Source organism: Zosterops lateralis (assembly GCF_965231275.1).
Source record: "Zosterops lateralis genome assembly, chromosome: 7".
In the NCBI taxonomy this organism is placed as follows: Eukaryota; Metazoa; Chordata; class Aves; order Passeriformes; family Zosteropidae; genus Zosterops; species Zosterops lateralis.
The window spans coordinates 20,507,825-20,652,003 of NC_139767.1; the positions used below are offsets into that span (position 1 = coordinate 20,507,825).

General features: G+C 37.8%; 2 protein-coding genes across 10 annotated transcripts in view; both read left to right on the forward strand.

Moving 5' to 3' along the window:
• The first annotated feature begins 16,920 nt into the window (after window positions 1-16,920).
• On the forward strand, window positions 16,921-94,266 carry COBLL1 (cordon-bleu WH2 repeat protein like 1). 6 transcript variants are annotated; one of them, XM_083864990.1, is made up of 14 exons: window positions 16,921-17,532; window positions 60,046-60,222; window positions 64,655-64,856; window positions 65,744-65,972; window positions 67,633-67,671; window positions 68,539-68,633; window positions 68,758-68,997; window positions 77,038-77,182; window positions 78,123-78,191; window positions 83,377-83,638; window positions 86,118-86,203; window positions 87,550-89,162; window positions 89,789-89,971; window positions 92,729-94,266. In XM_083864990.1, the coding sequence occupies exons 1-14, from the start codon at window positions 17,471-17,473 to the stop codon at window positions 92,813-92,815; spliced, it is 3,489 nt and encodes a 1,162-aa protein (XP_083721116.1). In that variant the 5' UTR covers window positions 16,921-17,470; the 3' UTR covers window positions 92,816-94,266. The 6 variants fall into 6 exon arrangements, with proteins under 6 accessions (XP_083721116.1, XP_083721115.1, XP_083721119.1 ...); XM_083864989.1 differs by having other exon boundaries at window positions 16,922-17,532; window positions 60,043-60,222; XM_083864993.1 differs by lacking the exon at window positions 16,921-17,532 and adding an exon at window positions 22,939-23,042 and having other exon boundaries at window positions 60,043-60,222.
• A 17,492-nt stretch (window positions 94,267-111,758) lies between these two features.
• Window positions 111,759-144,179, forward strand: part of GRB14 (growth factor receptor bound protein 14) — a gene marked incomplete at its 5' end in the record, with an annotated part of 60,153 nt that continues 27,732 nt past the window's right edge. For 3 of the 4 annotated variants that reach the window (XR_014590497.1, XM_083864757.1, XM_083864756.1), the window contains 2 exons: window positions 112,482-112,522; window positions 113,527-113,659. Coding sequence is in view for 3 of the 4 variants with exons in the window: in XM_083864757.1 (XP_083720883.1) it covers window positions 112,497-112,522; window positions 113,527-113,659 (159 nt within the window). Of the gene's footprint in view, window positions 111,890-112,481; window positions 112,523-113,526; window positions 113,660-144,179 lie in introns of those variants that run through there. The other variant, XM_083864755.1, reaches the window with a different exon arrangement.

The following is a 144,179-nucleotide window of genomic DNA, read 5'->3' on the forward strand; positions in this document are numbered from 1 at the left end:
CACTATAGGAATAATTTACATATGTCGTTCTGTAAAACCTGCATAGAGATGGGGTCAAGTAAATTATCTTTCAGTGAGCAGCTTATATCTGTCACAAGCAGCACACTTGGCAGACTCTTGAGCAGTGTCCTTTATCTTGATGGAGGCAGGAAGGCTGACAGTGGTGATTTTCTGTCTCCCTAAGAGCACCTGCCTGAGAATGCATGGTGAGATGTTGTAACCACCTCTTGGGACTGCTGTTTCTAGAGGTAGGGGCTGGCTCTTTTTTTTTCCTTTATGTTCATAAACTTAGTACAGTGGCTTCTGATTGATGACATGGATTTAACATGCCTTATTAGTGTTGTCTATTATACAGAATATATTCTGTATAATATATACTAAAACATCCTGAAATTTTAGTAGGACATCAAAAGAGACTCCTGGAACTGAGTAAGGAACTTCGTTGAAAACTTGCAAGTGCTCTCAACTGATGGGTAAGGCTTTCAAAACTAGAGCAAAAAAAAAAAACAAACAACATTGTTCTTGTTTTTTAGTTAGATGTAAACTGGGAATTCAGAATGTATTTGTAACTTCAGTAATTTAAACTTCCCAACGTGTCCCCTCTGTAGTCATTCACTATTACATGAATTCTGCTGCTTCCTCTAGTATGATGCTAATGCGTGACTAGTGGGAGCTTTTCATAAAAATGCAGTAGATAAGTCAATACAGGCCTGATGATTATCCAGGTGTTAGCAGCAATTGGGAAATTTTGTTGTTGTTTTAGAAGCAGACCAGCAGATGGTGCTCGAAAATTTGTTGCATCAGAACTCAGTGGTGCATTTTCAGTTCAATTTTGTTTGTTTTTATTTGTTTGGGTTTGGTTTTGGTTTTGGTTTTTACAGAACTGTTATTACCCACATTTTTTCATTAAATGAAACTATGAATAAGGATGGAAGAACAGAATACCAACAATTTGTGGAATTGTGTGTCTGAATCCTTACTGGGTTTTTTCCTAGCAATAATTTTTGGGTTTAATTTTTATCTTAATATATAACTTGATCGCAGTTCAAATGCTAACAGCTTTACTTTAAACTCTGGCTTTCCTCATGATCAGGCTGAGATGCTTTGTCTTGTAGATTTAAGCATAAATTTAATAATATTTGGAGGGGTGATGGCAGATGCAGATGATGGTTATTAACTTTTTTTAAAAAATAGAAAAATTCTCTGCTTGAACTGAAATTTAGCTGCAATGATACACAGTAATCTTAAGAGCCTTGGGAATTTTAAACAAAGTCCATTAAACATAAAACCTTCTGCAAATCAGAAAATCCAGACTTAATGTTGTATTCAGAAAATAAGCATTGGCCTGTGTTAAAATGCAGTAAATTCAATCTATTTTGCCATCCTGATAATTCTCAGTCTATGGCTGTGACAACCTGTTGACATGCTGTATTGCAGATTCTGTAAATGGTATGCCCAGGTACTTTGAAACTTGGCAGCTTTACAGTCTCTGCTTTCTTGGATATTTCATGCACAGATACCTTGATAAATTCCCACTTCAGTTTATGTTACAGAGTGTGAAGATGAACCTGACTTGGGACCAGTGTAAGCCCCACCTAAGGTATACAGTCTATTTTAAATTAAATATATTGGCAAGTAAATGATGTTTTGTTTGAACAGTGAAAGCTTAACATTGGCAGTAACTGCCTTGAGGTAGCTGTAGTGGAATGGAGAGTGATTTGATGAAAAATTTAAAAAGTGACAAGTGGTGTAGTGGTGGTGCAGGAGGGATGTATTAGATTGGTCTTTGGCAGGACAGGCATGTTGTGTGCAGTGCTAACTTGCATATCAGTGGAAACAGCTACAGAATTCACAATTAATGTAAGAAGTCTATGACAACTAACAAAGTCTGGGCTTCATAATTTGCAGGAAAATGCAAGTAGCGTGTACTACACTGGAGTTTGGGAAGTAGAAATTTTATATGGGCATACACACAAAATCAAAGCCACCTGTGCATTCTTTGGAAAGCAGAACATGCAGCTTAGAAACAAGAAAAACTTGCAAAACAACATGCAAATAAAACAAGGTATTGGTCTTTGTCTCTTGCTGCTAAGCCTATTGTCATAGACTTAATCTTAAAAATAATCTTTCCATTAGTGTTTCAACCAATGTGTCAGGAGAGAAAAAGTAAGGATTTATCTGTTAGGATATCTCTGTTAGGTTGCACATAAAAGGAGGGACCTTAATACAGGACCTTCAGAAAAGCATTTTCAGGTAATCACAGCTCTCATAGTTGAGCTGTACTCACCTTTGTTAGTTCTTGGCACACCTGCAGCATCCATGAGAAGCGTATCTCTGTAAGGTTTTCTGGTGTCAGCTACTGAGACTGCTGCATTTTGAGCAGAAAAATATAAGTTGCTGAAATGTAAATCAGGATTCAATTCAGAACTGTGTACACATACATACAATGTGATTTTCATGGAACTTAAATGTATGACACAAGACCTTTGATAAACTGAGAATGAATCAGACTACCCAGAAAGTCCAAAGCAATGTTCATGGACCTGACTGGTAATCTGTAGGTATAGACAGAAAAAGAAAAGAATTTTTGTAACTGCCATGTCACAATAATCCAGTTTGGAAGTTACATATGCTATGACATGTCTTTGAACTCAAAGCTGATCAAACGGTTTTCTATTCCTCAGTTCTTGTTCTACTGGCAGCTGAGGCTCCTGTATGTAAAATACCACTCTTTGCTTTCTCAAATAGAGGATTGAAGGAATTTATTCACGTTTTTAGTAAACAGACAGGCATTGTAATTGTGTGTACTTATTTTGTGGACTGTATGAATTACCTGAACTTCTGTGGCAGAGTTAGGGACAAGTTCAAGCAAGTCATTTGTCTGTGCATCTGAGTCTTTGAATACACCTAATGCTCTGTACTGCACATGAAGTTAGAGCTGCAGCTCATGTGCAGGTGGAAGTCAAGGCCATCTATTACAGTCAATCTACCCAAGGCAAGATGTTTTGAGTATGTTCTTATGAAAGAGGTCAGAAACTCCTGTGAAAATAACAAAAAATTATGGTGACTAAGTTAAGCATAGCCATAGATCTTTCTCGGTCACACTGTCATCTTTTTCTGGCTTTGATTGTTAGTGCTTTTGTTGTTTTTTTACTCTCGTTGCATATGGCATTTACTGTGCTCCACATGATGTTCATCAGTCTTCTTGTTCCAGTAAAGACTGTGTTTAAAGCCTCTGATTTCATAACTATCTTCAAGCAGTTTTATTCACAATCATCTTTGGCTAAGGAACGAGATCATCCTTTTCTTAAACTAAATGCATGTATTTACATTTTTGTTTATCTCATCCACAGTAGAACAGTAGACTTGGCTAGTCAGAAAACCAGCATGAATATGCTGAGATGGAGATCATAGGGCTGAGGGTCATGGAGTTCAGGCATGCAATTGTTGCTGACTGCTGCTTTTCTGTAAAGAATAGGAGATTGCTGTGACACAGGCTCTGAAACCTCTGGCAACATGTAGTGGACAATGACAGCAGTAGGGTCAGAGTAGGCCTATACAAGCCTGGTTTTTTAGCATCTGTTTTGATAACAGCTTCAGCAGGAAGCTCTTTTCACCTGTTGCTTGAGTGCTACCTAAACATACGCTGTCCCCCACACTAAATTTGCCTTTCAGGAAAATGCAGTATTGCCTATTTCAAAACCTGGCTCTTACAGTAGGTTATTGAGGCTTCAGAGAGGAGGATCTCTAGATCAGAGGCCAAATGGCACAGAATTGGTTATATCCACGATATGCATAAGTTGACCCTTGATGTCCTCTGGACAAAATAGAAGGTATGGGAAAGAATAGTAGCTGGTACAGTCAAACCACACCAGGGCTTGATCTGGCTCTGTGTTTCTGTCTAATTCAACAGTATAGACACAGGCTGCCTTGGTGACTGGTGAAAAGTGTGTGATAGATTAAAAACTGCCTGTCAACAGTATCTGGAGGTGCTACTGCACCACTTAAAATTGTCAGACAATGTCAGAGCAGGCTGACAAGGATTAGTGTAGACCTGTTTACGTAGCTCCCTCTTAAATAGGCAGAATCATAGTCCGGAATTACAGTGGTTTTGTGTTCTACCTGCAGAGGGCATTCATACTGTTCAGTACATCATTACTCTCCAGTTGATAGTGAAAGGATTATTTATGGTTATCTCAGTTAAGGGTGCATGAATCAGGAGCTTTATGATAATTGGTTTATTGACCATACCTGTTTTCTGTGAAGATTCTGAGAACCTCCAGCTGAGTACATATGAAACCAATGAAAATTGTGGTTATGAGAAGAGTTGTAAAAGCTGGTCAGAGATTTTCCTAAGCAAAAATACATTTTTCTAGCTGAACTAATTTTCATTTTAGCTATAAAGTGTTTTAAATTATTGTTAATTTCTAACACTTTGCATTTTAATATTTTTTACACATAGTTTGTGCACAGTGCAGAATGCATAAGCTCATTCTTAATACAGCTACTCCAGAAAGCTTGTACTGAACTTCCAGAGAATGGCAAAAGTTACAAATATGAAAATTTTGGAAAAGACACAATGAAATCAAGCTAGAATGTAGAAAGGTGATATTTTATGTTTTTGGAGCCAAGAAGTGTAAGAAGAAAAAGATAATTATATCAGGGCTATTAATCAAATATTTTTCAAAGCATTTGTTTCAGTTTTAAATTTATTATTAAAGTGATTATTGTTTTTGAGGAGGGGAGCATGCCCCTTTAGCAGGCTCAGGAAATATCTTCATAAAGTATCTCCTGATCCTGGAAGTGGCAAGGACAAGGAATGTAGACGAGCTGGAAGAACAAGTCTGATAAATGGTAACCGGGCTCATTGTATCAGACAATAGTAACTGCTGAATAAACACTGGCAGAACAGTATTAGTCTGCACAAGAGACAAGCTGAAGCACAGAACACTTGAGAACCTATTCATAATATGGCTGTTGATCCTTGGATGCCTCTGGAAGTGAAGATGACTGTTATAAAGTTAGTCTAACAGTAGAGAATAGACCTTTAAGAAACAGAGAAAAAGGAACAAGATCAGTCTCTGCCTTTTTTTTGAGACCAGGCATTCTATTTTTGGGGATTTGTTCTTAGCACAAACTATCAGACAATAGTCTAGGAAGTCTGTAATCATTATGTCAAAGTGATTATGAAATATAATTGAGAATCCAGGGCCTTGAGATTAAAATAAGGTGCTTGTCAGGAGGTCATCCTTGGCAGAAAACGCACCTGGATTGCAGTACACAGAATTGCTAGACCTGCAGTTTCCTTTCATGTAATAATCCAGTGTGTATTCATGAAACTGAGAGTGACTGAATGCTATATTTCAATTTCCACTGCCTGAAAGCTCTCCCCTTGGATGTATATATTTGTGTGGTTTCTTTATACTGTCACAAGCTGCTTCACACAGCTTTCTCCTCTGAACTCTCCTCAGCTCTCTGACAAACCTCACTGACTATTCCTTAGTGGAACTTACATAATAAATATTTGAGTATGATCACTGCAGATGGTGTGTTAAGACTTACTGCTCTTAATCATATTTTTAATATTGAAACCTTTCTGCTTATTCACACTTCCAGTAAAAGGGTTTATGAGCCTTATTTGATAAGTGACTAGTGTTACAGTGAATGCCAGGTGGGAGAAATGCAGGAAAGTTTTTATTGCAGACTGACACAGATCTTTTTCTGTAGAATCCACCCATCCTTAAAATGGGCTCTATAATGTTGGGTTTTATGTGCCTAATGCATGTATTTAAGTATAGGAATACAAAAATACTCTTAGGCCTGCTGGATCAAATGTTGCTAAAGAAATTAAATTGCAACAGTTACCTGACTTTTGTACGCCTTTGGGTAGTGAAAAGGGGGACTGACTGGAGGAGCTGTTGGAACTTGCTGTTTGTTCTAAATTTGGCAAAGGATTCTACCCACCTTTTCTGTTTCATGTATTGCAGGCTAAACACGGGTACTATTCAGGAAGGATCTGCTGGTAAAGTAGATCTTGAAGCAGATGAGGAATGAGATTTCTAGCAAAAAAGGGAAAAGGCATTAGTACCCTGTGCCTTTACTCCGAGTTTCCCATGCCTTTACTACCAGTTCCATGGTGGCAACCATAAAAATTAAATAGATTAGATTATAATTCCACAGTTCCAAATAGGTCACATTTTTCATCATGCCTACTATGTAAATTTGAGACTTGACTTCAGAGGCTTTGAGCTGACTTACAATTCAATTAAATATCTATATTTTTTCATTGGACAAGATAATAATCTCTAGAAAGTATATTTGGTCTTGATGAGACTTCTTGCATAGAAATTATAAACTGTATGCAAAAGCTAAAACATACAGTATAATCAAGTCCTGTGGTTTCCCTATAATTTCCAGCATGCTTTTTTCTTACCTTTCTTTTACCAGCTACTAATTTTCTCCTTCAATAATTTAAATCCTTTCTGTTAATCTGTAACTGAAGTACACTTTGCAAATGAAATGGTACAGTTCTAATCAGATGCCAGTCCGCTGTGGCATTTTGCTGTGTGTGATACTTACTGCTATCTGGTGCAGCCTGGAGAGATCTCTGAAAAGGCCAGCTTGCTGCAAAAACACAAGAAATAAGCTGTGTTGCATAGAAGGATTTAAGAAATATTACTTCACTTTCTTCTTTACAGCATTAGGTTAAAGTTCTTACGGTTGAAGCACATTACAGATTCCTGGTGTTCTCTGTCATATCAGACTCAGCTTGGATACCTTTTCTGTGCTGTACTCTTGGTTTTACTTGGATGATATTTGATTTCACAGTCATCAGTCTGTGCTCAGAGTGAGCTTCCAGGTTTTAGTCTTTTAGCTACACAAAAGTGCCACAGCTCTTAAGAGAGGATTCTCTCCACAGTGACTGTGATAATGAATTCTGAATGCTGCCCTCACTATCTCCCCCGTGCTTTATTTTGCTGAAGATTGTAAAGGGCTTCTTTTCTTAACATAAACCAGATGTCTATGGCTCTTAAACAGAAATAACTTTCAGTATATATCTCATGATTAGAGTTAAGAGAGAGATAGTTAAAACTAGAAAAATGGATATCTGTAACAGTGCAGCTTCAATACATTACAAAACTGTTGCTCTGAGATCTACCTCTCCTGTCTTTTTTCTCCTTCAGCATTATGATTCAAGTCTTTCTCTGAATTTGGAGTAAACTGTGGAATGTGTTCAAAAATTACATTGAAAAAGCCATCAGTAAGGAGGGATCTTTGCAGTGATCAGTAATTTTTAACAGTAACCTTCCAGGCACATATATAGCACATATGGATGTCCTGGTGCAGATTCACTTAGGAAATAGGACAGCAGTTTCCAGCTGTCCTATTCCAAGCACAGTTTTCTGGTTATCGTCTCAGTCACAATCTATGCATGAAAAAACCTGTTGTATGTAGCATTAGGACATAAATTCTTAATAAAATAAAAAGTATGCAAGATAGTATTATGTCATATATAAAGCAAGGTACATGTTGTCCACAATAATAAAACCTATTGGGAAAAATAAAAAAAAAAAAAAAATCAAAAGCTTCCTTATAAATTTAAAATAGTTTTAAGGTAATTCCCCCTTCCTCATTATTCCCAAAGTGATCCCTAAGTCCAGTCTTTTACCTGCTTTTGTGTAATTTAAAGGGCAATGGAGATTTCAATACCTGTGACCTTTGAAAAATTAGACTTTCAGCAACCTTGAAAACACTTCTGCATGCACCTGGAAACATCAGGTAAATTTGCACCCTTAGAAATCACAGAGAATCTTGATCTTGCCCTTGAAGCCAGTAGGCTGGAGTTCACCCGTGGCAAGTGTTTGTTCTGAGTTGGTGAGTCAGTAGAATAGTGCAGAAACGGTTCCATTCTGTTACAAGAGTAATTGCTATTATGTTTAACTGGAGAAGCATTACATGTTTCTGTGACATGACTTAGAATAGAACAGATTCACTTTTGTTGTTTGCTTTGCTTTCAATAGAACACTTACTTAGTTTGATTTGCAATTCAGAAGAATCATAATAACTGTATAAATTGTATCCAGGTTAGCTATCACTGATTTAAGTCTTCACTAACTAGACTGTACTTTTTGTCTTACTTTTTTGTAACAGATACCATTTTTTGTCATAAGAAGGAGTAAAAAAGCTGTTATTTTATTGAAAGTTATGGGGGAAAAAAGTTATATTCAGTAATTCCAACCAGAAATTACAGTGGTCTAGATATTAGAAATTTAGTTGTTTCTGCTGTTTCAGTTTGAAATACATAATTCAGATTCATATTCAATACCTTTCAAGTTTACATAGGAGAATGATAGCTACTTGATACAGCTCCATTTTTTTTCATACATTGAGACAGTAACAATCTGATTTGCTGAAAACTTGATCAAAGTCGTTGGAGCACAGATCTTGAAGAGTACTAGCATTAAGCTCTTTCAGTCTTGACAAAGGATGAAGTTGTGGCAAAATTCAATTGCAATTTTCTTTATGCACTCAGCAGATTTTTTCATCAGTGGCACATGAAGTGGAAAAAAGGTGATTTGAAAAAGTCTAGAAAAGGAGCAGGTATTAGTTGTTATGGCTGCTGTTGTTCTTTCTTATATAAGTACTATGATAGTTATACAATCTATCCTAAGAGTCGCTCTGATCTAAAGAGGACAGAGTGACTTGGGGATTAAAGCCTCAGGAAGCAAAGTTAACCATGTGTCCAGCTCATGGACATTATTTTTACTTGTGTCATGAATTTGTTCCTATACCTTTGTATTCCTTAACCATGTAATCTGGCCTTGCCAGACATTTTTACCTGTTGATTCTCTCTCTCATCTCAGTCTTCATATTTTACACTGAAAGACGTCATGTTTCCTTTAAGTCTTGATAAGCACAGTCTGTGTTTTAAAACAATTTCCTTCTACCCTCACAGAAATCTAGCTTCTGAGCCACTCTGCAGCTTTATCTTCCCGTTCTTTTTCATTCACTTTAAATGTTTCAAAAATTTTCTGCCCTTGGGCCAAGGATTTTCTAAGGTGCATCTTGAATTACTTAAAACGAGTTATGCAGCAGGGTTCTGTCTGTAAAACCAGGAGACAAGACTTCACTTAAAACGTGGTTGTATAACTCAGCTCAAATTGATATAATTTTGATCAGAGTCTACGATTCCATATTTCTCAAATGCAGTTTCAGAAGTAGTAAATTAAAAAAAAATATTACCAATTATTTAAGGTGACTCTTCATTTACCCTTTCTTTCCCATTCCTTTCTCTTCATTCTACTGGGGCAGCTCAATCCTGTTTCAGTCTTTTCTCTTTAACTGTTTGGCCTAAATACACTGTGATGCATTAATTAGCATATACATGTTTATCTTTGTGAATCTTAGTCTGGAATGAAGCCCATGAACTTGTATTTGCCTATAATGGCCTGACTTCTAAGGTTCAGCCCAGTCAATAAGCATTTCATACCCTGCTAGAGAGAGATAAAACATCTCCTTGTCCTGGTGCCATCTCTCAGGCACACTGGCCTCAGAGTTGTTAATGAAGCCATTCAGCATCGCCACTTTACACAGCATCTAAAGTCAATACCCAAGTAAGTCATTCAGCAGAGCTGTAATTTACCTTCAAACACCACCAAACTGCCTTCACCAGCTCTTTGAATGCTTAAGTACTTGAAAGGTGTGGTGCATTACAATGTAAAAAATAAGACCGAAGGCAAAATCTTGAAATAATAATTACAGTAGGTTCAAAGAAACCTCATACATCTATGCACTCCTTTACCTTTATTAAAAAATGAGGTCTTGCTGTTTTAAAGTCAGACTTCCAAATATATCTAAAGAACCACAAAACTGAGAATAGCCTCTCAGTGTCAGACTGAATGTCTTATCTAACCTGGTATCCTTTCTCAGGCAATGTCCAAAAATGGATGTTGAGGGGACACTAAAAAAGGAGAGGAAAACCTATACACTCCCATAAATATTCCTATCATCAAGCAGTCTGTGGTTCAGGAACTTCCTGAGCCAGAGATGGTGTTTTGTATTTAAGAACTCTTGATGAATTTCTTTACTGTTAAGTTTCCCAGTCTTCTCCAGGAAGAGACGGGGAGATAAAATTAGTGCTCTTTTAATTTTCTAACCTTTATTTTTGAGAAAAACATTGGCCTTATTCCACAAAGTCAGAAATAGCTATAGTGCTGTGGTAGCAGCTCAGTGGCTTATAGGTCCAGTTAGAATGATAATAGGAATTTCACATCTGGCACAAATGCATGACATTGAGCTACACATTGGTCATGGAGTGGGACTGACTGATACATTAAAAAATCTTTTTGTTGGATTTAGTTGTGTTTTTCTTTAAAAAGAAAAGCTTAAAAATACCTTTAATGAGCTACTTAAAAGCTGAATCTTCAGATGTTTTAATAGTGTAGTCATACTGCTATGAATAGGACATTGCACAGTCTTCTAAATCTGGCCTAATGCTCGAGTCAGATTGGGTGAGCTAAGGGCATTTCTTTTGCAGATTCCATATGGAGCATTTAAAGCCCTATCCTTACTTGTTTATATATTTATTTTTAAATGAAAATACTTGGACAATTTTATGCAGCTTTTGTTTGTGATTAGTATACAGTACTTAACTAGAGTGAATTGATAGATAATGTACAGTAAAAAGCAATGTAAATTGCTGCCTGCATACATAGTAATTAGCACGTGAGAATTCTAAGCATCATTATATTCGCTTTTATGCCATAGTAAACAGAACAAATCCAAACTAGATTGTTAAGCCTTTTTTCCCCTCCTGATTGTGGCAAGATACAAATGAAACTTTCCAAACTATGCTTTACTCAGTGGATAGCAAGCAGTGATTTTAGCACAGCAATTTGGAAGGTAGGAAGTTTGAAAGAACAGCATCTCTGGTGTCAGGAAGAGCGCACCCTATGGTGTATAGACACAATCCCTCCACTAAAAACACGTGGGAAAACAAGTGCTAGAAAATGTTTCAAACGTTTCTTAGATAAAATTAAACTTAGCTAAAACTTAACTGCTTAAATTAGAAGCATTTAATGATGCTGAATATATACACTCCAGTTTGGTACCTCAATAGCAAATAGTATGGATACAAGTTATGTTTTTATTCAACATCTCACAAAGACAAGACAGCTTTCTCAGTCTGTGTTGCCAGGGGCATATTGTTAAATGCGAGACTACTTTGCTGCCTAATTACCATTTTTTGTTTACAGGGCAGATATAATGATATATATACTGGTGGATTCTTACCAGAGAATATACCTTGAGCTATTCTGTCCTGTGTACTGCTGCTAAGCATAGCCAAGGAGAGAAACAATTTCACTTATACATTCTCCAGAAGCCTGGCTCTGAACTGTTAGCCTGAACTGAGCTTCATACATATGCTAATTTAAAATTGTCTTTGACATGTCTGCACAAGCCCCGTTGACTACGCATAGAAGCTCACTAAAAAGGTAATTCTACAAGGAGACAATGGCAAACTGCAAAAAAGAAGCAGTCAAAGCTGGGCTTTGAAATTACTAGAAATTATTTATGCAAGCTCTCAAACTCAGAGCAGTAATAATTTTCAGATTAAAACCTCAAAGAATTTCTGTAACTAATGTTTCATCTCCCCATGATGAAGCTTACACTAGACTTAAAGCCACATTCAGTTGTAATACACAGCCTAGGGCTCCTGTCCAGTGTGTTTGAAAAGGTTGGTGAACTCTGCCAGGTACTCTGACTGAAACCTTTGTGTAAGTATATATTTATGACTTTTATTCAAATGTTTATTGGGGGAAAAAAATCCAGCTTTCTAAAAGCTTAGAACATTAATAATTTCTGGATCTATGAAGCAGAATATGTGCCTATAATGTGACTTAAATAAAAGTTGGTGCAGTTGCATTCTTGAACTGCCAGCATATGAAGGCAGGATGAGCTTTTTTCCCAACAAATACATTTCTCCAGGTCCTTAGAATTCACTGTGTGCATGTATGTGATGAAAACTACCTTTGATTTGTCTGTACTGAACATCTCAGTATCATCCTGTGTTCAAAACAGATGTGATGTGTCCCTTTGGAGCTTGGCTGTGGGTCCCAGCCATCGTCCCTAAAGCACACCTGAATAAGCACACTGCACACAGAACAACTTCACTTTCTTGTTAGCATTCCAGAGGAGCATCTCTTCCCTCTCTCCTCCCCATTTATTCAGTTGTCTAATCAAAGTACACAGTTCATATCATCCAAGTGAAGCATTTAACTCCCTTTCCATGCTTCCAAAGCATCTTAACATATGGCACTAGATTCCACTATATGTATGTAGCACCTCCGGGGCTGCCCAGAAAGCATGAGGGCTGTAAAGTTACCCAGGCTAGTTCTGAGCAAGCTGCCTAAGTGCCAAGAGATACAAATTTGTGCAGCATAAGGCTTCTCCTTGGCTAATATATCTTGTTTTCATGCCACAGTACAACCATAGCAATATAGATTTTGGAACCTAAGATAACTCATTTGCTTATAGCTTAGCTATTGCTACATTTTTTCTATCTCTGTAGCAGAAATCTCCTATTCTCTTTGTACCTAAGTATACTTTTCTAATAGAAACAGGAGATTGTGTTTCTTGTAGTATTATGATATATGATACAATAAGCCATAAGCTAATGAATTACTAGTCAATTGAACAGATATTATGAATGTATTTCTTTTCAGAGGTGATTTTCTTCAGAAATATTTTTTACAGTTTAGACTTTGCAGACTTCAGTATTGAGGATTTTGCAGACTACGTGCATTCAAAATGTGGAAATTTAGTGCATGAGAGCAATTTAGTGAACTTGTAATTTCTTCTAAACCCCAGCTAAGATTAACATTTAAGTTAATTTTCATCTATCTTTCATTGCAACTACTGTGGCTAAAATGATTTGAAAGAATTAGACAAAACTGTTTTAAAAATAATTAACTTTGCAAGGATGCTTCACAGCATATGTGATTCTATACCTTATATCACTCACTACTCAGCATTGTCTGAAGCTTTCTAGTATTACCCAATTGCAGTGTTAATCCACATGAATATCTCACTAATTGTTACTTAATGCATCCCCAAAAATACTGCTCAGCAACAAAATAATGTAGAAATCATGATTTGTAAGCAGTAAAACATTTGCTTTCATGATCCAAAGGCAAAAATAAAATACTATCAGAGTGAAAACACAATGGTAGTAATGAGAGTACATTTTAGTATCATTATGCAGGTCTTAAATATGACCTAAAAGAACAATGCATTTCTAATAAAGTAAATGCCTGTAATATCCCAATGCACATTAGGAGCAAAAACTATTTGGGGCAGTATTGACTATTGGGAAAACCTTATACAAAAAGCAGAAATTACTTAGTCCTATATCTGAAAGTATATGGGGTAGTTTTTTGTAGTCTTACTTTGTGAGGCCAAAGCTGGATATGCCCCAGCACCTCACTGTCTTTCTTGTAGTTCAGAACAGAACACAGGATTCCCTCAGCAGTGCTGTGTACAGGGGACAGTGCTCTTCAGTTAAGTATGCAGTTTGAATGGGCTCCCAAACTTGTCCCTGTGCCTACAGCAATGCTTTCAGTAGCTGTGTACATGTGTGTGCACGCTCTCAAAACCTAACCCGCATTCTGGAATGCAAACACAGAAACAGCAACTGTTCAACAGGATGCAACGTCAGCTGATTGACTGTTCCGTAAAATAAAATTTACATATGGATTTAGTTTTCATTGAAACAAAATGAAGAATCATGTATTTCCTTGCTTTATAGTATGAAGGGTAAAACCCTGTTTTTTATCATGTCTCCTATATATCATAAAATGTGTAGAATAAACAGCTCAGCTTTAATGTATTTAGTTATGCATCAGAAAAGTAATTTAACAAGGAAAACATCTTTCAATTCCGTAATCTGTTGGACACCTAATTTGCACAATAATATTCAAAACAACTATAGCGTGACACAGTATGATTTTCAATGTACAAAACCACATTAGGAGTGCATTCAGGTTACATCCTTAAATTACAAAATGTCACTATAACCTGTTACATATTAAGAAATTTAAAAAGACCTTGTAATGTAAGCAGACCTTTACAATAGTGAAACAATATTGTAAGGCTCCTGTGGTCTATTTAACACTTCAAAAAGCTTTCACCTTATGCAATAATGGGCATACCTCTTTGAAAATCATAGTGTCCACTACATTTCTAGAGCATTTGTCATTCAAAAATACTTGTATTCACGTTTCTGGCAACCTCTTGAACAGAGGAGAGCAACCGGAAGTATTGAAGCCACCTAGGACAACTTTTGACCGTTATGAGAAATGTCATAGGATATTGCTGCTTTTTTACACAGGCAAGGCTTTGGTTTTAGTAATTTAACTTGTATAAAAATCCCATAGTTAGTAATATCCCTGGAACTTTATGTCTCTACCTAAGACACAAGTTCTCCTTCAAATATCAGTTGGAATTAGCAGTTCTCACTGCCTGCATAATTTGAAGATCATGCTAACAATAATCAGAACTGGTATTAATCTGCAAACATTTATACTAAATATACAATAGCACCGAGTACATTCACCAAGTGCAGCGGGTGGCAGCTTGCCACATAGATTAATGCCTCCAGATAAATGATTGTTTTACCTCAAACCATGAACAAAAGATGACATTATTGCAATGGTACAATTAATAACCTACCACTTCATTAAATTGTTACAATGATACCTTCATGGATCAGCTTGAAAAATCTAGGGAACTTTAAATGTTTTGTTGTGTATTTTTTTTTCTTTTTTTTTTTTTTTTTCCTTTGGCTAGTCAATAGAAGAGACAATGAATAGTGTGTTAATTTGGTATTCTCTGATGCAGCCTTCTGTTTATTGTGTATGAGAGTTATATTTGATTTGTATGAACAATGTCTTGAGCTCAGGACAAAGTTGGAAACTTTATAAAAATAGAAAAATTTTAAAATGAGCATTTGATTCTATCAACATCTTTTGAAACTCAAACACAGAACTGATTTTCTATCGATAAAGAAATAAAGTGCCATAGGAGTCCAAAGTCTGTCTCTCAAAACTGGGACCCCGAAGAGAAATGGTATCTCCAGTACCTCATAAACTCAATTATTTTAAGTCTAGTTATTGTAAAACTGCCACTGCAGAATGTGGCCTGCAGGCACTCAATGTTTCTAGTGATCAGAATTTCAGATGTGTTTAGTTAACAACTGAGATAAGAGTAGGACATGTGGTAGTGTAAGACAATAGGCGTAACCTCTCCCCTCTTAAACTGAGATTGGCATTATTCAGTGAACTGCCTTTTTAGATAATCCCCCAGGCTCTACTGGAAATTGTCACCACTAATAATTTTTTTTTTAGGTTATTTCCCTAACTTTTCTGCCTGGCATTGCTGAGTTTCTGTTATGAGCCCATGTGAGCTATTCAATTGATTTTGATCTTTGTGGCATTAATACTTGCCAAAATAATTAGACTATAGCATATATTGGTTTTCAAATGAGATTATAAAGGGAGTGGTACAACAGCTCCTTATCTATTTGTGGTGAAGCAAAATTTATATTAGAGGGGATGACAACATGACACCAATATGTGTAATTATTCTAAGTAATACACAATCAGCTACAGGGTCTTCATTTGAAACATCACAATACTGTTTAATCATCTCACACCTTTGCAGCATGGGAGTTTCATTAGAGTTTAGAAGGTGCTGTCACATAATGGTTTTACCCAAGAAGTAGCTGGTTGGAAGCAAAGAATTCTTTCATACTTAACCCAATGCTACAAACTGAATGCACAAAGTTACCATGCCCTGATTGCAGGAACAGTCAACATACAAAAGAATTTATCAACCTTCATTCCTAACCTAGGAAGTGGTAACAATCTGAGGAGTGTAAGAATAGAAAGTGGACTGTTAAAAGAGAAAAGGGTCCAAAACTTACATAAGGTCTTCAATGAAATTGTTCCTGAGATTCTTAAATGATCAATTCATTGAACACTGCCTCTCTGAAAACTGGACCATGGAAAATGCATCTGACTCATCAGTGATTAATTTTTTTGTTTAAGAAACATACACAGATTAATGGGGTGTGCCTGATAATGGCATGTGGTTATTCAGGGTGTGAACAACCTCTAGGGTCTATCAAAACAGGTGGCTTCAGGGTTAGTCTCCAGTGAAAAAGCAGAAAAAGCAGAAAAAAATCTTTATTGAAGAAGTACACTGCAGATGAGAAGGGCACATACAGGTGAGAAGGGGATATTATTAAAGTACAGTATCTCTACAATGCTATATACAATATTGCACTAGCTATGAAGAATATTAACATCGAGTATTATGGATATTAACATCGAATAGTCAATTATATTAATTTTTTTCAAGATATATAATATTAGAGCTAGTCAGAAAAAGGACTTCTATACTTGAATGCAACGTTCTACTTTTTTCCTACAGAGAAAAAAGAGAAAGGTATAAATGCTTTGGCGTTGGCTGTTTTAGAACTTTTGTTAAACACTGGGCAAAACATTACCTGTATAAAGAGTCGTGTGTACTGGGCCAGACCATCCGGTGCCAGGGCCCAGCAGGAAGGGCTCTGTGTGCTGACACAGCTCTGCAGGGCGTTAGTGCCCCGCTTGATCGGTACCTGCTGCACAGAAAAGCCGAGGTGCCGTCGTGCTCAGCGGGCAAACTCTGGATCAGCCCGACACCGCTCCTGACGGCGAGAGCTCGTCCCCCATCCCCCGGCGGGGCTCGGCCGAGTCCCGGGCAGGTCGGGCAGCGGGCACAGAGCCGACAGCCCGAGTTTGCCCGAGGGGGCCGGACCCACCGCGGGGATCGACCGCATCTCGGCCCCGGGCTCCGCGCCTGGTTATCCCCACCTGTGGGATTTCGCTTCGCGCCCTGGTGGCTGGAATGGGAAAGGGCCGAGCCCGCGGCGGCCGCGACGCTTCCCTCGGGGAGAGGAAAATTCCAGCCCAGAGGAGCGGCCCTGCCCCCGCTGGCCGCTGACAGCCCGCGGAGTCCCCGCTCCGGCCGCAGCTGGAGGGACAGCGGGTGTGTGGGGGCGGGCGGGAGGAGGGAGGCGCTGGGATGGGAACAGGGAGTCTCTGTGTCTCCGGGCGTGCCGGAGCGGGGAAGGTTCCGCGTTTCAAGTTTCTCGCCGCGAGAAACTTTTTTTTTTTTTTTTTCTTGCTTCTGTGTGTTTTTCCCCTACGCCCAAGGTGTGGTTCCGCAGGAGCCTGGCGCGGCCCGTGACCTCGGCCGCCTCCCCGGGCAGGCGCCCCGTGTCCGCCCGTGAACAGCGGGGAATGCCCGGGCTCGGGGGCGAGGCGGCGCCGGGGGCTGCGGAGCGGGGCCGCCCTCCCCAGCCCGCCCCGAGCAGGTGAGGCGGGTCCCCGGCTTGCGCCCGCCCTGCGCTCCCTGGGCCGCCGGCATGGACACGGACACGGACACGGACGGGCGCGCTGGGCCGGCGGCCGCCCCGCCACCCCCCGGGTAAGCGCGGCTCCGGGCGCGGGAGGGAGCGCGGCCGCCCCCGGCCCGGAGGGACAGCGGGCACAGCGGGGCCGTGCGCGGGGCCGGGTGAGGCGAGGTGAGAGCCAGGGGCAGCCCGGGTCGGGGAGGCCGGTGCCGAGCGCGCCCGGGTGCGAGGTGCGGCGCTTGGGCGGCGGCCAGCGGCGAGAGGCGGCTCCCCAGCGCCGGGGGCGGGCGCGCTCCCTGCGCCCTTCCCGGGGCTCCTGCGGCGGGGGGGAGGGGGCGGAAGCCCCGGGCGGGACCGCGGGCAGATGGAGCGGCGCCGCCGGTGAACGGCTCAGGAGCGGCCGCGGCGCCTCGACGGCACCTCCTCGGCCGGTTCTCCTGGCCGGGGCTGCGGGACCGGCCCCTTGGCGCTGCCCGCCCGAGCAGCGGCTGCAGTGCCAGCCCCGCGCCGCGGGCAGTTCCCGCGGGGTCGAGCCGCGACCCGCCCGCCGGCATTGCCGGAGCGCAGCGCTGCCCGGACCTGCCGGGTGCGCGGCACTGCCGGATCGGCGCCTCTGGCAGAGCCTTACAGGTCAGCACTTGCCGGTGGGAGCATCCTCCGGTGTGCCCAGTCAACTTCCAGCTCTCCGGGCGGGAGTGGTGGTGCTTTGGAAGGGCTGCGCCCTCCTCGGTGCTCTGGGAACTGCCGACGCTGGGAAAAGAAAACAAACAAACAGCATCTGTTTGGAGTCGTAAAAGGGCTGGCTTATTTCTTTATACGTGTTAGGCCCCTCTGTTTTTATTTTGCTTAGAGTAGAAAATGTAACGTTAAGGAGTATCTTTTTTAAATCCTAAGGAAAACTGCTCCAGTTATAGATCAGGAGGAGGAGGATTTTTCCTTAACTAGTCAGTACGTTTGGAGAAAATTAGTTTACTCAGTGACTTCACTAGGAACTAGAGGGAGTTAAAATACTGGTAAGACTGCTGAAGGGATGTGTAAATAGAATGGACAAAATACGTGGTGGGTGTATTTTTTAACATGAATATTTTTGTGACGCTTCCGTACTATTTGCAAAAATGGATTACTTGGATTGCTGACCAGGTGGCTACAGGGTAAACAGGTGCAGATGATGGCAATTTACTGTAGTATTTGCAGCATTAATCAAACCAGTTTAATGTCATGGCTGTAGTGAATATAGAAGACTCATAAAGGGAGGGGTATTTATTCACTAAAGGCCTTGTCACCATTCTGCATTTATATGTAGCTGTTGAGAAATAATATTGTTAATCAATGTAGAAGGTATAATTGCAGTATAGATAATTACTGCATTTTTAAGACTCTGTGTACTTAAGCGGAGTTGGAAGGACCTAGTGTAGGATAATGATGGCTGTTTCCAGGTTAGGGAGTGGCAAAAACAGTATGTCTTGAAAGTCTTCAGTTTTACTTGTGAGCAGGCACATAAAAACAAGCAAAAAGATACAATTAAAACTTTGGCTGTTCTGACAGTTCCTCTAGGCCTATTGCCTGCCATAAAGCTGTTTGGTATAGTGAATTTTGGCTGCTGCTTGACATCTGAGTTCTTTCTTATGTGACTTCAAGCATCTGCCAGCATCCACTTCTCAGTTTTGAGAAACATGTAGCTATCAGTAGTGCTCATTGCATTAGCCCTGCAGAGAGATTTTCAGGCCTTTTATCAGCTGTTCACATATAGTTTGGTACTTAGAAAATCAAGTTGCCATGCCTTTCTTGCTACAAAAGTTCTTTATTGACAGTCTTAACTATTTCTGTAAGATGGTCTCATTTGCTCATGAAATGCTGGATTTGAGGAAAAAAATGTGGATATGCCAGAAAAGAAGACAACTCCCTGTTTTACTGAAAATGGTCCACAGATACATTTTTGAATAGTATGCAGTTACTGTTCCCTCTCTGAGATGATAGGAAAATTTGTGCAATCTGGGAAGAATTTCAGTTGAAATAGCATTTTTCTTGAAATGTATTACCAAATGATGTAATATAGTGCACTACAGCTCTTCTTAACTTGTCTAGCCAGGTTGAAAGTGTTGTTAATTTGCAGCTGAAAACAGTTTACCAGCTAATGTGTTCTTAAAATCACTATTTGAAGTTCTCTGGAGTAATTGCTGGTAACTCTTAACAGCTGAGAAAGCTCGTTTATGCTAACTGATAAGAAGGTAATGTTTTGTAAATTTTCAAGCACTGATGTTAGTTAAAGCTTGGAACTTCTATATAACTTGATCGCTGGTGGCACTTTAATATAGAATATCTATGGGAAAAAGCTTTGGGAAAGGATCCTGTAATATCTTTATTTTTGCATGCAGGAGTATGCTTTTCTGTTGAAAAACTGTTTATTAATTTGGTGAGAAACATGCCCATATTATTCTCTCTGTACATCAAGGTAAATAAGAAAAAAAAAATTTAAAAATGCCCTCTGCTGGATTTTTATTTTTTTTTTCTGTTTATAATATGTGAACAGAGAGTGTGCCCAGCAACTGGCTGAAATATTTTGGAATATGATGAATAGGAGGTGTGCCCACTAACTGCCTGGCCATGACACATAGTTTCTTCTCCTGGCAGAAGAAACTTGGCTGGACAGTTTGGCAGTTTTATAGCTCATCTGTTTTACCCTGAGTCTGAGCAGCACTCAGGGCACAGACCTCATGCCAGGCCAGTTGCTAAATTCTGCTCCTGTTCATCACAGAGCTGTATTTGCTTTATGAAATGTCAGGAAAAATGTGTGATTTAATGCTTAAAAATAAAAAAAGAAGTGGCTGTAGTTGGTATCCTACCTTCTGAACACAATTTTCCTACTGTTGCTGGACAGCAATCCCATAATGTGGAGCTTTTTTACATTGCAAGTGGATGTCAGTAGTTGACACAGGATTTTACCATGAAGAACTGTATTATGGCTTAATATGCCGTTAGAATATTGGAGCAAATGTGGATTTTGGTAAATGTAATATTGATGTTCTTTGAAATACTAGCCTTCATGTTGAGATCCACCTTTAATTCAGTAGTAATGTTTCTGAGAATTTTGTGTTATTTCATTTGTTCCCGTAAATCATATTTAAAGCTGTATGTTTATGTACAGAATAACAGCTTCTGACCTGCTACCAAAGCAAACCCCCTTTGTTTTTATCATTTTCACTGTGTGTAACAAAAACATGCTTAGGAGATGGAGCTACTCTCCAGGGCCCCGTTGTGTGGGGAAAGGGGCTAAACAGCTTTGATTAGCTTAGTGCCAGAAACACTTCTCGTGTGTGTCTTCAGGTTGCTATTCACTGTTGCTCGGTGTAGTGGATGTATTTGAAAAATTTAAGACCAGGAGAAAAGTCTTTTTCACATGATTTCCAGGGCTGTCTCAGGAAGTGAGAGATGTTTTTCAGAAAGCCCAAGAAATTTACCTTTTATCTTGAACGTAACTGAGTTTTTATCAAATCATTTCAATCACATTACGGAGACATCAGCTGTGGTGCAGTGTTGGCAATGCCTGGTGTCAGGCCTGGAATACTGATTTGAGCTCTCTTCTTCCCTCTCAAGTGTTCGTTTGAGTCAGCTCACAACATAGCCACAGGTTTGTTCAAGTATAAATGAAAGTCCTTTTGTTGCAGAGTGTGGGAAGGGACAGCAAGTGTAGCAATAGCTTCAAACCAAGCATTTTATGCCACAGCACAGAGTGGGAGTGGAGACTTGGGTATATGTCTGAATTTGCTCAGTTTGGTGAAATTTACGTAAGGGCGAAACTACATTTTTCTCTTGCAATGAGTTAGCTGTTTCCATTGCTCTGTATATTGTATCATCACGTATTTATCATTAAGTGCAAGGCCTTTTGTGCTCCTGCTACTGTCCAGGATCAGAGGTTAGGCCATCATGGGTCTAACAAGTAGTCCTATCTTAGATATGCTTCGTTTCTTAGACCAAGGACTTCAAGATAGTACTTAGCATGTTCTTCTCACCCCTTGACCCTGATGAAGAGCAAGTAAATGAGCAATAGCAAAATGGAAAGAATTTTGAGAATTTGGGACCGTTGAGCTTTGCTGGCTGTTTGAAACGGGGAGTTAACCCCTTCGTGGGTGGGTGCCCATCAGGAGCCACTTGAATGCTAATCCTTCCAGGGGTCAATTTGCCAGCTGAGTTCCAAATGGACACAGAACACTTCTTGACGTGATTATGCTGTTCTTAATGTATCTGCCTTAAGCAAGACAGCCTCAAATAGTGGCTATTAACTGAATGTTGTATTTAAAAGCTGTTTACTCAATCTTTGTCAAGTCTGAAGTCATAGCTGGGTGCCTATGGGATAGTTACTGGTAATGTTCCCTGTTGGAGTGTGTTGCTGTGGGAATGAGATCAAGAAAACATTAGGGGGTGGAATGTAGATACTAGGGTGAAAAAATGTGTAGGAGGGTAATACACAAATAGAAATCAGCAGAGTTGTTTCCAAGCTTTGTCTGAGTGTGTTGGTATCCTGTGGAAAGGAAAAGTGAGAGCTAGATAGTGAGGTATCAAAAGTATTTGAGGAGAAGAAGCACTTGAGACTGGAAGGTGGGTTTTGGTGTTACCTTAGAGTAGGTTCTTTTCTTTCTGCAGTTACTGGATTTTTTCTTAACGTACTTTAAATGGGACCACAGTGTTTACATAAACCTGAAGATCACTGTTTGTTTTGAGTAGGCCCCATCTGTGTTGGGTGGAAGAAGAAAAGAGTCCATTGTAGGGGATGAAAACCTTAGATTCCAGAGGGAACTGGAGGTCTTTACAGGACATCTGTCATCTGAAGACAAAATAATTGAGTAGGAATATTTTAAAGTCACAAACAAAATGTTTCTCCTGTAATCTGGCAGCACCTAAATAGGTCTCCCTTCATAAAGTGCTGTACCATTTCTGACTATCTTGACTGTAGCTTGGAAAAAAATTTGAGAATGCTGGTTTTTCTAGCATGACTGCTGTTCTGAGCTGCCACTGTGTAGTTTTGTGTGCTGGGGAACAGCAGATGCCAGATTATCCAGCCAGCCCTTGGAGCTGTAACAAGGTTAGCATGCTCAGCTAAATATTGTGGGTTTTTTTGTAGAAATTAAAACAAGTTAGTATAATGAGTTGCTATGTTAAGGTAGTGGATACAAGGAATGCCAGGTGTTCTCTTTTATGGCTGCTTGCAAGTTAAACCAGATTTGATTGTGCGCTTTCTTTTTTCTCACCTGGCTCTCAGTTGCTTCCCCAGCAGTTGCCCTGCTACTCTAACCTAACTTCACAGAGCTGTCTGCAGTTTGAGAGAATTGCTCTTCCCTGTGAGTATCCCTGTGCAGAGCTCTAAAAGAGCTGACGTCAGGGCATTAGAGGATGACAAGAAGCCGAGATGTTGGCTCCTGGATTCCTGTAGGGTTCTGTGGCTGTGCCCAGCGTTAGCACAATGAAGAGGAAACTCTGACTGTGCAGCTTGCAACAATGGAGGGCTCAGAGAGGAAAACCACCCTTGCTGTTCTGAGCTCTAGCAACCAATTATAAACTTGATTCTTCACCTGAATTCTCTCCTGAGGTAAGGTCCCACAATTAAAAATGCAGCTCTTTATGAAGTAAATTTAAACACTTACTAAGTGGGGTTCCAGTAGAACTGGAATTAAAATCTTAATGTGATAGACCGATGGCTATAACTGCATTTTTTAATGGGTTAAGAGATGGGTTTTTATGCAGAAATGGAATACCATGGGAATTCTTACAGAATTTGGAGTTTCTGGATTTCTCTTTATTTACTAGGAGGTTATCCAGTTCAGAAGGGGCATGTGCATTTGTTTGGTTGTTGTAAATGATCAGAGTGACATAGGTGGTTAAAAGATGAGTTCCTAATCTATCTATGAAATATTTCCCTTGGGAACTTGTATTAATGTCAACTCTGTTCCATGTCTGTAGTTGTCAGGATTACTATTTTCAGTTAAAGAAAATAGAGTATATGAATATTTTTAGCTGGGCTTAAACTTTCTTCTGTGAGAAAGCATTGGTTTTGTTGCAAGCTTTAGCTCTACAGTGGTTCTCATTGAAGAAAAAGTACAGCTTGGAAACTTTCTTAGCTGTGTTTTAAAAATACTTCCTGCACGTTTATTTGATTTTCATTTTTCATCTGGAAATAGAGCTACTTGGTTTGGAATCTTAATAACAGACAAACAAACCTTTCCTTCCCAAACAGTGCAAACTGTTGCTCTATGTTAAACAAAAAGTGTTGTGAGCTTGAATTTTCCTCCAACAGAAAGTGACAAAAAACTTCCAACAAGGAAAACACCATCCTATCTCAAAAGAACAGCATTAGAAATATGTGTACTTTTCTTTAAAATCAAATCAATTTTCAATCTAATATTCCTGAGTTATTGATGTATTGATTTAACTTTTTTTTTTTCTATTTATGGGCCTTGGTTTTCTGCTGAGAATTAGTTTTTATTTTTAGTATTTATTTTACTTTAATGTCAGACTTTCATATGGATTTCCTTCCAAAGACTGAAGCTTTTCTATTCATGGGGCTTGTGAGGTAATTTTTAAACGTTGTGCAGTGTGAAGAGCATAAGCATTTTCAGCTCTGTCTATAATACAGACTTACAATTGACAAAGCTTTCTGGAGGAACTGCTTCTTCTGTTTTTTTTTGTTTTTTTTTTTTTTTTCACAAAATGAATTACATTTCTTTGTTTCACTCAGTTTGAATGTTTGCTTGTTTTGTTTCAGTTTTTTGTCCATCTATGTCCCCCTCCTCTTCCCTGCCTTCCCTATTTAATGTGCTAGGATCTTTGCTGAATTAAGTGAATTAAATAAAAATGTTCAAGGAAATGGGACCATTGTGTTACTATTGCCCAGAAAATTTTTGCATGCAGGTATCAAAGTAATTGGAAGGGCATTAGGGAAGAATATGGTGTGACAAGTTTGGTTTGTGGTTTTTTTTGTCATTCACTAGTTTGCCATTTAAGTATCATTGTATTGCTCTCGTAAAACTTAGCTAAGTCCTTCTGTACTGTCAAACTACACTGACAAAACAACTGGGCATAATATTGCAGGTATAAGATAATCTACTGAGCTGGCTGTTGTTTAAATCTTCTTGTGACAGCAATGTTGAAAGCTCTTTTTATGTGGCAGGAATAATGCTTTGTATCTGATCTACTAAAAAAAAGAGGAGCCAAAGCATATGTGAGTAACAAAGTTGAAAGAACAAATGTTTACAACTTGTCACGCTGGATGTAACCCTTTGAGGCGAAGATGAACTACTTCTCTCTTTACTAGTAGCTATGGACTTCAACATTCTGTCCTTCTCATTAAAAAATAATGTTGTGCAGAATTCAAAATATAATTATTCTGGCTTTGAGAGCATAGAAATTATTTGCATAGACGGATGGGTTTTTTACTTCTTTAGTTAGTAAGACAAGGTGTGTGTTAGTTGATGAAAATAGTAGGTGGAATTTCTGCTAATTTTCAGGCATTTGTGTAAAATCAGAAATTCAACCTGTGCCATAAATTTGGACTTTTATTTTTAAAATTTTTGATTTTAAAAAATATTTTAATATTCAGAATGTTTAATTTCTCATGAATCAGGTATTATTGTATATGTTGAAAGTTGTTTTCAGGTTCCCAACTTCCATTTCTGAAAAGCTGCTGCTTTTTCCATCCATCTTCTGAAGTCTCCAGACATAAACTTTTCTGTATCCTCTGCTGGTCTCTGATTCATGGTCTCTTACTTCCCCTCTCCTGCAGTTTTGATCCTCTCCTTCCACCCACGTTACAAATCAACCTCACTAATTCCATCCTTGGCGCCCTCCTTGAGCTATATTTGCCTCATTCACTTTTTAAAGTACTCAGTGCTTGGAGGAAGTTTCTTTTTTCCTTAGTCTTAAATGTTTGTAAGTCTACAGCTACTAGTAAAGAAAGATGAACTTCATTTTTGCCTGAAGGGGTAAGAACCCAGCAAGTTGAGTGGACCTTTTAGCATTCTGGATTTGTGCATTCTGTTAAATCTTCAGATTTAGGAAAAGCCTGGCCCTTCAGCTTGGTCTTTCCCTGTTTCCCCCCACCCCTTTATCCCATTCTCCCTGTATCTAATTCCTCTTCCCTAATGTCAATTTGAAACTATAAATTCTTCTTTTTATAAGTATGCTTTTATGTTTAAAAATGGTGTATTCTGTTTTACCTGGCTCAAGGCATCTGATTCCCTTGTACTTATATGGGCATTGAGAATATTTTTCACTACACTGTTGAAGGGGAGAAGGGTTTCCCAGGCCCTTTTATGTGGCCTTATAAAGTGGGGTCATTGGCCGTCTTTGCAGTTGCTGATCTCATCTGCTCACTTATCTGTAGCTGAGTAATGCCTTGGACATTGGAGGTCTTGAAGCTGAGGCAGGCAGTGATAGCTACAGACATGAAATAGGATTTTTTTTCCTTCTTTATTCAAGCAAGGCAGAGTTTACCTATGACTTTGATGGGCCAGTAGCAGTAGTTTTATTTGTGTATTACATGCTGACCTTTCTCAGAATTAGATGTCTCATGACATCTGCATGAGAGATGATCAGGAATTTGTTGTAGAAATGAACTGATGGAACTGACTCAGATGTGTCTTTACTCCTTCAGCTTCTTCATGCTTCTCTCTTGTTTGCTGATGGTTGATTGGGGTTTTTTGGAGTAGGGAGAAGGCTCTGTTTTTCTGCCAAGTCATAGGTGCAGGGATCAGAGGATTTTGGAATTTAGATAATTTTTGTGATTTGTTTTGGTGGTTCTTTTGCAGCACAGGGCACAAAATTCCCCCCTGCCCCATCCTAGGTATTGTTGAGATATTCTCAATACACCAGGCAATACTTGTTCACTTTTTTAGAAAAGCAAGGTGAAAATGCAGCAGATAGGGAAAACCAAAGCATTTTATAAGCACTTCTTCAGAGCTGGCTGTCAATAGTGAGGGGTGTAAGAGAGAGTCTGAAGAGGCTTATTTTGGAAAAGTAATAAGAATCTGACATCACTGTCTGAACTGTTGGAATCTCTGTCTGATTTCTAAGCATCTTTCTTTGACTGTTCTTACATTTCCACTGCCCAAACATTGTTACAAACTTTCCAGTCTTCCTCCCAAAATACACTGCTGTAATGCATCTTTATCCATAAATCTGAAGTTAATAAAGGAGGAGAGGAATGCAATGAATTGAAAATGTTGGATAAAACCTTAAAAGTATACAATGATTTATTTTAGAAAAAAAAAATAGGGATGTGGTGCTATGATAGTTTTGGAAATATTCAAACAAATCCATTTTTAATGGTGTTCTTTAACTGCTTATGGGCTCCAGTTGTTGGGTTTTCTTCCTGCTTTTACTTGCCCCAGAATTTTCTTGGATTTTGTAGTTATATGTAAAGTCTGCCAGCTAGCAGGTTTACAGGGTTTTTTTTAAAGACTTCTTGCCAGCACTTAATCCAGAATAAGATTTTATGTTAGAATTGAGACTGTTTGGAAATAATGACACATAACATAAATGCTGAGATTTCATCCTATACTCTACTATACTGCTCCTATAGATGGAGTCTTTGAAATGACTTGGTACCCTGAGTGAGTGTGGAAAGATCTGTCATGTTTGGTCACTGCTCTGCCTCTCTGCATAAGAGGCAGCTGTCCTGCATTCTGTCTCCACTAGAGAAGAACAGCTGGATACTCCTTCACATTTCCTGAATGAAATCTGTGTATTCTCTGACAGGCTGATGCTGCCTCTTCCTCTCATGGTGGAGATGGACAGTAGGAAATGACGTGTCCAGTGAATTGTTTATTTTGTAAAATGTTTGTCAGGGCCACTTGTAAGAGCTTTAACAACTTAGTGTAGAAACACCCTTGCAAAATTCTACCCTAGTTTGTTGAGAAGTGTGCAATTAATTTGCCAACAACATACTCTCACTAAGGAAAAATGGTTAAGTATTTAAAGAGTCCTTCTGTTACAGGAAAACAAAAGCTTCAAGTTTAGAAGTACTTTATAATGTTTTAACTTTCATTTTAGAAAAATTAAAAGGCTGATGAAATCTGGAAAACTCTATCTACACTTATTGGCCTTTCCCACATCCTGTCACATCATATTTCACATCTCAGTCATACACTGACTGTTTCCTTGAGTCAGTTTGTGGTATCATGTGAATAAATGCTCAACACGATTGAAAGATTTCCCATCTATCTGTAAAAGAGCATGTGATCCTTTATCAAATACAAAAGGGCACAGCTAAACATGGCATAGCATTGACTGGAATTAACACAACTTTAAAAACTTGGCTTCTGTTGATAAAATGAGATCCATCAGAAAATGTGAGTCACATTCTCAAAGTGACGTAGCTGTACCACTATTGTGTACCATTATGATTACCAGTGACTTTGGTTAACAAATATTTTCACTTAAATATTTAAGTGACAGGGAGAAACAAGTGACTTGGTCACTTGGTCTATAAGAAAGGCTGATTGATTCAAAGATCTGACACTGGATGTGGAGATTAGTTCTTCCTCTTCTCCCCATTTTTTTTCTTTGTTTGGATTTTGATTGTCATTGAATAACTGACAAAGGTTGCATACCTCTCTCCCTCCCTCATGGACTCTCTAGGTAGAAGGAAGCTTATGCATCTTGTTCTCTACTTGAGTGGGTTTGCTGCTGCTGTTGAGCTGATGGATTCAATTTGTTGCAACTTCATGTCCTCTTCTTCAGTCAGAAGAAGCCAGTGATAAGTTGCTGGTAATCAAATAATGGAAGTGTGGAGTAGTTCCTTTTTCTGTTTTTAATATTAGGCAACACTTTTGTTTCTTTGTATTCACCTTAGGATATTGTAGTTTGTGATGTTTTTGAAGTGTCAGCTCTGAATTTCTGTATCCAAAGAGCCTTTCAGCTTTAAGCCAACAGCATTATGTTAGTGACTTTATATCCATGTAATAAAAATTTCTAAAATTCTGATCATTGTCATTTTATGTGTGTCAAAAGAACAGTGGGATGGCCATTAGCCACAACTTCATTCTCTGGTATGAAGCCAGAGTTCTTTTCATGGATTTCCTCTGTTGGGAGGCATTCAGAACCCAACCCATACTTACTGGGAGAGAGAAAATGTGGTACTTGGGGGAGGTCGATGGGCTTTAGGTTACTGACCCTTAGTTTTACTCATTAGGGTGAGGATGAACTTTGGAAAAGCTCACAGATTTGCAGCTGAGTTTTAGTGCTCCCTTGTTTATGTTTTGTTCTGCCTTATGATCTGCATAGATAGCTGCTCGTTAACTTTTTATCCAAATTGACTGCTCTGGTTTTCCACTTGTTAATTTCAGTTTTATGACAACAAGTGAAGCACTGATCTGCTGCAGTTAAATTTGAGGAAATCATGACAAATTTTGGAGATTTTAGCAAATGAAATGATCTGCAGCTCTTGTCCCTGACCTATCTCCTACCACTAAGGACAAGAGCAGACACTTACCAAGGTGATCTGATCTGCATCTTTGTCACTTTGGCTTCTGCTGTACAGTGTTGGCAGTAATTTTTCCTGTTCTTTTCCCCTACCACCTAGCCTGTTTGGTGGTCATACAAATCCAAGGTTCTCTATTGCTCTTGAATTAGGGCCATTAACTTCTAAATAAGAAGTTTGTTCTGTATTGGTATTAGTAATTGCCTTCTTGTTTTCACTGAGATTGTAATGACATGCAGCTTACCACTTGCTTGAAGATACATGGGTAAAAAATGTGGATGTCTTATAGCTAGCAAAAGTTTCTTCATTTTATAAGATTTTAGTGATTTAATATATTCAATAAGCAACAATTTCTTTTAAAACTTTTAAACAAATAAAGTGGTAAAGAGTTAAGCACTCTTGGTCTTTCTATTTCTAAAGTATGACAATATGTGAATGGCATGTTCATGAGTTACTGCATGGTTACAGAGTATGAGCATGTTAATAATTCAAAATGCTATTTGGCTGGTTACTTTCATGGGTAAGAATGTGGAAAATACTGCATTTCTGACAGGATTCTGATGGTTGTGATAACACAGGATAGAGAATTATTAAATAATCCATGTTATGTCTGATCAAATGTTTTAGACATATATTCTTTTAGGCATTTTACAGAGATTTACTCTTATATTCAGGGAAAATTTCTAAATCCAGGGAGAACTTAAAGAGATGGTTTCAGATATCAGGAATTTTTGTGTTTTACAGACTTTAGGAGATCTGGCAGCTTAGATTTTTTTGTCCTTTCCTTTGACATCCATGAAGTAAGAAAACCCTTTTTGTCTGAATTTTCTTGGGTGGCTTTTTACATGACCTCCTGGGTGGGAGAAGTCTGTAACTGTATTTAGTTAACATTTACAAACTTAAGTCACATTGTGTCAGAGTTTGCAGTAAATGTCTGTGTGCTCTGTGGGTCAGGTAGGTATCATGTAAGAATTTTCATAAGGGAAAAAACCGGGAAGATAAAATGCTGCTAAGTTGAAGGGTGCTATTTCTTATAATGACAAGGCACTCAGTTATGGGGACTCTGATAAATAAAGCCTGTAGACGAAGTGCCCAGCTGTACTTTAAGATGAAAACAGGATGTTGGTTGTATTGCTGCAGGACTGCTGTATAAATCAAAGGATATGCTGTTATTGCTGTTTAAGGAAGCTGTACTCCCTTAGAGTGAGTCTGTGTATAAAAGAATGGTAATTGCTGTGCTTATCAAGGACTGGCAGTTCTCCTTTTCCAATTGTGACCTGGTGAATCCACCTCAAGCTCATGACTTAAAGCCTTGCCAGTTATTTTAATCCTCTGTTCAATAGGACAAACAGAATGGGGTTATTTTTATCTCTTTATGATTGCTTAGAACAAGTAGAAAACCCCTTTTCTATATTTAAGTCAAAGGTGATTTTACTGAGGAGGATGTGAAGTATTTCCCCAGTGCCTGTTAAACCCTGTTGCCTCAAGCTGTGTCCAGTTAGTTGTGGCATCTGGAAGTGGCCAGGTGGCTTACTCCCTGTACCAGTGTCCTTGCTGTTTTTTTTTTTTTAAATTCACTTGTAGCCTCTTTAAATTTTATTTTTGATAGCCTAAGCCATTTTTGGTTTATTCTCATATTCTCTTTTAAAGGACTTCTTTGTCCTGTTTGTATGGTTCTACTATTCCTTAATACCAGCTAGAATTGTTGCCTTTGTTTTTAAAATTAATAGTTTTTGTGCTTCTAAGTACTATGTCCACGTATACTTTCTCTCCTCAGGAAGAAGGTATGCCAAAATACTTTTCTGCTTTTGATTTCCACCAGTTTATTTTTGTCTCCAGGGAAATCATAGAATTATTTGGCTTGGAAGCAATCATCTATTGGAAGTTTGGAAGATCATCTATTCCAACCCCCATGGTAGATCTATAGTACTGTACGATGGCTTAGATTGGTATTTGGGAAATATAAGTAAGTTTTTCTTAGGCAGAAGTAGCTGGATCTGGAACAACAATAAGTACCTGGATAAAGGTTGAATTGGTATTCCTGTAATATGCATATGTTTTTATAGAAATTTTTTTGAATAAGTCCTCAAAGCCAGAACAATTTTGGTAGAGTGATTTTAGCATAAGAGTTTACACTGATTAGTAGAGTGTTGTCCTCCTCCTAGCATTTATATTCAAATGCAGAGTTAGCCATGCTGCTGAGAATCCTGACCATGAACCAGGTGGGAAACCATGCTGCTGATGGAAGCAGAGGAACAGAGAAAGAGAGGGAAAAGACAACAGTGGTGAGCCAGGTGTGCAGTACTGTAGGGGAAAGCAGATATAATCCACTCCTGAAAGAATATTCACACAGCACAAACTTAATATTGTTTTAGTATCAATTGTGCTGGAACATAAATTTATCTTTCAAATGCATAGTTTTCATGAAGTTTGATGCTCATAATGACTATTCCCTTATTTACCATCACTTTTCTACATTTCACTGAAGTTCTGTAAGGGAAGGATATTGCAGGAACTTTGTAGGCAGCTGTGTTTAGGCTGTTGAGATACTTATTAGTTTTGCATTTTTATAATTCCTGATTGGTTATGGTACCCACTTCTCAGTATTTTTTAATCAAAAATATTGATAAAATAACTCCATATTTAAAACTAGGATTTGACCGTATTCCAATAGCAAATAATGGGTGTGTTTTTGAAGAAGTAAAGCCTCTCTAATTTACTTGTTTCTTCTTTTTCACAGGGGAGGAGGAAGTCTCAAAATCTTAAATGTGTTTCATTTCTTTACTGCTTGTAAAGGAATTAATCAGGTGTGAAGTCTCTTTTTGAAACACAAGGAGTTTCTGTAGTACAGATCAAGTTATGTTGGGTGTACTTGGGAGGATACGATATTACGTACAGAGATAAAAAACTTCTGTGAAGGGGGACCTTCTCTGGGGCCAGAAACTAACTTTTGAAAACATATATGTCACTTATCAGATGCCCTAGTGTCTGTAGCAGTGGTTTATTAAATAAGGATAATGTTGTAGGGTTGAACAGTGATTTTGGAAAATGCATATAATAGCTAAATAGTCATGCTCTCTCATTTTTAAAGGTAAACTTTAAATTCTAGCTGTTCATGTAAATGTGTGGTTCTTTAACAGGCCAGAAGCATGGTTATCAGGAGACATGCTGTGGAATTACCCTGGTGTGACCTTGTAACTGATGGATTTGAAAAGCATTAAGCATTATTTGAGCTGGTTCAGTACTCTGAAGGCCTCTTAATTGTACTGCCAGTATTCTTTTTCTTAAAACTTGCAATGAAGGAGGATGTATTCTGGAGTGCTTGTCTCAGTTACACACTCACACAGGCAACTCTCACTCTGCACTTGTATTGTACCTTAAAATAATTCTGATGTTTGCTTGTTTGGTTTATTTTAATTTTGAGCAAGTGCTCTGACTTTTCATCCACAAAGCAAATAGCTCTTGCTTTTGATTAGTAACTTAAACCTTGGCAAGTACGTAAATTCCTCAGCAGGGCACTGGTTTTGAAGAGCTGCTTATGTTCCAGGGGAAAACTTTTGAACAGATTGTTTCAGAACATGTGATTTTTTTTATTTTTTTTTAAACTTTTTTCCTGCTTCTGTGCTGCATTATCTGCACTTATTTACTCCTTTCCTCCAGGAAACACATTTGCATTAAAGATCCGGTCTTCTGTTTATTTAGTTTCTGCTGCTTATTGCTCCCATGGGGTGCTCTTTGACCTTAAATTAACAGAAAAATAACTAATATCCTGGGAATTTAATCAAGAAGAAATTAAGTACAAGGAGCTGATACATTCTGGTGGATGCTTTCACTGATCAGACATCTCTTTTGACATGCTACAATACTCAGTAGTAAAAATAAAGAAAAAGGTTAAAAAGCCCCATGAGGAGAATGTTTTTCCTAGAGCCTCTGATGCTTCACTTAAGGTTTAAAACTACAAGAGTCAGGGATAACGCAGATTCCTATTGTTAAATGTTGGCTTTGTTATCAGAAAATGTCAGTATTTTCTGGAAGGTACTCTAACCTGGCCTGAATCAATTCTTATTGATCTGAGCTGTTTTGACTGACTAACTTTTAGGTAAAATAATTGCACCATAACATTTCATAGTCCCAGCTATACACCCCAACTTCTGTTTTAATTTGGTCAGCAGATGTAAGGACTCCTGCTGCAGTTAGTGCAATACTGAAATAATAGTAAGTATAAGAGATCATTCAGTTTGCTTTTAAGATTAATGACATACAGCAAATCCAGTAGAATAACAGTGAGTGTCCTCCTTTGTTGGTTTATATAAATTGTATTATGTTATTATAATTTTTTGGAAATTAGCAAGACTCGTGAGAGATAAGGCTGTCATATCAAAGAATTGAAAGGGTTGACCACAGTGTTGTCTGCTTAATGTCACTTTAAATGTCTAGGCTTCCTAATTTAGTCTGACTTGAACATAACAGTGTCATCTTTGGAGACACAGGATGCCAAGAAAGGAAGCAGATGATTTACATCCCTTGAGCTTCCATAAGTGGGAGTTTCAGATTTTTCAAAAGGAGCTGCATGATAAAAGAAGGTGGAGTACCAAGGCGTACAGTGGATGCCTTGGCAACTACACTTGTATGTACTTTTGCCTTTCTTTTTTAAATTATTATTAAAAAAAAAAAAAAAAAAAAGAAGAATATGAACAGGAGTGGCCAACCTGAAAGGGCACTTTCATCCCTCCAGTGGAGAAGATAAGAACCTGGCAAGGTTAAGTTTATGGCTGGACTTCATGATCTTAAGGGTCTTCTCCAACCGAAATTTTTCTATGCTTCTGTCATTTCCTTCACCCAGTCACTTAGCTTCATCACTTAACATCAGTTGTGATAAAGTTATGCCATTGTGTGATTGTAAAAAGATAGAGAGAAATGATAGCTTGGCCTGGCTGTGAAATTTTTCTTGCAATTTTCTCAGAAGTTTTTTTGTCGATACTATTCTTTGCTTTTGACAGTCACCTGATATCCTTATTATCCAACACTGACCCCAGAAAGTTAATGGTATAGAGTATTTTTAAAGCTGTTCGGTCATATTTGCTGTCTGAAGAAGTGTTTCACACAATCTGCAGTGTTACTGTGGCAGAGATATCCCCCATTCAACCCTATTTCACACTGGCAAATGTGGAAGATGGAATTAGGAGAATATAAATGATGATGAGCTTGAGAAATCCCATGACCTTATGCACAGAAACAGTGTGCTGGTGTGAAGTGTTTTATAAACATCCACGTTTTAGCCAGGTTAAGGTTTTTTCTGTTTAGCAAAGAGAGTCAGCTGTGCTGCTGGTGAGTATTTAGAAGGTGTGGCCTTGTGATTGGCATCATGATTAGCAGTGGGACCCAGTGAGGTTGTGTAGCCACTGGCTGCTCCTTAGGTCGAGAACAGGCTGAGAGGCTGGTGGACCTTCTGAAGAGGCATCCAGCATCCCTCAGTTTTCTGTCTTTACCTAGTGTAACTCTCTATTTGACAGATGAATTCTGGTATCTCTTAGCAGCAAGTCAAACCTCGTTTGAGGCTCTGTACATAAATGAAGTAACAATGCTATGTCCTATTTTTCTGCTCCCTATCAATATGTCTGAGTCAATACTAGACCAGCTTTGTCCAAAAAACTTAATTTATGGCTGTCTCAGAACTTTCGATACAGAACCACTTATGTATTATGTAGTGGCAGTAACAACATGACTGCATCAATTTTCTATCCACCTTCACTCCTCTGTCCGACTGAAATTGCCAGTCTTCATGGCTTCTGAGCAGAACCTGGGACAGGGACAAGGTTGTCGAAGTGTGATGGAACTTCTGTGTTACAGGTTTTGGACTCCTCCCAGGAGGGTTATGATGATAAGAGTCAACTATCTTAACTTTTTAATTTAGCAGAATTTGTACTCCTAAGATCATTTCACTGAGTATTAAATACTGGCTTTTCATGTGTGTTTAGCTTATGCTGTAAAGCATGCCATGCAGCCAGATATTTTTGTCTCTTCTGGATTTTTTTTTTTTTTTTTTTGGATCATGCAGTACTTGGTTGTTCATTTAAAAGAAAATATTTGTGTTCTAAAAACAAATGACACACATGCAGCTGTGTGGCCAAGTGACCCAGAGAAAACGAGTTCCCATGATCTATGTGTATGTGCAACTGATGGGGACCAGAACTTGTTCTTTGTCCAGCAGTTCAGTTGTGCCTGGCCTCAAGGGAGCATGCAGCCATGCTCCTCATCCTGTTAACTTTCCATGGGAGTGTAAGAATGTGTCTCACAGTGCTGGCTGTGTGCAGGCTTATTAAAATTTCTTATATCTAAATTCATATGGGTTGTGCAGAAATTTGGATTACATATTGATTGAGGAAGAGTGTTAAATTGTGTAATACTGCAGTTTTTAAGAACTGAACATAAATGTTCTGCATTGCATTGACAAGAGCTATGCAGCCATTAATTTTCTGTCCTTTATGTTCTTGAACAAATACTTCTGTTCAATGATATTTGAAAAATGAAGGGAAGTATTTAGTCATCTGCATAAGTAAATAACTTTGAAGTTCTCAGATACCCAAGATGTGAAAACATAACTTGTATTTGTTTGTTTTTTTGTTCCACATTGGGTGAGACAGGACTAGGATTAGTAGAATCCTTTCTTTGGTATTTGACTTTATGAGTCAAAATTTGACTATGTGATTTTTTTTTTTTCCTTTGGTGGGATTGTGTGTGTGACCTCTTATCTACAGCTGAAAATTCTGTAGTGCCATATCACAGACCAAGTGCTGTTCCAGTTACTAATGTCCAACTAGGAAAGCTTCATGCATTGGCTAATTTCTATTGTCTACAAACGTTATTCCAAAGCTGTGAAAAATATGTACAAATTAACTATGAGCACTAATATGCCTTAAATAAGGAAATTAAAAAGCAGAAGAAAACATAATTCAAATTAAAGACATGCTGGTTACTTCCATATGTATTCTTAGGCACAGCTTCCTCAAAGTCCATACTTTTAAGGATATGGCCTTGATGAACAATGTACCTACTTCCCAAATTTGTCCACTTTCATTTAGCTTTCTATTATTTATGTTAACGCATGACACATAGGTGTCAGTAGAGGGGCACAGAGTAGTCTACTGGAAACATATTAGATTGCATCCAGTGTGCCTGTTTTTTGCTTAAATAGTTACTTTATTTAGAATTGATGGAGTTCACTTCCATTAGTTGCATTCAGCACATGACCTTGCAGTGTTATATGTAAACAGTATCATAGCTGATGTTGAAGTGATGAACTGGGAAGTTGTTGTATGAAGTGTTGTAAGTACACTTACTCAATGTCTGCACACCAACAATTCCATAGAAGCCCTTGCTTTCCCATTCCAAGCAGAGGAAATAATAACAGAGAAATCTTGATAGTAGTAAGAATTTTCCTTTAAGTTTTCTGGTTGGTTGACTAGTGGTTTTTGTTTTGTTTTGTTTTTGAGAGGGAGGTGCCTTAATTGCTTTTCTATTAAATACATTATTTTTAAGCAATATTGACACCAGGCACTGATGTTTTGGTACCAAAATTAATTTATTTTTTCCAGGTCACTAACTTTTTTATTTAGTCTTTGTCAGGCAGAAACCCTTTATTGGCAAGCAGAGTGCCTTAGTACGAGTCTGCAAAGTAGGCAAATATGTGCTCAAATCAAATTTATATGGCTTTGGCAATCAATACTATTACATAATCATCTGCCTTATCTAAAGTGACAGCTATATTGGGCTATTTCTTTGCCCATGTATTAATGTTATACTATCTAATAACAAAATAATCTCCCTATACAAACAGTTTTAAGAATACAGGGAGCAATCTTCTAGCAGAAGGAATGGCTTATACTTACTTGGCTGTTGGAATAATTGCCAGTCCACTCTTGAACTTCTGTCTGAGGGGAAAAATTAAACTTTTTATTTTTTAGAATTCTCGCCCTCTGGAGTAAGACAAATGATAGTAGATGAATTAGTGTTCTAATTTATATTATGGTGCAACCAAACTAAAATGCAACTTTCTCTTTATTTTCGTTTGTTATTGATTGTACTTCCAAACTGAGAACTGAAATTGATCGAGGACTTCAGCAACTAAAATAGTTGTGCATAATCATATGTGTCTGCTAGTTCAGAATCTACTGCAATATCAAATTTATGCCTTGAAGGGACTTTTTGTTTTTTAAAGTAGAAAGTAACTTGCAATCCTGGATGACCTCCAACTCTCCTTTGAAAATGGGTTTGTTCACTAAATGAACAGGAATAGCACCTTTTGCAAATGTTTCTGCTTTAACTGAAATGGCAGGGATTTGAAATTTGGGAGAGAAGAAGCCAAAACAGATTAAATAGACTTCTGAGTTTATATTTGAAATACTGCTGTACTAAGTCATCTAGTTTGGATGAAATTAAGTATGATTCTTTTATACATGAGAAGGAAAGTGTTTTTAAAGCATATGATAGTATTGGATGCTGTGTTAAGACTTTTTCATATACTTTTTAAAAAGTTAATACTGTCCTTCCTTTCAGAGAAAGAGAGATCTGTTTTGAGATTTTGTCATCTCAACATTGATAAGAAGTCATGGTATGGAGAAAATTTTTTAGCTTTTGTATGAAAATGCACATGCTTTGGGAAGAATTTTTTCCTTGAATTGTTTCAGAATGAGCTGACAAACCCCAAATAGGTAGCAATTCCTAGCCTATCTTTACAATAGCATTCTTATGTTAATGCTCTTAAATACCATTCTATGAATTTATAAAAACCCCTGACAATTCTAAAGTAGGTGCTTCTTTTATGGTGTGATTTATATTCTAAGGATATTTGTTGCTGGAAAGTATATTTGAAGAAAAACTACTGAACCACTCTTCTGTTTTATACAGATGGGATTAGATATGCTCTGATTTTTCTGGAAAAAAATAAACAGCCAAGTAGTTTCAAAATACAGCCTACTTGCAGTGCCACCCTGTGGCTTTCTTTTCTCATGGCTTCTATTAAAGCAACCACTTTCTGTTGCCTCATCCCCAGTGGGTAAGTTACTTGTGAATTTATAAGATGTCTATGCTCCTGGCTGCAGACCTGGTCTAACCAGGGCAATACAGGACATTTTTTTGCCTATCTCTAGCATTATTTGTCGTTGCTGAAACTTGCTTAGAGGAAGAACCGGAAAAAGAATTTCTGAGCAATACCAGTTCATTCACCTACTGGATCAAATCACTCAGCAGTGCCTGGTTTGGTCATTGAAAAGGAAAAGATCACAATGGAGCTGGAAAGCCAAATGTGTCAGTCGCTTCCCAGCAATAACTTGAAGGTCTATGTTAATTGGTCTCATCACTCCCAGCAGTGTTACATATGCAAGTATTTTATTTCCAGGTAGTCAGTTTTCTAGGCAGATGGTTTAACTTTAAAATTAGACTGTCTAGGTAGACACAACACTGCTTATGGAGTAGTTGATTTTATTTTGTATTCAAGATGTCTGCATTTTTGTTGACTTAAACTGAAGGATGTCAGAGAGACTTTGTTTTTAAAAGCAGTGTTATCCTTTGAAGTAGTAGTGCTTTGCCTTGCACCGTTTTAGAGTTGCTCAGATCTTGGTGGGATAAGTACCTGAATGTTCAAGACTGGTTTTCATGTATAGGAAGTAATGTAATGTGGAAGGTATTTCACACCAAGCAAGCACAGAAGAAGCAAATTTTCAGCACTGCACCTGCTTGGCATATCTTGGAGAGGAAAAACTTTTCTTCCTCATGATCAGCCTAGGTTTAGCAACATCTCTGAATGAAAGGCAAGGTTTTACCTGTGTGTATTTTCTTACTATCATTGTGGCAGGGCACAGCAGAGCAGCCCCTTCTGCCCAGGCGGGAGCAGGACCATCCTTGCTCAGTGTGGCCTCAGCAGTATTCCCTGGGCTTAGGGCCACAGCCCACCGCCTCTGCCCCACACCCCAAAGGCTGGCCTGACTCTCCTTAGGTCCTAGGTGTTTGAGTCAGTGCTCTTAGAGTTGTAAGAGTTGTTATGGTAGTACTTTGAACAGGCTTTCAGCATTTTCTTGCTGCAGGAGTATTTATTTTAGCACAAAGCCCTTCCCAGGCGTGCGGGGCTGATGGCGCTGCCCGGGTTCCCCTGCCTGCCCCAGAGCCGTGCAGGGGCAGGGCCACTGACTAAGGGGACAGAGCAAGTCTGGGCTGGCAAAGCCGCAGCATGCCTGGTGAGACACCTCTGGGCTTCAGCCTCCTCACTGAGGGAGGGCTTGGTGTTGTGCAGTAACAGAACTGAAAAATGTGAGAGCATGGTAAGTATCAAACTGTACAAAATGTACTTTTCTGGTATGCAGGTTCTTGCATTTACATTTGTCTCCTAATTACAAAAGTTATACTTGGTCTTTTTTGGAAAGTGGATACTTGATTTTCCAAATTAACATATTTTGTGTGTAAACTGTAAGTAGAGCTGTATGAATGTGGTATCTGAGTTCTTGCAGAATCTTAAAACCAGCTGTGGAAATATCTGCTGCCACAGTCCATACTTGCAGTTGTACTGTTTGTTGGAAAGTTTTGTAGGAAAAGTTGAGAGATAAAAATGCAGTTTTCTTTTTTCAGTGTTATCAGGATTATTCCATTCTTTGTGAAACAGACTTGTGCATTTTTATTTAATATTTTTGTTTTAAATGCGGTGTGTATCTAAGCAAAACCATGAACAAAAAGCTTACAAAGAAAGATTTGAAAACTGTACTTTATTTTTGTCAAACAGTTTTGAGTGCTATAATACTTGTAGTTAAATACACGTTTTGGTAAGTCTGGATTTCCACATAAGAACAGCCAAAGGTAGAAGTGGATGTGAGGAACAGAGCCAGAGACGTTTCTGATTACTTATCTTTATTTAGGAAGCTTGTTTGGTCTTTCTACTGCACATCAGGCTTCTGAGGTAGGGAGGGTGTGTAAACTTAAGTGTATGTGATTTAAAGTAGTTATTGCAGAAGTTCTTCAGGCTGCTATAAATTGCAATGGAATGAACGAGTTAATTGTACTATAGATTTTGAGGTTTGTTTTTAAAATGACTCAAGGATAAGTCATAGACAGTTCTGATTACTCCTTCTTAAAGCAGAAGAGAGAATATGGAAATATATGCATAAATGTATGTTCTTTTGTATCACAGGTCCTGACTTGAGTCCTTCCTGTATTAGAATTTTGCCTGGCACAATGTTTCCTTCAGTACCATAGATCACAAAAGGGCTGTAATTGCATCTTAAGAAAATGTATTTCAAAACTTTTATACTATGTATCAAATTCTCATTAGTCTTAAGCATTTTTAATAAAAGCCTGTTATTGTCTCTTGTGGCTTTTCACTGGGAAAGAAAATCACTGCTCGTTGTTGAGAAAGTGAAATTCATTATTGTGCTGAAAGCTCTGCCATATCCTTTTGAGAGGTACTTTTATGTCATTCTTTAAAATAAAATTTAGAAAACGGTCACAAGAGTTCACCTCTGAAACTTTCTGTCTCTAGGAACCTTTATGAAAAGACACATTTTGGATTGTACAAACACCCAACAAGGGGAGAGGAAAACAGCGAAAAAACCAAGGAAAAAGCCCCATTTTTGATACGTGCTGTTCCTTGAGTTCTGGGATATGCTGGCTCTAACTTGGACTGTTTTATGTTTTATAGGAAAAATAACGCCAGAAATAGTCACTTACTGTAACTGTTTGCCTTTTTGTTGAAGGCTTGCAATGTTTACAGGGCTACAGTGAAACACTGTGTCATAAAAACTTGGTATATTGTATTCTTAAGTTTGAAACTAGATAATGCAGATAAAGCAGACCAAATGTTCTGTGACTGTAACCATAATAATGTAATGTTTTTCTAGCAGCACAGCAGGACAAGAATCCTAGAAACATTTGTGAACTTGCTATGGTATAAGAGGCCTATTACTGCATGAGTAAATATATTCCTTTTTCTATCTTTTTTTTTTTTTTTTTTTTTTAATTTGGTAGAATTTTAGTGTTTGTAGTCCACACAAATAGAAGTGTTTGAATATTTGTATCACCTCTTCTTTAAATTTTTTCTGAGTAGGTAGAAAATACACTTTCTTCAAGTAGATGGTCCAGTTACATGAAGGGCATGGTCCAATTATGTGAAGAACTTTTTAAGAACTTGGAGTTTTTTAGTGCACAAAATTTTGTTAAGCATTTCTGTGCCATTGCACAGAGCAGAGAGTCTGCACAGGCAGTACGGCACTGTGGGATGGGCTGAATGTCCCATGCAATGAGGGAAGGTTATGGAGCAGATTATCTGGAATGATAGCCTGTGGCATGTACAGGACAACCAGGGGATCTGTCCCAGCCAGCATGGTTTTGGTAAAGGTGGGTTCTGCTTGACCAACATATTGTACTCCTATGACAAGATCTAGTGGATGTTGCCTACCTGGGCCTTAGTAAAGTTTCTGACACCATTTCCCAAAGCATTCTACTGGAGGATTGGTGGCTGCTCATGGCTTGGATGGGCGTACTCTGTGCTGGGTCAAAACAACATGTAATAGAGACTGAATGCACTTGCAGTTCTGAATATTAATCTAGAACTAGGGTTTGAAGCAGAGAAAACCAAATGAGCCTTCTTTTTTTTTTTTTTTTTTTTTTTTTTTTTTTTTTTTTTTTTGGCACAAATAACACATCATGTTGACCTGTTATACTTGGCCTTCTTTGAGATATTTTAAGCTTTTTTAATGGTACCATATAATCTCTGCTTTATCTAGAATAAAGTCTGTATTTTGGAAGGCATATTTCCTTATATTTTATTTTTTTGGCTTTCTGATTTGAACTTTCTTCTACAGAATGATAGAGAGAATCCCCAAACATGACTAGCTGCTCCTTCCAGAAGCTGGTGTGATACACTCCCTGTTTAGTTGTGTGTGATACCAAATCCAAAGATAGATGCTTATCTGAATTAAGGAGGTCATGTGTGTGTATTAAGTAAGAAAGAACACTGTATTGTTTTTCCTCATTCCTGTCTTGTGGGTAGCAGGGAACCTGAAGCATGTTTCTTCCCATGTGCCATCTTTATAGCCATGGATTTCTGCTCCCCAGACAACTTCCTACCCCTCTGGAATGAAAACCCTCTCGTAAATCAGTTTCAGCTTCTTTAAAATGAAACTCTTATTTTTGTTTGAGGTCATTATTAAAAGGGGAAGGACTTTCTATACAGATTCTAGTATTTATCCTTGTAGTACAATTAACTGTATATTTTTTTCCATTGTCTTGTGTTTACTTCAAAGAAGTACCTGAAACTTGCGTGACAAAGTTTATAACTGTAATATAGTAATTTTTATTCTTTTTTCTTTTTGTCATTTGATAAGCACAAAACCTCAAAACGTTAGGAGAACTGTTGCACCAGATGCACTGTTCTGAAGAATGAAGTGAGGGAGTGCTGGGTGAAGCAAACACAAGCTTCACAACACTTGCTTCACAAACTGCTGTTTGGTATTGAAACATTGCAATTATTTTTAACTTTTTGTTTTGGAAGGAGACAAGTGAGTGCTGCTGAACTTGACCAGAGGTACAGATTTATAAAAACTATGTTATACTGTGTGTAAATATTCAGAACAAGAAACTCATTTAACTTCCTACTGAAGCTACATCTAAATTTTTTATTGCAACACTGCCATAGAAAGATCTGTCACAGTACAGACTGTTCTGTCAAGGAATGGATGTGATTATGGAAACTTGTATGTGAAACTGGATCTGAAAGTTTCTGAATTAAAATCTGGGATTTTTCCAGAAGAAAATCATTGCAGGAGCTTTATTTTGTCTGTTTTATTTATTTATTTATTTATTTTAACTGGTTTTCTAGGCTTCTGAGAGTGATTTAAGTAAGCACTGTAACTCTGTTTGGAGCTGTAGTTCTCAGATCTCTAAAAAAAACTCTAGGTTTTTTCAGTTTTCTGGGTGTACTTGGCTATTGAACCCAGTAGAGACATTAAGTGTTCCGGAAAGTCTCTGCAGTACCTGGCCCTCACTTCTGCTGGTTAAGGAAGATAATACTGCTTCAATTCTCCTTAATGTCAAAATAGATTGCGAAGAAATGGGAGGGCTGCAAAATCTTACAGAATAACAACAACAACAACAATAGTAATGTGTTTGTTAGAGAACTCAAATTCTCCTTCCCTGTCATTTTTTGTCGTAAGTAAATGAGCTTGCTGGGCTTAAAAGATATTTTTAGCATTACAACTTTAAAATATTCAGATACTGTCTCTTTTTAGCTATGTAACTTCAGTTACAAGTCAGGTTTTCCACATTATGCTGCTTTCATGATGGTTTGGCAGTGGCTATCCTCTTTTGAAGCTCTAGGAGTTCAAAGAGCTATATGGTTGTTTCCATTTGTGCTTGGTAACAGCGATGTCACAATTTCTCAATTTACTTTCTTGGTGATGGCAGTTAAAAAAGGAAAAAAATCAGTAACACTGCTCAGTAATATTTTGGGACTTAGTTCTGCCAAGCCACCATGTTCCTTGTTCTCTAGCACCATGTGTGGGTTACCTGGAGGTGTGGCTGAACCACCTGGTGAAATGGTGCCAGGGTTTGGCTTTGACTGCAGCCTTGGCCTTACAGTGCGAGAGGCACAGTAATGAGGGCACAGTGTCATCAGGTAGTGACTGGTATGTGGTTACTAAAATCCAGAGGGTTTTTAGTGCTGAATTACACATCTTTCACTACCCTTTTAACTGTGCTGTTTAATAACATAACTTACAGCTGGCAGCAGCTTAACTCATGGAAGTAACCTGAGTGCAAGATTTGCAGTGGTTCTATTTTTTTCCCCCCCTCTTTCTGGATCAGAGATTTAGGGATATCGCAGTATGCTTTTAACCATATGTCATACGTTTAGCTTTGGTAGATGATTATAAACTGAGATTAAAAAAAAGTAACTATTTAAGCATTAAATCAATGATCTTATGATAACATTGTAGTCATAGACCCAGAGTTGTTGGTCCTAGCTTTTCTGTCGAGGGTGTTTGGTGTAATGTGTATTGGCAGAATTATCTAAGTTCGTATCTTCAAAATAGAAACAAGCTAAAACTTCCCAGAGGCAGCTGAATTAGGTCTGTTCATGGCTTTCCTGCCCACGTGCTCTGCTAAATAAAATAATACACCTGTTTCAAAAAATGAGGGAAAGCTATAAAGGTAGCTTTGCTGTGACTTTAAATCTGTCTTGAGAGCTTTCCCAGAAATATGAATATAGTAATTATATGATTAAAAAATAAGGAAACTTTCTGGGTTGTGCGCTTCCTCAGGCTATTAACCTAACCACTAATTAACCAACAGGAAATTCCAGACCTGAAAGTTTCATTATTGCTATACTGAACTGTGAAAATATAAGTGTGTTAATGAGGATTTCATTATAGCCATCTGTAACTTGTTTTTAAATTGTGTCAAGGCAGGAAAAACATAATATACCATCTGTTACCTAGCTATATCAAATTGACATGAAAAATATTGAAAAAAACCTCACACTTTACAACCCTGATTGTCTCTTATTTCTTATCTTTTATTCCTGGCAACCATTAATCCCATATCAGTAATACCTACCAACGTGCAGCAACGTGTCATTTACTCCTTAAATGATGTATTTGGTTCATTTAGACATTTCTGTATTGTAACTTGTGTACCTGGGAGGGAACAGATGCTGACTTCCCAAAATGATAATTTCTGAGTTATTAATGAGCTCTTAATTTTAGTGTCATGTTCTCTCAAGTATGTCTGAGTCACCAAAACTCAGAAGTTGAGGATTGTCTTGCAATTTGCAGTTCTTTTTGGTTTTAAGTGAACAAAACTTCAGGGTAACATCTATTAGTATGCTCTTATTCTGACATAGTAAGCATGTAATGAAGCATTTTTCTCATCAGACACTGGGGGTTTTCCTGATGTTACCTAAACCCTTGTGTTCCTCTGTAGAGCTTATTTGTCACAAACTATCTCAAGTCCCTTGATTTCTGGTTCTCTTTGACCTTAACAATGAGGGAAATTGTCATGTATTACCTTGCACTTACCAAGAAATATTATGGGTTCTTGATTGTCAGATGTTTGTAGGTGTAATGCAAGTGGAGCTGTAGGTTAGAAGGAGGTGATGGCCCCTTGGAAAAAGTTACAGAACTTACTCTTGGAGGGGTGGGACAAAGAATTGGCACAGACAAAAATATTGAAACAATTTTGGAATAGTGAGGCAGATCCTTTTCAGCTGTGATGAAATAATGACTCAATAAGGTCAAAAAATATGCTAGTGTTTGTGTGTTACCTTTTATGTTAGTTGGATCTATACTGTTAACATGAGGAAAAAAGGTTGTAATTGAGATAGAGAAGTGAAAGGGTCAGGCACCAGTTTATTGAAGTCATACTGTCAACAGGCAGCCCAAAATACAAGCTTGTCCTTTGGTCCACAGATGTTTTCTGAGTAGGCAGTCTCTTTTTTGTTCTGAATTTGCACAGCAGCTAGGACACCTTTGGGGGCTCTTAAGTACTACTTTATTCAGGACAAAGTATATTTGGTGGCTAAATTTAATAATAATAATCTGCTTCTCTGTGGACTCATGCAACAAGCACGGTTAGAATAAAATGAGAAACTCTTTGATGTAGCAATGTGTCTACAATATCAATGTCTTAAGGCTGTGGAAAGAGAAAATAATCTAAGGGTTGTGATGACCAAATTTATGAGGAAAAGCCCACTGGCACAGTCATGCTTGTCCTTCAAAAGGCTTCTCCTGGTCTCTACCCCAAAGCTTTTTAGGAAACTAAACAAACATGGCACAAGACAGTAAACCTTGCGTGTTGTATAATTTGCTCTATAGTAAGAACAGTGATATGGGAAATGTTCTGCTGTGAAGGTGAGGGCATGTCACCTCAGAGTTCCATAGGGGTTTGTGCTGGAACTCTTAGTTCAACATATAATAATCTAGGAGAGCAGCTGAATAGTAAGGTGACACTTTGATGACAGTAAAAAGTTATTATTCATTGTAACAAGACTCTGAAGACTTGCAGAAAGGTTTTTCAAAAGTAAATGGATAATAAAATGAGATTAAATTCACTTGAGATAGATTTACTACAAATCAGTTTGCCATGTGCATTAGCAAAGGAATAGAGAACAAAAGGGAAACCAGGATTTTGCCAGTGTGTAAATCTCTAATGACAATACAGTGCATGGTTCTGGTCTCTGCCATATCCACAGGGATGTGGTAACCAGAAGAAGTTTCAGAGAGGATCAAGGGAGATGGTCAAAGGTGAGATATTGCTTAAGGGACATGAGAGCTACGACCATGTCACTGTGTTCCTACATTTACCTTTTATTCGTGTGCCAATTTGTTGTGTTCTAACTGTTCCAAGTAAGTGAAAAGAACATTCAGCAGAATTGTCTAATGATGATGCATGAAATCCTTAAACCAAATGTTAACTAATGGTAAAATAATTAAGTCCCACTTACTGTTGAGTGACAGTACAATCTAAAATCAGCTTTCCTCACTGATGTGTGACTTGCATAAGAAAAAGAAGTTCTTGGTCTCCTTCCAAGCCATTTGGAAGGCTCTTGTCTATGCTCTCTTCTCCGATTCTTTTTGATGTAACAAAACTATTTGCCTTTCCTTGGAGACTTGACTGTGTTGGTCCATCGCAGATGAGATGTCAGCTCAGTAGGTACAAAGCGACTGAAGAAATAGAGCAAGAATTTAGTCTGGAAGAATGCCAATCTTACCCTGATAGTCTGTGTTTCCTGCTATTCTTGCTGCTTTCAGACTTTAGTTTTTCATGGATATTTTAGAAAAATAATCATTACTATTTCAGGGTTAGATGAAATATCAGATAGTTTTAAAAAACGATCTTTTGTTTATAACTGTAGAGACAATAGGTTCAAAGAGTTCCCAGCTCCACAGATATGTCCCTATTGGGGATTTTTAAAATCAGATAATTTTGAGAAGCTTTTTCATATGCACATTATTGATAAACATCCATTGAGTTCTAACAATGCATTGGGCTTTTGGAATTGTGGTTTGGGTTTGGGTGGGTTTTTTCTCCCCATTGCAAAGGTACTAAACGCTCTGGGTAATCACAGATGAATGAATCTGAAAGTATTAAAGATATAAAAATGAATACTGGGAAAGTTTTGGTTTCTTTCCTCTCTAGTACATATAAGTCTTAACTTTTTGGTCTTGGAAACAATTCTATGGATTAACGAGCACGAAAGATCTATACTCAAATGTGACCTGAACAGGCGCCTCATTGGGAACTGTTTTGTATTTAGTCCTATAAGTCATTCTATTTAGCAAAATAGAATTCTTTTGCTTCTTTTAAATATACAAACTAGATATTATAAAATAAATTGCAGTTTATGGTGCATTCACATACATTGCCTTTCACTGCCGATATTATTTAGGTGATATTTCTGTTTTAGGAAGTGTTGCTACACAGCAGTGCCAAGATTTGTAATTTAAGTAGATGCCTTATGAAAAAATGAGAATTTAAAATTCTGAACCAAATTCTAACAAAACTTTTAAATTCCATTCCTTTATATGGTGGTTTTCTTTTCTTTTTTTTTTTTTTTTTTTTCCCTAATACCCTGTGTATATCTCCTCGTTCCTCATTCTTATAATTTTACCTTCCACAAATATTCTGGGAACTTAAAAAACAAAAACAAAACTACAAAAGCCCAAACCCCCCAGAAGCAAGTAATCTATGCTGAGTGATACTAGGGAAAAAGTAACCTTTGTCAGATGAAGAGAAAATGGCCAGGTACATACTTGTAGAAATGGAAAACCTTTCTGTCCTTTCAGGTTATCTGACTTGCTTGTTGTTAGTAGTATTAAATTCTGTTGGTCACTCCCTGACTGAAAGCCCAGTGATTTTTCAACAGTGATAAATTTACTGCTTAATCTATGAAAGCCATAAGGAGGATATTGCTAACTAGATAAACTATATGTAAAATAACCACAACAGCGGGACTAAAAAAATCAGATGTTTTATTACTGTGAATATTAATTGTATATTTCTAGCTGTACCCCTTAGACCCAGATGATAATTTCTGCCTCCAAGTGAAATTCTCAAATACTGTGTCCTGTGTGGGACATACCAGCCACAGGCAATATGTTGGTGTTTTAGCCAACATTGATACCCTGTATGCACCAAACTTTTCCTGCAGGCAGCCTTATCCTGCAAGCCTGGCTGCATCTGCATTATTGCCCTCTCCAGCTTATCAATCAAGTGAAAGGATTTTAATTATTTTATTGTTAACTGTTGAAGTTTGGTTGCAGAATGCACTTGACTTGGAACACAACTGATTCATCTAATGGTTTCATTCAACCTTACTCACGTTTAGGCAAAGCTGACTTAGATTTCTGTTTTGTTTGGCATTAATATGGGATGGATGCTGGTGATAGGACTTCTCAGGTAGGAAAGGTTAGATAAGGGACTGTCAGTAATGTTGGTTACTCAGCACACAGGCACTCAGGCAGATGTTTTCCTCTCACTGAAGCAGTACTCAAGCCACTTCGAAACACACTGTGGCCTGATACAGATCTAAAAGCAACATTTACCAATGATAGAAACCTACAGGATGTTGCCACTGATGACAGCACTTGCCCAAAGGGTTTGTTGACTGCATTCCTTCTGAGTCCCTGGGCAGATTCAGCTGCAAGCAGCCCTCCCATGGCTGAATGCATTAAGGCTGACTTTGGGAACAGGTAACTGAATCAAGAATTCCTTTTAAGCTGCTTTAAAGCAGCTTCTGGTTTTAATTGACAATGAGGTCAAGCTTCTGTAAATTATCCTGCTTTAAACACTTCTGAGTTGTTTTTAGTTTTGTGATAGCATAAATATTGTACTTGGCTTGTGAAATTGATTTGTGAAAATCTTAAATTTCAATAATTTTGTAGGTAGTACTGATGATCAAATTAACTGGATATAAATGGGTATTTACCTCTGTTGTCTAAATATTGAATTAATCCCTAGAATATGCTCACCTGAGGCGTTTAGTTGGATATCTCATGGTCAGAGAAATGGGGAAGGCTAAAAAGCAGTCTAAAAAGGCTAGTTCTAATTCTAAAAATTCCCATTAAACTTGTTTTGTGCAAATAAAAGGGGTGCGGAAAACAGGACTGGATTCTTTTTATGGTATAAAGCCACAGAAGACATAACAAAGCTACTTAATACTCTGTTTTGAATTGGCTGAAGTAGATATGTCAGGATTACAGGCTGTACAAATCTCTAGATGTACTCTGTAGGCTGTTTGGTCAGGTGGTGGGATTATAAATAGGTAGGCTTACTGATGTCAGCAGTAGCGGAAGGGGACAACAGTGAGCTTGCCATGCACACACACACGCCCTCCCTTCTACCTCCATATGCTATTGAAGGAGACTCACCTGATACTAATGGAGAAGAACCACCTGTGCTATCTTGGAGGTAAGCAGAAAAGCAGTGAAATCAATTTTAGCTATTATTCTTCCTTCTCCATGTTTAGAGGCTGAGCAGAGTGGCTTCAAAGTAATATTTGTGTTGTGCTGGCCTAACACCTGCTGTGAGGAAAAAAATAATTACCAATAATTATATACCTGCAGTAGCATATAAGTCCTTGCTCTTGGAGGGAATGCAGAATTCAGGTGTAGGGCAGTACAAAAATTGCCAGAACTTAAATATAGGCTTGCATGAAGAATTAATAGCTGTTGTCCTTTCTCAGACAAAGTATGTAATAATTCTACAAAAGGTTTTTAAAATCCAATCCCTGGCTAAGAGATGAGGGTGTGTAAAGGCATTTGTCCATGTGGACAGACTGCTGAATTTTCAGTGGTACATTTCTGGGTATAAAAGCTGTTGCTTGTTTTTATTTTAAGTTGATATTTGATGCTTAGAAGCTCAAATCAGGTTTTTGAGATTATTTTAAGTGAGGAATGCTGTTATTTCATGCAGACTGTAAGGCTTCTCTGATTTCTCTGATTTCTTTGATTTGCATTAATCAGATTTTGAGCTAAAATTTTCTTGAGGGAAAAAACCCACTAGTTGCTTGTAATACCTTGTAAAAGTTGATTCTTTTAGTGTTTAATATCGTAGAGTCCTTGCTGTGTATTCTGTGTGTTCCTTGTATGTTGTATACTGGTTTCATTTATCATGGAAAGTATTAAAATATTTTTAGTACCTAAATAGACTAAAATCCTAAATAACTGCACAAGGCCAAGATGGACTTTGCTTACAGCAGCAAAGAAAGAATTTAAGGAACTGTGTTCAGTTGAACTTCTTGAAGAAGTCAGTACTCTGTTGTATCATCTGTTAGCATGTTAAAAACTCAGCAGTGAAGTATATTGGTTGTAAAATGGCTGTGGTAGAGAAAGTTGATAAGTTGAAAAGGGTGCAGGGGTGAATATAGAAGTGAAGTATAGTAGTTAGAGCAAAGCATTTATTAGGAAAGTTTCTTTACATTCCCCAGAGCAGACTGGTGATGATTATAATTGTTATATAAATAAGAATTTTTTCCTACTTTATATTTAATGCTGAATTCCTGTACCTTATACAGAAAGTGCAAAGGTTTTCTAATGGAAGTAGGTAGTCATCCAAAATAGCTTTGGTGTTACCATCATGAAGGGAGCCAGCTTTCTTCAAAGAAATATCTCCTTTCTTCAGAGAAATCTTTCTTCCTTGCCTTTTGCCTGTTGCAAGAATTCAGTAAGGAGTGGATCCAGGGGATTTTGAGTGTGCAGATATAAGCAGGGAAAGGGGATAATGACAGCTCTTGTGTGCAGATGGGGATGAGTTTGGAGACAAAATAAGAGCATTCATTTGGGGCCCTGAGCTGCCAACCAATGAGGGAGGTAAAGTTAAAGTAGGACAAAGGGGAGGGAGCTCCTGCTGTCACTGGCTGCAGAGGTGCCCTGAAAACTGCTGGTCAGGTTTATGCTGTGCAGAGAGCTGGGATGGGAGTAGTGGCTCTGCTTCATACAGCCTGCTGCCCCTCACAGAGTGCCTGAGATGGGGCTGGGGCTCCAGCAGCAGCACTGGCATTTGAGGAGGTAGTAAATGTGACCCTGTTCCTGAAGGTAAAAGGTTTTTCCACTTTGCTTTCTGAGGAAGATGCAGCCAGGGGAGTGAATGTTGAGGAGGCAGATGTAAAGGATGAGCAGGAGAATCTGGTGGTAGGTGGGTATTCAAAGCATTTCTTAGTTTTGCAAGCAGTGTTAGCCCAAGATGCTCGATGTTTCTCTTTGGGGAACTGTAGCTACAGTCTTCATATATTGGGAGAAACTTCTTCATTACATCAGACTTTTCCAGATACTAACTGCCAATGTACTCCTGTTGAATTCTAGTAAAGAAAACACTTGGTTTGGTACAATTTCTTAGCCTAAACTTAACTCTTTTTTTCTCTTTCTTTCCTGTAATGAGCAAGGATGTCTTATTTGCTGGCCTGGTTGTCTGAGTAGAAATACTTTCTGTACATTTATCATGTGAATCATAGCATCTGTGTATAAAGGCATATAGATACACACACAGAGATATTTATGTTTTGTCTTGCTCAGGATAGGAAACTTTTCCTGCAGCCCATTCCCTTCCAATACTTAACGTCATCTCTGATCTTCAGTTTAATAAATTCTCCTATTTCTGGGTTATGTGAATGTACAAAAGATTTTAAGTGTTACCAAACTCTAGGTAGATAAAGGATATGACTACTAGGAGAAAGTTTCTGGTGAATGAAGAATTTTCTAAAAAGGAGAAAGCTTGTTCTATTAAAAACATCTGCAAGAAAAATGAAAATAAACTGCAGTGCTTTCTAAAGTTGCATTGCTATCCTTTCTCAATTACTCTTCCCGTATCTGAATTTTCAGCTGGGAAGTGCTACTGTTGTAGTTGAACCCAGCCTTCTACAGCAAGTAAAAGGAGAGGGCTTGGATTTTCTTCCCTGTTAGTGTAGAGCTTCTTAGTTGCTGTCCTTTGGTACTTTATCTGTTACCCCCCTACCTCTACACCCCTGTGTATGTCAGTGAGGGAAAATGGTCTCTTTCCTGGCTGTGTGGTACTGAGCACCTCTGCTTTTCTTTCCCTTACCTTTCCCGGCCTCTAAATCTATCCACTCCCTGCCTCCAGTGTTACTTCTAAAACATGATTTTGAACAGGAGAAAAAAGCAACAGCAGCAAAGCTCAGATAATTGACAATTCTTACTTCTATTGATGTTCAGAACAGCAGCTGGAAAAGCCACGAGCAGAGCTGGGTGCTTCATCTGCAGGCTTTGAAAAGACAGTGGCATACCTGCTTTCATGACTGGGGGTAACAACCAGAAGGACAGATTCAGGTTATGTTCTATTTAAGAGCCCTTAATTGAACTTTCCTACTAGTCATGGAAGAAAAACAGCTGTATGAGCAACTGTTTTAGCAGTTCTTGATAAAGATTTCAGGGTTTCTTTTTAGTGGAGGTAACATGGTTTGCTTGAGTTTTAAGTATTTGTTAGATTTATTAGTGTATCAAAGGTTAAGCTCCCCCTTTCAGATCAAGCTGCTCTTTGTTTTCTTTTCCTGTTTATTCAGCCGGTTATATATTACTCAATTACTGTTACAGATTTACTGCTTTCTCTTCCCTGCTCTCCTTTTTTTCTGTCAGGCTGTTTTTGTAACTGTAAATATAATAAAGGCTAACTGAGCTATACAATGTTTTAATAGGTTTGATTGCCATTCAGAATTTTTTGTTCTTTCTTCTGGTAGCAAATCTAGGTTACTTTTTTGCATTTTTTACTTTGAGAAAAGGTTGCAGAAATAGATATAAGTATCTGCTTTCTGAAGAGGTGTGTCACATGTGGATGTGCCAACTTTGTATTTGTATTTTGTGTTAGCCCTTTTTACTTCAGAAGCCTAAGTTCTCAACCTCCTTAGAAGTAATGTCATTGGAACTAATTTTGCACTTCATTTTATTTGTTAGTTTTGGGGTTTTTCTGTTTCTTTTTTTTTTCCAAGAGAAAAAAAAGTACTTCTGGCACAGCAGAATATGTTGTAACAAAACTTTTATATCAGAACACATTTCTATAATCCCTCAATAATAATAACAAACTTTATACTAATTTAGAGGAGAAAGTCTTTTTTGTTTTTTTTTTTTAATCCTCTCTTGCCTCCTTGGATTCCGAGCTTTTGGCTCTCTTCCTAAGAGCAGAGCGATTCTTATGCCTAGAGGGGAGCTAACTGTTTTGTTGGATGGTACAAGACAACACTAAGTCAGCAGCTTTCTGTTCTCAGGAGCTGGGTCTTTCATATGTTTTATGTGAGCTTGAATAGATCATTGTAATTTTAGTTATGATTCGGCTTTGAAGGGCAATTATTATTTTTTTTCTAGAAAAGTTTTAAATTTGTATTTTAATTAAATTATATGTTTATACTGTCCCTTTAATGCTAAGAGGGCACTGTTAAAAACATGCCCATAATACAGATTTCTGTTTATGTTGTCTCAGAATTGCCTCTTTTTCCTTGTAAGGACAGAAAACATTTAATGAATTATGGCTCAAATACAGTCGCTTCTGTTTTCAAGACTGTCACTGCCATGGGGACAAATAATCAGAGGGGGCAAGTGTCTGTTCCAAATGGTCTGGAGGGAACTGAAGGATTCATTTGCTGTTTTCTTGCTTTTAGTATGAACCAGACATCCAGAGATTCCATTAAGCTTTCACCTTACTGTCATGGTTACCGTCTCAGTTCTGTGATTTATTTCTCTCTAGGATAAGATTTAAAAAAAAAATCTACAGAGCCATGAGGCTAGCTAGGGGGTAAATCCACACATCCCATTGACTAGGGAAACTTTTTCTTTTGCAAGATCTTTAAAAACATGTCCTGATTCCAGAGATGCCTCCTTTTCTTGATCTACTTTATTTATTGAAAAAGAGTGGAAATGCATTTTACTTTTTTTTTTTTTAAATTGCTTTCTTTATAGCAGAATAAAGGCATGAGTAAGAGAATGTCTGCAGGTGATTTGTTGTTTGCTGGAACCTCACTAAGTAAATCCATAAAGATAATCTTCAAAGATCACTTAATTAGTAATGTTATCACCCATAGCATTACTACTGCCATGTCAGTTGATATATCAGTTGCACTATGAATTATTGTGTTGGCAGAGCTATATACCCAGTGCCTTATTTTATGCTATATTATTTTTTCTCTATTATTTTTAAAATACCAGTATTATTTACAATATTTTTTGTCCTTTCAGTTTTGGGAATCTGTATAGAGAAGTGCCCTGTAAAATAATCTATTATCACAAGAGATTTACAAACTGTTCATGTTTGTTCCTCTACATGGACATTGAAATTACAGTGTGTTTCTGAACTTGGTTTTATTTTGGTATGTATTGAGCCACCTGCTAGACTCAATAGTTGTACAATATGACCTCACATTCTTCCCCAGATAACTAAATGGATGAGTTTAGAATCTGAAAGATCATATTTCTCTCTGGAGCAGATACAGCAAATATTTTTCCTTTTATATTGTCCTACATGTATCATAAGCCTGGCTTGAAGGGATAACCTAAGAATGGACATTGTTTGACTCTCATTGATCCATACCTTGATCTTAACATCTAACTGGTGCTTTTATAGTAGAAATAAAGAGAGAGATTGTATATCAAGCAGTGATATTGATGTTGAGATGAAAGCCCAGTATCAAGGCTGATAGTCATGTTACATAGATGCTCTGGGGCTGGCACAGCAAATATTTGGGCTGCTTAACGTTAAGGAAAAATATTACAATTCTACCATATGTCTAACTTAAAAGTAACCTTTGTTGAACCACTTAGTGGGACCCCAAATTTTGTATAGAAACCTATGTGCCTGATAATAATTTAGTGAAGATGAATAGACTTTATTTTAAAATTATTTTTTCATCTATACTTCTGCCCGAAATGTATAGGAGTGATTTTTTTGAGTGACCTGCCTTGACAGCTTCAGTCATGTGCTGGACTATGAGGAGCAGATCAGATAGTAATGCTGCAGTTGTCTTCAGGCTTTTTCCTAGCAAGTAGTGTTTGATCTTGAAGACTTGCAGTGGCGATGCTGTGAAACCATTATCCACAAAGAGGGAACAGAATAAACTCAGTCTAGAAGACAAATTTGTTCTGTGAGTGTTAAAGATGAGTATTGGACTGGGGATGCTTATAGGTGAAACTAGGAGCCTAAATATTTTGTATACCTGTTGGGCAAAATTGATGTATCATCATTAAAAAATCCTAATCAATGTTTTTAGTATAGGCCTGAAGACTTGTTCAGCTGTTCCTTGTTTGAGAGGATTATGTGTCAGGTTTTGGCTGACTGCTTCTATGACATGGCAGTGAAACAGCATTTTTGTAATAGTCAGGAGAGTATGATAATAATTGCTTGGGATGAGAGGTAGAAGAGATGAAAAGCTCTAGAAGAAGCTTTTTTACAGTGGGTGTTTTCCTCTCATGGTATGATCTTAGTAGAGTTAAATCCTTTCTGACTCTGAGTGAAAATAAAATGCTGCTTGTAATTTTAGCAAATATAGTTTTGTCAAGTTTGGTTAATAAAACCCCAACAAACTATTTGCTTTTTCAATAAACCAGTATTCTTCATAGTGCCCTTAGTCAAATTAACCAACTGAAGTGTACCTGTTGTGCTTCGAAGGTTTTTAGTGCACTGTGTTTAACAAACTGTTTCAGTACCTGAGAGATGACTGAATTGCAAGTGAGATCCTTATGACCTTTCCTGTCCTAGGTGAATGCTACAAAAAATTTGAGAAAAAATTCTGATGTTGGAGGTTAGATGCAAAATAATTTCAGTGAGAGTGCTATCAAGCTGTCTTTGTATACTGTCATGTAATTGTGTTCCAGATAGGAAGTTAAGTGCTGTAAACAGTAGTTTATTTGTTGATGCTGTAGCCTTTGATTGTGCGCTAATCTGGCAGATAGACTTCCTCTTTTTTGTTTTTTTTTCTCCTTTATTTTTTTTTTTTTTTTTTTTTGAAAAGAGGTTCTTATTGAAAGGAAATGCTGGTGAAAACCGGAATACCCAGGTTACTGTAAGTTCAAGTATTGCTCATTATTTTATAGTGCCTTTCTCTAGTTACTGATAGTTAAAAAATATACTGCTTGTAACTTGCTAACAGGATTTTTTAAAAGATAAAATAAATAGATGTGTTATTTATTTACTGTGTCAGACCTTTATTTTAAAGAGACTTCTCTGCATCCAGATCACTGACACTATTATTTTTTTTCTTCGCAAGCAGGAAAGTTGTTGAGATACAGCAATGACATTTTATTCTGTTGAAGTGGGATCTGAAGCACATAAAATGTTGACCTCATGGTCTTGAATTTGATTTAAAGAGGCACTGTTTTTCTTAAAAAAATGATAGTTTTCTATTTGCATTTGGCTGAAAGAATTCTTTAGTACAGCAATTGTATTGTCACACAGACTGGCAGGAATTGCAGGTGGAACTTCAGAAATCTAAATTTCTAAGAGATACTAGTCAGTTCTCTGGAGAACAATATAATCTCTACTAGATAAGAACCAGCTGAATGCCTTGGCATAAGCAGTGGATTCCAGGTCCTCTGGTAACAAGGGAAATAGAAACTCTGCCCAGGCTGCACCACATTGTGTTTTTGGGCCCTTGTTGAGAGCATTGCCTGTGTCCCTCTGACAGCCTCATCCGGGGTGAGGAAGAATCAGAGAAGAAACATTTATTTACTTTTTTGCTTTGGCTCAAGCAGTAGTTTAAACAGAAAATTTATGTAGAATATAATATGTGGCTGGAATTGTTTATTTGATGATAAACAGTGGAGAGCACATCTCTTCCAGAGAGTTGGGCATGAGCAGTTTCAATGTCTGCTGTATAGAGAAGGTTAGCCAGTTGGTGGGACTGGGACCCACGGGGACAAGGAATGAGTGCGGACCCACATCCTGTAGGATACTTCAGCACGTTTTCCAGAGAAGTTCTTATTGTTATTGACTTGTGACCTCATTTGGTTAAAATTTCTCTTTTAATTCCCTCTGCATTAACTAATTAATAGCTAAATAAGCTGCAGTTTAATTCTTCCTGCAGCTTTCCTGTATTTCTATAGCAGCCATCAAAATGAAGATCATGTTTTTGTTTGTTCTAACCAAACTTCTAATGTATATTTTGAAAATTAGAACAGGTTGGCTAGGCTTCTAGCACATCTGGAAGCTGTCTGAACACGAAAGATGCTGTAAGACCACTTACTGAGTATTTTTTTTTCTGGCCTCTGAAGTGTTGTTTTTATATAATGGCGAATTACTCTCTTTATTATGATTGTATTTTGTCTTACTAAAAATGACAGGTTTTGTTTTCATAAGAAGAAACTAGATTAGCATCTTTCTCTGTCTTTTTAGCAAAATCATTACAAATCAACAGCTCTCCTGGTTTGCTGAGCACCTGGTATAGGTTGAGAGGCATGAGAATACCAGGCTTTTGTTTGTTCTTTACGATGTAGAGGTATTTACATTGATGATAGAGACTTGGAATTATTTTTGGTGTTAGGATAAAATGATGTGTGGAGGATGCCTTGGTGAGAAAATCACTTTCACTGGCTTTTTGAGTTGCAGAGTAGGAAGAGGAGGGTTTGTAGGTAAAAACTGTCTCTGCAAGTATTTCCACCATTACATGTTTATGTAATCATGGTCACCTGAATTGTTCTTGCTGTCCACTACCAGTTCTGGGGCTGAGAGTGCAGCCCAGCCTGCCTGTCAGGCAGCTGCTCCCCTGCTAAGGTAGAAACACAAGCTGAAGTAATGAAAAAGCAATGAGACCAAATGCAAATACTCTGGGCTGAGGAGAGATGAGAGAATCAGTGAGAACTGGAAAAACCCCATGGCATCTGGAAACAGAAAATGAAAGCATTGGGATCCTTGTTGTTTAATAAGAGGTTGCCAAAGCTTGGTGTGGCTTCTGAGAAAGTACACTTGGGACTTTTGCTCCTTTGTGTGGGGTGGGACAGGTATAAAGCACGTTCAGATTTTCTAGAGAGGGGTGGGGTACGTGGCTCTGCAGTGGGGGACGTGAGGCTTCAGTGACCTTGTTAGTCCACCTGACCCCGGGTGTGTTTGTTCTTTATAAATAAGTAGAACTTCAACTTGCACCCATGTTTTGATGAGACTATTTGGTCACTTTTAGCTCTCTACAGTTTAAGTTATGAATAAACCACATTTATTGCTGTGTGTCATTAAGCACTCTGGTGATAGTAGAGTTCCAGTGATAAAATTGCATTTGTCTACTTAATGGGAAGTGGAGTCCACTAGCATTTGAAAATAAATCTTTCAGTGACATTCTTCAAAGACTAAATTCTATGATAAATAGCTTTTAACAGTCATTTGAAGTTAAAGATGTGAGAAAGAGTAAAGAAGGAAGGATGAACAGTACTAGTTCACTTTGGGATTTTTTTTCTATTAATGTCATAGGGTAAGTTTTTATGTTTTGGGGGTTTAATTTATTTCTAATACTTGTATTGATGATTTGTACTAGCTAATAATTTATATTTGCCTGTTAAATGAAAGCTAAAAATCTTGCAAGAAAACCCCAAAGAAGCTGGGGAGGAGTACAAAGAAGTTTGATTTAAACATTTTGCCATATTCATGTAACCCTGAAACAACCCAGGCAAGCTGTTGTAGAGACCAAAGTCAAATTTTCAGTTCATGTTGCACATCATGAATTGCCTATAGAGCACACCAAACTAATTAAAAACATAGAGAGAGGAGCTACAAATTTTGAATGTGGATCCTCATTCAATGTTTTTGAAGGCCTGTGAGTACTCCTGATTAGCTCGGAGGGGATGTGAATAGTTAATTATTCAGCACAGAGTTCTGAAGTTCAAAACTCTAAGCACTTTCAGCAACAGATCAGTCATGTGAAGCCTCCTTACAGTTTTTGCAGTGCTGCTCTGGACTTTGTTTGTTCTTCATTGTGAGTGACTTTAAACTTTGTTTCCTTAAGAAAGGTGTGTGTTTCTAGTTGTGTGCTAGGGTTTGGGTTTTTTTTTGTTTTAATTCTGTAGGACATTATAGGGGTTTATTTCTTTCCTTAGGTTTAAAGTAAACAAACTTTGGTACAGCTCTGTTTTTGGAACTTTTGTGCATTATGTTGAAATGTGTTTTAACTTGCTGGTAATGTGGCTTTATTCAAGAATGTTTATAAAAAATTCAAAAGCTCTGATGAAGTAATGTGTCTTAATTGTGTTTCGGTTTTGCTTCTAATGATAGAATTCTTAATAATAGTATTTTTTCCTTCTGAATGTTTTGGTTAATTGTGGAGAGTTATTTAAATAAAGAGAGATATTGGACTAGATGTTGTAGGACATGAGAGTCCTACATTCAGAATTTACTGGAACATATATATATTAAGATATATAGAGGGGTTTATGCTGTTTTAGAATTTTTTTAGTTAAATAAGTGCAGCTTATTTAGTGATCAGTCCTTGTATTCAAGGGTAAACTGTCTGGTCACTGGCATGGGACAGTGTATTGAGAAAATTAAAATAGGAGATGGGCATAGGTGAGGGAAATATATGAAAGCATTTTGTGAGTGAAATGTCAGGAAATATTACAACACAGTAGAATTGGTTATACTGTTATTTTATTACTGTACAGAAGTTAAATAATGTAGAACTAATAGGATTTCTTTGAATAATTTTAATAACCAAAACAAAAATTTGGGGAGGAAAACTGTCACTATTTGCTCCAGTATCTGTCCTGTATTAATCACACTGGTAGAACAATTGGCTTCCTACTGCATTGTACAATATTTCTGTTTATACTAATCCAGTAAATCTCTTTGGAGAATGCACAAATAGGGTCTTTGCATAATCAAGGGAGAAAAAAGCCCAACTAATTTACTCTTTTATGGTACATTAAAGAACTCTTTTTGGCTTGATGTTTATGGGGTTTTTTTTGTGATGGATACTGTAGCCTGTTTTGTCTTCCGTCACCACTGATAGTATATTTGAGATATTCTCTTAGCCCCTTGTTGCACATATTACTTTAGAAAAGAATAAAGTGCCATTTGTTTCTGTTTTGAGACTTGTTAGTTTGCCAGTTTGAAATCATATGTATAAATGCATATTTGATTTTTAATTTTTATTGATTTATTTCAGAAGAAAATCTAAAGCACCACCTCCTCCATCTGAAACAAAATCCATTGCTATTTCTCCGTTTGATAACACAGAGCCAACCAACCTCATCATGGAACAGAAAGAGAATGTAATCGATAAAGATATTGAATTATCAGTGGTCCTGCCAGGAGATGTGATCAAGTACACTACAGTTAACGGGAGGTATGTTACACAGGATGATATTTTTTTTACACAGGATGATATTTAATTTTACTTTTTTTCTCAAGTTTACTTCAACCTTCATCTAGGTTATAATTATTTGGTGAAATGCATGACTTGTATAAGCCTGAACATAAAGTATGTCCAAAGAGGAGCAGCAAAGTTTCAAGATCAGCAAGCCTTAGGAGGGTTGGAGTTACCAAGGGCTGGGGCTGTGTAGCCTGGAGAAAAGACTCAGGAGGGACTTTATTGCTCTCTGCAGCTGCCTGAAAGGAGGTTGTAGCCACCTAGGGTTTATCTCTTCTCACAAGTAACAAGTGATAGGACAAGAGGAAATGGCCTAAGGGGAGCTTTAGATTGGATATTAGGAAAAAATTCTTCATGGAAAAGAAGCACTGGAACAGTAAGCCTAGGGAAGTGGTTTAGTTGCCATCCCTGGAGGTATTTAGAAGATGTGTAGATGTAGTACTTAAGGACTTGGTTTAGTGGTGGACTTTGCAATGCTGGGTTAATGACTTGATGATCTTCAAGGTCTTTTTTCAACCTAAATGATTCTGTGATTCTATGATGACTTTTGGGTAGATATGGAAACATCATCTTTATGCATTTACCCACCATTTCAAAAGACTATTTTTTTTTAAGATTCAGAAATTCTGTATGGTACCTGTCAGTATGTGTAGTCACATCTGTTGTTTTTTCTAGTCACTAAAAATCTCTATAGAATATCACTTTGTATGATTCAGTGAATTTTCTCATATAAGTTTTGCTTTTTAAAGATGAGTTTGTTCATCCCTTTTGGGCACAAAGCTAAGTGTTCAGCACTTGCTGAGCACTGCTACCTATAGATTACTAGCAGTCATCAAAAAACATATGTCATCCCTTCAGACAAAATCTGTAATGCTTTTAAAAAAATTTATAGCTACAGCTTTGGATTTCTTTTGACAATTATGTTTTGCTTAAGCTGATTTTAGTTTGAACTGCATATTTCAGACTGTTAATTGTTGGTAGGATAGATTGTGCATGTAACTCAAGTCACTTTTTGTTCAGAAAGACCTGAACATTTACTGGTGAACTCAAATCTTAAATCCTGGGACCTAAAATGTAGGTGTACTCAGGAGAGTCCTGTGCAAGGCTGTGTATTGATCACAGCAATTTGGATGCCAGTTTGTTGCTATCCTAAGCTGAAATAAGACAACCTATTTGTATACTGTCCTTGTGTTAGTCTATAACACATTTCTCTCCTACTGAAAGCAAGCAGGCTGATTTATTTATTCTTCAAACCAGGTACTGTAAATGTGTGCTTACACCTCCTTCTGAATGAGAGATGAATTCTGGCTTGGGTCTGTTTGCACACTGTCATTTGCTGGAGTTCATGAGGTTGTTAGACATCAAATACCAGCTTGTTCACCAGAGCTGCAATGGGTCTTTTTATGCCTCCCCCTGACTCTGTGATTTCCAGCATAACTTAAATATGAGATTTTATTTCTCAGAAGACATTTTCTGAAATAATGTGAGGACTTAATGCTTTATGCTGTTTTTTTCAACACGTTTATAGCAAGGGAAATTGCAGTCTGTAAATGTGATGCCTTCCTCTGTTTTTAAACCTTCCTAGACATGAAGTTTCGTGTGTATACTGTCAGGAGCTTCTTGTTTTTTGTTCCCTTTTTCCAGTACCATGGGCCCTCTCTCATGCTTTGCTCAGAACAAAATTCCAGAAAAGAATGTTGCATCTATTTTTACTGGGTCATATTACATTGTGTATAATTACTCAGTGTTCAGGACAGGCCTTACAGGCTTATCAGGAATTGCACTCGTTTCCCAATCAGTTTTATTATCCCACAGTTACAGGATTTTTCAATCAAGATACTGTATGTGATTGATTTAATAAGTGACTGTCTTGCAAATAAGAACCAGTCTTAGCAGTGCTAGGCTCATCTGAGAATGAGGGGAGGTGTGCAGGACCTGCAGTTCTCTGTGAAATATATTTCAAGCTGTCATTTGTTCTAGCTTTGCTTTGTCTTTATAGTTATATATTATGAACAAATAGGCATGATCCCTCTAGAAATGACATAGACAGAAGGTGTTACTTTACTTCTTTCTTCATTCATAATTGGAGGTGAACAGCTCTGAAGGTCCCAAGGAGAGAACACCTTTTAAATCTTAGTAAAAAAAGCAAAATGGTGAGTTTTAACAGCTGTGTGCTCAAATTCCATAGTCCACTAGAAGAAACTTTTCTTTTTCAGATTAAGTTGGGTTGATTTGCTCCCTGCTTTGGCATAGTGGGTAGCAAGAGCTATATAGCACAAAGCAAGGTGTTAGTGAGATAAAAATCCTAAGTATGTAGAAGTTGGAGTATGTAAATACATTTATGCTCAGCGATGTCCAGAAAACGTAGAGTAATCTGATGAATTTAAGTTGCAAATAAATATTTTGCTGAAGTTAGATAAAGGAAGACAAGCAGATGTACTCTGAGGTAGCTGGTGGCCTCTTCTTGGTGCTTTGCTAAATGTTAATTATGGAAGCTGTTAAACTACTGTGATATATGTATTCTTCTACCTATAATCCTTGCAGACTTTAGGAAAAAAGAGTTTTACAAGTTTTGGAGGACACGGTTACAAGAAAAGCTTGTTTGGTTTTTTTTTTTTTTTCTTACTTCAGGAATATCTTTCTAAAGCAGTTGTTGAAGATATTTCCTCCAGTGGAGCGGGGGGGGGGGGGGGGGGGGGGGACGGGACTTAAAAGTCCATCATCCTCCAGTCAAGCAGGTTGCTTCTGGAAGTACCATTGGAAAGCAAATTTGCACTGAATCACTGTTCTCATGTACTAATTTGCATGTACTTGTTTGTCAGCAGCTGTTTCTCACTTACCATTCTCACTTATTAGTCACTTACTGTGACTCTGGTTAAGGTGAGGGTGTGCCCCTGTCACTGTGGTGCATTTCTATTGGACGGCTTTTTGGGCTCCTTGCTTGTCAATTCTTGCCTTGGTCATCTTTGATATTCTTACTCCTCTTCAATAACTGAAGGACAGCTTTTAAAACCAGCTGGTGTATAAAAATTCACCAGGAAAAAGGTAACGAGTAACTTAGTGGATACATTGGTAACCAAGAAAGGTCACTTCAGAAGTCTGCAGCCTCCTCTGGCTCCCTCCTCACTGGCCCCGCCCTGCTCTGCCCCCAGCCAGACGGGGGAGTGTCGAGATTTCCATTTGCAGCCCTTTTCTTTTAACCATGGGATGGATGTACTTGTTTTATTAAGGATTAGGAGTACCAGAGATGAAGTATTCCCTCATTCCCTCCTCCACATGTTTTTCAATTTCTCTGAGTTGTTTACTCAAGGCCTTCATATAAGTAGTCAATTTTTTTCCCTATCTTGAGTAAACAACCTTTTTTGTATTCCATATGGTCTCCTGGACAGCATAGCAAAGGGGCCAGGTTTTCCTTGCTCTAAGTTTGGTTCAGTTGTCTTGCAACTGAAGCAGGTTATGGGACACGCAGGAGATGCATTGAAATAAACTTTCTGGTTTAGCAATGTGAAGAGGGAGGAGCATTTCTGCATTTCTCATGTTATATATCATCTAGATGAAAGCATGGGAGTATATTGCATTCTTCTATACCTCTTCAGACCATCTGATAACTGCTTTTTCACACACTGGAGTACCATTTCTGTATGTCTTTTTGTTTATTTTTCCTCCTGCCTTTGTCTCCTGAGGCAGGTGTTCTCCTGCCACTTATGCAAGCAGAAGCTTTCCTCTGGAAAGGAAATATCTGTCAGTTTACAAACAGTTATCATCTTCTGGAACTGCAACATGTGCACCAGAGAGTCCAGCCCTGCTGCTAGAAATCAGAAGACAGTTTGCTTATGGAACATTTCTCCTTTTAAGATGAAGGGAAATGAGAATGATATTCTACAGCAAATTAAAGGGGGAAATTCGGTTTTCACAATAACTTCTAACATTGAGTCATTCTTAATTAATTTTACAGAACTGTATCATATTAAAAGTCTCCTTTAACTTACTTCTTAATAAATATATTAATGATCTTTGTTATCTAGAATTCTGCTTAATCTGATAGTTCTTTGTAGAAGCTATTTCCACATTTGGCTATGCTACCGGAATACTTGCCTCAGTTATGAGATTACATCTAAAATTGAAGATTTCTGATAAAGCCGTACCAGCCAAACCCTGTATTAATTTTGTCAGAGACACTTCAGCACTCTGTTCAAGTACTTGGCATCCTTTTCAAGCTGGTTTAATTTTCTTTTTAGTGGCTTTTTTTTTTTAATTATGTTTTTTAAAGCTTGAAGATATTTAAGTTGGTGTCTAGCAGTAATTATTTAGTTCTGGAAGGGAAAGGATGACTTGAATTAAATGTTTAGCAGCATGTCTTGTTATAACCTGCTTAATCTGTTGTGACAGTTCCATTTGTCTTTTACAGGAAGCCCATGATGGACTTGCTGATCTTTCTCTGTGCACAGTATCATTTAAATCCGTCAAGTTATACCATAGAGTTGGTATCAGCAGAAAATAGCCAGATTAAATTCAAACCCAACACACCAGTGGGAATGCTTGAAGTGGAAAAGGTGATTTTAAAGGCAAAACAAATGGATAAGAAGAAACCTGCTCCAGTTATACCAGAGGTGAGAAGTAAAATTAAGCATATTGAGAAATTAGAATTACTGCTGTATTCAACAAATTGAGCTGGTAGCTCATCCTCCTGTTTCAGTGTTTCCCATTATCTTTCATCCTCTCACCTTGAAGCTCTGTGAAATGCTTTAGTCTGTTTTTGACAAGCTCCTCTTAGGTAAAATACATCTCAATTTGTTGCAGCTAACATCTTTGCTGCTGAAAGAAGGAAATATTACAGTATTATTTGAAATCCCATGCTTTATCAGCCTTATGAAAAATTCTGCAGATGAAGTGTGGCTGACTACAGCCTTGAACAAACTGAAAATCAACATCTTGTACCATCTGTCATGCTGTGATATATGTACCCTTCTGATTATATGTTCATTTTCCTTCAATACATACTGTTCTCTCTTGGCTTTTTTTATATACTCTCAAGAGGGCAGGAGCTTTAAGAAGCGCTAAACCAATTTCTGGATGTTGCCTGAATCTTTCCTTTCACCTTTGTTGTTCTGCTACACAGAAGAATACTGACTTTTAATTTATCTAAAGCACACAGAGAGGGCCAGGAGAGCTCTTCTGCTGCCCTTCTGCACACGTGTTCACAGGCTGTCCTGGTGGCTCATCTCCTGACTTCCAGAGCTGCCCAGTATAACCCTCCAGGCACCTACCCTGCTGCACAGGCACTGCTGAAGGAGAACACAGTCTACTTCATGTGTCCTTTTCTTGCCTGGAAGGGAATAGCAAAATAGTTCTTCGTTTCTTATTTAATGTTTCTGAACCTGCAGCACTGGTCAAGTTGGCCATAAGTGGAATTCTTGTGATTATTGTGAGGCTGTTGTAAAAGTGCCATTTCTTTCAGAATTTGTGCCAGTACTTATTGGAATTTTCTTCTCTTTAGCAAACAGTAAGAGTAGTGATAAACTACAAGAAGACACAGAAAACAGTAGTAAGAGTTAGTCCACATTCACCCCTTCAAGAACTCATACCAATTATCAGTAGCAAATGTGAGTTTGATCCTTCACACACTCTACTGCTGAAGAGTTACCAGTCTCAAGAGCCCCTTGATATGACAAAATCTCTTAATGACCTTGGACTAAGAGAACTATATGCCATGGATGTCAGTCAAGGTAAGATAACTTTTGTAAATTGCTGTTAGATAAAAGATAATTGCTTAATAATTGTATACATGTTGTTGAGTTTTTTATTTATAAAAATATTTTCTAGAAATTCAGTATATATATTTCACTGCTCTTCCACAAAATCGAAACTGACTCATGTACCTGGACTTTTGTTTTCAGAAGTGCTGTATAAAAGTTCCATTTCCTAACCAAGTGTTCACCACCAGCAGAGTTAGCTGAGTACAAATCCTCCCTTAAATGTAAAGCCTTCTTTTTCTTCCCTCACACCTTCCCCACAAACTCCAACATCCTATTTCCCTTAGCTCCTACGTGACATCATGATGACCTGAAAAGGATAGAAATTTTAGAGAAAATTAGTTTTCTTTAAAATAATGTTAAATTTTTAAGGCATTAGAGTATTCTGATGGTCTTTATGTATATTTCTGAGTGCTGCTTGCTAATTTTATAGATTGTGAAGGAATAATAATTGTCTTTTTAATTCTGGTCCAATAGGGACACAGTTTTTTGTACTAACTTTCTAATATTTGTACAGGTATTCCTAGGCCAGATTTTAACTTCATCTGGACAGGTTACAGGTTTACTATACTGTAATTAAAAATTTTGTACAGAGTGGTTTGTTTCATTTCAGACATTCCTCACAGGAAATTTTACTTTAGTGTAGAAAGCAGTAATATTGATTGACTCACTCCTGTTATTGAGCACTGTTTTGTTTGCTTGATTTTAATTCTGCTTAAAACTTGTGGGGCTTGTTGGGGTTTTGTTTCTCTTTGCCCCTCTTTTTGCCTAAATATGGTAACCTTACTTTGGTGGTTACAGTTTCAAGAATTCTCTCAGTTTACTTGGTGAAGGTCAGAATGATGGATTTGGACAGTATTTCATTTTTCCACAGAGAAAACAAAAATGAAATACCTTTCTTTTCCACACTGAAAACCAACCTATTTTAACTTGCCTAAATGTGTTACTTTGACTATGTGTGCTCCCGAGTGCATTTGGTTTTTTTGTCTGGTTATTTACTGCTTTCATCTACAGACTGGAAAAGCTGCTTTTTGCATGATAAGTTGTGTGTTTCACTTGAAGCAACAGCCAAAAATACCAGGGCATATATGCTTTCTACACAGCAGTGCCCTGCTAGGAAATTTCGATATTTTTTGGTTCTCTTAATACAAATTAGTTCAGTGTTTCAATTTTGCAGGCAAGTTCAAAGCTCTGAATTTTCCATTATCTTTATGAAAGTAAATGATGAGGTGTATCTTTTACTTAAAAATTTTTACTTAAAAATTCCAATTTTATTTTATTAATATTGTATTTTATTTTTACATTCCTCTTTGTTTACCAGGTTTGGACTGCCTAACCATCCAAACCAGAGCAAACTATTCTACATACTGATTTTTCTCTTTGTTTCAGAAATAAAAGTGGAGCCTCCCTACTTATGTGCATAGTTGCAGTCTGTGTTGTGTGTCTTCCAGCTCAAGTTCTTGAATGATTAAAGTATTAGGCCGTAAAGATGTACATCCTTTTACTTCTGCAAAGTATCCAGTTAATTTTTCTCTAATGTTAAAGATCCAGCTTGACTTTCTTTGTTTGTGTGTTGTCACTACATCCTTGATCCAGATTCACATTTTCTGTATTTCTTTTTGTCTTTCTGTAGCTGCATCACCAGTTGATTTAAATTTACCATCTTTTCAAGGTATGATTTACTGAAAGTGGCAGTGAAACTTAGCACTTATGGGACATTAGCACCTTGCTTAACTGTGACATGAGTAATAACTCTATCCTATCTTAAATGCATATTAAAAATGATAGTGCGGAATTGGATATACACAGCTATATGGAAAGTATTTTTGTGTAGTTTTACCCTACCTAGATCAATTTCTTCAGTTTCAGGTATGTTTATATTGATACTTTTACCAGACTTGTTGATTTCTGTTGCTCATTACATGTGCATTCAATGGGAGGATTTATTGAAGAAAGTTCATTCTAGTAAAATTTAACAAAAGTCAGTCATGAGATTTGCAAATCCTCTGCATAAATAAAGCAATTTAAGGAAGATAAATTCTGCAAGATAATGAGAATAGATTTGACTGTCTTTACTATGAATCCCACACAGTTACGTGTGCACTGATTGAGTGTTTGGGTGATCTTTCTCCATCTCCTTCACACCACGTGCAGGCTGGGACCTGGCTTGTCCCACTTCACACTTTGCCATAAATTTAAGCCAGTAGGAATGGAGAGCTGAAAATTCTGATGCTCTTTTTCCCTTTTACTACCTTTGTGATATGAACCATAGCATATGACAAGTGGGGTGGGCTGGATTAAGTGCTGGTATTAAGAGCCGCTGAAACTCATCTGCCCTGAATTCTGAGAAGGGAGAGGAAGAACATGGATGATAGGCAAACTGTTCATTTTGCAGTGCCTAGAAAAATTATTGATACAGGTGATTTATTACATATTTTGTATATCATTGCAGGAGGTTTATGACATGGTGAAATAGTAAGAATGTAGGAGAAATATTTCTCCACGAAATAACATCTAGAACTATTGTTTTCTGTTTCAGGCTCCTACCAATCTGAAAACATAGATGTTCTGAAGGAGAAAGAAAACAAAGGATTTTTCAGCTTTTTTCAACGAAACAAGAAGAAAAGAGAACAAGTAAGATGTTCCTTTGTATAAGGAAAACTTCTAGAGACATACTCACTTTGAGCAATCAGCACTGTTGATTATTTTCCAGAAAACATATGCAACTTGGGTTTCTTTTTATTTCCCACACTTCAAGGCTGCCAGTGCCCCAGCAACTCCATTGATGAGCAAGCCAAGGCCAACGTTTATCACGAGGTCTAACACTGTCAGCAAGCAGTATGACTCTAACACCCTGCCAGCTGAGATGCCCAAGAAGCGCAGAGCTCCTCTGCCGCCCATGCCCAGCTCCCAGAGCGCTCCCCAGGAACTCGCACGGGCCCAGCTCAGACCCACGTCTGACATTGTGAAATCCAACAGCTTTGATAGGAGTGAACAGGTCAGTTACGTTTGCTTCACTTCTCCTAGGAAGTACAGACATCATAACCCTCATAACCCTGTTGTTAATGTGATGAGGCTTGAAATAAATGGAAAATAAAAGTCAAGTAATTGCTTAAAAAAAATTTAGCTAGAAAACAACTATAGAAATTGAGTGATGTGTTCCTTTTAAACTTGATAACCAAAGTAGCTGCTGTGTTTTGAAAAGGTAAAACCAACTTCTTATTTAAATCAGTCTTGTAAGCATGTTTTTGTTCTTTTGGATGAATGCTTTATATATTTAAATAGAGAAGGTGGTCTCACTTTATTATAACTAGTAATTATTCCTGTTAATTTTGAATGTTTTAGTTACATAGGATGATGACTAGTTTGTTCTTTGCACTATATTGTAGAACAAAGTGGACACAGGGAGCAGTCTAAACATTGTTCCCAGCAAGTTAAAGTAAGATTTTTATTTTAAAAATTGGCCTGTGTTCTATTGAAACTATGAGATCTGGGCTAACTATTTATGTAACCTATATATATATGTATATCCCATGGCATGCAGAAATTCTGCCAGTAGAATTTGTGAGAATTGATGCATTAACTGCTATCCTGGTATTGCACATATTGTCAATTGTGAATTCCAATTAAAGATCAAGGTTAAAATGTTTGTTATATATATCTTTAAATTTATTTCATACTTTGCTTTGAATACAGTATCTAAAGGTGGTCTTTAGATATGAGGTTATTGACATGCTAGAAAAATTAATGCAGAACTAAGTGAAATCCAAGTCTGAGGGATTAATTTTGAGTTAGACTTGGCGACAAGAAATTTCAGATTTATACCTTTATCTTTATACAATAATTTAGTCTTTCACTGATGCACAGAACCACAAGAGAGCACTGTTTAACAGAAGTTCTGCCTTTGTGTATTGTATCCTGCTGAACAGCTTTGTCATTTGAAGAAGACAAAGGGTTCTTTCTGAATTTTAGTAAAAGGAACCTTTGGGAGAGTTAGAAAATGATGTTTTGTTTTGTTTTTTTTTTTTACTTTACCATGTTTCTCTTTTAATTGAATTCAATTTCTTAAAAAATAGCTTATTAATGTTAACATGCTTTAAATGATTAATATCCTGTTATGTCTAAAAGTAATGTATGACTGCTTAACTGTCACTCAAGCAATTGGTTAGATTTATTATTTTGTACTGACATTTCTTTACTGATCTAAAGTGTTCTGGCTGAAGTTGAATAGTTTACAAATAGAGGACATCCAGATCAAGTTATATTTTTATGTATACTTTCTATGTTGTACTACTTTGTGCAACTCACTTAACATTTAGAGGCTTTTGGCACACTTTTTCTAAGGTGACTTCTCTCTCATTGGGAATAGTGATTTATCAGAAAATGTAGTGCTTGGGACTTTAATGTGGACAAATATTTACTCTTTCCTTTGAATTTTACTAATTTAAATAAAATATTTTGTCATTTGGTATTTGGCATAGTACATATTGTTTAACTTATCAGGGAACTTCTGATTAGCATCCTGTGGGAGACTTTCTTGGAAAATAAAGTTCCTGCTTGGAAGAGTACTGAGACGTTTTCAGAGACAGCCTTCCTGCAGTACAAGAGTAGTCTGTTCTCCTAAGTGAGAAAAGGAATAATCATAAAAACAAACACTTTAATTTTAAACAGTCTTATTTAAATGTGCTCCTGAAAGAACTCAAATGCAAAAATCAAAGGGGACAGAAGAATTCCCAGAAAGAAATACATAGATACTTCTTGGACATGCAGAGGTTCTCTTAAGAATGCAAAAGTAAGCCTGCCAAATGGCAGAAGATGCCAATAGCAAGAAATTTGTAAATTACTGGCAAGCATAAATCCAAAGTTAAAGGATGAGGTAATCTATGTTTTATTTTAGCAAGGTGTTCCTCACAGGCTACCTGAAACTTTAATTGAAAAAGTGAGATACAAAGCAGACAGACAAAACACAAGATAGGACAAAAGGTGGCTGCAGTTCAGAGTGCGGGGTAGTGACTCCAAGTCAGACTGTTTGTAATGTGGAGTTCCCAAGAAGCTGGTAGTATGGCCAGTACTGTTAAATATCTTTATGAACAATCTACATCATGGAAATGAATCTACCTTTAAGAAACTTGAAGTTGGGACCAGAATGGGCAGAGAGGCAGGAACTCCAGCCACCACTCAGGGAGGCACTGACAGGCTGAATGACATTTAAAAAGTATTCATATGAAATTCTTTGTGTAGAGTGAAGTAATCCAAGCACCAGTACAGGCTGAGGTCTGGTCATGCCATCCACCTTGAATCCAGTGTACTCAGTAATTTTATGCTACACCTGCACTACTGTGTCCAGATTTTTTTCCTGTAGTTCAAGACAGAGATTGAAAACAGGCCACCATGATGTTTAAAGGCTTGGAGAAAATAAATGTTTTAATGGAAAGAAGGCTCAGATAGTATCTAATCACATTCTTCTGATATCTGGACAGGGAAATCTGAGGTATATTCTTCACAAGGGTACAATGTGGCAGGATGAGAACCAATGGGCATTAGCCTCTCCAAAGGAAATTACATTCAGACTGAGGAACAAAACTCAACACTGTGAGAAGTGACTGTTGGAATCGGTCTTAAGAAATGGCAGAAGCTTCTTTGGTGGAAATGTTTGAGATTCTCCTTGACAGGCTCTAGCAATAACCAATAATAAAGTGTAAGAATTTGTTTTCAGCAGAAGGTTGGGCCAAATTATCTCAAAATGTCACACTTAATCCAGGTCATCTCTCAGTAAATGAGGCCAGTAAAATAGTCACACTAGATAACAAGTATTTAATTGTAAACAACATAAGAATTTGGTCTATTGTATTCTCTGCTGTTGAAAATGTATGTCCTGCTGATTGGACTTAGTCTCTCTCAGGTTACTCACCAGGCTGATTGGTGTATCCACTGGGGTACTTAGTATGTCTGGGAATTTCTCTGCAACTTCAGTGACCAATGAAGTTAATTTACAAAAGTGAAGATATACTTTTTTTTTTTTTCTTAAGGGTCACTTTTTATCTCCTTTTGCCTCACCAGAAGCGCTTCATTGCAAGTCATACTGCGTTTAACAATGCCTAAGTTCCTTAGCCTGCCTTTCAGTTTACCTGGCAGACTGGATACAAAGTTTATTTCTTCTTTGGACCAGGATGACCTTCTGCATGGGTCCTGTTATGGACAAATATTTTTTGTAACATCCACAAGGAAGACAAAGTGAAATATCAGTTTTCCCCGGATAAACTGACCACCTAGTTTTGAGAGAAATGCGTTAAAGTAGTAACATCTCATTTCACAACAGTGAAATGAGTCAACTTCAAGGGAACAGAGTTCCCACTATTGTCTTTCTTCAAATTCTCAACATACTGTAGTCCAGTTTCTCACAGTGTGACAAAGGGTTTTAATGTTTACCTTGTACAGCTTCCCTGCTACTTTTCCATTAAATGAACTGCTTTCTCTTTATGTGAGTAATTACATTCTCATATGAGGGTTGGAATTTTTTCTGCCTCCATTTCCAGGTGATTATAGAATTAGTTTTTAGGGACATGGTCCTATTTTTAGAGGAGAAAATAGTACAGTGGATGTTGGGTACCTTTTACAAGTTATTACATAGGATAATTTGCTTATTTCTCTACATGAGGCCTCGAAGATGCCTCATAAGCTTAAATGGTTAATGTTTGTCCAGCAAATTTCTATGTTCAATCAGGTGGAAAAAAAGCATGTTAGTCTCTTAATATTGAAATCTTTCACTTATTTGTCAGTTCTCGTTCTAGGCAAGATGACTCTTGTCAGAAGCATGTTTAGAACTAGCAAGTTTAAATACACTTGCAGCTAGAGAGGACTCTCAAGGGTTTTTGCAGTGTTTTTGTATAATTTAGTGTGAGTATCTTCAATTTCCATAAAAGTGGTTGCAATTTTCTAGTAATAACACTTCTTCAAAAGAAAATAATTTGATTATACCCAAAATACCACAGTTGATTTTCTTGCTACTGCTTTGTTTATAAAAGCTGGACTGATGCATTTGCATTTTATCCCATTATTGTTTCTCTCTTTACCCTATTTACAGTTATTGAAAGGAGCATGCATATACTGTGCTTGGGTAGGAACAATTAAGTGAAGATTTTTATTTAAAACATTTACAGTTTAAAATAATGGATAGAACTTCTCAACTGTAGAAATACAAATTGCTGTTACTTATACAACCCTAGCTCCTAAAGAAATCTGACTCTCCAGGCTATCTCTTAAAAAAGAAAGGGAAGAAGAGGATGGGAGAATGGGGAAAGGGTGGGAAGCATCTAAACCGTAAAGTATTTCTGAAAAGATTTTTTTTAGTCATTGTCACAGGACAGCTTAGTTAGGATTTCTGTGATGGGTGAGTTCCATTCTGAAGAAATTACACCAGAGGCTTGCTTGCCTGCAGCTTGGTGGTCAGCTTTTTAAAGGAGAAGTTGGGCAATGATGCATTGAGCACTATGGACAGCAGGAAAGCTTTGGGTGGAGTCAGGGTTACCAGAGAAAAGAGAGTGCTCAGGCCTATCTGAAGTTACATGAAGATAATCTGATATTATTCTGAGATGTTTCAGAACTGGTGGTGATGTTGCATGCATCCGATTTTCAGTGTATCAAATGCATAACTTTACTCCTTTATTGTGTTTGCTCCTGTACCAGCAAGATAAATCTTAGGAGAAAATAGTCATATTGGTTGTTTGGACAGAATATCACCAGCTGAGTTTCTCCAAATATATTCTGTATGTCTATTCTTTCCAGCGGATCAGAGGTATATTACTGCCTTTGTAGTATTTAGGATAAGTTTAAGTATTTTGGGAAGTTTAAGCTATATAATAGAAATTGAGTGCACGAGTTACTGTAGGAGCAAATACATATTTTTTTGCTGTTACTCCTTGGACATATGTTTGCCTGCATACACAAAGCGAAGAAAGAAATATTAGCAATATGAGTAGCAATGTGCTTTGCTATCCCTACATGATACAGTCACCTATGTATCTCTGTTAAACATAGATATGTATGGAGGAAAAGAAGTAGGATGTGGTGATAAGAAAATCTCTGTCTAGTGACCCTTGGTGTGAGGTAGGCTTTCTAGCACACTGAAATGCTCCACTACTGCTGTATTCTTTCCTAATGCTTCTTGGTTTTTGCTTCCATTGCAGCTTCAAAATTACTGTGCCTTAATTTTTATTTGCTTCTTTGAAATGATAAGAAGGGCAAGGCACTATGTCTGCCACTGCTTACAGAGGATGGAACTTGGGAAGCACTGGCAAGCATTAGTAGTGTGTTTGCTTTGGGTGGGATTTGGTGCCAAATTTGAGACTAAAAAGTTTTCATATCCACCCTTGCTTGTTGCAGGATGAGGAGGGTGTATGGTATTAAAAGTAGAACTCCTGCATATGTTATAGAAGTTATGACAGAGTTCACTGGTGTTTCTGCATAAACACAGTTAATTACTTTAGTGATCCTAACAAGAATTTTAATTTAAATGTAACTGATATAGCACTGGTTATCATAGGCAGTTGGTATGACACATGAACACCCAGATGTATATTCCAAACCTTTGTCAGATATGTCTTAATAACATTATTTTAATTTTTTTCCATCTGTTTAAAGTACTATTTTAACATTACAGCCTTTGTTAGGATTTGAAAGCTCTTAATATTCATATGTTGAATAATTCCTGAGAAAATCTGTTCAACACTTGAACCTTTACTGGAACATTTAGTACTTTCTTGAAATCTCTCTTTGCAAATTGTTTGTTTCTTTGGATGCAAAGGGCAGTGGAAAGGCTTATAAAAATCTTCTAGTAGCATTTGTGCTCTTATGCTGAGAACATTACTCCCCCCCTACACGCACACTTGTGCTGTGCAGAAGGGAACTCTGGTGACATCTGCTCGGCTGAGCGGGCGCGCGCGGAGCTGGGCGCCAGCAGAGCTGCCGAGGGAGCCCGCGTGGAGCACAAGAGGTGCAGACCTTGGAACGGGGAGATGTGGCTTTGTGCAGAGCAGAGGGGCTGGAGCCTGAGCACAGCTGCCAGAGAGGAGACAAACACAGCTGCCCAACTGTGAGGAGGAAATACTTCAGCAACAAAAAAAGCTTCGTTTGGGGAAATAATATTGTATTTGATATCCCCTCCTAAATAAATTCAAAGGCTGAATGCTATTGATTATTTTTACTTTTTAAGAACTATTTTGGAACTGTGAATAAGAAATTATAAAAGTGTAAAGTGTGTTTTGTTGTGTGACATTTTAATCTAGAAACTGGCTTGTTTAAAAACTACTCAAGCATGCAAGTAATTTTAATTAGGAGTGCTGTGTTCCTATCCTCTGGTGTTCTTAAAAGAACAACTCACCTTGTGCTTTGTGTTTTCTCTTTTAAACTGTGACTCTTGCTTTGCTGTAAAAGGTTTGAGTTGCTTGCTCTGGCATTATAGTGATGGGTAGAATTGTGTGTACACTTTTGGGCAGTGGTGCTCCTTATAGTGCAGTATCTGTGGCTCTGTTGTACCTGGTATCAGGGTGGGACAAAGCAGATGACAGAGGGTGCCCAGGGTGGCTCAGAGGATAGTTTTTCATTCAAAGCCCTGCTCAGTCATTCAGGTATTGTGCTGCAATCTCAGGGGAGCTGCCAAACGCTGCCTGAAAGACACCTTGTGCCAGTATCTTTACTGTTGTAATTTTCTTTATAGACTTGGTTGTATGCAACCAAATACTCTAGCTTTTGGTCTTTAATATCCCACTTGCTGTGGAATTTTTGGATATTTGTTCAGTGGTAGCTTTCTAAATGATAAGCATCTTTTTCTATGAAATTGACATGGTCAACAATTCTATTGTTTGATGGTTTTGGAAGGATTGTCAGTGATACAAGAATATGTTGCTGTCTCTTTGCCTTCTCTGTTCCTTGATATTGTGTTTTGTGAAGTGGGCTGATTAATGGAAGCACAGAGAAGCTCTCTAGAGATGACCCCACACCTAACTGCAGTGTGGATCCTTCTAGAGAGAAATGAATGTCACTGCAGGATTTTATTATACTGTTGAGTAGACAAGTGATAGGAATCAGAATTACTACAGAAACAGGCGGTTGTGTCCAGTTCCAGAATGTGTTCCTTTATTGCTGGGATCCTGAACATTGTCCATTTAGTAGATGTGTATATAATTTTCTTCAGTATAACTGTAGTTAAGATTGTAAGGCAAATTTACAACCATTGTCTTTCTGAGACAGAAAATGTGTTTCTAAACAGCTTAAAATGCAACTGGACTGCTGTGTCATAAAAATATGAGGTCTTCAGAAGGTATCCTTTGTTCATTTTTTAATTGTTTTGATTATTTGTGAATTAAATTTTTTTACTTTTGCTACAATAATGAGTGTAGGGCCATCCGTGCATCTTTCCCAACAAACGAGGACATTACTATGCTGTAACATCAATAGGTACACCTTTTTTTTGCAACTTACTAAATTTAACTTTGTTTAATATTATGAGACAGTTGTACTTGAGGATAAGTTTTGAAATTAGGCATTCCAAAAATGTCTATGAAAGTTCAGGTATTTCAAGGAGGGAAGGGAATTTATAATAATTATGTGTACGGGCCAATTAGGACTGCTGTTGAAAGAATGGAGAAGGAAACACTCTCTTATGTCGTTGTGGTGGGGTTTAGTCGAAACTTCTTTCCACAATGATTTTAGCTACTTTTAGAAAAGATTTATTTTGGGTTTGTAGAATAGCCTTTGGGCATAAAAGAATTCAAATTCTGTTATACACTATATGTAACAACTGATTTTCTTTTATTGCTCTATGTTGCACCTCCGTGAATATATTCAATTACTTGAGAAAATCTTTTTTTTAAAAAAACAACTCCTTGCAGGAATTAAGATGAAACACACAATACATTTGGTAATACGTTCTCTCTTTCCCAAACGTATATTATAAATAATTCTGGAGAATAATTATGGGAGCTGTTTGGCTGTTTCTCACTGATTGCTAATGATGCTCCTGCCCTGTCTCCCTGGCCAGGCCCCCATGGGATTGGTGCGGAAGGGCTCCCTGCCGCTCAGCGACACCGCTGCCGTGAACTCCTCTCTGCGCAGGATGAAGCGCAAGGCGCCCTCGCCACCCTCCCGAGCACCAGAAGATCAAAGTGAAAGCAGTAATGAGCCTGGTAATCTTTTTATGCTGTTTAATTGGGAGGCAACAGAAAGTATAGCTGGCTAAACATTAAAGTAACGCCACCTCTATGAGATAAGAACCTCAAGCGAGCAACCACAAAACTGCAGATGCAAAGAATACATTTAATTTTGTTACCTCACCAACCGGGGAAGCCTCAAAGCACACCGGGGCAGAGGCACTCAGGTGGGAACATGGGCACTGCAGAGCTTGGGCCAGGCCAGACAACTGCCAAACCTGCTCCCTTCCCTCTGTGTCAGGGATTCACACAGGTGTTTTTACCATGGTGCTTTGATCTTTCCCACAGCAGGGCAGGAATCTGCAGCATGTCCCATAAGATGCCTTGTAAGTCTATGACAGGCCTGTATTATCTGAACACAGGTGTTCCACTTGTCAAACACACAAGATTAAAGAGCAATTAATAGCATATGTGGGGTTTTGCACCCCTACTGCAAGTCACTTGAGTGTGCTTACGATCCTCCTCACCAATCCTGTTGTTTTCCCACAAGTGTGAGGAAGAGTTATTTAGAGCATGCAGATCAGAAAAAAACCCAGACAATACCAAATTAATTACCATTAGGTTAAGTATAGAATTGTGTTTATGTTACTCAGGGGGACTGCTAGGGGTGGGGAGAAAAGATTAGCTTCTGTGGATCAGAGAGAGAACTGACTAGATGGACTGACTAGAAGAATCTTAGAGGAACTTGGTTTTTTTGTAATTCTTCCATTTGATCAGAAATCCACTTTTCTGGTTCAAAAATACCTAAGAGTCGAGATTAAAATATCTGGAAAATGTGACAATGAGCACTAGTTGTTTCAGTGAAGCTTCTTGAAGATATCACTAGTCTGTATGACCACAATCTAACATTTTATCTATGACTTTTGTTGGTGCTGAAACAGAGAGGTGGTAAAGGTTGTTGCTTCACTTTTTGCAGTAACAGAGTCAACAGAGCCAGCCTCCACTAAAGCGGAAGGAAGAGCCACTGAAATGCCGCCTGAAACAGGTTGGTTCTTTGTACAAAAGTACTGATAAAATTTACTTCATAGCAAGTTATGGTAATTCATAGCAATAAATGACTATAGTATAGATGTGTCATAAGTATAGGACTAATTTTAACCCTTCAGATCAATTAACTTTTCCTTTGAAGTAAAAATACGGCTTTCTAAAATAAGGATATTTTACCTTTGTTATCTACAGAAACAAATACAATATAATTTGTACCTGTGTTTTACATTTAAAAAACTAAACATCCCTATTTTTCTCTCCTTTCTCATAAGTTACAGAGAAGAACTATCCAGAATTTGTGATTTTTTTTTTCTTTGTATCTCATAACAAGCTTTTCAAAAGCTAAAGCCCAGTGTTGTTTTTAGAACCCTGCCTTGTGCTGCCCTTGACCTGCATAACATAGGGGCAGGAGCAAATCTGTGCCTGGCTTTTGGTTGGCATCTGAACAGCCTTTGAAAACATAAGTTGTAAATCTAAACTGAATGCATAAATAGTTGTTTATACATTAAATCATTTGTTGGGTGTTATGGGGAAAATGTGATATATAAAAGTATAGCTGTTTAAAATACAATTATTTAGCTGCTGAACATAATGCTTTTTTAAATTTATGCAGTTTGTACTGTGAAATACTGTTGTTTGTAAGCACCAGACTGTAGGGTTCAGCTACAAGGTACAACATCTAGAAGTCTTCTAAAATTTGCAAAAGCTTTTAGAATAATCAGTGCCAGTGCAGTCTGAAAGAATAACTCTTCAATGCATTTAATAAGAATGAAGTATATAAATGCTAAGCCTGTGGAGTGCTACTGTCATTATATGAGGGTAAGCACTCAGTTCTGTCCTAGTTGACAGGAATTTTTAAGTCGTTTTCCAGCTATTTTGTTCTGGATGCCACTCAAATTGTTTGGAGTGGTAAAACAAAAATGTACCACAAGAGCTGAAAAAGTCTTCTGCTAGGATGCTAGGTCTCTGGCAATGGGGGAAAAAGAAAAAATCAGAAATCAGTAAACTTGGGCTTGGTTTATGTTTAGGGCAATTTATGTAAATTATTGGAAAAGATGTTAATAGAAACAATATGTAGCACAATAAATGGGATTATGAACCTATGCTGTGGAGTCTGGAGTTGAAGATCTAATGACGTTGTAACCTTTCCTTGTTGTAGCTGTTGTAGCAGATGAAAGAGAGTAATTCTGAGTGAGTGGTTTGTTCATTAGTACTGAATTTTGTGTGTTGAAAACTGTTCTATCTACATGGAATGGGTCTAAGATGAGCAAGTTTATCATACTGTGATATTAAATCAAGGTGGGATTTTTGTTTTCTTGTACTTGTTTCTATTTTAAGATTGTTAATCTGTGCTAAAAATTTTGCCTTTCCCATCACTGTAATGTCCACGTGCTGTGTAGCTAAACAACCCTGAACTTCAAAGAAATGGCTTGTTTATTTTTCCATAGATTTAGAAACTTCTGCTTGAGGCATTTGAGTTCTCTAATTAAATATTTTAATTTAAGCTGTAATGGAAAGAAATAGAAAAGGTAATCATCTTTACTGGGCTTAGGGCAGTCTGTGTTGAGCCCTTGGATTTACCTCTGCAGTTAGTGACAATCTTCAGTCTCTAGTTTTCCTCATGTCTTTATGCAGTGTCCTTTGCTGAAGACTTAGTGTAGTTCAGTTTCTTAAAATGTGTATATAAGTCACATAGCACAGCTTCATTGCCTCTTTTTTTCTCATGGGATACTGCTGCTCTCTGGTGGCATCTCTGAAACTTGTGAGGCCTGTGTATAAAGGGTCCTTTTAGCAAAACCCCTTGTGCTGTGAGAACCAATACTAACCTGCAGCAAAATCAGATGCAGTACACCTGTCCTATTCCTAGTCTGAAAATTAGCCATGTTTGGGTATTGTTTTAGATGGATTAACTAGTTCAGTATCACTTAAATTGCAAAGTTGGACATAATTTTACCTTTACAAAAAAACACAGGAGTTCCTTCCATTTGGATTAATACTGCTTTGATTGTCAGGCATCTGGGAAGTATTGTGAGGTTTTTTTCAGCTGTGACTGGCATTCATTCCAGAGTGGTTCTGTTATGCAGTGCTACTTCAGCAAATAAACAAAAACCCTAAGCTGCAAATACAGTGTTATCTTTTGCCCTAAAATGAACCACTGAAAATGTTCAATTTGGTGTCTGTTAGCTATGTACTACTTAGACACATACTCCACATCAAGTGGAGCTATATAGTATGGAATAGGCAACATTTCTTTTGTGAAATGACAGTTTTCCCATGGTGTAAAAACAGTATGTACCTTGACAAAAGTGGTTTGAAAACACATCTACTGGAATAAGCTTTGACAGAGAAGAAATATGAATGTTTGGGATTATAAACAATTCTGTTTATCAATTATGATTTTTGTTCACCATCCCAAAGTTTAATTAATGCTTAGTCTTTCTTTTTCTAGGGAAGATGGTAAAACAGTATTCAATACAAATTTTGAAATTAGAGATTTTTTAGAAAACTTTGCATCAAACAAATCCCTTTATATAATCCTATTGGTTACAGTATTTCTTAAGCACTTTGTTAAGGGCTGTAGAGTCAAGAGTAGATTTGCATGATGTAGTCAGGCTTTCCAGCTCTGGTGCTTATGAGCATGAGAGCTTATAGAGTAGCACCAGCTTGTTCTGTCTGCTGGGCAGAGGGTATTCTTACTGCCCAAAGGAGACTTGCAGTTGGTGTGTCATCATCAGGGGTGTGTGTGTATATATACATATATGTGTGTGTGTGTACTTATCTATACATCTACCTTCACAGTGACGCACTGTAACTCTATATTGGTTTAGGATACCTAAAACTCAGTGACTTATGTTCTAAAAGAAGAAACTATATGCAGGTAGAAATGCAATTTATATTACATATGGGACTATGGATAGGGCATATAAGCAATAACACAACAGTATATAGCCAGTATTGCTGTAAGTTCTTCCTGGCGATGTGTTGCATGTAAAAGCTCTAGACTGCAGAATCTGAACTGCTCCCCTAGGGAGCAGTTACCTGCTTGATATAAGTGAAGGATGGTTGTTAAATGTTGTTTGTGTTCAAATGTATTCAGATTTTATTCTGCTGCAGCAGTGACAGCCCAGGTCTGGAATGAGATTCAGTAACAGATGAAAATCCACTAGCAAGCAAGGCTGATCTTATGCTGACAAATGAGGTAGAGCATTTTTGAGGAAGTGTGAGGGCTGTTTTTGTTTGGTATTATCCATTTGTAGGTCAGGGTAGTCCACCCCAATGCTTGGAAGTGTTTCTAGCGCAGCAAAGAACAGAATTTCACATAGCAGGAACATCAGGAATGTCTCCTATCAAGCTAAGTTTCCATCTCAGGAGGATAAATACAACTCAGCCTTTGTTACACCCCTCTCCAGAGGAAAAGCAGCAGAGGAATGACAGCAGTGCCTGGGCACAAAGCCAGAGCAGTTCCAGAATGCTTCCATTTCTCTTGTCAGAAGTTCTGATTATTCTTTGTTGTATAATTCAGGTTTCCATAGAGTATTTAGACTGAAAATCTCAGTCTTTGTTCCTGTAGCTGGTGATGGCTCAGGCCTATAGCATAATAGGCCTCACCAGTGAAGGAGGCAATGTTCTAGAGAGCTGGTTATGGACTGTGGGATAATCTTAGCCAGTTTAATGTTTGCTCACATTCTGTTATGCTTTGTTCATTTTGACGTATATATTTAACCTGTCACACATGAAATGATACTGCCATCACTAAAATAATCCCCCAAAGTATGACACTGCTAGGTATGAGTTTTCTCTAGGTGGAAAAGGGGTTGGTGGATAATGAAAGGAAGAGAAAGCCCGTATGACTAGTAAACCTGTAGGAGTCCCTGTAATACCAGTGTGACATATTTGTATGTACCTGTGCTGAAACCATATGGAAGGAGCTCACCTGCAGCACTTGCATTCAGCACTATGGCAGGTGTTGATCACATTGCTTAATGTGTAACTACAGAACACTATTACAAGATTGCAATATAAAACCAAGAATTAAATAGTAAAATGTTCAGCTTTTGTAGTTTTTCTGTGACTATGAATGAGTATCTTTGGTATTACCAAACTCTTTACTAATGACCCTATTGAAACATCAAAGTTTCTGTTCTGTACTGAGCCTTTCTCCAATACATAGATCCTCTTATTACTTTTCTATAACACTGTACTTCTCTAGAGGTACTGGAAACATTGTAGGATACCAGCTGCAAAAAAAAATCAGTCTGACTTTTTTTTTTTTTTTTTTTTTTTTGGTACTCTGCAATCTGTGACTTTCCAGTATTCCTTATTGTTTTCTTTACATTTGGAAATTTACTGATACTACTTAGACTGAAAGCTAATTGCCCAAGTGCAAGGCTTGTTTCTAACAGGTGTCAGTGCACCCAAAGCTGATGGGAGTACCCTGGTCAGATGTATTTATTAATTCAAGTACACTGATTTATCTGTGTTCTAATCCAGCAACTCGACCTTTTAGTTTAACTATTCTCTGGCTGCAAATGTCAGTATTTTTATGGATTAGCACTTTTCTATGAACTTTATTTTTCTACTGTAACATGCAGCACTGCACAAGACGCTTCAAATTGCTTAGGATGGTTATGGGAAATTTTTGATAGTGGTGATGAAAATTGTTCAAACCATGGGCAAAATTGATATTTGGGTTACCCTTTAGTTCTTGAACATTCCTACTCTGATGTAGAGGAACTGTGTATTTTAAAACTCACTAGGAGCTAATGGAAATACAAGAAGTCTGGGTAAAAGCAAGTGTCCACATCTATGAAATTTAGGGTTATCAGATAAAAATATGTTTAACAATCTTAATTCAGTATCTGGGGTAAATATGGAAAATGTTTTACAGTAGGTACACATACAGAACCAGATGGACAGTAGCACAGTGATCAGCATATCCTTGTGTCAAGAGAGTAAATCAAGAGGAACCAAAGAATTCTGGGAAGTCTGAATGGATTTTTTTTTAATTTTTTTTTTTAATTTACCTGAATTATGGAAAAAGTCAGTTTTCCTTCTTCAAACTATTTAGGCTGCCTTGAACAGTCCCTTTTAATCTACAACCTGCATTGAAAGCTGTGGGTTGGTTTGGGTTTGGTTGGTTTGGGAGTGTTTTAATTTTTATTTCCTTTCTTCTGTGAATGTAGATGTAAGGAGCTCAGAATACAACCTGGAAGAAATTGATGAAAGGGAAGAAGAGATAGGTGTGCAACAGGGAGAGGACAGTGGAAGTACCAATACCTCTCCTGGGACGGGAGAGGTTACTGCAGCCTTCCCCTCTGCTGAGGTACCACTGGAAAATGACAAAAACGATCCTGCTTCATCAGCTCCTGTTCCTGGCAGTGTTCCCATAGACAACTCGCAAAGCTTCAAGGAAGAAAAACAAGAAAATATGAGCACAGATGGCAAGTAAGTACGTTTTGTGACAAAGAAAGGAGCATTGGGGGGACAATGGGGGAGGCAAATAAAATGCAGAGTGCTGTTACATTGTGAAGCACAGAATAGAGAATTGTGAGAGAGGAATGAGCTTTAATATGCTTAGCTTTCATTGTACCATTCTTCTGTGCACTGTAATTCATGAAGCTTTTCAACAAAAATGACAATGAAGTGTTCTGCAGTCTATTCTGTTTAATCTTCCCTTTCCTTACTACTCAAACAGCTGGAACCCAGAAAAGCTGAACCCAGCTCTAAAATGCTCAGTGTATTTACTAGAGCATGCATGCTGCAAAAAAATTTGGATTGATTAGTTAAATAAAAATACACAAATTCATTCTTGCAGGTCGAGGAAAATGGATAGATCAGCCATTTCTGTTCTTTTGGGCATGATTCTTATTGCTTGCATATTTTTTTTGCTTTTTTTTTTTTCTTTTCCTTATATGTGGTCTTGACCTGTCTCAATCCATTTGCTCTCAGGAAAACAAGTTAATTCAGCTTTTTTAAAGAATAAACACATTCGTTTCCTTAACCACTCTTTTTCCCTTCTGGTGATGCTGTACCTTTGCCCTTCAGCATGTTTGTTAAACTACCTGACTCAGCAGGTTTCCAACATGAGTTAGTGCCTGCTTGAAATAAATGTTGATTGTCCAGAGAAGTCCCATTGTGTTAATGTAATTCACTATTTCTCTGTTCCCTGGGGCAACTAAGCTGGCTACTGTTCCCAAATTAAATTGAAAGAACTATTTCGATTATTGTACTGAAGCCAAAACGTGTGACTGCCCTAGTAGCCAAGAACTTTCAAGGTAGTAAAGAGAGGTTTAACTTGTATTTGAAGGGACATTTTTGTCAGTCCAAGGCCAAATGTGGCTTTGCAAAAGTCTTTGATCCTCTGTCCTGCTGAATATTGTCCCAGTTGCTTGGGTGTTTCTCCTCTTCGGGGATCTAGTAAATTGTCTTGAATTTGCAATTTATCAGGCCTGTGTTATTGGGCCAGTTTGCCTAATTATCCAAGGGATGTTTCCTTCCTTCTCTCCCTTTGAATTGGTAGTGACCTTTCATGTCTTATAGTTCTGGTGACAGTCAGCTAGAGGGTACTGCACCTCTGGCTTTAGAGTTTGGCAATTGCTTCCTGAAATATCTTGGGGATTCCAAAATGAGGAGTAGGGTTTCTCTGACACTATATTTCTGGAAAGCTTTAGATAATTTTGATCTTATATATAACATCTAGTTACATTGAGAAGTGTTTTTTTAAATCAAAACAGTGATATATGCAAAATATTCCAGTCAAAATCACTAATTTCTATAATGATACTCTGTGGTGTTTTGTGGCTTTTGGGCTTGGTGGGTTTTGATTTCATTTTTTAAAAATTCCTATTAAGAATCTAGTTCAGCATGTTGTTAATAGTTTTAGCTCAGGCACCCAGCTGTGTTAAATTGAACAGAGCTGAGCAAGGGTACAGAGTGCAGGACTAAGGTTTAACTTCCTTCCAACAACAGTTTTGAGAGCATAAGCTCCTGTTAAGCGGTTTATGGGACACTTACAGTATGTTTGTGACTATACAGGCAACACGAGCATGGATGGTTGTTGAGAAATGTATAATTTAAAATGATTCAAAGCAGATGTGTCACCTCAAGGCATTGATTCTGACAACTAATGCATTTGATGTGGCAAATAATTTGGAATCTTCATAATCCAGTGTTTCTAACTACATTTTATAAAAATATCTTCAACAAAGTTTGAAGTTTTAATAATTTTTTAAAAGAAATTTTAAGTATTTACCTTCCTCATTTACCTTTTGAAGCTAAGGACTTAATATGTCCTCCCCACCTGCAAGAAGATGAGTTGTTTATTCAGCATTTTTGCAGTTCTCTTGTCCCCGATGAAATGAGGGAAATAGGTATTGTATGCATTTCCAAGATGTTTAGTATGCAAATAACATGTTGTGTATTTTTCTTTGCTGTTCTCAAGGTATTTCTTGAAAGGGACTACTTTGAGAAGTCTGTACTGCTCAGTTCATGTGTTCATACACAGTGTCTCACTGCAGCGTGGTGGGGACAAAGTCAGGGACACATTTTAGATTGGAGGGTGTCAGAGCACTTCATATGAGTGAAAACTATTGTGGCTTTACTGGAGTGGAGTTGCTGTTGGAGAGGTGGCTTGTTCCAACTGCACAGTAAACAAAAGGAGGGGGAGAAGAGAAGGGAAGACTGATCATCTGCTTACACAGAAGCAAGTAGAGCTGCATGTCATTTTGGTAAAATATCATGGCAGCATTTCCTCATGGATTTTTTGTTTTTTTAAATCAATTCTGTTGAGTATTCCAGCGTTTGGCAGAGCGGTTCTGTTTTGTCCATCTGTGTTTGGAGAATATTGCCAGTTCTCTTGCATCATTCCTTGTGTTTACTGAAATGAATGATACCAGCATATTTAATGTACTGTTGTGCTTTGCAGAGGACTACAGACTAAAATAAGCAGTGTGGATGCTGAATTTCAAACAGAGGAGAAGCTTAAAATTTTAGCTCAAAATAAAACTGATGGTGAGTAGTTCCCACTTGTTAATACTTGAAGCTTGAACTTTCCTATTCCTTTGAAGAAATGGCTATATAGTCAACTCTTGAATTGTTATAATCAGATTATTTTCTTTATGCTTGCTCTAGCTCTACTGTATTTTCTTTGAGATGAGGTGGCAAGAATTGGCTGCAATTTTGGGGGTTTTTGGGTTTGTTTTTAATATATTTTTGTTTTAGTAGTAGTCAAAGCTCCATCATGCTGTAATAGGATGGTGTGGGTGGGACAGTGCTGAGGAGGGGGAAGGCTGGATACAAAGGTAATCCTTCCACATGGGGTGACATGGCTGCCACATCCCACTGGGGCAGAAGAAGCCATCAGTTGTTCTTTGTTTATGGAATTAGGGTGAGTTTTCTGCATGAAAATGCAAATATTTTTAAGCACAAATAAAAGTGACACGCTGATCTGAAGCAAAATGACGAAATCCTGTGTATCTAATGGGTCATAAATTTCTCTGTGGATTTAGTGACCTGACTGATTTATTTTACTCTTTTGTGACGCTGATTTTCAGATTTATATATTAGGCCTTCTATAGTCTTTTATACTCAGTACACCTCTGTTAATAAATCAAAACAACACAAGTCCTGCGTGTATGTGGTATAAATTTTCCTATGCCATTTTATAGCATACATGAAATGAGGATTTTTCCCCCCTGCAAAATGCCACTCTATATGACTACTCCTGAAGAATTTATTTTTCCCAATATTGTGTTTAAAACAATTTGACTAAAATATTCATGTGTTTGGGAGATGATCACATATTTAGTCCAGGGGTAGAAAATTGAATTATCAGACCAACCAAAGGGTAGGAAAAATAGGTTTGGCAAGTTACTCTTGTCCATATGTTTTTCAGTTGTTTCCTTGTACAAATACATAAGGTGTAGTTGATGAGATTTGTAACATTAAAACTAAAGAACAGAAGCCACAAATGTGTGGAACTAAATAAAAACTGCATCTAACTCTATACTGAATAGTCCTTGAGCTCTTGACTCGCTGATGCCTATGTAATGAACTGAAATTTATTAGCGCTTTTTAAATTGTTCTATAATAGTTTTTTTTATTAAGTCGATGCATGACATCTGTAATCTGTTTATTAAGGAAGAATACCTGAGTTGGAATACAATTATTTGGCAATATTAGTCAAATATAAATACGTCTTTAAATAGCCTTTAAAAAGGCTTAGGGAAAATATTAGCATCAGTGAGAAGCTAGTAATTGTTATTAAATACAGTGGATGCAGAGCTTCATGATGTAATGAGGAAGATGGAATCTTTTTGGCATTTGTATTAATTTTGGAATCTTTCTTTAACTTAAAGATCACAGTGATACAAAACTCATTCCAACAACAGAAGAAGGGAAAGAACTTCAGACAGCTGAAATTAAAACAGTAGATTTTAGAGAAAATAACAAGCTTGAAGTTGACAGACTATCAAACTGCCAGGCATGTAAAAATGACATCTCTGTAAGTCATAGAAATTATCCTCAACTGATTTCAGAAAAGCAAGATGACAAAACAAATCAAACTGGCTTGGACACAGTAAAAACTCAGGATGTTGGAATCCAGACTTTGGATGGCAATTTGGGAAGGACTGCACAGACGGAAATTATTGTTCCTCAGAGTGTTGAATCATCCGCATTTAGAGAACTGGTCCCTCAACACAACAGAGATAAGAACAACTCCCTTGTTCAAATGATGCATGGAATGCATCAAGAGAGTGAAGATACTTCAATAGAACAAAATCTGGAGACACAAGAAGTTACTCATAAAAAAGTAATTCCAGTGAAAGACCAGAGTTACATCTGTATAAATGGTAGTGATATTGCTTCACCAGAAACAACTGCTGAAAATCCAGATGATTCTCCTGTAAAAGGTCACCCTTTTTATAGACAGGACACCAGACCTAAACCCAGACCTGCTAATGAAATTACAAGGGATTACATACCAAAAATTGGGATGACTACTTATAAAATAGTGCCTCCAAAATTCTTAGAAATGATGAAGAGCTGGGAATCAGAAGTTCTATCAGATCATAAGGATCAAGAAGTATGTACTTTAGAAGACCCCAAAGAATTCATAGTGCAAACTGAAACTCCTCATCTGTCAAAAAGTGTGGGTCCTTCACAGGTTGGTTCACAAAATGAAGCTGCAGCAGCAAATGGTCTGCTGCAGAGAGTGAACAGCATTTCTGAACATACTGTGACCTCTGGAGCTGAGATTACTACTGAGAGTAACCAGATGGAACGAGAGTCCTTCAAGCAGCGTATCCCACTGACGCTAAACTTGGAAAATACAAATGCTTCTTCTGAGACTCAGGACAAGTCAAATGCATTAAGTCCATTAAGTCCTTCAATGAAGCCTAGTTCTTTTTATCTGCAGATGCAACGAAGAGCTTCAGGTCAATATGTGACATCTGCAGTTGCCAGAAGCACAGTTTGTGCTCCTAATTCAATTCAAAATGAAGTTAAGAATACAGAGATGGGTAAAAAAATCTCATCACCTGATTTGACTTCTTTGGCTTTACAAAAAACAAGTATTCCCTCTCCTCCTGCAGATCAAGAAAAAGTTGATGATGGAAAAAACACTGAATCTTCCACTTCTCCTGTTAAAAGCAATAAGCCTTTAAGTTTTCCCTCCTGTCCTCCAGCACCATTGAATCTAAAAACTCTCAGAACTTTTGCAGTTCCAAAGCCATACTCTAGTTCAAGACCATCCCCTTTTGCTCTTGCTGTCTCATCTGCAGTCAAAAGGTCACAATCATTCAATAAGACACGTACGATCACTAGCCAGGCACCGAGAGAGGAATTTCCTGTGGAACCCTCCTCTGTCCCTTTGGCAGCTGGATTCTCCTCAGCTACCTCTATGCCTGAAATGAAAAGTCCTTCCTTACAGACCATAACAGCGGGGTCACAAAATAATCTAATGGATAAGGTAAACTTTATTTCTAATACTAATTGATCCAATGCCATCAAGTGCAGCCACTGTAAAGGCTTGTTTCTGAATCACTCCCTGGTCAGAAAGCACTGTATTTGTGCAGGGAAAACACCCTGTGGTGTCCACTAGTAGCACAGCATTATAATGAAGTGCAGGAATACAGGGAATGTTAAAAATGAGAGCAACATCATTCAGATGATTGGAAGTAATTATTTCCTGCCATAATTAGCATCCCCTACTTTAAAGAACTGTAAATTAAATAGTCATTTATCCTGTGTAATACTTATTTTTATGTTTGGAGTGCTAATGATTTGTTCTTTATAGTTCTGTGTGTTGGTTTCTTAAATTTAGTTCTGAGTGATGCGATCCATTTGGCTTCAAGTGGTCATGCCACAAGCACACTTGAATGGAGATAAAAAGTTTTGCTGGCATAATTACTTGAGAGAGAAACTCCGTGCTATGCTGGAAATGTGTCTGATCTCAGAAATCTTGAACCAAGCAAACACTAGAATGGCAGCAGTTTGCTATGCAACCTTGTGCCAGGTTGACTCAGATTTCCATTTATAACTAATTCAGATTAAAAGTTTTTGGCTTCTTTTCCTTCCACTTCCTCCCTTTTATAGAAAGGCAGCCATGTGCATAGTGAGCAGAAGAGTCAGGCGCCGTCAGGTGCTTCCCCTGACCACCCACGCCCTGTCACTAAGAGACAAACCGCGATGACGCTCCCGCGCGCTGACCCCGAACAGATCCACCAGAGCTTGCTGGCTGCAATCCGCTCTGGAGAAGCTGCTGCCAAATTGAAAAGGGTGAGTTTTCATCATTGCATCCAAAACAAGGAACTCATGGTACTTCCTTCAAAATTACCATACTGATGCCTGATTCTAAAAGCAGTTAGTTTTGGCACAAACTGCTGCCAGGAGGTCTCTTAACAATGGGAAGGGAGGTGGGGAAGAGGGTCAATTTTATGGAATAAACTGGTGAATGCACCCACAGTTTCAAATGTGGGTATGGTACAAATGTAATCAAAATCTTCATTAAATGAATTAGAAATCTCTAGGTTATCAGTGAAGTATCTTGTCCATAAAATCTGACTTGTTTGTGTTTACATAGTTTGAAATGGTATGGCTTTGGAAACCTGCTGAGCAGCTTTGTTCTAAACCTAAAGTGGCTGCAACCTTTTGCAGGCAGATAACACACAGTTCTGAAGACTATTTTCCTCTTTATTAGACTTTATCAGGTCCTTAATGTCCTTAATCTGTTAGGCACCATAACTAAGCTATTTCTCAATTTTTTGTCAATGATCCTGAAAGAGACATCTTCCTCTACCCCCTCTGGTTAAAATCTCTATTAAAATTAACCTACTCTAACGTACTGTAACCTGTATCTCGTTGGTTAAAACAGTCTGCATTTCTAAAATCTGTACTGTTTTAAGTTTGCAACCAGACAGTCATAGTCTCACAAAGTTTTCTTGACCTCACATTAGTATTTTGCATTCTGTTTTGAGGGATCATTTTTCATTGCAGAAGGTCAAAGAAATTCAGTAGTTCTTTAGTTTTTCTTCCCTTTTCCACTTGAAAGAAACTAATGATGTGTGGTAGGTGGATACAAGGGACATTTTTGTTTGTTTGTTTTATGGAAGACTTTGATTGCCTTGGGTCAAAATCTTGCAGTGAATGGTCAGATAGTGGAACATTCCATTTCATAAGTTTTTGTTTCAGTGTCGTAGTGCAACTGCCTCTCTGAGGCTTGTAGATCTCACATCCGTTCTAGAGTGAATAGGAAGACTGAGTTTCCTGGATAAGTTGCAAGCATGTTCAAGTAGGGTTTGATCTCTAGTCAGTAAAAATGGCATATAATACACTGTAGAATTACTTCTAACTACATGTCAGTAAATATATTAAAAACAGGATAAGTTTAAGAAAACGCTGTATTGTTCAGAATCCATTAGAGGTAAAATCTGTTCTACCAGAAATACTGTTTGGATTTTATTTGCATATATTTTTAAGATTTTTTTTCCTTCTAGTGCATAATTACATTCTGAATAACATGACACTTCATTTATTTATTAATTCTTTTTAATAGAAATGGTCTTAGTGTAGAGTTGACCTATATAGTCTCTATCAGTTTAAGTGCAAGAATGGGGAAGGGGAGAGAGATCATGACTGAAATTGGTTTTCCCCTCCCTGTCTCTTCTGTGGGTGGGAGATGTTCTTTGTCAGTAAATTATATGTTGAGACTGGGGTGATGAAAGGGCTGTACTTTTTAAGAAAAAATTATAATAATGAAGAAGCTGTAACCATGAAAAAGAGTAGTCTGCAGCACAGAAATCTGAACCAGGCTTAAAAAAACCCCCTGGAACACAAACAAAATGCAGTGAAGAACTCACTGAAGTTTTGCCAAGCATAAAATTGTACATGCTGTTCTTTTCCCTCTCAGAGTGCATATGCTGTGGTACAGGTATGTATATCTGACAGCAGAAAGAGATTTTTTTGGCCTATAGCAAATCTAATAAAAAACATGGTTTCATTTTATGTTTAACGTGGAGAACTGGCAGTAGTAGGACAGGGAAATGAAGCATTTTGTATCAGTTATTTGTAAGTAAGTTATTTGCAACCAAAAGTGCTTTTGAGACTTGAGAGGGCTTGTAGAATGCATACACCTCATAGCTTCCAGTATCGTGCTGCAGTCAGGAAAAGGAGTAATAATCTGATCCATTTTAATAATGAGAGAGATACATTCGTCAGGTGCTTGCTTCTCATTTACCTCTTACCATACTCTCTCTTCTTGCAGCTCTGAGAGACATTTAAAAGATAAAATCCTGGCACCACTTGCAAAATTTTTAATTTTTTTTCACCCTCTGTTTTACTTACTATGTTGTGAGTATGCTGTGCTGAGATCTGTGGCCTTTTGTGTTGCTGGTCTTTCCTGTTCAATAGGGCCCTCAGTAATTACTAACCTAAAATGGGTCAAGTGAGGTTTCTTTTTAACAATTTTTCTCTTGAGAATGTTTTCATTGTGTTTAGTAAACTGTGTGCTGTGGTATGTGGTTCTCATGGCTGTAGAGCATCTACAGCTCCCATTAACTCCAACTGGAGCTCTTGGTTATGCAGTACCACTGAAAATCAGGCTTTGGCTCTCTGTGCTAAAAGTTATGGTTTCTTCTGATAAAAGAAACATTACCATGGTATAAAGAACTGTTAGAAGATTCAGTAAGAAATCAGGACTATTCAATATTTAATCAAAGTGTTTGGTTTAGTGATGTTTTTCAAGTACTTCTTTGCAACCATGTGTGGAAAAGAGCTAAAAATTATGTGGCTTTTGGATAGCTATACATGAAATTTTTAGTCAGGATAAAATATGTTTTAAAGTAATGTCGTCTGTTTCCACTTCTGTAGAATATATGCTTAGTTAAGAAATCATATAGGAGGTCTTCCATTGCACTGATAAAAACACTAAATGAAGTAAGGGTGTGTAGCATATTAGAGAGATAAAAAAAATGGATATTTTGTTAATATTTTTCTTTTCTTTTCTTTTTTTTTTTTTTTTCCCCACCCTGCCTCCAGGTTGGTCCTCCATCAAACACCATAGCTGTCAATGGAAGAGCCAGGCTTAATCCTTTGTATTCCACAGAAGCTAAGGCTAATCCCTAGATATTATACCAAATATTTTGCACTTTACTACTGCTTCATAGGCCAACTTAATACTAACTACAAATTTTTGAAAGTGTAAATGCAAGTATATGTTAATATATTTTTGTCAACGGTTATAACAATTTCAAGCTGGGTCTTTTGATGCCTTGAAAAGATTATTAGAATATGTAAATTATAGTAATATTTTGCCTTTTTCTCTTTATAAAGCTGACTATGCTGCTAAAAAGTTTTAAGACAAGGTGTAGGTGAGCTTTGCTTATGACAGAATGAGAATTGAAGTTTCTTGATTTTAGCCTTCAAGACTGAACAATATTGTAGCACTATGCTGAAATTACAGATTGGAAGCAACCTAAAATTTTTACATCAAATAATTAATTTTTGATTGTGTATTACTTTAACAGATTGTATGAACTTAAATCTACCACATGCTGCCTCCATATTACTTTATTAATTATAATTGGTAGAAATCTTAGTTCAATGCAATACTTTGTTTCCGTCTAAAAAAATAATGTTTTTATTCCTTTAGCAGAGAGTAATTGGATATGTATTTTGATTTTTTTTTTTTTTTTTACTCTTCTGTAATTTTTTTCCTGGTAGCACACACACAAAAAAAATCAGGACATAAATTATTGGAAACTTTTGTACTACTCTAAACCTTTTCTTAACAGTAGCACTATGTGATGTTTCTCAACTACTCTTTAAGTATCTCTATATAGTATTTACCTAGCACTCAGATAAGCAATACTTTTTTGTGAACTAATTATATTTTTAAGTAGTCAATAACATATAGTCACTACTAAAAAGCAAATTCCAGTTTTGATACTTAATGAAATAGAGTATTTTTTTCACTAGGAGTATAACTAAAAAATGAACTGCTTTGGATTTATTAATATATAATATTTTAATCTTAAAACAGCACAAAAACACATAAATCATGCTTGTGTCAGAGAACATCTATTTATAGATTAAGCATTAAATGCCAAAATGGAAATATATATTAAAAGAAAATGTTTCACGTTATATTTTACCTATTTTGAGTTTCTTGTGAAGATGCTACATTTTGGGGAGGGGGTGGAAATATGATCACACTCATGATGAAATAGCTACATTATGAATGCATGCAGCAAGTCCTGGGGTATTTGACATATTAAAATATTTTCGTGCTGGACGTGATTTAAAATTAAGCAATTGTATTTAGTGTCTATTCTTTAACAATATATATATTTTGTTCTTTGGAAACATTATGTAACTCAGTTTCAGAAACTGATCTATATGTGCATTTTCCAATTGTTTGCTGCCAGGTTTTTGTGCAATAATCTCAAAAGAGGTCTGATTACTTTCCTAGTACTGAGTCAATTACCAATTAAAAGTTATGGTGTTAACTTAATGCCGAAACCCTTTAAGGAATGTTTTAGGAAATAAAAATTCATGAAGAGATCTGATGAACATTTTTTCATTGTTGTTCTCTCCTGTTTTCTCTCCTGTATGTTAGTCCCTTGTCAATGTGTGTTACCACTTCCATCTCCTTGTCCTTGTGTCCAATCGAGAGTTCATTCCGAGCGTGGGGGAAGCTCACATGGTAGTTCAAAAGATCTGTTGCAGTGTATGACTGCAAAAGAAAGTTTCAACCTTCACTTGGAAATAGTGAAACAGAAGATATAGGGGCTTTTCAAGTTTCTTGCTGAGGCTTACATTCTCGATTTCACTGCGTCTTGAGGGACAGACTTGAAAATTGTAACTTGCTCCCTGGATTCTAGTCTGCTCGTGAAGTCTGTGTTTTAAGCATTCCTACACACCATGCTGATCTGTAACTGCCAGAGAAGGGGCTGCATTGTGAAAATGCACAATGCAGCCTTATGCTTCCTTATACTTTGGGTCTGGGAGGGTTACAGGTTTTTCTTCAAATGTTGGTATTCTCTGCCAAGGTGACCAAAATTATTTCATAAAATTATTTTCATCTTCATCTGTGCTAATACAAATATATATGATGTTTTGCTTTTTCAAACAAATCAACAAAGTCTGATTTCTTGTTTTGAGGAAAGTTCAAATAACCATACTTTGTTCTTTTTTAAATTTTGACTGCAAAACTGTACTACTGTGTGTTTCTTATTCCCATATATTAAAAATAAACTGCCTTTTCATGTGAACTCCTGAAGGCAAATATCATCTTATGTAACAGATTAAAACCACCTTGCTTGAATTTTAGGCTTTCTTCTTTGTGTTACTGAATTTGGTAACTAACTGAAATGTCTACACACGCTATAGTACTGTGAAACTCTTCAATGAGACTTTTTGATACTAGCCAGCAATTTTGTTTAACGAAAGTTTCTCTTTTCCCTCTTCTTCCAACATGTGTATGTAAGACATTTTTAAATCTTGCTATTGTATTTCTACAGATGCTTTTTTTTTCTTAAACTCTTCTATTAAAGCCTACTAGAGAAACTGTTGTTGATGAACTTGACGTGTTTATTCATTATTCAACCATAAAAACATTTCTGCTCAAGTATCAAGTGTTTCTAGTAACTACAAGCCCAGGCGAGACAGCATTTAATTTTGTCGTGGATACCTTATATGCAGGGTAAACAGACTATTTTTTGAGCCCAAGAAGACTTAGATTCTGGACAACATGTATCACAGATGTCTTTCAACAGGAGGCAACTAGTTATGCCATATCTCTTATCTCTTATAATCCCCTTGCTTTTGCATGACAGTCAAAATGTTTGGGAATGAAAGTCAGGATACTGAAGTAAATGAAATGTCAGTGTAATTGTCCAGACGAAACAGCAAGCCCCAGTGAAGGTGCATTATGACCTGCTGGTACCAGTTCTTTGAAGAAGCAGCAGGTATCCACATAGCACAGTGCATAGTTCAGACTCCAGGGCTTTCAAGTTAAGGAGGGCTAGCAAAGCAAAGAGAGATAATGAAAATGAACTTGTTAGCAATTATAGAAGATACATTTTTAAATTTATTCTATGAAAGAATAAAATTAAGACTACAGACGTACCTGCAGAAGGGAGCAGTTCTGCTGGGACAGCATCACCAGATAACTTTCGGAAATATACTTGTGACTAAAGGTTGTAACGCCAAGGTAAGGGTCTCATAGTTTGCAGCTGCAAGATGCTAGACCACTCAGTGTCTACGTTTTTGGGATGTACATTCAGCAATCAGTGCCCTAGTTTTTCCAGCTACTTGTAATTGTAACATACAACATGATGATCTCCAAGGAAGACATGAAAATTATGTGGAAATGTACCAAGAAGCATGGTATCACACAAGACAGCTCCTAATACTTCTAACTTTATTACAGGTAGTTTGGCTGTTACCAGCCAAAGCAAACATTTTCAGTTGGAGCTACTTAGAATCCTATTTTAAGTTGCCAAAAGGTTTGTGATGCTTCTGTTAAATAGAAATAAGAAAAAACTACTGATGAGCAGTAGGGTATACATCCTTGAATGCTTGGCCAAACTGCATCCTTTGAAGTGTTGGACAACTACAGCAAGATAAAAGACTAAATGTAAATGACTAAGCAGGTGGGTTGTTATCCAAACAAATAGAGCTCTTTGTAGAAAGGGAACATGTCTTAATTTGTCTGTGTTAACTGACTGTGAGGCTGAAGTCAAAATGGTGTGTTTGGACTGGAGCTGTCGCAATCACGGGCCCAAAACTGTTGATGCTGTGAATGGTCTGTGGTTCTGGAGCTCTGGTGTTCTGTTAGTGCTTGGCTGATAATGGTGTAGCTGAAATATCACTTGTAGACAGATTGCTTATGAAGTCTGTTTTGGTGATAAAGCAAAGCTGTAGCAATATCAATAGAAACGTTTCACAGCTTCTAATTGAAAAGCATGCCTTCTATGAGAGATTATTTTATACAATCCAACTGAAAATCACAGCTAAGATTAATGTTTTTTTTCTTTGAAATTTCTGATTAGATAGCTTTGTGAGAGGGAAGGTGTTCTTATTAAAATGACATGAAATTTGCAAGTATGGGAAACTATGGTTGTTAAAAACTTAAATACCTAATTTCTTTTTGTCTTCCTTGAAAGAGCTATGGGAACTAACCCAAAACTCTTTGTCAATTGTCAAGAGTCTATTGCAATATAGATATATAATATATGCACAATATATATAATATATATGTATATAATGTACATAAAATGGCATTACTTTTGGTCATCTGTTCCCACTTACTAACACAAGCAATTTACTTTTTGGTAGGTTTATGTCTTCAAGGAGCATATTTGGAAGAGATTTATAGTTTTCTCATTTTTAGCTGTATTAAACTTCACACTCACTAACAGTACAACAGCTAGTGTTTAAGTGAAAGAGGAGATCAACACCTGTCTTCTCACATCCCTCCATCACCATGAGACCACCAAAACTGTTAATGGACTAAATTATTCAAAACAGTTAAGAGACAAAAAATGGAGGGAGAAGGAGAAGGGATGAGATAGAGATAAGAGAAATTTTGCTGTTTTTTAACTGGATGCTTTTCCTGAATACATGTTCCAATCTTGCTAATATAGTGATGAAACAAAATAGCATTGGGAAAAGGAAAAAGAAATGTATCCAAAAAGGACACTAATAATTTTAGGAAATTTCAACTTAGTAGTAGTGTTGCTAGTATTATTTCAGAATGATTGTGACTGTACAATGAGTGTATTTTTAGTAGCTGTTTTGTTGATAGCAGCTGTTCTGTGTGAAGAACAACTGTCTTCTGTTTCAGCTTATCTGCTTGGTGATTTCAAAAGTATTAGTTTCCATGAGTGTCTGGGCACTCCCAAACAATGCTTATAACAGGAGTTTTAGGGGTAGGGTAGAAAGCTTATTCTTAAGTTTATCCTTAGTCATTTCAATACTCTCAGAACAACTGGTACACTTTTTAGTGAAAGTTGGGTCACTGTTAATACAAATAACAAACATGATGTGTAAGCTGTCATTGTTATGACAGTACTAGAATGCATTCTTCAGAAATTCCTAGTCTTCCAGTCTGATAGAATAAATTTCCTTTAGCTTCATCATCTATTTTACCAGTTGTTCGGAGTACTATAAGCAGGGCAGACTTTGCTTTGCCTGTTGTATTTTATGTCAGCCCAGCCAGAGCAACAAGAACATGCTAAAATACCGGACATCCAAGGAAATCTTCACAAGTGACAGAACAGTTTAAAGAATGTGAATATTAAAGACTAGGTTTGTGTATATGGTGGTGAACAATCAAAGGAGTATAAAGGAATTGAAGCAGACAATCAGCTAAGGGCTGAATGAAAGTTAAGTCCACAGAACCTGTAACAGCTGTTAAAAAAAATCTGGCCAGCAGTGGCTGTTTGCAAGTGCTAGTGTAGTCAGTGTGCTAGTGCTGGTGTACATTAACCGCTAGAGCACTAACTAATGGTTACAATATTTCTAGTTAAAAAATGTTTAATAAACTGTAGCTGGACTCAGAATTTTGTAATTTCCCCATAGTTACATGTGTCTGTCTGCCTGCTTGTTAATGTGGTTTTTTTTTTCCTTTTTTCCCCTTACGTGATCCTGAGCAAGTAAGACTGCAGTCTAACAGGCTATAGTCACACTTAATCTGAAGTGGCAAAGCATGAAAAAATGAATTTATTTCACATTTGCCTAAGGCTTTGCATAGCTCCAATTTATCAACAATGCAATAAAAATAATATTTTAAATAGTTAAGCTGATTGTAGTTTTCTAAATTAAATACTTGAGTTAAATGGGGAGATGGAATGCAGAAGGAGTTGCAATTGGTCACCTTTGCTTAAACAGCATGATTGGTCTGATCAGCAGACACTATTCCATTGCTTCAATTGCTAAAAGCTAATTAAACACTTGCATTCTGCTAACTGAAGTGTATTTGGCCACCTGCAGTTTCAGAGAGCATGTACTAAAAAGGAAATCCTTATGCTATGAACGCCAAGCTGCTGCAATTCTAAACTTCAGCACCTAAGTGAAACAAGATGAAGCAAAGGTTGAAGAAGTGGATTGCAGAGAACTTCCTTTTTAAGTTGCAGAGGACTTAAATTGGGAGCAAGCTGGGCACCCAGGCAGCTGCACAGGTAGGTGCCTCACTGTCAAGGATTAGCATAGTGTTAACCCTTCTCAAAAGCAGCGCTTGTGCCAGGGTGGTTCTTGAATGGTCAGAAGGCAGTTGAGCTGCTGGTGGCCCTAGCTCTTTAAGCTTGTTCTGACCACTCTTGCATATCAGTGTAACCTCTACCTGAGCTCTACTGTGAGCTTTGTTAAGAGCTTTAACAGAAGCTACCATGAGACACAGGCACAAGCTCTCTGTATCAAGTTCACCTAGGGCTTGGCCCCTCAGGAAAAGAAAGCCTGAGAGAGGGATGTCTGGGGGACATGGGCTGCAAGGTTCTACATGTAAATGGTGACTTGAATTTTTTTCATTGTATTCAAACTCTCTCTGCTGTTGTGTTCTATTAAAGAAAATTTCCAAAGTAAAAAGACATACTTTAGACTAGGTATGCTTTGGAAGTTCAATAGAAATAAAAGACATAGTCTTTGCTGCCAACTAAGGATAAAAGGCTGAGAAAGTATAAGGAAGGGTCTGCTAGACCATATTGTCAGGAAAAAGAAATAGGTGTGTCTTGTGTAACTATTACATTACTTTAAAAACATAATTTGGAGGTGATGTGAAATGTGAGCTTCCTGATCATCAGTGGGAAAAACAACATAAATAGGAATCAAACAAATCTCCAAATGAAAAGTACAGATGAGGCAGCAGAATTTTAGATTGAAATCTGGCTCTTTAGATTGCTTATCTAACAGTGGAAGGCAGTTTGGGTGAGAGAATAAAACAAGACCTTTAGAAACCGTATCAAGAGAGATTAAAGAAATGGGGTTGCTTCAGTTTAAAAAAAAAAAAAAAAAAAAAAAAAAAGGAAAACTGGATGACATAACCCTGTTTCAACACAAAAGTTGCTACATGAATGCAAGTGATTAATCATTTTATCTTCAAGGAAGAGGCTGCTCTAGCTTTAGAGAATAAAGAAAGAATAGTTATTCTGGATCAAACTGAAGGTTTATTTAGCCAGTTATCTGTTTTTTTGACAATGATCAAAAGTATATGCTTAGGGAAAAACATGAGATTATAAAATACACAAAGTAATACTTGCCCCCAAGTATGCTAAACCTTCAACTGTTTTTAGCTCGGAGAATGCTAAAGTGAAGATTATTTCTATGTATTTAATAGTCTTAAATTGTCTTGATCAAGAGCTTGGCAACTTATTTTTTCAACTCCCATAAATTTTGAACAGTGACACATTGCTGTGTGACATGGAGTTCTGTGACTTAATGATACACTGTCTGAAAAAATGATTATTTGTTTATTGTGAACTTCTACTTGCTAGCCTAATTTAATCCTCCCCAATGCTTTTCCTGAAAGACGTGTTAACTCATCAATCCCCATTCATACACTCTGTGCCACTCATATCCTTACATAACATCAGTTTTGCCATAGGCATTTGGGGCTTATACACTTTTGCCATTTTATTAATTATATGTCAACAAGATTTGCCAGGACAAATATGTAGGTCTGAGCATGCCTTTGCTTTATTTCTGTCAATATACTGGGAAGAGGATTTTTCTCTCTTAGATACATTTATTTTTTTTAATCTGTCTCCTTTTGCTATTTGCTATAACGAGTCACCTACAGGATATGCCTACTCTGTACAAGATCAAAGTTTGAGAAAAGCTTGTGTGTCATGCTTCTGAAGCACTAAACATCGCTGAATAGAATCTTGTGAAGTCCTATTTATTCACAAGATCTGATCACCCAGTTCACAGGTGAACTTTTCAGTTCTCTGACCAGAATTTAAAGAATTTAAAACTTTAAGGATATGATATATACTTGTTCATTAGTTTTATCTTAAGTAATGGTAAGTACTTTTGTTTACAAATACAAGTAGCTGTCCAGAAATCTGGAACAGGGTGAATGTATTGCATTTAGTTCAAACACTCTAGTCTGGCTTGCCATCAAACACTATTTTTTCCTGAACTGTTTCTGCTGATTCATTGTTACCTTACTTTGTATTGCAATGTTTAAGTGAAACATGCTGCTTTAACTGTTTTTAAATGAACTACCTTTGTGGCAGTGTTTTTTAGATGGGTCTTTTGATGCCTTTTTAATAGTACATTAAAACTTAATGAATGCTGAGTAACACTAGAATCCCTATGGAAGCACATATGGTATCTACATTAATACTGAATGAATGCATAATGATCAGTAGAATTTCAGTGATTTCCACATGAATCAACAGTGATGAGCCACTTAGTGTTACACTCAATTACATCATGTTTAATTTATGTAGTATTGTTTGGACATTACGTTTAAAATGTCTTTAGTAAATCATTGAAACTCTAATTGAGCCTCCCTTTCAGGGACAAATTGCAGTGTAAACATAAAATTCATTTTTTTACACAACAATTAATTTATGTTGAAGCCCACTTGCAAAGGGTCAACAATTTGATATATTCTATTACTCTCTGAAAAATGGAATCCTACTGTGAAAACAAATTGCAGTAGCTGTTAAATTGTTTCTGTTCCCTTAGTTATGCAGCCACCAGACAGTGGAAGTCCATTAATCCCCTGAACTCTAGGAACAATGGCAATACCTCACCTGCCCTATTTGACTGCTGCCAAGCAGTTCAGAAGAGTTTTTCAGGTCAGAGTATCTTGCCCAAATCTATACAGCACACTCAGAAACGTTCTCCACAGCGCCTGACTAACACATCACCACCTCTTCTTTGGGAGGCCCTTCTGGCACATCCATGACTCCTTTGCAGCAAGGCTTTGAAGAGTGACCATGCCATCATCTGCCAGAGGTAGATAAAGAGATAGTGAGGGAATCTACACCAAAAGCAGACACTGTCTTTCAGCTGTTCTCCCACCTTGTGCAGGCAAACATGGTGTTGATTGCCTGTGCAGAGGAATATAGTTTTGCCTCACTTCCAAATCATCACACAGGTGTGAGGACCCATTGCCTCACTTCATCTCCCCTGCTCCACATCACAGCACACTGAACATGGGCTGTTGGTTGGCCCTGGGCTGAAGGCTGGGAAAAGCTTCCAGTGGCAGCCCTCCACTGAAGTCTTCCACAGTAACCACTACAGCAACATTATTTAAACAGGGCCCAGACTTACCAAAGGATGCTATCCTGGACTCTGCATTTCCAGGCTCCACATGGAAACTAAATATAAACGTATATCTGATAATAGCAGAAAAATAATACAGATAAAGTGCTTTGTAAGAGAAAATGGAAATAAAGCATGCATACTTCAAACCTCCCTAGGAACAGTAAACTTCTTGGCTTCCACTTTTCCTGATACCTTTCAGCAGATAACTGACACACTGTTTCCGGGGGTGTCTGCTTGAGCTGATTTTGGACAGGTTCCATAGCAGGTCTGTAAAAATTCATTCATAGAATAAATCTGAGTTTGCCTCTTTTACCCTGTCAGCTCAGTTACTCAAAGAGCCACCTAAATTGATCTGACCTGTGGCACTTCCACTACTCCAGAAGAGGTCTTGAAGACTGTCCTCTCAATCCTTCTCACTGTTAGTTCAGGCCAGCAAGGTCTCATCAAGGGTCATTTTGGCTTTAATATTCCTCCTCAAATCCCTGTTCCAAATACAGTAAACTGGAGAGGCCTTGGCTGAGAGGAGTTTTAGTTCTGTGAGGTTGTCCAGTCCAGCTGTCTTAACAAAAAAGACTAGAGGGAAAGAGGACTGTGTTAGGAGACAAGATCCTACCAGCAAATCCATTAATTTATTTTTAGCTTCTGAAGTTTTTCTGTGTTAGCTTCTAGCACTAGGCACCACTTCCAGTTACTTTAGTTAATAGAGGATTTAACAGCTATGAGTTCACAAAGCTATAATTTTAATTTGCTGTTCTTTTTGATCTACTATAAGATTACCTGATGGCAAGGCATCTAATGAACAGCTGACCAGCAACTTTGTTAGAATATCCATAGACAAAGAACTTTATAATGATGATAACAATACCTGCTCTCATTTCCCTGGATTGCTGAAAAATGCAAATTCAGACCTTTAATAATTGCAGCTTGGGCTTTCATTTCTGACAGCAAAGTGAGAGAAAAAAAAAATCTTTCCATCCTAAGAAACTGTAAAAGAGTCTATCAGAGATTTTTTTAATTTGTTTGTTTTTTGTGCTTTTTTCTTTTAATTAAAATTCACTTAATTCAAGAATGAAGTACAAGAGAGAAAAGATACTTACGGAGAACCTTTTTATTTTGCTTTTAAAAGTTCTTTTTGGTTTATGTTGATCATTTTAATGATTATTCTCATGATTCAGGAATTCTGTGCCAGGTTAATTTAATACAGTTTTAATCTGAATTGAATAAAATATATGCTAGCTTGCTGGCTATGACGATAAAATGTATGTACTCCTTAAAGAGAAAGTATTTGAAATATACAAAATAATCTGAAATGCACTTCTCTTCAATGTATGCCTAATAGATTTTAATGATGTAATTATTTTTAATTTTTTATGTTGCTATATATTTTTAGAACCTGCCAAGTAAGAATATCTTTTAGAATTAGATGTAATGAGGTTATAATATTACTGTAGCCTTTGGAATAACACCAGTATAAGGAACAGTAGAAGAAAATAATTGAATGTATGCCTTGAGCTACATGATGACTGTTCAAACAGACTTCACAGAAAATTAGATTTCCTTGAATAGTGTTGTGGTTACAGTGATATAATTCATGTTTCATAACTCTGAAGAAATAATGAAGACATTATAACCAGAAATGTGTCAATTTGAATAAATTTATTATGAATTGCTTTGGTTTAAAAGCTCCCAATATGTTATAATAGAAGCCTACGTTCTTGCTTGAGAGCCAGCCAAACTGGGGTTTTAATATTTTAACAAATCACTTAATGGTAGATTTTTCTCTCCAAATAAACAAAAGGAGAAATGTTCTGAAGGGACTGTGATAATAAAAGATACGAAAATATACCTTTCTTACTCCCCATGGAAATTCAAACAGCTTTTGCCTGAATCCAAATTGCAATGAAGCAAAATTCAGCCCATGCAAGAATTAACTCCCTTCACCCATTGCTGAACTGCAGTTACATTTGGATCAAATGCAATATTCAATGGACTACCTTCAGCTACACTGTAAAATACCTTCTCCAAATAAAACCATGCAGCCTGGGAATGTTAATTGGAATTTGGTTAAGGGACTTGCACAAAGTCCAGTATATCAGTAAGTTTCATGTATCACCCTCAGCAATACATCCTGGCTATAATATGATTAATAGGTGGTATTGGCTCTGTGGCCAGGGCTTGACAAAATGGTAAAATGGGCTCGAGGCCTTGAAGAGCTACCACAAGAAAAAGAATCCTCAAACACACTTTGTTAGTTCCAATTCTTTAAGAGACTTTCAGTGGTTTGAACTTTTACCAGTAGGCTTTTTGCCAGATTAGTTACTGTCTGTCCTCCCACAGCCCATAATGAGAACACAAAACCCATAAAGCTACTACAGATTCTTTGTTGTGTACTGTGGCAAATTTGACAGAACTGTGCCTGTGTACTTAGTCCATCTGTGGGATGGATATGTCATCTTTAGGGATCCAGTAGCACAGCAATCCAGTCACAAGAAAGTATACCAAGTTTATGTCTAGTGTGGATGTACAAAGACCTGGACATTATAGAAAGGGGATGTATTAATCCAGCAGTTCCTCTTAGAATGAAAGCTCAAGTGGATTTGAAGTCTGTAAACATCACTGTCTTATAAAGTAAGTTCAAGTAGAGTAGAAAAAGAAAAAAAGCATTCTGCTTTTTCCTAATTCTGAGAGAAGTATAATGAGTTGGGATAAATTTATGGAAGTGGAGAACACCGAAGGCTGAATTTGAAAGGGCTGGGTGGCTATGGTAATTTTCCTAGTTTTAGATATGATCTCAGCTTGTATTCCTTCTTCCCAAATACTTCAGATACACCAAATGTTAAATTTCTTTGAAGTTGGGTGCAAATTATTTATGAATTTGTTCAGTAGCCAGCATTTTTCTCATTTTCCCCCTGACCCCCCACCCCAAGGGAAATTTTGTAAGACTTTTTGACTGTTAAACAGAATTTATAAGGTCACTATGTGTAACATAATTGTCTGGAATTATCTTCTATGTTGTTATTATATTGTGGAGTATCTCCATCATAAATATAAAAAAGCACATGAGATGGTTTTTTACATTTAGTGTTATGAAATTGTTCTATTTGTCATGGTAAAATTATGACTATTAGAAAAAACCTCATTTTTTAATTCTAGTAGGTACTAAACAACTCCAGAGTACATCTTCAATAAACATGAAATCAAAGGAAAAGGTACTTTTTTCTCCAGCTCAAAGGAAAAATGTCTTTGGACCAGATTTAAAGCTGATTTATTGTTTGAAGTGGCAAAGTATTAATGCATTTTACTTTTTTTATATTTTTAGAAACAAAACCTCCTTCATTATACAAAGAAGGACAGCCTGATTGTTGGAGTACTAATTTTGGACTCAGAGTTTGCATTTCTTACTGAGCCACCAGTTCCATTAGATTTTGAGACAATCACTTAGCAAATTAATTGCATTGTCTAATTTTCAACAGAAAATAGAGATGTTTAAGTCAGAAGACAGTTCCCCTAAGGTTTTCTATGTATTCAGAGGAAATAAAAAATTGTACTGGGATGGTTGTCAGCACTAAACCCCCTATGGTTTTTAGCTGACATCTGGAGTCTTCTGTTTCTCTCCTTTGTGATGGCAAGGCTAACATGGTATAGTTGTCTAAAGTCAAGTACTCTGAATACCCTCTTAGGGTTACTTTTTAGATGTGTTCAGGCACATAAAGATGCAAACATTTACTCATCCGTATGGAGGGAATAAATACATTAAAATGTTAGGTGCACTGATGTTATGATAATTAGGTCTGTAATAAGTGCTGAGATTGGCATTGTTAGATAGGGTTCCTGAATTACAGAGACTTGCATTAATAACCTTTTAATATAATAACTTCCAAGTAGTCAGCACATTGCTTTTAAAATATGAACGGTAGGTTGGTTTTTCAAAGGTTTGTTGAATATCTCATTTCCCAAATATAGATTTCTTGGAATAACTCTTGAGACAGAGAAAATGACCTTCTCTGTGTGATTAATTCATTCTAAAGAGTGCTAAATGTCCTACCAGGTGATTTATTAAAATGGTGGCAGGTTATCCTGTTATGTTATCCTACAGTGGCACTACGTCCAAATTCCAGCTGGACTGATGAGCATTTGTTTGGTTTCTGTCATTTGGCAGAAACATAATGACTCCATCATCAGGGTTCAGTAGACATTTCTGTTTCAGAGCTCATTTTCAAGGCATTCTAAATTGCACATGCACAGGTAGATTGATTTGGAAATTGCTTTGCTCAACCAGGGCTGGTGCAAATGAGGGTGCAAATCTGGGTTAGATTATTCCAGTGATTTTGCAAGAGAAAAATTCCTCCTTCCCTCACATGTATGCAGATTTGCATATGAACACATTTCAAATTTCTTACTGTTCCCAGAATTAGAGAAAATCTCCTTAGATCTGATGAAAGCTTTCAAAATCCAGTTTCACACTGCAGTATGCCTGATGTTCCTAGACTTTGTTTCTTAAAGCCATGGCTAGTTTTTTGCAAGCTGCATATTACAGAAGCAGAAAAGAAATAATATGAGTGAAGTTTAGGCACCTAAATACAAGTGACTGTTGATGTAGTTAATACTCGATATCTGAAACATCCCCACAGGACAGACCTGTGTGACATAGGCTAAACAGGAAATCTATGCCATCTTAGGCTATGGCAGAATAGGGATCTAAATTGGTATGAAAAGTCTGAATTTAGGCAAAGAAATCACTTTCACATCAATTCTTCCAAAAACAGAATTAATTTTGTCTTTCAATTGCATCCATCAGCCTTGTACTCTGATAACAAAAGTGGAGTGCTGTATGCCTTGAGTCTGACCAGGTATGTTGTTCCTTTAAGTCCAAAAGTTTATATTTGCCTTCCTTTTTGCATGGAGACTCTTACTGTGCTTTGTCTAGTTCTACTGTTTCAGTGTCCTTGGCAGCAGCTCAGAAATGGCTGAGACTTATGAGTGGTGTGGCTGTTCTTGAAAGTAATTTTAACTCTACATTTCTTGTTTTTATTTTTTTTTTTTTGTGGTTGGTTTGGGTTTGTTTGGGGGATGGGTTTGTTATATATATTTTTAATGCTTGTATTTTGTTTCCCACTTTACAAAATGACTAGTGTTAAAGGATCTTGAATCTGGTTTCCCAACAGCTCACATTACGGAAACTAAACTTCTATGTGCTGGATAAACACATGGAGTACCAGATAGTAGAGTCACCTGTAACCTTCCTTCCATAATAATTATATGTTTTTGTGCAGTATTCTGAAGATATGTGAGGTCAGAAATTATGTTTTTTGTGTAAGATGGAGTTCCAGAAATAGGACTGTAAAAAGTATCAGCAGTACTCTGCTGTTGTGAAACATTGCCTATTTAATTTATCTAAATGGTTAATAATTTATGTGATGTTTAAAGTCATCTACTTGTCAATTCCCTTCCAGAAGATTACATCTAGTGCAGTAGCTGTTGTGGTACTAGGGGTAGTTATGGTCAAATGAAGCACATAATATACTGCCGCAGTTATTTCTGGAAGTGAGCACACAGCCTCAAACTACCATTAGATGCAGACGTAGCCACTGTAACCCCCACGTATGTAACACTCACCCTGGGCTATTACAGCTCTCTCTAGGAAGGAACTTTAGGCCTCAGTTCAAGGTTGGCCAGTGCAGATTGCATCACCTAATGCATCGTTTATTACAGACGTTCTGTGACTGATTTCATGCAGCCCTAGTGTGAGGGAGCAGAAGCCAGCATGTCACATGTCTGACCTGCAGCTCACAAACTCTACATGCCACTCAGTCAACCCTGCGCTGAACCTCATTATCTGCTCTTGGCTACAACAACAAGTCAGAAATCACAAGCTCTTGATTTGATTTAATTTGATTGATTTGAAGGGTATCATTCTTATTCTAAAAAAACCCTGCACAAGATTTCATTCCAATCTTGTGTTACAGTTCAAGGCAAAATTCCATCAGGGGGATGCTCTGACAGAGCTATCACAGAACTTGCTATTGAAATAGCAAACACTGTTGTCAAATCTGGCAATAAAATCCATCTCTCTACTCAAGTTTCTTACAAAAGTATGCTAAAGTATTCATGCTTTTCAATTGAAAAAAAAAAAAAAAAAAAAAAAAAAAGAAAAAGTCCTAAACCAAACAACAACAGGAAACAAGCACAGATCTGCTTATTGATAATAAGTGCAGAAAAAGAGAATGTAGTCAGGGGAAACACTGGAGTGTTACTGTGTTGTGGTTTGTGAAGCTGTACACTGACTTTCAGATTAGGCTGAAAAGCAGCTTGGGAAATGACTGAAACTGGTGATGCTGATTTAATCCTCTGGAACCTTTTCCTTATCTGCAATAAAAGATACACATTTTAACAATAAATGTAAACTTAATATTCAATGCAACCTGTAATAATAGGGAACACTCCTCACAAAACATTCAACCACAGATACTTTTCAAAGACTTACACACCACTGCCAGGAAGTTAGCTAGTGGTATCCCCACTTGTGGTCACTGGATAAATTTGGCTCTCATGAAGTACTTGAGCCCATTTTCAAAGTTATAAATGGGCTTTTGAAATGCTCAAGAAGGAGCAAGAATGCACAACTCATTGTATGAGGACCATTTGTTCAACACATTTTAAGGCCATTGAGATAATAAATGCACATAAATTGGGGCATGCCTTTTTTACTGAACAAATTACTTGTTTCTTAGGGTGATTCTCCGTGTTCTTAGGGTGATCCTCAGCATTGCTGCTGATGCAATTTATTTTGGGGGGCTTTTGGAGAAAACATGCAGAGAGGCAACATACCTGATTGTTGCCTTGGACTGGAAAAAGTTGCTATTTCTGTGGCTTCAATTTAGCACTTGAAGTAATTCCTTTCTCTACTACTGCAGCTAGGATAGAAGATGGTGTAAAGGTATGATATTAGTTCTCTTAGGGCAGTGAAGCTTGTAGTGGTAAAACCATTATACATACCTTGTGAGTATTTTGATAAAAGCAAGGGGGGATGGATAGAAGGGTGACAAAAAAAAAAATCCAACAAAAATCCTGTACAGTTTTCAAAGATAATCAGAGGTATTTTGGATTTTTTATACCTCCACTTTTGTCAGTAATAATTGTGAGTTTACTCTAATTAAAGGCATAATTTTGTCACATTAATCAAGTGTTGTGATTCTAAATAGCATACAGGCTTTTGAGAACTGGAGAGCTTGATTTTCTGCAAGTGGGGTGCATACTGAATAGCTTGAATCTGTTGCAGTTTTTCCCAATATATATTTTAATTTTACTTGACAAACACCTGGACCTGATTATGACTAAGAAAGGTAAAATTAAAAGAGGAGGAAAAAACCTACTGAGTATTGAAGAATACACAGAAATTTAGTTTTAGGGAAATGTCAAATCTTAGAAGAACAACTGTACTGCACAAGCATAGCAATTATCAAAAACCACACTAGGCACCTTAAGTGTATTAATGATGAAAAGGAAACCAAGTCACACAGCTCAACAAATGTTTTGGTGTTGGGTCTTAGCAGAAATCTGCCAGTCTTTTAATATCAACTCTGTTAAGTGTTCAGACATTACTGGGTTTGTACTTGTTCAAAGGAGGAGTTAAAAAAGGTTACACTTGAGCAGATTCTAGGCCAAACGCTCTCAGAGATCTTTAGCCAAGCTCAAGAAACCATTTTTATTCTTACAGTTGTTTGCAAAGAGAGACAGTAAGGCAGGAGAACCTCTAGTTTCACATTCTCATGGAACAATCACATAGGTCCCCCTGTGCCTCAGTATTCCACTGACTGTATTTTCCTCGTGCAATGCTACTCCCAGAGAAAGCACTGACAGCAGCAAGCATCAGGACAGACCATGAGATACAGAAAAAAAAAAATGAAGTCAATTTGTTTCTTACAACATGCAAATGAAATTATAATAGCATTACATTTTTATTGATTTTTTTTCTAGAAGTGACATTGTTGCTGTCATGACTAATTACATTGCCACCAAAGTTATTTTGAAAAAGAAAGTATTTAATTTATTTGCTATTATTCATTCTAATTGTGGTTTTTATTTGCCTGGCATTTTAAAACAATTACATGACTAAGCCAAAGACACAAAAACACGCCATGTATGTCAGGTCGCAGCTGTGTAACACGTTGCACAGAATAGGTGAAAAGTCAAAATATATTTTCTTTTTGTGGCTGAACTTTTTACATGCAGATGAATATCACTATACAATTGCCACTTCCAGGTTTTCATTTCTTCCCAATCTCAGTTTTCTACCTAGAGCACCTATACCACTTGGCCTGCCTTCTATTCTCCTGAAGACAATGAGGTTTAACATGCCACAGTTATGCCTGTGAACAATTAGGCAAAAAACCCCAGTGGCCTGGTCTTTGCAGTTCTGTGAAAGGACAGCTGTTGACAAGCAACGAACAAATCCAGTCAATTATCTGACAGTGTAAAATTCCTGATATATTTGCCAGATTTTGTATATAAGAACTTAATCAACTCAGACCTCGACTTCTGCTGAACAGAATGAGCTGTTCAGGGGACAAGGAATCCTTCATTTCATTGAAAATGAATGTCCTGCAAAATCATCTGTGACTCAGCCAAAATGAAACTCCCGAGTATTGCTTCTATGACACAAAAATCTTTCTCCAGAATTGAAATCTTGCATTGTGTGTGATGATTTTTTTCAGCAGATTCAGGAAAACAGCAAAGCATTTGCCTCAAAACATTCTCTATTTTTACCAGTCTCGCATCTCAGTTACTGCCCCTGACCATGCCAAGGGCAGTCAGAAGGTTTCTGCATGCGGGTTTCTTCACCGGGGGCTTTCAGTTTTTGACTGTGGAACGGACTGGCTTACACAGCATTACCCTCTCTGCTTGGTGCCATTAAACTGCTCTTCATGCAGAGCGGGGTATTTTTTATTTTGAAATCGGATGAAAACTGATAAGGAGAGGCACGGAATTGCCACAGAGGGATCTGTGTACACAAAGCCAAGCAGAAGCAGGCTGCTGTGGAGCGGCCCTGGGCACGAGGGAAAGCCTGGCCACACTCCGCTGTGCTCCGGGCCGTGGCCGGACGTGGTGCTGGGCCCAGCCCCGAGCCCAGCCTCCTCACGAGCCGCTTTTCGGGCACAGGGTCACGGCTCTGGCCCCCGGCCTCGGTCATTCCCTATTTCTCCAAAGCATATCCATAAATTCCCATGCACAGAGGGATGTGTCAGTACAGTTAATGATTTGCCAGGCGCGGAGTGGCGTGTCAGGCCCGTCCCGCGGTGCGCGGCCGGAGCGCGCTGCCCAGCGCGGAGCGGGAGGTCACGGGCCGTGCCGGGGCAGCGCCGCCCGCCGTGCCCCACTGGGGCGAAGGCGCCGAGGCCCGGGGCGGGCAGCGCCCAGAGCTGGGGCCGCTCCGCGGGGCCCCACCGCCCACGGCCCCACCGGGTCACGCCGCGGCCTCGGGCCCCGGGCCCGCGCACCTGCCGGGCCCGCCCCGCTCCGCCGCCCGGCCTGGCGGAGCAGCCGAAGGGCACCGCTCGGCCCCCGCCCGCCCCGCGCTGCCTCCCCGTCGCAGCGCGGAGCCGGCGGCCGCCCGCCCCCGCCGCCGCCCTCGCACGTGTGCCGGGGAAGGCGCTCGGTGCCGCCCGGGCGGCGCTTCCCCCCGCTCCCCGTCGCCTCCCCCTCCTCCGCAGCGGGAGCGAGAGCAGCCTCCGCCCGGCAGCGCCGGGGCCGCTCGCCGCCGTGCCGCCCCGCCAGGACGTCGCCGCCGCCGATGGCCGCCCCGCTGCCCGGTGCGCCCGGCGCAGGGCTGGCGGCGGAGCCCGCTGGCGGCGGCCCCCGCGGCTCCCCGCGCCCGCCCCCCCGGCCCCCCGGGCGGGACCCGCCGCCCTCGCCCCCCGACAGGTAAGGCCGGAGCCCGGCGGGCGCCGCCGCCCTGCCGCCGCCTCGAGGGCCGCCCGCTGCCGTCGGGGGGCGGGCAGCGCCCTGCGGGCGGGACGCGGGGCTGGCGGGGCCGGGGCGCGGCGGCCTGGGGAGGGGGCGAAGCGCAGCGGCGGGGCGGCCTGGCTCTGGACCGCTCCGCGCTTCCCTGGAGCTCAAAAGTTGTTTCCCGGCCCTGCAGACACTTTTCCGCCGCTGCGGATGCGTGTGTCCCACCCCCCACCCCCTTTTTATTTTTGAGGTTTCTCAGTTTGAGGTGAAAGGAGCAGGCAGTGCCGAGCCTGCCTTGTCAGGATGAGCCAGCTGCTACTTTATCCTTGCAGTGTCTTTCTCGGAGTGTTGGTGAGATAAAACCGCTTCACCGGGAGCGGTGCCGCTGTCAGCGGTGTGCACCCCGTTTGTTACCTCAGGCTGTTCTTAAAGGCATTGGTCTCTATTCTTAGCAAAGGGAGCTATGAGCTGGGTTTTTCGTGAAGCATCTGATGAGTTTTAGTAGACTGAAGTTTGCAACATCTTAAAATACTGCATTACAGGATTTTTTTGCTCCCCCTTAAGCAAAATATCACTTCAAATGAATGACTTTGGTGAGGATTTTCAGTAAGTAAAGTATCTTCATTCTGTGTTGTTACCTTATTCTAGTGGTTTTCCCCACTTTGGATTAATGACTATATGAAATCTGGAATGATAATAAGGTAATAAAGTGAAGTGTTAAGCTTGGAGGCATCAACTCACACATGTAGAAAACTCATAATATGTCGGCATATACAAATACATCAGGTGCTTTGAGTGCAGGTTTTCATACGAAATCAAGTAGACAAAGTGCTCTTCAATATTTTATGTGAGAAAAACTTGCACTGTAATGTACACAGCAGTCTAAACAACCACATTATTAATGTGATACTTTAAACCAGTGCATAATGAGCTCTTCGGCAAGTACAGTAGTGATTACCTTCACTACTCCTGCAAATGCTGCCTGGTGATACTTCTGACACAATCCTGTTTCAGCAGACGGCAGCAACTGAGACATTTATTTTATGATGGAGCTTCAGAGATGCCAATACAAAACTAACTGAAAGCAGAAATGAACGGATTGCTTTGCACTGTTTTCTCTTGTCAGTCAGTTTGATTCAATTCTGGTTAAAAAAAAAGTTTCCATTTGTTTAAAATACTGCTGTGATATACTTGGGAAGTTTTGCTGAGAAGTTACATGCATCTACTGTTGTAATATGTGTACACAAGGAATGGCATAAACACAGGGACAACAAAATATTTACTAATGTCCTTAGAAGCCAATATAAATATATCTCTGCTCTTACTCTGCAAAGACTTACGCATATTCAAACAACTTCATATTCAGAGCTGAATACTTGGATTGCTTTCAAGTAGTGCTAGGCACTGTATGTTAATATATTCAGCCTACTGATTAAATAAAATAACTAAAAAAAAAAAAAAAAAAGAAAAAAAAAAAAAAAGCTTTTTGCTGCAACCATGAAGCATCGTGGTATTAGTGCCTTAGTAGTTCATGTATTATAGTTGGATATTGCAATTTTAACAGCAGCTGTTACAATTATTGCTTGATATTATGTATTCTGTTGAAATAGGAGAAAAAAGAAAGGGGACAGTATTTTGGAGAACCCATCGATTCCAAATCCTTTTCCTGAGCTGTGTTGCTCGCCGTTTGCATCAGTTTTGTCAGCCAGTCTGTTGCCCAAGGCAACTTCAAGAAAAAAGCAGGTAAGATTTATAAATTGTTATTTGACAGTTTCTGAATTGGTTAAATGAAAGCTTGAGGAAAAGCTCGGTTACTTATTACATTATTTTTCTAATAGAGGTGCTCCATATTTCTGTAATTTGGTGAAATTTTCTCTGTAGGTCATCAATGATTGTAGAAAATGAGGTTTTGGAAACTGTGACTTTAGACATGACTGTTCTTTCTCAGACTCTTATGTGTGCTCTGCAGATTTTTCAGTTTAAGTGGAACCAGGGGCAGGCAGGCAGTACTTTATATCTTTAAATGAGAAGTTAATTTCTTTTTTCCCTTCCTCCCCACCTCCAATCACCATCATCAGTGTTATAGAATAGAGGGTTTTAACAGTCAAACAGCTTTTCTGAAGTTCCAATTTTGCCAGGATAATGGAAAAAAACCTAAATTGATGGGGAAGGAGCAAATGCTGTGTACCTGGCTATATGTTATATGCATGTGTGTTTATCTGTATTGCTGATGTTACTACATTTCCATAAAGACCTTAAACTGTAAATCAGGAGAAGATCTGAGGGGGCTGTTCAGACACAGAATTTCCAGTTAATGGAGATTGCTCGTGTCAAAGATCAGTTTCACTCTTTGAAAGGTTACCTGTCTCATTCTCTCTTTTCTTGAGACTGGAAAGAGTTCTGACAAAGAACATCTATGGGATTAAGAGTACTCCCTCCTTCACACTCTCTGTTTTGGTGGTCTGCATGATCCCTGTTTTAACAGTTTTAAGGATGATATTGGAGGTGTAAGAACTTGAACTGCTGTTGGTTATTCTGTTTTTAGATTTATGTGAAGACTATGCCTGGAAGTTGAAGTTTCTCGTAGTTGTATTAACTTTTCTGAAGCTAACCTGCCACAGCTGTTTCTGTGCACCTGCCAGAGGACTTTTTTAGCCAAGTTGTGGCTAGCACCTTAAGGGGGGGAACCTTTTTCTCACTTCTCCAGTGAAAAACATGTATGTGTCTGGGAAACTGATTTGATCTTGCCCTGTTTTGCATGTACACCATGGTGTCCCTCTCTGAGATACGGTGTCTTTCTCGACTACTTTTATTGTCTTTAGTTCTTCTCCTACAATAGCAATACTAATCTGAAGCATTTCTGGTCAGTGTGCATCTGAATGTTGCTAATGCAGTGGGATAAAACTGTTTGAATTTTCTCGTCTTGGGCAAGGTGGAAGCATTGGCTGTCTCTGCAGAGGCAGGAAAAACACTGCATTGGTAATGTTGTCTTTCAGAGCAAAAGGACTAAAAATCACATTCTTAAAAAGATATTTTAAATTAGTCATGTTGCAAACCTAAATTGCAGTCATTGTGGTAATCTTTGGACTTGAAACTGGAAAGCATGATTTAACACACAAAGGTCAACTGCTTTTGTGGCCAGTCATATTTAACATAACTGACAGGCTTGATTGGTTAAACCAGTTAAGTGTTACCTTCAGTCTTCCAGAAGTTGAACTTCATATCTTCACTGACTTTACTTCTGCTTCTTCATAAAGCTTCATGTGTACTTTTTGTGATGACTTCTGCTCACAGTCCTTCCATTTCTCCTGAATTTTTATTTAAGAATGTAGTGCTCTTTCTGGTAAAAGCAGGAACAAGAACAACTAACAGGAGCAAGCTAACATAATGCTGGTGTCTGTTGGAGGGCCTGACGTGTTTTTCAGCTACCAGAAAAATGGAGAGAACTATTCCTGTTACTTTTGTGGAGCCATTTTCACAAGACTGTGGTTTCTGTCACCTAGGTGTCTGTTTATGGCCACTGCAGGAAAAATGACACTAGGCCAAGCAGACCGTTTGTCAGACTCAGCATGACTGTTATTAGATTCTTAATCTAAAATTATTAATGTTAAGGCCAAATGAAAACTGTCAAATTAAACTTATCTTTGAAATTCAGGTTGAAGTCTTCTAATAGGTTAATAAAATTACTCAGGTTTAAAAAGAGAGAAAATGCTAAGCAGGTGTGCAATGGGAAGTGAACTGGCTGTGACTTTGACTTCCCACAGGTGACTGTGGAACTGTGCTTGGAAATGTCACCCCCTGCCCTTGTCCTTATTTTGTCAACTTCATAGCATCTCTGTGTGCAAATATGTATCCGTATACAAAATTTTCATGAATATTACTGTTTCAGTTTGGTAGTTTACTAACTCTTAAGAGAAACCAGCTACTCTTTAAGATTTTTTTTTTTGTGCATAGCGTTGACAGCTGCCAGAATTCTTTCTGTTGCCTCTCTGATCTACATATGTTTTCAGTGATTCTTCTTTTAGATTGCTTGCTTTCGATTTAGTTTCTTTTTCTGCTGTGCTTTTAATTTCAAGCATAGGGAAGAAAAATTGCAGAGTGAATTTCTACTTATGTCTTGTAGGTAACTATTATCAAAATGGGTGTTTCTAAAAGAGGAAAAAAATATGCCTCTTCTGTCTTGTTTTTCTCTCAAAAAAAATTTCTGCTTCTATAGAAGAAAGAAGTTGTCATGAATATCTGCTCTTTTATTCACAGCACCTGTGACAACTGAAATCTTTCTACTTCAAAATAGATAATTAACATTATTTTGAATTCTTGTTTTTCTAAGCTGAAATTCTTACTGTCTTCTGATGATCTTTTATCATCAGCCTCTCAAAACGTTGAACATGCTGCTTGAACAGCATGTTTGTGGGGTTGACTCACTGAAAATAAGTTTATAAAAGCAAATTGGTAAAAGCCATGTAGCAGGATAGTGATTTGCCTCTGTGCTTGGGAAGTAGTATGTCTGTGTCTCTGAACATTATTCGGTCTGCCTCACCAACACAGCTGCCCATCTCTTTTCCCCCTTTGCAGTTTGGAAGAGTTTTGTGTTTTACCTTTGAATCACAGAATCAGTGAGTTTGGAAAAGACCTCCAAGATGGTTGAGTCCAACCTTTGAACACCACCATGTTCAATTAACCATAGCACTAAGTGCTGTGTTAGTTTCTTGAACGCTGCCAGGGATAGTGACTCTGCCTGGACAGCCTGTTCCAGTGCTTAACAACCCTTTCACTAAAAAATTCAGAAAAGCTGGCAGCCCACAGTTTGGACAAGTGCATTCTTCCCTGGGCTGAGAACTGTCTGCAGGGCCAGGCCCAGAGAGTGAATTGTGCTGCTGCATCCAGTGGGTGTCTGGTCGTTGGAGGTGTCCCCCAGGGAGGAGTGTTGGGCCTAGTCTTGCTTAACATCTTTATTGATGATCTGAATGAGGGAATTGAGCCTACCCTTAGCAAATTCAAAGACCATGAGAAGCTGGCTCAGATTTTGATCTGCTGGAGGGCAGGAAGGCCCTGAGAAGGGACCTGAGCAGGCTGGATCCATGGGCCAGACCAGGGGCATGAGATTCAACACAACCAACTGCTGGGTCCTACACTGGGGATACAACAACCCCATGAGTGCTGCAGGCTGGGGGCAGAGTGACTGGAACGTGGCCCAGCAGAAAAGGTCCTTGGGGTGCTGGTTGACAGCAGATGGCCAGGAAGGTCAAGGGCATCCTGGCCTGTATCAGGAACAGTGGTCCTGCAGGCCAAGGGGCTGTACTTGGCACTGGTGAGGCCGTACCTTGAGTGCTGTGTCCATTTCTGGGCTCCTCACTTTAAAAAAGGACATGGAGATAGGGGAGAGTGTCCAGTGAAGGGCAACAAGGCTCACGAATGTAGTAGAGAATGTGTTTTGTGAGGAGTGGCTGAGGGAGCTGGGTTGGTTTAGTCAGGAGTCTCAGGAGGGACCTCACCGCTCTCTAAGCTCCCTGAAGGGAGACTGGAGTGAGATGGGGGCTGGTCTCTTCCACAATGCCCGCAGTGAGAGAACAAGTGGAAGTTCTTAAACTGAGACAGGGGAAATTCAGATTAGATAATTTAATAATTTTTTCACTGTTGGGGTGGTCAGGCATCAGAGTAGGTTGCCCAGGGAAGCAGTGGAGTCACCGTTCCTGGAGGCGTTTCAGAGCCATCTGCATCTGGTACTGGGTTTAGTGGTTTGGGGGTTAACAGCGGTGGTGCTTGGGTTGACAGTTGGACTGGATGATCATAAAGGTATCTTCCAAACCTCATGATTCGCCAATTCTATGAAATGTATTCAGATAAACTAAATTTCATGTTTCAGGGTGGAAGACTTTGAATAGGCTAAAAAAACCCTTTTCCCTCATGTCCAACACAATGTGGTCAGTTTGGTGTATGGTGGGAAATGTTGCCTTCTTCTGAAGAATCAAGCACCTGCTGCTATTAGGTGGAATTCATGAGCTTGTATGGAAAATCTAGAGTCTCAGAGCACGTGTTCTGTAAGAAATTACAAGGAACTGAAGATATAAACCACTGCAGTTCTGTCTTTAATTATTAGTAGGGAAAAATATGAATTGTAAAAAAAACTTGTTCTGTTCTCATTGTCTTTGGTCAAATGAACTAAGAAGAGGTTATTGTACCTTTATGGAAGCTTAGTTTTAAATGCTTTCAGCAAACAAGACCTGAATATTTGCACTGCAGTGACAGTTCTTGCCCTGCTCAAGGATAAGCCAAAAAGTGTTTCATGACAAAAGTAGTTCAAGGTAATTAGTACCTTGTTTCTTTAAATTAAATTAGAAGTGCAAAAATAAACTCAAGTAAATCTCAAGGTGAAGAAAATCTGAAATTTACCTTGCCTCTTTTGTCTTTCTTGACAAAAGAGTTCTAAACAAGTAGATATTTTTATCACGTAGGATCCAAATACACTCCCACAATGTTCTTTCCAGGAAATCAGTGTATAGAGACCTCAAATACATGTGATAGTAGTAGAATTGACTTTGCTTTTTGTATTCATAAAGGTTTTCATGTAAAGCTCTTTGACGAAGAAAAGCTAACAGGAACTTTATGTTAAAGAGTAGATCTTTTTATCTTTTGCTGTTCCAAGTTTATGAATAATATTGAGCATTGACTGTTGTAGTATTTTTTTACAGCTATAGTTCAGGGTCTTCTAATGTATGTGCTTGGAGCCTTATTCTTCAAAACTGCATATAATTCTACTAGCAGACATGTAGGGCTAAGTCTTTGGTATTTAAACGTTTTCATGACAGATTTTTTGGCTGAAATATCTGTTTACTCTTGACTTTAAAACAACACAAAAAACAAAAAGATTTTTTTTTAAATGCAATGATTCATAAATTTCTAATCAATTTCCAAGGGTTGAGACATCTTTTCCAACCAAAAGAGGCATTACTTGAATTTACTCTGTAATTCCAGTCTGTGTGTTTACTTCCAGATTTCCTTCCAAGCTGGAGACAATTACGCATGTCCTCCTTTACAAGTTCTCAGATCTTTTCTTCTTTACAGCCTCTAAACATATATCGGTTTTTCTCATGTCTTACCCTTAAATAACACAAGAAATAACACAAAGAAGTCAGAAGGGAAGGGGAAAAGTCCTTCCAACCAGTTTATAGATTAACAGTAAAAACATTTTTTTACAGAACCAAATTAAAGAGCTCAATGAAGTCTCTAATGTAAGGATTGAAAAAAGGATTCAGTTGGATTCCTCTTTCTGATGTTTCTTTTGGTGGTCGGCTCCAGTTCCTGTGCTCTGTTCTTCATTTATATGGTTGTACCTGCCCACAAAAGAAAGATCTATTGATATTACTTTAGATTGGAATTCTTTAGAGCCCTGTTAAAACTTGATGTTTTAATGCAGGTACCTTTGTACTTTGACTAGTCATCTTAACACTGGGACAGAAAGTCACTTGTCTGCATGGGTAAAAATCAGGAGGCAAGGTTGAACAATTTCTTGTTTTAGCAATCAGGAATATTGCTGATTTATACTCTAGATGCCCTATCACAAGCTGTCTGATACATCAGCCTGAGGAAACTTCAGAATAATCACCTGTTTGTTTCTTTTTGTATTTTACTTTATCCTCTTTACATTGAAATTAGTTGCTGTCAAACTTCACATCAACCCTCATTGTTTTCTTTCACTTTGTTGCTGTCCAAAAGCAACCCAAAGAAACATTAAGACTGTAAACATTTTAACTTCACAAAAATAACATGTCTTTTTTGCCTCTGCAAGCTTGTTGCTTAATTTGGTAACCTCAGGAAGGTGTTAGGCGTTAAGTTTTTCAGTTTTTACTTATATAAAATAAAAAAAAAATCATCAATACTGTCAAAGATTTTGGTAGACATATTGCCAATGTTTGTCAGATTGGAATGGTTTTAACAGTCCTTTGGATTTTGATAGTTTTGGATTAATCAGCCTAAAAGTCAAACCTGAAATTTCTTATATTTTCTTTTAGGCCAGTTTTCTCAGTACAAGAAACTGCCTCTTCTGTGCTATTTGGGAAGTTCTATTTTGAACAAGAAACCTCTGCGATGTTGCAGTAAATCTAATAACTTGTCTAGAAAAACCTTTGTAAATTTGGAAACCTTGATTCTTCCAAAAAGTAAACCTTTAATACTTATCTCTTGAATCCTGTGTTGACTGCCTGGCATTTTGGCCCTGTGGTGTCTCTGTGTCATTACAGAGTGTCTAGAGCAGATGATGATAAAAGCAGTGTCAACTTCTTTGAATATACAAGAGACTTGTCAGTTAAAGCCTGGTGAAACTGCAGGGAACCTCTAATGCTGCTGAGTCACTTTTGATAATTGTTCTATTGAATTTGACATTAAAAGATTAAACTCTCATGAATGGAGCTTGAATCCTCATAATCTTCAGAAGGAAATGAGATATGATAGATACTAACACAGTTTTTATTTATAATTGCTCCCAGGGATGTATGCTTTTATTTAGGGTTAGATAGGAGAATTGAAAAGTTTGGGTCATTTTGTAGCCACTCTATACCTGCCATAGAGAAATCCATGATCAAAGAAATATTTTGTTGACAGATCTTTTTCAAGGTTTCTTCTCATTGCTGGCGTTGTTAGTAAGTGATGGTGTGGTAAGGAGGGGATGCAGGAGGTCAGTATTGTAACAGCAGAACATATTGGAATCTTCCTTTTACAGACCATTGTCTGAACTGTCTTTGACCAGAACAGATACACATTCTCCTCTGACTTCCTGGGACACACAGTCTAGATTAATCAGAACAGCGTTTAGTAATACGCACAAAATTAGATCAAGTCTTAAGTATTTTCTGTGGGGTTTTTTTCTCTATCTTGTTTTTTCTCAATGTTCTTTTCTGGTCTTATAGAACTTCTGTAGTTCTGCTCTGGTCTACTTCTGTTGTGTCATTGCCCAGTATTTTAAATATCTGTGTTATATCAGCTACTGCTCTTTTTATATCACAAACAGTTTATAGTTGCACTGAATAAGACTAGGGTAGTCAATGATTAATAGCTAAATTACTTCAATGCTACAGGTTTAGTAAAGTTTATTCTTAATAACGGTGTACAACCCCTTTTGAATGAAAAGATGTGCAACAGGAGAAAATACAAGGTACTTTACCATACATTTTACACTATTAAAAAGTGTGTAAGATGATTGAATTTTCATGATTTTGTCATTATAAAACTTTGTTATTCTAGTGTTGGGGCGTTAACTGAAGAATGGAGCTCAAATTCAGATCAGTTTTTACCAGGAGTTCTGGCGCATTTTTTAGCGTATCCTTGGATTGCTGTGTTTGTGATGTTCTGAGAGTTATTATCTTTCCAAATAAGAGCTTGAGAACTATAGAAACAAACAGAGGGATATTCCCGTCCTACTTTTGAGCAAAGATGTTGACACAATAATTTCAATTTTATATAAAAAAACCCCATGCCTCCATATAAACACCACTGGTCATTTTTTACCAGGTAGAATTAACTTGATCATCCATGTAGAATAGTATTGAATTGTGATTGATAAAATAATTTAAAACTCTTTATAGATTTATATTTTCTTGTATCTATTTACAATAGATAACTGAAGACTTGTTCTTTCGCATGATAATTCCAGAGTCACTAATACAGTAGGGTTATTCCCCCATCATTTTTGCTTCTTGCTCTTTTTAAGTCTTTGCAGTGGTAATCTTTATGCTTGTGCCAGTGTAATTAAGAGATCAAGCTAAAGTTCCTGTAATGAAAACTGGATCAGTTGGAGATATCACTGTTAGGACAGGAAAATGACTCCTCATTTTTTAAGGTGCCTGCTGATATCATGCTTCACTCTCTCCTTTCAGTTTCCTTTGCCTAAGAAAATGTATAGAAACTGACAATAACCTGAGGTCTCTCACCTTTCTTACCACACTGTGTAGTAGAGGACAACTTATATCTGTGTCTTAACATCTGCAGATCACTTAGATGAGTATGTTTGGGATAGTAGTTGTTCTGTTGGTGCTTGTATTGCAGGAACGCCGATGGCCAGGCAGTGGAAGGGCATGCTGGTATGGACAATTTGTGCTGAGTGCTTTTTGTGTGTGTGCAGAGGCAGTAACTGATACAGCTTCCAGCTGGGGATTTCAGGGCTCAGAGTTTCCAAACTTTTCTAGCAGTTGGTTATTCCTATTAACAAGATGGTGCTTGTATCTCTAGCAAGTGGTGAAATGCAATGGTGATAAGTGCGAGATAACAGTTGACCAATGCCCATGTTCTCCATGTTTGTTTGCAGCATATTTCAAGCTGCCACTTCTACAGGCATTCACATTTTTATGGCTGCTTTTGATTTGGGAATGAACAGAAAGAGAGACTTTCAAGACAGAGTATTTAAGCATGCCTCTCATGTTATAGTCCTGACAGGAGTCACCTCAAATGGGAAGACTTATAAAAAAATGCTAATCAGGCCAACAAAAATATTTGAAGAAGGACGGTTGTGGGAGGAGAAATTAAGAGAGAGAGGAAATTAGACCTCTGCTCTAGTAACAATGTGAAGTTGCTTTTCTCCTGTTTCAGTCACAGAACATTCATTTGCAGCTAATCAGCTCATATTTTAGCCCAATAGTGTACATGATAGTTAATACTTAAGTCTCAAGAGAGAAACATATATCGGTTATCTTAGAGGTGTGCCTGTGCTTCTAATTAGGATACTGATGAGGTGTTCCTGCCTGTTTCTGATATGCTTATACTGCATACTGGTAGGTCTGTCTTTTAGCTTCTTCACTTGATATTATATCCACAGGAAATCAATATACACTAGATTGTCCTGTGATCAGAATGGGATTTTTCAATTACTGCATTCTTGGGCTATAAATAGCCTTTTAATATTAGTTATGTTATGATAACTCCTGTTACTGATTACATTAAGACTTGGTGTTTATGAACAGCTGCAAGCTCTTGATAATGGCACAGCAATAGTATCAGCTGTTGAGAAAGAGGCTGGAAGTTTGCAAGAATTTGTTCTCATAATTGCTAGAATTTTCTGCTGTGTAGTGAGAGGGAAGCCCATGCAATATGAGGGTTTTCTTAAATAACTCAGCTGACAGAATTTCATCAGTGTGCTTTTCTATCAGGCTTGACTCTATTGATTACAAAAATAGGCAGCTGAAAAAGCTTTGCAAGGAGCATGTGTAACAACACTAAGATCCCCCTAGTCTGTGAGGAAAATTGGCAAGGATGGAAAACTGCATTATGTTCCTTGTGGCTCAAACTTCTTTGTGAATTTCCTAGGTACATTGTAATGTCTGTGTTGCTTTACAGGTAATACAGTCTGTTCTAGTGCAACTGCATCTGCACCAGTCCTTATTGACCCTCCAAGAGGGTGTACTGTATGCCCTGTGTGAAGACTAAGACCTATTAGTTTTCTTTGTGTAAGGGACTATATGAGTAGAAAAACAACTCAATCACTTTGAAACCTCTCTTTTGTGGGGTTGTTTTAAAGTAAGTAGTTATTTGTCAAGTGTATGTAAATGTACCTGTGCAAAAAAACACCCTCTGTGTGTTGCTATGGTCACATATTAAAGGGCTCTTCTGGTAAAGACACAAAGTGACTGTGCCAGGCAGACAGGAGCACTCTCACAAGGAAGGGCAAATGGCACCACAAATAACTTACCTTATTTTGGTCTTGTGCAATAAACTTCTGCCTTAGCTCAAAGACAAGTACAAAAAATAGCATCAAATTTTTTTATAAACCTTACTGGATTTATATTATTTAGATTCTATTTTTCACTTACAGAAGCAAATGCTGAGTCTGATTTGCTCTTGTTACCTATAAATGCTCACATTCCTGCATTATATCTGGCAGAGCTAGGAATAGATCAGCTCTTGTGACTCCATATTCAGTGCCTTAAGGACATCACTGACCTTCCTCTTCTAGCAGGATATCTCTATTCCATATGTTGTTATAAAACCCTTATTGGAGTTACTAATTTACTAAGGGCATTTCAATTCTTGCCCACTCCATTTAGTCATGCTTTCTTAAGTGGCAAGAAGTAGAAGTGGTTTATATTTTGAAGTATCTAAAAAGTATCTGCACAATGTTTTCACAACTGTATCTGGTAGCTTAGTGACAAAAATAGGAGTGAAAAGCTGCATAAACATAGTCATTTCACAGAGCTCTCAAGCAAGTGAGCTGGATCTGATTTCCTTCCTGTCCACCAGCAACAGCAAAATTCCTTGCAGACCTGCCATGGACAAATGAAATCTTTTATCTATAGGAAAAAAAAAAAAAAAAAAAAGTGGTTATGTTATATATGTTTCCCTGAAGGCATAATTGGGTTTCAAAGCCTTTCTGTATCTCACATTTATCAACAGAACTCCTCTTGACTTTCACATGATGTAGTGATTCTGCAAGGCTTTCACATAGAAGTTGTGGTTTTTTTCAATTTATTTTCTTAAATGTGTGTTTGTGAAATTTAGCATAAGAAAATATTCCTTAATGTTATTTTTAGTGCTCTTGAGTGCAACCATGTTTACTTTCCCTAGTATACATAAATTACTGTAATATTTTTATTTAAAACCTAATCATGATTTGACTATTGGATTTTCATTACCAAGTCAAATGCAACACTTTAAGGTTTTGGTTACTTTCTGAATGGGTCTGGTCTCTTCATCTGGTTGGAAAAGATGCAATACAGATAATTTCACTGAAGAAAATGAGTCTTTGCTTCACCTTGCAGACAAATGGGTCAATTTTATTCATAGAGCAAAAAGCTGCACATGCTTTCAAGAGCCAGGGACCTTGAGTACCCAGGGGTAAGGAAAAATGGCTTGGGTTATTTTTGTTTCTTTCCTGGTAAAGTCGCTAATGCAGTGCTGCAAGTTCTACAGTCACTATTACCCAAACATTTTTTCATAAGATCCAAGGGAAAAAGAATAGAGGGAGTTTTTTGTTTTGGTGCTGCAAATGTAAGCATGTCTAATACTCAAGTAAAATGCCTGTGGGATTGGGCTCTCATACCACAGGTTTTTTATGATTCTTACAGCAAAATTTTGGAGCTATATTATAGAATTTTGAAAACATGCTCCCACAGGAAATAAAAACTTGGTGCCTGAAAGGTAAAAACCTAATTGCAAACACTTGACATTTATCATAGCTATCTCTAGTAGAAAAGGATGTTAATTCCAAATGTTACATAATTAACACTTGATCTCAGAAATACTTTTTTATTTTATAAAACAATCATAAAGATTTTGGACTGGATGGAGTTAGACAAAAATAAAATGAAATAAATACCTTAAACGTAAAAGATTAGTTGCTATGTATCTCTTACTGCTATAAACTGAATGTGAAAGGAGTCAAAGTTAAACGTGACCCTTTATTACGAGGCGAGGAAATGGGCTATTTAATAATAATGCTGTATTTTAATTAGTTTATGGTTTTATTAGAAGCTCTTGTTTTAAAGCTAACAATGAGGATCAAATGTCCGTCTCTAAAGAAATTCTCTTTGTGACTTGGCATCAGTTTCATATCAGTTTTTTTCCATCCTGTGTGTCTCAATCAAGGACAACAGGTTTTGAAATTTTAGGAAAATATTTATCTTTACTTCCGATTCCTTGGCAGTATTTTATTACTATTTGAGAGCTGCTGGTAAAATGCCAGTGCAATGCAGGTTTTAGTTTTTGGAGGGAGCTTTATTTTTTGTATTTATGGTGTTTGCTCCTCTTGTTCATCAACAGAACTTACTTCAGCACTACTGATTTTAGGATTTGAGGAAAGTGATTTAGCATGAAAAGAGATACTTTGAATCCATAGATTCTGAAGTATCTCTCTGGTGCCAGAGAACTTGCTATGTATTTGCCACCTGGTAAACTCTCAAAACAGAAAATCACATGAAATAAAATTGCTTATTTTTAACTTGTCATTTTTACCATTTCTTGGAGATGAGATGCTTTGGGAATTCTTTTAGATACTTGGGGATTAATACAGAATGTGCTCCTTTCCAGTTACTGAGGGAGAAAAATACTATAAGTATGATCTAGTGAAATTTAGTATGGATTATTGTAATATTTACCAAACCAGTCCTGAACACTTCTAGGACCTATACATCAGATGTATGGTCAGTAATATATTTGCAGTGATTGCCTATGAAATACAGTAGCCTGCATATCTGACACGTTATTTATTGTTCAAGATGCTGTGAATACTTAATACAGGTAATTTTTAAAAAAATATCTGCAGTCTTCAGCTATGATAAACAATGTTTCTGACGAGAACTGCTTGGTCAAGAGTTACAGAAGAAATACTCAATATCACAGTTCTAACATATGTTTAATAATTTGGTTTACAACAGCAGTATTGCTTAGTCATGCTGCATAAAAGCAGAAAAAAACCCCTGTTATTAAGTGCATTATGAGACCTTTAAAAAAAGATTATAGCTTCCCTTTTCATTTAAGCAATACAATATGTTACCTTTTTTGACAAAGAAGGAAAGAAAATCCCCAGATTTCCTTTGTCAAACCATATTAGTGAAACAGATTTGTTATTTGATATTTGATACATAAAACAATTATGTGAATGTGGGTGATTAAAACCTTAGGTTCATAAAACAGTCTTTAATTTCACTCATTGTAACACTTTTTGTGCCACTTTTTCAGGCCTTGGTGGCATTGGAAAGGTAGTAACTGCATGACTTAATGTAAAAGGGGTGTTTTGCTTCTGCTGTGAATAAAGGTAGTTAAGAATCATATAATTAAACTCCATGGATTCAGTAAATCTATTCTTATGCTCAGTTACTTTTCTGAAACTCTAAGATCAGAAGTGCTGAAGAATATTTTGTTTCCCTGGAAAAAGCCAGAGAAAAAAACCCCAAGACTGTAAGAAGTGTTAGTATGCAGTCTTTAATGATTTGGTTTTGTTTTGACAGTAAAGACAAAGCTCTGGGTGATAAAAATGCATGTTGTTCTGCTTATTTTTGTAGCCAGAGATAATGTGGGCACTTCCAAGGACAGAACACAAGTTTTCAAGCTCTTTGGTTGGTTGATTTCTGGTTTGTCCTACCCCAGTGTGTTCTGTCATTGGCTTTGAGTAGGACTGAATTCGCATAAATGGAATGACATTTACTAGAGCCTTAGTCTTTTCTTTGTGCTGACTCTCCAATATTTAGGTTATGAGGAATTAGGTTTCAAGAAATATTGCTAACTACTTTGTTCTGCTTTGTGTTATCACCTGGATGAAGGTTGGCAAGTTCTGTGAAAAGCAGACATGAGTTTATCTTCCAGAAGAGTAACATTGCCTGCAGTTATGCCAATAAATCTGCAGAAAAGGGTATGGCATTTAAATCAGTCTTTTAATTCTGATGTTAGTATGGGTTGATAACAATGTTTAAACATGGCTATGTTTATATTTTCACTTTAAAAAAAAATCTCTGGTGTAATATTAATTTTTCTTTTCTGCTAAATGTAGAAATTTTTGATTTCATTATGTGAAATATGTTTGCTTATAAATATATGTGTGTCCATAATTGATTTTTTTTTACTGATGCTCATTTCTCTGTTACTATAATTCTGTACTTTGTTCAGGAAATTATTTTTCTTACAGATTAATGTAGTTTTTAAAGTGTCATGATTGCTTTAAAATACACTTCTATTGAAGGCTACAATACTCTTTCTAACAGAGGATTACTGGAGTCTGCTTCCACAGGTTTTGCATCAGCCTTAAACACAATGTGCTTATTCCTGACCTTTTCTGCCTAATGCCATAATAGTGGATGCCCCATCATGTATTTTGGGAACCAGGGTGACACGGTACAGTGTTTTTCCATAGCCATTGTAGCTTGCTCTTTTTTTTTTTTTTTTTTTTTGTTATCTCAGTAAAAAGTGTAAGCAGTGCAAAATGATTACATCTTATTTGCACTAGGATTGCCTAGTGTAACTCAATGCGTTGGGGGTATCTGTGAAGTTAAAAATACACACATAAATGAAGTACAGAAATATGACTCTCTGCTGAGCCAGATATATTAACTTATGAGAAGTTATTTCAAACAAGCTGTAAGTTAATAATTAGTTTGATTTATTTTGTAAATGGGTAGATATTTTTCAAAACTTCATTGCTGCATAATGTGCTTAACTCATTGTTAATAGACTCTTCTATTACTCAGTGGCTTTTAATGTACTAGCACTGTGAAAAATAAAGTTCACTGAAGTATTACTACAGTATTAAATGGTTCTCATGAGCAGTTTACGTGGAATGCAGCATATATTTATGGCATTAGTCCTGTGGGTCTAAAGTAGTATAGAAACACATAGCTTTTGTTGATTTGGGATATATTGTATTCGTTTATATTATTTCATGGTTTGAGTTGGAGGAGGAGCCTGTGAACATCCAGTTTTATTGAGATTGATGGGTACAGATTAGATCGTGCTGCTGTCTTACTAGCATGATAATATACTATTTTTCTGGTATTTTTAGATAATATGCAAGGTGTGCAGTTACATAGTGTTACCTAAAAATTTGCAGTATTTCTGTTAACACTTCTCAAAAATTCTCCTTTAAAAATTGTGGTTTAACTTCTCAGCTCTCATCCTCTCAATCTTGTGGTTACCTCCTAGTCCTTTCTTCCTCCCTCTATCACACCCCTTCAGAACTCAAATCTTCAGCTGTCATAGTTATTTTATTTTTCTCTGGGCTTTGTTAATTGTATATTAGGAGAGGAAGGTCTTTGTTCATGCAGTGTGTAGTTGTGTTAGACTCCTCTGGTATGCACACATCAGTACTTGGTGCTGTGTGGGAGGGGAGAGGTGTAACTTTGCTCAATCTAGCATTCAGAAGGCTGGGAAACTCAGTTTTAACTCTAGTGTGTATTTCAATGGATTGATTTTTTTTTTTTTTTTTTTTTTTTTTTTTTTTTATGTTGGAAGATAATCATTCTCTGAGAAAATACAAGAGTTTTTTGACAAATTCACAGTAAGATAATTTCCTGCACATTCTCTCTCATTTTCTTTTTCATGCTGTTACCAAATTAGCTGCCAACACTTATTGGTTTTACTTCTCTATCTATGCACTTTGTAAGCCCAAAATAAAATTAATGGAAGCATTAGGAGGAAGCAGCATAGGGTGTTGCCTTAGGTGGGTAGCTATTGGGTTGCACGCTGTTTCAAAAAATTCTTGAAGATATGTGTCCTCACTGAGGTCTCACTGTGTGCCAAGTTTAATAGGTTTGTTAAGGCTTGTGATGGGTGTATCTATGCATGTAGAATTTCTTCGGGAAGTATCTTTTCCCTCTACAAAAGGGGCTTTGTTATTTCTGTAGAAATACCTGAATTTCTAGAAGTAGAATACTGGAGGAAGGGACGGCAGGAAGGTAGGCAGGAAAGAGCCATGCTGATAAGGAGCAACATATGTTGTAAATTTCTTCATGTTTCTCATGGGCATTAGAACCTTTGGCTTAACGTGGTGTAATTTCTACTTTTTGTTGCACTTGAAGGACCTGGAAAGTAGGATTTTTACATTAACACTGCATAGTCAAGACAAACTTAAACATTAGCTCATGAAATATTGTTTCAGTATCAATTGTTTTAGATTGTTTTAGAGTATTGATTGTTTTAGAGTATTGATTGTTTTAGAGTATTAATTGTTTTAGAGTATCAGTCATTACAAATAATTATTTCTTAAACTCATGGAATAGGTAATTGTGTAGAAGTCTAGTTGAATCACAGTACTGCAAAAATTGCAAGTCTTTTTCCATCTCAGAAAAGGTAAATTTTTGCATTGTCAATGTGCTAATCCCAATGTGTTCTGCCAACTTCTTGAACACTTAGGTTTTCTCATTTTCTTTCAGAATGTCTAATGTACTTTGTCCAAAGTTATTTTATACCTTCTCTTTTAAAGTCTGATGTGAAGTACTTATCACAGTTGACGTGTTTTATTCTTAAGTAATATATTTTTAACTAAAACTACTGGGCCTTGTTTAGGTTCCAAGGGGTCTTGTAATACAGATGGGAAAATCACATGCCTAATGAGCATGGGGAATTATGTATATTGAGTGTTATCACAACCAGATTTGTAGTATGTATAGAGAAGACATCTACTTAATCCAACTCAGAGTAAATGTTTTTTATCTTTTGGATGAGTAACTTTGTGCTCCAAAAATCTAATTTAAAAAATTAGATTTGAAAGGTTATAATACATTCAAGACATTGTTTTACAGTCAAAGACCAAAGATTTCTTCAATATAAACACTCACAAGTCTGTTAGATTGGTTGCATGGTAAGTAGAAGTCTTAGGCACCTGATGTTGTATACAAGATGTATAAACAGAGACCTGTAACTTTTTTCCACAACAGCTGAGAACTTCATAGCACACTAGGTCAGATGAGGCTAAAAGGCATTGTGTACATAGTCAGTATGTATTGCAGCTGAATAATTTCCAGCAATTCTTGAAGAGATTGTGCAGTGTCTTTTAAATAGAAGAAATATTGATCAGAAAATGACAATGGGATTTTAGATTGCTCAAATCTAGGACTGGTGTAAGCATACATATTTCAGGATGCTCTTGCATCTTTATTCTGTCTATTTTTCCAAAATTACATGCTACTTTAATCAACACTTACTCCTCCTCCAAGGAAAAATGGCCACTTAAGCCGAATTGTACTGAGAATTAGTAATGTCTGTCTGCAAGGCTAAGAGCATGAAAGTAATTTTTCAGTTTTGTGTTTGGATCCCTGAGATGAAAGGTCAGTGTGCTAATCCAGGAATTTTACATAAGGCACTTTAAGTGACATGATAATGGTGTCATTAAATGGATACCTTTTATAAAATTACTGGATGCAGACCAAGCATTCATGTATGAAGCATCTCTTCATAAGGACAGTTTGAAAAATAGTAATTTAAAAATGCAAAAACAATACCAGTGCCCTTTTTGTCTTTCATACAGTAATAGAAATAAAAGAAATACAATTATGAATAATATAATCCAACACCGGGTTGGATGGGGCTTTGAGCAATCTGGTCTGCTGGAAGGTGTCCCTACCCATGGCAGGGGGATTTGGAACCAGGTGATCTTGAAGGTCCTTTCCAACCCAAGCCTTTCTAGGATTCTTTGTTCTGTAATACTTAAGTAATATAAGGGCAGCATCCTGCAAAGTTTTGAAGACACTGAGATGCTTTTTAGAGATGGAGAGAGTGGGAGATGGGCTTTAAAGGCTTTTAAAGGCTTAAGGAGCAGTGATCAGAAAAACTGGTGATTGAGGTGAAATTTTTGAATTTCAAGTCTTTATTCAAAATGGAATATTTTCTTTAATGAATTATTGAGATTTGAGAGGTCATGGGGGTAATCACAGGTAAATCATTATGATAGGCATAACTAGAAATTCAGTACTCAATTATGTCTTAGACATAGACTACTAGCATAAAACATCACAACAGGCTACGTCCTTATCTGGAGAGTTTGTTACAAATTTAATAAAGTTTTTGGGCCAGAAGAAGAGTCGATGAAGATTGAGAAGGAGGAATGTATATGGGAATGGGAAGAGACCCAAACTGAGTTCAGAAGAATGGTAGTGTATTTTTTTGTAAGAAGTTTATGTTTAAGATTGTTAGAAGGCCAACTTAGTATATAGGCTTACAGAAAGATCTTTGCCACCTTTGTGTATCTAACATGTGCTAGGATAGCCAGAGTTTGTTTGGGAAGATCTGGAATTCCTGCTTTCTTCTAATACATAAAACTTTTTGAAACTAGTTTTACAATTATCTACCTCAGATCCTTGTTTGAGGGACCATGCAACTTTCATGTTAGTTCTGAAAAGATTAATAAACTGCCCAAAATTCAGTCTTCTGTTGTACAGTACTTGCAGATACTAAGTTACCTGCTTGTGACAGAGCATGAGGGGAAGCTAGTGACTTAATGATGGATGATAGGGAAGAAGGAGGGTGGCAAACCAGCATTTTCTGTCATTGTGGAAGAAGTCTGGTTAGGTCCAGGGACTGTTTAAGAGAGAGCTACTGAGAGAGCCTCCTTCAGGTCAGGTTTTGCAGCACTCATCCCCTTTCTTACGATGTTAGCCAAATAAATCTAGATCTGAAACTATTCTTGAAAAGAATTTTAGACCAATATTTGTACTGAATATGTACTCCTTATACTCAAGCAGGCACCTAGAAGTGGATTCTGGTATAGCCATTGGTTGACCAGTCATAGTTCCTGCTTTGACTAGCATGAAACCAGTGAAACTTCCTACTCTTTTTATTGTGTACAAGAGTGATCCCACATGTATAAATAAAATCAAAATGTGACTAACTTTGGCAGTCCCTATGGTTCAGGTGTGGGCAGGGAAGGGGAGTTTTTTCTATCCTTTGGGATTCCAGTCTCTACAAAAAATCAGATTTTCCAGAGTATTTTTTACACAAATCATGAGTGGTCTTGAAATTTAAAATGTAAAGCACTATGCTGAATAGTTGCCATGGAGGGTAGATAGAGATGTATGTGTGTATGTACCCAGGAGAGGGTGAGTAGTAAGTGCACAGAGCTTTTAAAAAGTCTTTTTAAAATCTCAGTGGTTTCATGCACTTGGCCATTACTTGTCCTTTGTATAGTTTGACAAGGTTTAGTGGTACAATTAATGTTGCACTTTGTGTCCTCTGTGTCTTCAGTTCTTGAACAGATCTTTGATATTTTTTTTTTCAGTTTCTTCTTGCTTTCTTTGAACATCTAACATTCTTCATACAGTAACCAAGGAAATTGGCAGTGTTTAGTGCCCTACTCTGCTCATAATCCTCTTCTGTGGGCAGAAATCCTTTGGGAAAAAAACCCAGTTTTTTCATCAATTGAAGAAAGTGCTTGGCCATTTTCTAGGTCTAGTACTTTAGTCTCCTTTTGAATAAATTAGGCTTCAAGAAGTCGGAACTTGACCTTCAGACTGTGTCATCTGGCCTTGAAGTATATCAAGAGCAACTGCTGAATAGCTATTTCTGCCAAAGTAAACCCCAAACTGATTATGTTGCATTGCTGTATGTGAAGGGAGAAACTCAACAAATGGCACACAAGGTCTTGATGTCAGTCTTATGCAAAAGATCAGATTTCTCTTACTTATATGTCTGTTACATGTCATTTTCAACATGCATAAACAAGTACTTGAAAAACTAGAAAAATTTCTTTACTTTTGATAAACTGAAGCTACATCAGTGAATGCAAAGAAAACTCATCACATTGAACCAAGGAATTATTCATATTTAGATGTGCTTTCTTCCTCATTTTCATGCAGTTGCTATAGGTACTGCCCATGCCCCATTCTTCCTCACTCCTTGTTTTTCTGCCTGTTGGTCAGGAACAGAGGCAAGACCAGCCCAACAAAGCAACAGCCACCTAAAAAAGTTACGACTGATCATGTGTTTGGTTTGCATGGTAAGGTTTTGGTAACAAGGGGGAGGGGGGCTCTACAAGGGTGGCTTCTGTGAGAAGCTCTTAGAAAGTTCCCTATACGTCCAATAGAGGCAATGCTAGCTGGCTCTAAGGTTGAGCCCTTCATCTATCAACAGTGGTAGTGCCTCTAAGATAACATATTTAAGAATGGAAAAAAAGGTTGTTGTGCAATTGCAGCAGAAGAAAGAGAGAGAACATGTGAGAGGAGCAGCCCTGCAGACACCATGGTCAGTGGAGGAGAGGGAGGAGGTGCTCGAGGGACTGGAGCCCGTGGTGCTGACATGGTCAGACAGCTGTCCTCATGTGGGACCATGGAGGTGCAGAGACCCACCTGCAGACCCCTGAAGACCCCCACCCACTGCAGGTGAATGCCTGAGGAAGGCTGTGACGGCTGCAGAAAGCCCACAATGCACAGGCACTGGCAGGACCCGTAGACCTGTGAGAAGAGCCCATGCTGGAGCAAGTGCGGAGTGTGAGGAGTCCTCCCCTTGAGGAGGCAGGACCAGCAGAGACAAAGTGCGATGTACTGACTGCAACCTGTGTTCCTTGTCCTGCTGTACCACTGCAGGGAGGAGGTAGAGAAAACTGGGAGTGAAGTTCAACTTTGGGTGACGGGAGAGGTGGGGAAAGATGTTTTACGATTTGATTTTATTTGTCATTGCCTTTCTGTGGTTTGATTGATAATAAAACTGGTTTCCCCAAGTTGAGTCTGTTTTGCCTGTGATGATAATTAGTAAGCGATCTCTCCCCATCCTTACCTCAACCACAAGCTTTTTGTTATATTTTCTCTCCTCTGTCCAGCTGAGGAGGGAAGTGATAGGGTGGCTTTGGTGGGTACCAGGTATCTAGGCAATGTCAATCCACAACAGATCAAAGGGCCTCAACCGATATATTTCTATGGTAATACTGGAAATTTTAGCCCAGCTCCAGTCTGTCTAAGTCTCTTACTTTGGTAGTGACACTTCCTAAAATTTCTGTTTTGAAGTTGTCCATATTCGGTTGCTTTCAACCTTTATTTATGTTTACATTATTTCAAGGCAACTGGTTTTTCACAGTTTAAAGTAGTTATAAAAGAACATATTTACTCTGCTGCAGTACAGTTTATAGTGAGTTCCTTGGGAACAGTGCAAAGCAAGGTGAGTCAAACTTTAAGTTACACTTTCCAAGAATACACATCCATCCTCTTCACCCAGAGTTGATAGACTCTTGGCATGTATCTCATATTTCATCACAGTTCTTGTATTTCATCTTCTTTTTCTGGCTGATCCCAATGGCTGTCTTGGACTCTTGACCAGTATCTTCACCAAACCTCATGCATAGGCATCAAAAATGATAGCTTGGAGAGACATCTTTGATTCCTTTCTTTCCTATGCTTTGCACATCCCTGCAGATGCAACTTCTTGCAATTGGTGTTTTTGCTGATACCTGGTTTGTTTGGCACCACTAAAATTCATACAAAGGACCGAGATCTGGGAGGAGATGTTCAGATGACACCCTTAATGCTTTTCCTTTATTTTCTGCTAGAATATTTCCCCCCCACTATTCTTTAGTGTGTTATGATTTCTTCAGTCTTTTCATCACACTTGTTGCCTAGTGTATCATTTCTTCTGACAACCTTTGCCCTAACATAGCTTTTCTGAGCTAGTCAATCCCATTATCCCAGAGGTTAGCAATCAAATGATATCTAGACTGAAAAGCAATTGGAGCCCTCAGCTTGTCTTGTATTGTCTTGTAGCCTGAAAGCTAGGCTTCAATAGCTCATCATACCCATCAGCTGTATATGCAAGCCCTCAATGTTGTCATTTTTACTTTGGTCCTGTTGATTGTGACTTGTTGGATTGGCGTCTGTCACCGTTGTTTTGGGTATCTTGTTTGACAAGACTTGTAGGATGATCATAACAAAAATAAAATGCATACATTTATGGTAATATGAACATGGCTTGTGTGTGGGCAAGTGAAGCAGCAGCCAGACAACCCAGCAGACCTCTGAATGTAGGGTATCACAACAAGTGTAGAGATGGAAAATGTGCTGCTGGCTTCTCAGTTTTCCTGTATGACTGAAGACTGCTCAGTCTACATATCTCATTTTCATTTTAGAATAAATTATTAGAGGTAAACATTATCTAAATAGACTAAATTTCTGAAATTATCACCCCCTTTTAATTACGTCACCCACTTACCTTCCTGTTTCACTTGGTTCACCTGTTTTAGTCTGCTGCACTAGGTGACTATTACACTTTTGCCGACAGTTACAGGGGCTGATTTCCGTGCCCAGATGCCCCTCATCTTTTTTATGTTCCTTTAGGGGTTTGGATTTGCCAACAAAACATGATGACAAATCTGTAATAACACAACAATGTATAGTTGAAGGTTTTACGTGCTTTGAGTAGACTTACTAGCTTTACTGCAGGATTTACGCTTTATTTGGGTTTGATGCTTTGGCCAGAGGGAACAATGCTATGTGAATAAAAAAAAAGGTTCAGAAGTGCTGAGAAATAAAATATTCTCTCAGAATACCTATCCTACAACAGTTAAACCTTGCTCTTATATTTCACTGATGACTAGAAACAGATGCCTAGAGATGACAGTACCAGACTGGAAGGGTGTTATAGTTCTGACCCAGCAGAGCAAGTTTTTCTGTCATGTACCAAGTGGCAAAGTATTTCAGCATTGTAAAACAACCATTTATTACAGTGGGTTACCCTACGTGGCCTTTGTCATATTTGCTCTGGACATTCCTTGTACCACTCCAGAAATACAGAGAAAATTTCCAAGCTGTATCGTCTTTATCTAAAAATCTAAACTTTGCTTTATGTTGGAGTCCACATTATTTTCTGCTCCAGTGACCTTCAGGGGAATACACAGTTGATAGAATTTACTTTAAAAGCATTCTTCTCTTTGAAGCTGTGTTACAGTTCAAGCCAAAACTTCTGTTTAAAATGGCCAGTGACATAGAGTTTTAAGAAAAAAAAATCTGTTCTCCTTTTTTTTTCTTATTTAAAAATCTATTTCAGGACTGCTGCAAGGGAAATAGGAAGCTAATTGGTCTCTTAACAGTGTTATTCAGAGACTTGGTCTTTCTCAGCTTTGCAAGAGATCTGCTCCACTGAGAAACCAGCAACATGGTGTGAAAAACCTGGTAGAAACAATAGGTACTTCTTTTTATAGCTGGTATCTCTTCAGAAACATAGACTGCAGCCAGAACGCGGCAGTAACAGATTTGCTTTCTCTTGTGCTGGAACACAGCATTCTATTTATCTCTGACAAGCGAAGGATATGTTGAACAAACTGCACTATTAAATACAGAAAGCCTAATTTAAATAATGTTAGTGCCTTGACATAAATAGGGACAAGCTATACAAACATGAGACTGATAACATTTTGCCCTCATCTTCGTTGTACACAGAAAACAAAAAGCAGAAGTGTATTTTAGTGGCTTCATGTTTAAATTTCTTTCTTCCTCTGTCTTCAGACATGAGTTCTTTGCAAAGTATGTGCATAATTTCTACCATATTTCTAAATATTGCTATTGTATGTAATAAAATGTAAACCTGCATATTGCTATTAAATATATAAAAATTATTTAAAGCTAAGACTTAGCTGGCAGTGTGGAAACAAAGGACTGAAGATTGTAATACTATAAGTTTACTAGTAAGGCTAATAAGCTAGTCACCTCCACTAAATTAACTTTTCCTGAAGAAAAGTTAATGTGAACATACAATTTTATTAACGTGAATAATCAAGTTTGGTCTGAATATTAGTCTCTTTAAGTCAAACAATAGGGATTTTGAACCTTTATCAGAAAGGGCTTGGTTTGAGGGCAAAAAACTCTTAGCCATTACCAAGTGGATTTTTGTACCTTGCTGATTATTTTAGCAATCTTCTGTGGATTTCATAAGGTAACTCTTGAGTGAAACTAATAGGTCATAACGCACGTACATTTAGCCTAAACAAACGAGCTGTGATGGGTGGACCATATGAGCGGAACTCTATGAGGAGCATTGTGATTGCAACACTAAGAAGTGGTGAGGCTTGGCATGAGGGAGAATAGCCTGTGTCCACTTACTCAGTGGTTGGATTATGTTATAGTCTCAGCTGAGTTTTGAAATTACTTTCCCTTGTATAAAGAATTTTACCCAAGTTTCATGGAAATTTCACCATTAATTAATTTGTTTTTACTGGCTAGAAAGGTAAAATGCTCTTGCCTTCCTAATCATCCATATACTGGGTTTAGATTAACTGAAAAGCCATGCATACTGTGCACTGGAGTTGAAAAGGGGCCTATATTGGATTAGCTCTCTTTAAGTAATAGTCTTAGGAAGACGGGACTAGGGAGCCATTTACCTTTCCCAGCACCCAGAAGTTTTGCAAATAGCCTTGTGTCAGGTGTTAGTGTACAAAGTTAACATTAATAATATTCTATTGAAAAATATCTAAGATGTATTTTTATCATGGTTCTTCCATTCTGATTTAAGGGTTAATATGAGTAAGAGCCTGAAATTACTTGACTATAGACAGCTATTGTAAAAAGGATCTGTGCATTCCAAGTTCATCTTTATTTTGTAGTCTCTTTTTTCATAACTAATTTTCATTATAGGTCTTCTTTGAAGAACTTGGGAAAAGTTATTGATATCAGTGTAAACTTCATTACCCCACTGAGATTTTTCAGAATTATGGTGATTACTCTAAATCACTCTAGGAATTGCTATGAACAAGATGGAGAAAAGTTTTCATAAATTTTAAGATTTTCTTGTAGAAAGACAGAGATTTAGGTAATGTTGGTAGATTCTTTCTTAGCTGCCTGGTGATAGGCACTGGTGACTCACAAATTTACAAAGCGATACCCCAAAGTTAATCTGCCACAATAGCCCTTGGACTTTTCCACTTTTTCAGGTCTGAGCAGAACATTATACTCAGTGCACATCAGATGAAGTGATGGGAGGAGCCTAAGCATCTATTTCTACTGGTGCTAGGATTGCCATTTAAATTTCTTTAAATGCTAGACTGTATAACCTCCTGTTAACTATTTGCCATTTTATTTCCAGTGTTCCCTCTGTTTAAACTGACAATTTTTTTTCACTTATAAAGACTAGGTCTGGGAACCTATTCTTCCATAGCCCTTGTGAATAATTAATGCAAATAAATGATTTAGCTTCTCTAAGGTGTGTTTATCTTGTGTAAGTACTCCTTTGACAGCTTAATCATTTGGCAAGTCTGCTAATTTTCTTTCATTTCTGCTGTTCCATGGAAGTGTATTATCTGAAATTTTTGCTGATGATATTTAAATTTCCTCACAACTTTCGAGTTATTCACACACATCTTAACATTTGTGTTTGAAGTATCTCTTTCACTGCCTTTGTTTGGAATCTCCATAGTTGAAAAAAATTTTGGTTAGGTAGATTAACTTGAGACACTATTTAAATAAATTGTTTGATCCACCCCTACCTTTCCTTATAAATAATGTGCATTCTTTTAAAGGAGTTTTTTGTAGGCTTTACTTCCTGTAGATCTCTTTGTATTTCTCACTCTTCCTTGGTCCTTTTTAGTAATGACTGTTGATGGTGATAAATCTTTCACTTTTAATCTATTTATTACTGCCATTCCTGCTTATGGGATGTTGAACTTCACAGTGTTGCTGTTCCTATTTAAGTCTTCAATTATTGTAATATTTTGGGCCAAGTGTCATCTAATTATCATATAGTTTACGAGAATCTTACTTTCTGCTCTAAAAGTAGTTGTACTATGAGTTAATTGTCCAAAATGTGGCAGTGGCTTTTTCTAGACTTTGCCTTTTTGTTCAGTTTTATACAGGCAAATGAAATCTTCTGTAACTATTTTAGTACCATTTATAACTATATTTTGTTTCTGTTGGCCAATATTATAAAATGGAATGTATCAAATTCAAGATTAAGTAATGATATTCATATTTGAACTTTCTTTTTATTTTTCAAACTCTGTTTCTCTTCAGTTTTACTGACGTTGTCTTTGCCATGATTGCATGTCATATTGTCCTCATTCTGCCATTTTTTCCAGTGTCATGATGTGATTGTCATAACCTTTGTTTGAAAGATCTTTGTTGGTATATTTTTACACATAGCCTATAACAATTTGGAGATGTGCATAATTTAACCTCCCTTTTTATAATACAACATATTTACACATCTAAAGGAGCAGTCATGTGAGGAGTTATAAGTGTTTTACCAATCGTAGTGAGTTCAGTCTATTACCTGGCTATACAGAAACGGATTTCACTTCCCCTGCCCCGTGTTGTAAAAAGTGATACTGTGGAACTAATGCTGACTTGTCCTAAGTCAGGTGGCAAGTATGTCTGTTAAAAGTAAGAATTTTGCCTATAGGTAATATAAAGTATTTTTTGTTACTTTGCATTGCTATTCAGTTTCTATTTTTGGTGTAATTTTTTCATTCCTGGGATGGTCTTGGGTGGTTGGATTAGGTAGGGCATGGAGTTTGTACTAGGAGTCTGAAGGAGGGGAGTGACTCTGTGGGCTGCATAATACAGACAGTTGCCATAGTGTCATAGTAAATATAGTGCCATGGAAGATTATTACAGAAAATAAGTAGAAATTGTTTTAATTGATAATATATGCATGCTGTTAACATGGAATTTAACAAGTTTTTTAACACTTTCTAGAAGAATACTTAGGTCTAAAAGAATTCTTCATGTTTTGAGACAACAAATTTATTAATTGCTAAAGAAACTGACCTTGTCCATCCTCTTACATTGGAATAAAAGCTGGAAATTAATCTTATTTTTGCTCTTTGAAATGTCATTTTTAAAAAGATGAGATTGTGGAAAAAGTATGAGATTTTTCTAGGTTGGGGAAGAAAAGACAGACAATTTTTCCAGACTTTGCTATTGGTTCTTTGTGCTTTGGTTTTGTTGCAAGACAGAATACAGGAGGAATGTCCCTTCTGCCTCTTAAAGGTATACTGTGTTCCAAATGAAAAGTCAAGACGTGTACAGTTAGACATTGTATGCACCTTGTTTTAATAACAGATATGGATTTCTGGAAACTGTGTGAAACCTTTTGGCCTGAAAATCTTCCTTTTGGAGGAAGTATTGGAAGCTGACATTTTAACTGTAGACTGGGATATTTAAAGGGAAAGTCTTGCATTCACAGCTGATAAAGAAGACAGTAAACATCACTAACATGCTGTTTGTTTCTAATAACAGTTGTGACTTAACCTCTTAAATATTTTTATGCATCCAGAATTTTGCTGATTCTCACTAAAACCAAAACAGACTATTGCTAGAAGTTGTAGACCAGTTCAAAAAGCTGGATGTTTCCAAGTGCCACCATGAAGTTAAAATACACTCCAAATTCCTCTACCTTTTGTCATTGTCAATAAGCAAAAAATTTTGTCTAGCTGGCAGCAGGGTTAGGAATTGGAAAAAAATGCTGCAGGCAAAAAGCCTGATTATTAACACTAAAGAGAGGGGTTAGCAGAGAATCAGGCCAGCATTTCAGGAAAAGTATGGCACCCTGGAGTTTAAGACTTTTCAAAGGCTGGTTTTGCATACAATAACTCTACCTTTAACAAAAATGTGACTGAAATCATGATATAAGTAAAAAAATGTGTAGTGTTTTATTTGAGGGGAGGGGGGATAATTTTAGAAATCATAAGCTAAAGTTAGGTGCTTTTATCTTTATAAATAAAAGTGGCCTGATTTTTTTTAGAAGTGCTGACTACCCACTGTGTCAATGGCTATAAAGAAGCATTAAGAATCATATAAATGTCAGGTCATATTGGTGTAGGCACCTAAATATGGAATCTGTGTGCTAGTGGTTCTTTTTCTGTAGTTTCTACCTGGCTTTTTTCACACGTTAGGACTTGGTTTGAAATTTTAAATTCCTCAGTGCAGGGCATATGTTTGTGCTGTTTCTGCAGATTGGAACTTCCGAAACAGATGGCATGAAGATTCTGAAGAAGCAGACTTGGACACTCTCTCTTAAAAGTCTATGAACACATTATTTAATTATTGTAGTGGAGATGACGGTTGAGTGGGGAAGAAGACTCGGGGGAGTAGAGTCCAGCTTTGCTTCTCTTGCTCCTCCCTCCTCCCACACTGCTTACCTTATATGCTCTTTTACTTATTCTTTTAAACAATTCCTGGGGTTTTGCTTCTTCTGGTTACTTTTTTGTGTAAAAACTAGGGTCTTCTTTTTTATTTTCTTGGTTAAATATTTAATTGTATTTTTCAACATTTATTTTACATTCTGAGTTCATTTGATTAGTGAAATAGCTTTCATTTATATTATATTTAATAATATATTTCATTTTGAAGCAACATTTCTTATAAAAATGATTTTTGGAGGGATAAAGATGCATTGCATGTAATTCTGGGATCTTGGCTGATTGTTAGTATATTAAAAAATGATTGTTAGTATATTGAGAAACTGAAAGAGAACATGCAGGAATGCTGTACCTCCTTGCCTGCTGCCATAGATGGTGAAAATGATTCATGTTTGTCACGCTGAGCTTGGCGTTTTCCTCCTATAGGAAGATCTTGGAGCTGCTTATTTCTTACTTCCATTGACTTAAATAGAAGCTATTGAGGTGTTTCTTTTATCAGCTGTGACCATTTCAGGTTGAAACCGGGTGGAAACACCCAGTTTATGTAGTGGTTTAAGTTCACCTATTTTGGTTTCCCGGCCAATGCACCAATTACTGTAGTGGTTTGAGTGGTTTGAAGTTTCCTCCTTCACTGGCCTTGATATCTTCATGTTGTCTCTCTACATGTCTTCACTCTGTCCTTTTCTCTCACTCAGAGATGATTCAATGTTTTGCAAGTTTCCTCTGTGCAAGGAAAGAGTGGATATTCTCACCCGGGCCCGCAGAGGGCACGATGGTTTGTTGGGGCAGTGCAGAGCCGCCCTGTTCTCAAGCTGTATGGTCTCTTCTTGATCAGCTGGGGCTGCTCCCTTGGCACGGGCTCTTGGGAGCGGTGGCTGGACGGGATTCTTCAAAAGCTGTGCTGGGAGGGGAAAGCAGCTCGGATCTCACCAGCAGCGTGCCCACAGCTGGAGCTTCCCTCACTCTGTCTGCCCGGCAGCTGCTGGGGGCTGATCCGGCCAGGACGGAGCCTTCTCTCGCCCCCCTCCCCTGCCCGGCGGTGTCTGAGCCTGGCCCTGACCCAGGGCCCTGGCCCTCGGGGCAGGAGGGAGCCCAGCCGCCTCACCTCTTCCCAGGCCAGAAGGAAAGAGCTTCCTGGGATTTTCCCCCATTTTTATCGTGTATTCCCAGAGGTGTGTCAACTTCCTAGTGGCTTGATGTAAACATGCAAACCTAGTCAGTGATTGGTCTAATCACAGCTTTTCTTAGAAAAATCACTTCTGTAGGTGTCTTCCTTTCCTCACCAAATATTAATGAATGCAAACCCAGCACATTAGCCTTGGGAAGAACTAAAATCTCCTTGTATTTATAAACTAGACCGGAAAGATTTCAGTGCGGCTGAGGCAACTTTTTCTGCCTACTAATAGGTATAGTCAAGGGAAGTGAAACAGCTTGCTTTGGAGCAAAGTTTGAGAGTGTAGGATAATGAAAACTGTAATGAGAGCTTATTCTCAATAGCAGCTCTTTTCTTGTGTGCTACTTCTCAGACAAATTTTTCAGTGAAAAACAAAGAAGGAAGAAAGTGGAGATGACTGGCCAGTCAAATACATGGTGAAAACCACTAATAAAAATAAAGGGATCATTCAAGCTTACTCATTTCTGGAGGAAGTCAGCATAGTTGCATCTTTAGCATAGCTCTGCTACCCTTTAATTCTCAAAACATCCTCTACTTCTAGGAAGAGAAGTATTGTAATATATTTCCAAGGAAAAACGGGATTTTGAATTTATCCTTTTTCATCTGATCTACTCCCCTTGGAATAAGTACATTCTCAGCAATCTTAGAGGAGTCTGCTTCAAACACAGCTCCAAGTGCATATTGAGCAACTTCTAATTAAAAAAGCCCTCAAAGATCACTCTAAGTGATGAGATTTACACCATTTCATTAAGCAAAATGTGTAACAGAAGTTGATGAGAGTCTATTAGGTGACTCTTGTCTCCTGCTGCATTTGAATCTCTTCAAGGAAGAGAAAGAGGTCACAGCATTTGTGTTTTTTTATAAGGTACCCCATCATAACTGTGAGCTGGGGTGATGTGTTGTCTTAGACTTGAGCAGGATTTATTTCCCTATGCTGAGAAAGCTGAGTGAGGATACTCACAGAGAATATAAACTGGGTTTTTTCTCCTTGGTTTTTGTTGTTGTTGTTGTTGTTGTGTTGTTTTGTTTTGCTTTAGCTGAGCTCCAGTAGTCCAAGGCCACCTCCAAGGTTTTCCACTCCCTGAGCTGAATGGCCACAGGCAGCTCATTATCATGACTTGTGTTGCTGTCTCCAGCATTTTAAAAACTCTTTTTCTGTTTCTCTAGCAATAAGAGTGAAGTCGTCTGCACTGCGACTTTTAACCCTTTTAAAAAGAATTTCTGTTAAAATATCCGTCAAGAGCCTCAGCATGGGCTGTACGTGCTCTTGCTGTAAAATAAGCATATCACTGAACTTGATGAGTGCCTGGGGAAAGTTGCAGTTGCTGCTCTGTGCCATAGAGTCCCTAGCCAGCATGCTCACATGGATTCCCACCCTGGCTTTATTGCAAGAATATTGAGAGACAGAATAGAATATTTCAGCTGGAAGGGACTTAGAGCAATCGTCAATACTTGGAAAGTTGCTTCAATTCTTTCCTTTGCTTTCACCTTCTTTACTGTCTCTCTCCTTTCTGGCATTTCAGCCTATAAAACCCTTTAGGCTTAGCCTGACAGACTTGCTGGATGGACTAATG

Coding starts and splice junctions, on each gene's coding strand:
- COBLL1 (XM_083864988.1), top strand. CDS start 59,040: ATGTGTTTTAACTTGCTGGTAATGTGGCTTTATTCAAGAATGTTTATA. Junction 68,998..77,037: donor GCTTTGATAGGAGTGAACAG/GTCAGTTACGTT, acceptor CTCCCTGGCCAG/GCCCCCATGGGATTGGTGCG. Junction 83,639..86,117: donor AATATGAGCACAGATGGCAA/GTAAGTACGTTT, acceptor TGTGCTTTGCAG/AGGACTACAGACTAAAATAA.